The following is a 143,077-nucleotide window of genomic DNA, read 5'->3' as shown; positions in this document are numbered from 1 at the left end:
ACCTTTTATCCAGCGGTTTTTATGAGGAAATTCAAACTTAAGTTACCAACTTAGACTAACACGTGTGGACAGCGACTTTGAGGACGAAACTACCCCTCCTTTTCACTGCGAAGACGAGCGCTGACGCTCCTCTAGCTTAGCGTTGTACGAACGGCTTAGAAGAGATCAAAGTTACGTGGCCCCACAGCTATGTATTTATTATATCCACAACGTTCATCCATATTTCGAGATCATTTCAGAGCATTATCCAAAAAAAAAAAAAAAAATCATATCCAAAGATTAACTGGACCACACCACAAAGAGCAGCGGGGAAATTGATTTTCACCGTTAAAAATTTTGTAGGGCCCACCATAACATTTATTTTCCATCCAATCTATTCATAAGGTCACAAAGGCCTGGATGAAGAGGAAAAACAAATTTCATAATGATCCAAAACTTCTGTAACCCCTAAAAGGGTTTCAATGGTAGACATTCAACTCCCCACTGCCTTTTAGAGTGTGGTCTACTTGATAGCTAGATCTGTCATATTTTTCATCTCAATCCTTAATACGAGTTCTCCAAATAGATGGACGGTTTGGATATAACACATACCTCATAATGGGACCCACAAAAATCGGCGGGGATTACATCAGGGAAAAAAAGAAAGAGAAAAACCAGCGTGTGGGGCACTATTTGGTTGACCGAGTCCGAAGGTCCATGGCTACGGATTATAACCGTAGCATGATGTAACGCTATGCACTTTTTTCTTTTTTATTTTTTTACATGGAGAACTTTATTCTACTTGCATTTTTCTCTAATACATATACACACACACACACACACACACAAATTTCTCTTCTTTTTTTTTTTTCATTTCTTTCTTTATTCATTTAACAAGAATATCTTCTAAAGTAAAATTAGTTACTTGACGTACCACATATGATTTTAGGGTAGGAGAAGCTACTTTAGCCAACCAACCTAATTATTTTTCAAGATTCCATCAGGTCGATGGTCGAAAATAGTCAAACTAGAAATTAAGGGGGGCAAACATGAAATTGAGTGGGTAAATTGAAAATTGAGCGAAGCAAGGTAGGAATTGAGCGAGGGAACCTAGAAATTGAGCAAGGCAAGGTAGGAGTTCAGTGAGGGAATCTAGAAATTGAGCGAGGGAAGCTAGAAAATGAGCGAGGCAACCTAAAAATTGAGCGAGGGAACCTACGATTTGAGTTAGGAAACCTAGGAATTGAGCGAGGGAAGTTAGAAATTGAGCGAGGGAAGCTAAAATTTGAGCGAGGAAACCTAAAAATTCAACGAGACAACTTAGGATTTGAGCGATGGAAGGTACAAATTGTGCGAGGGAACCTAAAAATTGAGCGAGACAACCTAGGATTTGAGCGAGGCAACATAGGAATTGAGTGAGGGAACCTAGGAAATGAGCGATGCAATGTAGAAATTCAGCGAGGAATCTTAAGAATTGAGCTAGGGAAGCTATAAATTAAGCGAGGGAACCTAAAAATTCAGCAAGGCAACCTAGAATTTGAGCGAGGGAAGCTAAAAATTGAGCGAGGGAACCTAGAAATTGAGCGAGGCAAGGTAGAAATTCAGAGAGGAAACCTAGGATTTGAGCGAGGCAATCTAGGAATTGAGCAAGGGAGGTTAGAAATTGAGCGAGGGAAGTTAGAATTTGAGCAAGGGAACCTAGAAATTCAGCGAGGCAACTTAGGATTTGAGCGGGGGAAGCTACAAATTGTGCGAGAAAACCTAGAAATTGAGCGAGGCAACCTAGGATTTGAGCGAGACAACATATGAATTGAGCGAGGGAACCTAGGAAATGAGCGAGGTAACGTAGAAATTCAGCAAGGAATCCTAAGAATTGATCGAGGGAAGCTAGAAATTAAGCGAGAAAACCTAGAAATTCAGCGAGGCAACTTAGGATTTGAGCGAGAGAAGCTAGAAATTGAGCGAGGAAAGGTAGAAATTTAGCAAGAAAACTTAGGATTTGAGCGAGGCAACCTAGGAATTGAGCAAGGGAAGTTAGAAATTGAGCGAGGGAAGTTAGAATTTGAGCGTGGGAACCTAGAAATTCACCGAGACAACTTAAGATTTGAGCGAGGGAACCTATAAATTGAGCGAGGCAACCTAGGATTTGAGTGAGGCAAAGTAGGAATTGAGCGAGGGAACCTAGGAAATGAGCGAGGCAACGTAGAAATTCAGCGAGGAATCCTAGGAATTGAGCAAGGGAAGCTAGAAATTAAGCGAGACAACTTAAGATTTGAGTGAGGGAAGCTAGAAATTGAGTAAGGCAAGGTAGGTATTCAGCGAGGCAACCTAAGAATTAAGCGAGGCAACCTACGAATTAAGCGAGGGAAGCTAGAAATTGAGTGAGGGAACCTAGGAATTGAGCAAGGCAACCTAGGACTTGAGCGAGGCAATGTAGGAATTCAGCGAGGCAACATAGGATTTGAGCGAGGCAACCAAGAGAACCTAGGAATTGAGCGAGAAAAGCTACAAATTGAGCGAGGGAACCTATAAATTAAGTGAGACAACCTATCAATTGAACAAGGTAACCTAGGAATTGATCGAGGGAAGTTAGAAATTGAGCGAGGGAAAGCGAGGGAACCTAAGAATTGAGCGAGGCAATATAGAAATTGAGCGAGGGAACTTAGAAATTGAGCAAGGGAACCTAGAAATGCAGCAAGAAAACCTAGGATTTGAGCGAGGCAACCTAGGAATTGAGTGAGTGAAGTTAGAAATTAAGCGAGAGAAGTTATAATTTGAGCAAGAGAACCTAGAAATTCAGTGAGGCAACCTATAAATTGAGCAAGGCAACCTAGGAAATGAGCGAGGAAACGTGAAAATTCAGTGAGAAAACCTAGGAATTGAGCTAGGGAAGCTAGAAATTAAGCGAGGGAAGCTAGAAATTGAGAGAGGGAACTTAGAAATTCAGCGAGACAACCTATAAATTATACAACGCAACTTAGGAATTGAGCAAGGGAAGCTAAAAATTCTGCGAGGCAACCTAGAAATTGAGCGAGGCAACCTAGGAATTGAGCGAGGAAACCTAGAAATTGAGCTAGGGAAGTTAGAGGAAGCTAGAAATTAAGCGAGGAAAGCTAGAAATTGAGAGAGGGAACCTAGAAATTCAGCGAGGTAACCTATAAATTGAACAAGGCAACCTAGGAATTGAGCAAGCGAAGCTAGAAATTCAGCGAGGCAACCTAGAAATTGAGTGAGGCAACCTAGGAATTGAGTGAGGCAAGGTGGAAATTCAGCGAGGAAACCTAGGAATTGAGCTAGGGAAGCTAGAGGAAGCTCAATTCCTAGGTTTTCTCACTCAATTTTTAGGTTGCCTCACTGAATTTCTAGCTTCCCTCGCTCAATTCCTAGGCTGTCTCACTTAATTCATAGTTTCCCTCGCTGAATTTCTATCTTCCCTCGCTCAATTGGTAAGTTGCCTCGCTGAATTTTTACGTTGCCTCGCTCAATTGTAAGGTTGCCTTACTCAATTCTTAGGTTCCTTCGCTCAATTTATATATTTCCTCACTGAATTTCTAGCTTCCCTCGCACAATTTGTAGCTTCCCTCGCTCAAATCCTAGGTTGCCTCGCTCAAATCCTAGGTTCCCTTGTTGAATTTCTAACTTCCCTCGCTCAATTCCTAGGTTGCCTCGCTCAATTCCCAGGTTCCCTCACTCAATTGGTAGGTTGCCTCACTCAATTCCTAGGTTACCTCGCTCGATTTCTAGCTTCCCTTGCTCAATTCCTAGGTTACCTCACTCAATTCTTAGGTTGCCTCGCTGAATTCCTACCTTACCTCACTCAATTTCTAGGTTCCCTCACTCAAATCCTAGGTTGTCTCGCTGAATATCTAGGTTCCCTCACTTAATTTCTAGCTTCTCTCGCTCAATTCTTAGGATTCCTCGCTAAATTTCTACGTTGCCTCGCTTATTTCCTAGGTTGCCTCGCTCATTTCCTACGTTGCCTCGCTCAAATCCTAGGTTGCCTCGCTCAATTTATAGGTTCCCTCGCACAATTTGTAGCTTCCCTTACTTAAATCATAAGTTTCCTTGCTGAATTTTTAGGTTCCCTCGCTCAAATTCTAGCTTCCCTCGCTCAATTTCTAACTTCCCTCGCTCAAATTCTAGCTTCCCTCGCTCAATTTCTAACTTCCCTCGCTCATTTCCTAGGTTACCTCTCTCAAATCCTATGTTTCCTCGCTGAATTTCTACCTTGCCTCGCTTAATTTCTTGGTTCCCTCGCTCAATTGCTAACTTCTCTCACTCAAATCCTAGGTTGCCTCGCTGAATTTCGAGGTTCTCTTGCTTAACTTTTAGCTTCCCTCGCTCAATTCCTAGGATTCCTTACTGAATTTCTACGTTGCCTCACTTATTTCCTAGGTTCCCTCGCTTAATTCCTATGTTGCCTCGCTCAAATCCCAGGTTGCCTCGCTCAATTTCTAGGTTCCCTCGCACAATTTGTAGCTTTCCTCGCTCAAATCCTAGGTTCCCTTGCTCAAATTTTAGCTTCCCTCGCTCAATTCCTAGGTTGCCTAACTCAAATCGTAGGTTCCCTCGCTCAATTTCTAGGTTCCCTCGCTCAATTTCTACGTTGCCTCGCTCAATTAATAGATAAAAATTGTTGGTAAGTCACTCGGATGTGATCATATGCTTGTGGCATATCCAAGACTTGGAATTTCTTCATTTTGAGGTAAAATATATAATTTCATGGGTTTAGCATAAACATTACGTCAAACATTACATACATTCCTACGTTGCCTCGCTCAATTCATAGGTTCTCTCGCTCAATTTTTAGCTTGCCTCGCTGAATTTCTAGCTTCCCTCGCTCAATTCCTATGTTCTATCGCTCAATTTCTACCTTCCCTCGCTCAATTTCTAGCTTCTCTCGCTCAATTCGTAGGTTGCCTTGCTCAATTCTTAGGTTCCCTCGCTTAAATCCTATGTTCCCTCGCTCAATTCCTAGGTTGCCTCGCTTAATTCTTGAGTTCTCTCGCTTATTTCCTAGGTTGCCTCGCTCAATTCCTAGGTTCTCTCACTTAATTTTTAGCGTGCCTCATTCAATTCCTAGGTTACCTCACTCAATTCCTAGGTTGCCTCGCTCAATTTGTATGTTGCCTCACTCAAATCCTATGTTCCCTCGCTCAATTCCTAGGTTGCCTTGCTCAATTCCTAGGTTCCCTCGCTCAATTTCTAGCTTCCCTCGTTGAATTTCTAGGTTGCCTCGCCCAATTGCGAGGTTCCCTCGCTCAATTTATAGGTTGCCTCGCTCAATTTCTAGCTTCCCTTACTCAATTCCTAAGTTCCCTCACTCAATTTTTAGCGTGCCTCGCTCAATTCCTAGCTTCCCTTGCTCAATTCCTGGCTTCGCTCGCTCAATTTCTAGCTTCCCTTGCTCAATTCCTGGGTTGCCTCGTTCAATTTGTAGGTTGCCTCGCTTAAATCCTATGTTCTCTCGCTCAATTTCTAGTTTCCTTCACTCAATTCCTAGGTTGCCTCGCTCAATTCATAGGTTCCCTCGCTCAATTCCTAGGTTGCCTCGCTCAATTCCTAGGTTGTCTCGCTCAATTGCGAGGTTCCCTCGCTTAATTTTTATCTTGCCTCGTTCAATTCCTAGGTTGCTTCACTCAATTCTTAGGAGTGTGTGATCCTGATTTTCGATAAGATTTTAGATGCACCTTTGGCTGGGGTATGACCCTTTTGGACTATTCTAAGATTTAAGATAATAGTCAATATGCCACATGGCTTAGTCCAATTCATAATATGCTTAGAATATTATTATTTCAGTAATTTTTTAAGGTTATTACAAACTAATCGAATGGGTTAAGTTGTTGTGCCAATTTGAACCTAACCTTTTGTTGGAAGGCTGCTTCCACCGTGTTGGTTCTGGTTGTATTGACTTTTAGCTGGTTATATTGGAATCTGAGTTATCTTAATTTGTATAGTTGCTTATGCCCAACTACTGGCTGTTTTAACTTTAGGCAGAGACATGGTTTTTAACTACCACTAATTAAAAAACATACTTTAACTAGTACTAAAATACATACTTTGCATGTTGTTGCTTTCATTATTAGTAAATCTTATGTTTCCTTATCTTTCATTTATATAATCTGTATCCATGATCAGCTGAGTTTTCTTATTCTGTTTGTTTAGTTGAATGAGTATGCCTGACCTGCCATCAATTCCTTTCCTCGATGTCTCACATGGTTAGTTGGTTTCAATGAAGTGCCTTAGGGGTTGTTTAGATGTGTGGAACTCCCTACTTAAGTTCAATGGAATCTGAGTTTCTATAATGAGAGTGTCATGGATAGAGAAGTCTCTTCTTCCTCTTCTTCTTCTTATTCATATTCTTTTTCGATTCCCGGTATTGGCCATACCATGAGAATTTAGTGGTTTCTGACATTTTGTATACTTTTAAACAGGTTGATTGTTGAATCAGTTGATTTTTGGATCACGGCCAAACAAGGAATGGTCTACCTGAGGGATGGGATGGATTTTATGTATGTCAGATCATTTAATCATCATATGAGAATGTTGGATCATATTTCATTTTCTTCTCTAAGAAATTGATTGCTTCTTGTTCTTTGCCTCTCTAATTTATTTCTTTTACAGGAATGATTGTTCAATACGTGTTTAGATTCAGAGGTGATTCAGTAAATGATGCATGTGAAATTTGTCTCATTATATCTGATGCAGATTCAGAGGTGATTCAGTAAATGATGCATGTGAAATTTGTCTCATTATATCTGATGCCCAAATGCAAGAAGAATGCATCATGATGCATGATTTTGAAAGAAAAAAATACACAAAGTCATATTTCTTTCATCTTGCATTAGAAAAATGCTATTCAATTCACAACTTAATGTGGATGGAGCATGGCCCAAAAAACCACATCCCATTGGCCTAGTTGACCCCATTTCAATGTCTTGCTCTGATGTAAGAGTCGGCTGTCAGAACCGCTACGGTTATAATCGGTAGCCATAGAGGTCCGTTAAATTCTTAGCAATAGAAAGCAGGGGTATTTTCGTCCTCAAATTCGCTCTCCGCAAGTGCTAGTCTAAGTTGGTCACTTAAGTTTGTCTTCCATCATAAAAACTGCTGGATAAAAGGTTTTGCTACAGTGGTCATTTTCTCGTAAATGATTGATAAACTAGCTTTACAGCTCCAAAAGAGAGATACGATCTGGCAGTGAGATGGATGATACGCGGTACTTGATAAGAAATTTAAGTTAAACCGTTCAAATTATAAATCCCAGCTTAGGTTTACGTGTGCCATGAATCAAATAAACTATCATTGGAGGACATTAATGAGCTGTTAAAAATGCAAAATATCTGATGGTATTTGTTTTAACGAACAAGTGTCCATGAATCAATGGCTAGAATTAATCGATTAAAATTTCAGTCACTGCATGGCCCGTGCGAAATTTCTCAAGTGTTACGTATCAGGCGTGATCTAAAATAGCCGAGAAGCCTGAAATCATGGAAATGATCCGCCATGTACCGTACTCTGATCAGTTTTGTTTGCTATTGGGATGGCATCAATGATAGCTTGTCTCTTATTTTACCCACGCCACTTTTTATTCACCTGTAGATGAAATCATTTCTCAAAGTAAATGGTACATGTTCCAATCGCATCATTTTTGTCTTAGATATCAAGCATCCCATGTGCGAGATCTGGACCTTTTATCTGGTGGGCCTGGTCGTGGATATAATTTACATTGCTTTGGGAATCGTATAACTCAAGTGGGCCATGCTATAGGGATTCGTGGGAATGGGACGCCCGTCCATGGAACTTTTGAGGCCCACCTTGATAGTTATGCCCTCCAACCAGTTTACGACTAGGCAAGGTGGTTCCCACCAGGATGAAGGGAAAACGTCAAATATCGGCCTGATCGAAGACTTCGTTGAACTCGAGGTTTCAACGGTAGGCATCTATTTTCCTGTAGCATGGCCCACCTGAGTTTTGGACGAACCTTTATTTTTTGTCCATGCCTCCAAACATGTGGTGGCACAAATGATGGCCGGAGTGGATGTCGCATCCATATCATAGTTGGGCCGTCCTATCCCTGCCGTTCTATATATCCACAGTAAGGAAGCGGATTGGCTGATGTACGGTACACCAGCCACCTGTTTGTTGTGTTGACGTGATCAAGTTTTGTGGCACCACCATGAGGTATGTTTTATACCAAAACCGTCCGTCTATTTTGTGAGATTATTTTTAGGGTGGAACCCTGAAATAAGATGGATCCAAAGATCAAGTGGACGGCACTGCAGAAAGCAATGGGAAATTGAACATCTACCATTGAAACTTTCTAGGGTCACCGAAGTTTTGGATAAATCTGATTCAACCATGTCTGTGTGACCTTATGAACAGACGGGATGAAGAAAAAAAAAACCCACTGTTTTACAAATAGAAGCAATGGTTTTATGGGTATTTTCTCAAACACCTTCTAAGTAATATAAAAACAAAAAAAAAAAAAACAAAAAACTAAAAAAAAAAAAAACAAAGAGACAAAAAGTATTTGTTTAATGTATAAACCTTCTTTGCCACGGGTCACATTTCGTTGAGTCATTTTATAAAACAGTTGGTGAGCGACATCAATGGCAAAGTAACTGAGTCACCGAACTAGCTCGATTGATTCTGAGTTGAGTCGAGCTAAGGCCTGCTCGAACTTGGCTCAAATTCATTTTCGAGATCAAAAAATTAGCTCGACTCAACTCGAACTCAGCTTCGAACCGAGTTAAATTAAGCTTTTTCGAGTCGAGTCGAACAAGCTAATCGAGCTAGCTTGGTTCATATACACTCCTAAATAAGATACATATAACTATCAAGTTGACCACGCTACAAAAGCAGTGGGGGATTGAACATCTACCATTGAAACCCTTTTAAAGGTCACATAAGTTTTGGATCAATAAGAAATTTCTTTTTCCTCTTCATCCAGGGTCTTTGTGACCTTACAAACAGATTGGATGGAAAACAAACGTTATGTGGGCCTTACAAATTTTTTACCGGTGAAAATCAGTATCCCCACTACTATTTGTAGTGTGGTCCATCTGATTTTTGGATATGATTCATTTTTTGAATAATGCTTTAAAACAATTTGAAAAATGGACGAATAGTGTAGATATAATAAATACATTACTATAGAGCCATGTAACATTGATTTCATTTGAACCATTTGTGCAACTCAATCCATAGTTAAGTGGTAGACTGAGTGAAAGATACCTCGTTTCAACACTGAGGTCTTGGCATCCATTTACACCATTATATAGCTGCCTTGTGCTACACCTGCCAATCCACTTTCCTTTAAATGATCTCTTTTTTTTCCTTTTCTTTTTTAACACACGCACACACACCACCACACACTCAAGCCTTGGTGGGATTTCACCACCTATGGGTGCCCGAACCCTTGACTAGGTGTTGAAACTCCTAATAGCCTGCCAGTGGAGCAAGAGCAAGGACCCTCCCTTTAAATGATCACACCAAATGAATATACGTATAGATATAATAAATACATAAATACATCATGATGGGCTCACATGACTTTGATTTTCTTTCCCTCTTTTGTACGGGCGGACTGTCGGATTCTTCTGCATGCCCCCACTTACATGCACCACCACCGACTTCGCTGCTACGAATTACAGCAGCTAATCCGTTTCCCTACCATAAGTAGAATGGAAGCGGATTGGCTGGTGTACCACCACCGAGTTGCAAGAATGGCTCAAAGGAGAGAAGTTACATGCCCCACGGTGATGTATTTATTATATCTACACCTGCATCTGTTTTTTAAGATCAGTTTAGAGTATTATCCAAAAAAAAATTGAACCTCATCCAAATATCATCTTGAGTACACCATAAATAGCAGCAGGGATATTATTTTCACCGTTAAAAAAATCGTAGGGCCCACCATAACATATATTTTCCATCCAATCTGTTTATAAGGTCATAAAGACCTAAATGAAGATAAAAAACAAATTTCATATTGATCCAAAACTACTGAGTTTCAATGGTAGACGTTCAATCCCCCACTGCTTTTTGCAGTGTGGTCTACTTAATAGTGAAATCTTTCTTATTTTTAGTCTCAATCCTTAATACCAGCTCTCAAAATGAATGGACAGTTTGGATATAACACATACCTCATGATCAGACCCACAGGACTTGCTTACGTCAATAAAGCAGCTATCACGCCAGCGAATCCGCTTCCGGGGAATCGATGTCGGTCCGTACATGGTGAAGCTAATCCTCTTCCCCACCGTAATTGGAACGGATGACGGTCGGGGACGGAAACGGAAGTGGACCACACCACAGGAAAACAATAGTGATTGGATATCCACCATTAAACTCCTCCTAAGGCCCACTGTACTGTTTATTTGACATCCAATATGTTGATTAGATCATACAGACCTAGATGAAGGGGAAAAACAAATATCAGCTTGATCTAAAACTTTTATAGCCTCCAAAAAGTTTTTAATGGTCGATGTTCATTTAACACTGTTTATTTTAATGTGGTCCACTAAGGTTGGGCTATACCTTATTTTTGGTCTTATGATCGAAAATGATCTAGAAAAATAGATGGACGGAATGGATAAAACAAATAAATCATGGTGGGCCCACAGAGCACCGACCACAGCCATTGGCTGGTGGCGGGTGAGTAGCCAATCCGTTTCCGTCCGGGACGCGATTTCCTGCGAAGCCTTTTAAGTTCCTGAGCATGGATGCAAGGTGGGGCCCACGGTGATGTTTGTGAGAAATCTATCCTGTCCATCCATTTTTCGAGCTTATTTTAGGAAACTCAGACCAAAAATGAGATGGATCCAAAACTCAAGTGAGTCACTCGAGAGGGAAAATTGGGGAAACAAATTCCAACGGTTGAAACCTTCCTGGCTCCACATTGATGTTTATATGCCATCCAAACCATTTATAAGGTCAATCCCACTGAGTTGAAGTGAAAAAAATGAAAAAATAAAAAATAAAAAATCCTGACAGGCTTCGGGAGAAAATCCGCCTTGGACGCTCCCAACATGGTGCCCGCCACGTACTTTTTTTTTACACACGCACACACACCCCTGCACACTCACGCCGTAGTAGGATTTGATACTCGAAACTTTACCGGGTGACCGGGTGTTGAAACTCCCGAGCATACCACAATACCAAGAGTGAGGATCCGGTACAGCTCAACACATGAGGTCTTGGTATCAATCTCCAGTGGGGGTGGCTAACATGGGTGTGTACTAACAAGCTAACCCAAAAAAAAAAAGAAAAAAGAAAAGATATTACATGGTGTCTATTTTTTTTAAGATCATTTCAAGACATGAGCTACAAAATGAGATGTATCTAAACCTCCGGTGAAACACACCATACAAAGTGGTATGGTTCTAACACTTACCAAGGAAAACTACTAGGATCCAAATAAATTTCGGGTCAAGCCCATATTTGTGTTTCCCTTCTATGTGACCTTATAAGAGGTTTGATGGTGCATAAAAATCAGGGTGATCCTTAAAAGAAGGTTTCAACCATAGGTGTCATTATCCCCAAGTGGTCTACTTATGGTTTGAGTCTGACTCATTTCTGTGCTTATGCCCCCAATTACATAACCCTGCAAAACGAATAGCCAGTGTGGATCTAACACGTACATCATGATAGGGCTAACAAAACTTTGCCAAGTCAACACACCACCACACCATGGAGGTCGGTGGTGTGTGGCAGCCACACCGATACACCGTGTAATGGGAGCGGATTAGATGATACCGGGAAACACCTTAGTGGGTGTTGCCGTAACCGCGTGGGCCCACCTCGCTGTATTTGTTGTATATCCATGCCGTCCATCTGTTTTTCCATCTCATCTTAGAAAGAGATCCTAAACCTTTAGAAGATCCAATTCTCAGGTAGACCTACCATTAAAAACAGTGATAAATGACCATTAAAAAATTATTTGTGGGCCACAAAAGTTTTGGATCAAGCTGATCTTTGTATTTTCCCTTCATCCAAGTCTTTTTGAAATTATCAAGAGGTTTGGTGGCAAATAAACATTACAAAAACCTTACGACGAGCCCTTTGAAAATTTTAATAGTGAAGCACTCAATCACTACCGTATCCTGTGGTGTCGTTACCTGAGATTTGGATCTGCTTAATTTTTGGGACTATGTACTGCAAAATGGGCTGGAGAAACGGATGGACGGTGTGGATATAAGAAACATTATCAAGGTGGGACCCACATTAAGGGTAACACCCACTAAGCTGTTACCCAGGTAACACGTAATCAGCTCCCCCATGCAATCTGCTTCCCATTCGATGCATTCTCATGGCATTTTAGCTTCCTAGTGTTGAGTGGGCCATCAACTTTCACAGGTCCTTTTCCAACAGGCATCTACACCAATGATATGCCACCATATTAAGGTTAACACCTTGGTCGGTGTTAACCAGGTCACACCTATCCTCTCCCCCATAGTGTAATGGGCTCTCTCCACCCCTCCATGTCGGGTATAGAGGGCTGGCAATGGGCGGGTGGGCTAACCCTGTAGGTCCAGGGCCCCTAAACCTAGGAGTGAGCACTATAGCATTGGAGAAATTGGACTGCGTACTAAGTTACTGAGTACCCTTTTATGGTACTGAGCAAACTCTGTTGGGCCCACCGCAAATGTTTGTGATTTATCCGCACCATCCATCCCATTTTCCAGATCATTTCAGGGGTTGAACTCAATATTGAAGCATTTCCAAAGCTCAAGTGGACCACACCACAGGAAAAAGTGGGAGTAATGATTTCCACAGTTGAAATCTTCTCAGGGCTTACATCGATGTTTATTTGTCATTCAACCTGTTCATAAGATCATAACAACGACATGTATGAAGGGAAAACAAAATATCAGCTTTATACCAAACTTCTGTGCCCTCAACGGTAGACAGTCAATTCACACTTTTTCCTGTGGTGTGGTCCACTTGAGATTTTTATATGTTCATTTTTTTGGTTCAAGCTCTAAAATTATATGATAAAATGGATGGATGGAGTGGATAAAGTACAGAAATCACGGCGGGCCCCACATAGTTTACATAGTACACAGCCCAATAGGTCTCCAGCATTGGATGCTCTCTGGTGACATTTTTGTTTTCTCATGTCATGTCATGGTCTCCTTCCAACCCTCCAGGTGCAGAAGCTCCAGACATTGAAGGCTGGCAATGGGCCGGTGGGCCAGCCCTGTATCCCCAGGGCTTAGGTCCCTAAAAACTAATTAGCCCCAAGGCCTGCCGGGACCAATAATGAATGGTCCAATGCTGCCCGTTGGCCATGTTCAATAATTAAGTGGGCCACGTTTTAGTGGCACTCTCGTACCAGAGGTCATGTTTAAATAATAAAATCATTTTACATAATGGAATTTGTTGTGGATGGAGAGAATCGCTTAAAGTAGGTCCTAAGGGTAGGAGACTGCGACGAGGCCAGGGCCAGCCCAACCCGGCCCATTGCCACCCGTGGACGCATCCTTATTGAGGCTGAAAGTCCGGCGGGTTCAACCTGACCGACCTGACGTTGGGTTGGGCTCGGGCAGGATGTATCAGGTTCGGTCTGGGACTTGGGTTATACAAACACCACCTCGATAAAAGTTGGGTTGGGCTCGTGTTGAGGTCTCAGGTTGCCCGACCCAACCTGAACCGATCGATGTATAAGTTACTTATAAATTATAATTTAGTGGAGATCATTTGTGTTGAAGGCACAAGAAATTCCAATGCCGTCGGGTTTCATTGGTCCACGGCATTTTCGATGACTCAAGCTAACAAAATACGCCAGATTTCTCTCTCAAATAGATTGCGTGTTACACTATGATTTTAAGAGTAGTTGTCCTTTATTTGAACTTGTTTGTTTAGAAAAAAAATGAAGTTCTTTACGATAAATAACTACATATATAATTAATAGAATCAGAGGTATAAAAATAAAATGTGTATTGAAAAATATAATAGACTAATTGTAAGTGATATGTTGTATAAAGTACATCGTTGTTTGTCAAATTTCTTTTAGACAAAACAGCTTGAGTTATAGTATATCTAATGTGAATCAAGATGGAAAGTTCACCTTCAAGTACAAGTCATGAAGTTGGAAAGTGCAAGTTATGAAGTTGGAAAGTGCAAGTCGTGAAGTTGGAAAGTTCAAGCTGAAATGAGTTCAAGTTCTACTACAATTATAGTAGAAGTTCAATCTCCACCTTCAACTACACTTCAAATATGAGATCAACTTCGTTTTAATGAAGATTCAAGAAGAAGATTCATGCTTTGCACTTCGATGTCCAATCGTCTCAAGTATAATAGACCCTAGAAAGACCTTAGACTCAGGTGCTTTTAAAAGCCAATCTTATATGGGTTTTTATACTTTGGTTAAGCTTAAGTTCAATAATCTTAGCCTTGGTTCAATTAGTTTAAGCTGTGGCTCGACTAGTTTAATATATTCTTTGACCAGTTGAAGTTTGAAATGGTTTCTCGACCAGTCAAGCAGATTGCTCGACCAGTCAAAGAGGGACCTTCGACCAGTCGAGGGGTGCTTGACTCGAAGTCCAGCAACTAAAATTTAGGACCCTCAACCAGTCGAAGAACAGTTTTATCTGATCGCGCCCAAATTTTGAAAATTTGTTAGATCTTAAACGAGTCAAAAGAGATGTTAGACAAGTTGAAGCAACAACATTTCTAACTATAAATAGAGGCATTCTCTCAATCCGAAATTAATCATTCAAGCTAAGAAAAGCCTTCACCAAGAAAGAGAGAAGTCCCCACTATCTTCAAGATATTGTACGGTATTTTAATATTTTTTTCACATAGCTTTTTGTTTTGATTCCTAAATCTCTTTTCATGAATCTTACTTTTTAAAAAGAAAGTAATTACTCTTCTTTGAGATCTGAGGAATTCAAACAAGTAACCTTTGGTTTGAATTAATTTAAAATCAATCTAAAACCTAGAACCCTTGTTTGTATTACTGGACATTGAACATTCTACTTCAAGCGAAGCGGTTCTATAAGCTACATCAAATACGTCTTCAAGAAGAAGATAAGTATATTTTTATATTCTGTATTTTTGGTTTCTTTGAGATAATAAAAAAATCTCATGTGTTGGTTTTGACTAAGATAAGCAGAAAATCTCAGCGTGGAGTTTTTGTTTGTGATAGCTCTTCTAAAATCACTACTGTATAATGTTTTAAGGTGAACCTGTGAAAACCTTATTTTTAGTGAACACCGATATTACGTGGGTTGTGATTATAGAGAGTGGAGTAGGTGTGGCTGTTTGAGAACGGTTGATGTACACACCAAACCACTATAACTCTTGGTGATTTTGGTAGATGTTTAGTTTTTTGCATATGTGGTAAATAATTGTAATTTATTTATGTAAATGTGGTGAATGCTTGTAATAGATAGCTCTCTTGTCTCTTACTTGGTTTGAGATCTTGATCCTTACAAACGTTCGTGAAATCAGGTTGTCCTACCTAAAACTTTATTTTTGGTGTAAAGTTGTCCTACGAATTAAGTTTGAATTTCTGGTGGTTTCTTGACGAGTCGAAGAGGGACCTTCGACTGATTAGTCTTGGCCTTGGTTCGATTAGTTTAAGTTGTAGCTCGACCAGTCTAAGATATTCTTTGACCAATATAAGTTTGAAATGGAAAAAACAGATATTTCTGGTAGTTTCTCGACTAGTCGAGCAAACTGCGCGACCAGTTGAAGAGGGACCTTCGACCAGTCGAGGAGTGCTCGACTCAAAGTCCAGTAACAAAAATTTGGGACCCTCGACCAGTCGAACAGGGCCTTCGATTAGTCGAAGAACAGTTTTATCCGATTGTGCCCAAAATTTGAAATTTTGTTAGTTTTTAAACGAGTTAACGGAGACCTTAGAGGAGTTGAAGTAACAACATTTCTAACTATAAATAGAGGCCTTCTCTCAATTCAAAATTAATCATTCAAGCTAAGAAAAGCCTTAACTAAGAAAGAAGTCCCTACTATCTTTAAGCTATTGCACGGTATTTTAATAATTTTTTATATAGCCTTTTGTTTTGATTCCTTGATCTCTTTTCATGAATTTTACTTTTTAAAAAGAGAGTAATCACTCTTCTTCGAGATCTGAGAAATTCAAACAAGTAGCCTTCGGTTTGAATTAATTTAAAATCAATGTAAAACCTAGAATCTTTGTTTGTGCTACTGGACATTAAACATTCTACTTCAGGCAAAGTGGTTCTACGAGCTACATCAAATATGTCTTCAAGAAGAAGATAAGTATATTTCTATATTCTGTATTTTTTGTTTCTTTGAGACAGCCAGAAAATCTAATGTGTTGGTTTTGATTGAGATAGACAGAAAATCTCAGCGTGGGGGTTTTATTTTTGATAACCCTTCTAAGATCACAACTGTATAAGGTTTTAAGATGAACCTGTGGAAACCTTATTTTTAGTAAACACCAATATCACGGGGATTGTGATTATTAGGAGTGGAGTAGTTGTGGTTGTTTGAAAACAGTTGATGTACATATTGAACCATTATAACTCCTGGTATTTGTGTTGGATGTTTAGTTTTTTGCATGTGGTAAATGATTGTAATTTATTTATGCAAATGTGGTGAATGCTTTAGTAGATAGCTCTTTTGTCTCTTGTTTGGTTTGAGATCTTGATCCTTACAAACGTTCGTGAAATCAGGTTGTCCTACCTAAAACTTTATTTTTGGTGTAAGGTTGTCTTACGAATTAAGTTTGAATCAAATTTTCAATACTAGTGCTATTGAGATATGTGATTTATTCTAATTTATTTATTATTTCAAGTCTTTAAGTTTTTATTTCGCATAGTCTTATTCCTCCCCCCAGGACTTTTAAGCTCGCCCTTTACACTAATGTAATGATAAAAATATTAGCATGTATTAACTCGACCAATCTAACTGAGCCCGCTTGGGTTGATCTTGGGTTGAGAGTTCGTAACACGATGTTGAGTTGAGAATTACCTACCTTTACTAATGACCGCCAAATGCTTGTATGTTGACAGATTCTCCACAAAGGAATTTCTTTTCATGTAAAAGAGCTAAAAGATGCAAAGGCCGGCCTTGATGAAAATTTGGTAAAGACCTTGTACACATGGGTTCTCAAACATGGATTCTCTAGCCAAGTTCTTTACAACTTTGATAAGGTTATTTGGTACAGGGAGTGACTAGTTGTCATGGTGCTAATTGTCAAGGCATCTTCAATTCAAGCAAGGTTGCAAATTAAATTTATAACACAGTTCTATTTTGTTGATTTCATGTTTCTTTAGTTGCTTATTTCTATTTTATTGGTAAGTAGGTTGTCAGATTATTTGTGTAAGATGGCAATGCTGCTATAGTCAATTTTAGCTATTTATTATATATTTAGTTTAGTTTGCTACTCAAGCCAACTGAGCATCCAAACACACCAAAAATTATATTTAGTCTAATTTCTTATTCAAGCCCATCTTTTGAATTTTTTTTTAATGAGGTTTTTATTAAAGAATATTGTGAATTGTTTTTAGATGACTATCAAATTTAATAGATTTTAAAAATAAATAAATTCAGTAAGTGTTTATTTGCAGAAATTTAGTGACAGACCAAATCAACGACAGATTTGAGGTCTGTCAATCTCCTAAGATCAATGACGGACAGTATCCGTCGCCAAATTTTGCAATGTCGAATAATCCAAGCTCTTACATAGTCAAGCTACAGATGGATCCATCATTTATTTGTGGTGGACTTAAAACAGGGCAGATTAGCGACATATGTCATCCATCATTTAATTATTATGATGAACCAAAAGGTGACAGCTCGTGCGACGGTCCACATCCGTCCTTAATTACGTTCTGCAACGGCTTTGGACAAATCAACGAATAATCCAGTCACCTAAGATCAATGACGGACTGTATCCGTTCAAATTTTATCAAAGAATAATCCAATGAATTTTTAATTTTTGCGACGGATAGGATCCGTCGTTTATTGGCGACAGACTAAAACATTAGTAGATTACCAACGGATTCAATCCATCTTTATATTTATGTGATGCAGAAAAAGCCATAGACCAACTCTGTCATGAATTTCATTTTGCGGTGGATCTAGATAAATTAAAAATCAACGACAGATTTGAGGTCTGTTACTTCTCTTAATATTAGTGATGGGCCATATCCATCGCCAAATTTTATGATAACGAATTACACAGGTTTTATGTAGGTAAGCGATGAAATTTTTTTAATTTTTGCAACGGAATTAAAACATCAGAAATTAGCGACAGATCCATCCGTCATTTAATTTTTGTGAAGCCATAAAAGGTGACGGATCATCCGACGGCCTATGTCCGTCGTTAATTAGATTTTGTGACGGATCCCATCTATCGAAAATTCAAGATTTTGGTGTAGCGAGTCCTTTAAAAAAAAAAAATTTTTTTATAGAAGTGGCGCATTGGGCCACCCTATCAAATCTTTCATTTCTTCTTTTTCACTTAATGACCATTAGTAAGCGAAGAGGCTTTATTTGTTAGTTGCCCATTTCTTTTATGGTGCTTCATAAACTTTCAAGCCACCTTATGTACAGACAACTATACTTCCTACTTTAGTTCTTCTTACATGTATATATTAAAAGTTCATCAGGTGTTTCCTTATCTTCATGTAAGTTTTAATATTTTTTTAATGGGTAAATTGTGGAGTGAAGGAGGTTATGATGAATTGGACATTGAATTTGTCACTTATATTCCTATTTAATATCTTTAATTTAGCAATAAGATTTATCATATTTAAAGTGTGATCGTGAATACCACTTATATTTTATTATAGTAAGGCCATTAAGGTACTGCTAATGATTTCTTAATAGAATCGAAGAAATCTATAAGGTGCCCGTTAATGATTTCTACTTTTTTCGTACAAGTCTTTTCATGGAAGAAATCATCTACTAATATCTTGATGTTCTTTACAATGGTAATCTTTAAGAGCATCAAACACAAGTAATTTGACCACTCTAATTGATTATAGTGTTGTGTCTTTTATAGATGTGTTCAATGATGTAAGGAGTGGGTTAATTTTAAGAGTAAGACCTGTCCAGGAACTGAACTTGCTTAAACTAGTTAAAAACAATCTAGGGTCGGATCATATGACCCATATGCATAGAGTGAAGCAAGTGCATGAACTGAAATACAAAGCCCACATGATTTAATACATTTGAGAATTAGAACAATAAATTATTGGAGAACCACATAAGCATAAATATGAATCAAGCAAAATACTGCTAATCATATAACCGGCTCCAAACACAAATAATCCAAATTTTATATGGAAAAACTCTTTCGAAAAAAAAATGACACAAAGCGACGAGTAATACACTATGAAAATAAAAAATTATAAGAGAGGTTATCGATTCGAACAAGCCTTGAATATACTCTACAAGCCCAAGTTATGCCCTTAAAACCCTTAAGAATGAATTTAGAAAGCCTATAACTCTTCTCCCTTACTCCCAAATCCTTATTACACCCAATATATATAGCATAACATAATATCCTAATCAGAATAGGAAACAAATCAAGTACTTATGCAATTTCGCGCACGCGCTTGATGGCACCTTCGATGGGACTTCGATGGCATCGATGATTTGTCAATGGCATCAAACACCTTCAATGTCATCGAGTAAAACACCAAAATGTTTCAATAATAAAACATGAATTTTTTAAGATTTTTTCGATGGCATCGACATCTGCTCAAGGGTATCGAGCGGTTTGTCGATGGCATCGATAGAACCCTGTTATTTACAGATTTAAGGCATCAACAATAATCTCCACCATGTCTTCAATCTTCATTCTTCATAGATCCCTTTTCTTTTCTCTAATTTTGCCTTACATCATAGCTCCATCATCGCTTTTCATGCACTCTCCGTCTTCCATTTACACTTTTGTCAAGCCTAAAGGACTTGCATAAAACTTGAACTTTTCTGTGGGAACCACCTTCGTAAGAATGCTAGTGGGATTAATACTCGTGTGAATTTTCTCCAGAGTCATGCCTCTTTTCTCAAGTACCCGTTGGATAAAATGGTGACATATATTGATATGTTTAGTACGTGAGTGATATATAAAATTTTTAGCTGAAGTAATCACGCATTCACTGACATAATTAATTGGCACGACCTCTTGTTGAAGCCCCAACTGAGTTATCATCTCTCTCAACCAAACACTTCCTTGAATGCTTCTGTCACTGCTATGTACTCAGCTTCGGTTGTAGAAAGTGTTACCATAGACTGAAGCTTTAACATCCAACTGATCGCTCCACCTGCTATCACAAACAAGTAATCGAAAGTCGACATTCTATTATCCACACTACTCGCATAATCAAAATGCATGAAGCCTACTAACTCAGCCCCTAATTTCTCAAATAATAAGACGTAGTCCTGCATACATCGAATATATCAAAGTAGTCATTTCACTACCTCCCAATATTGCTTGTCGGACATGTATCAGGTAACAACACCCGTCGCATGTGAAATATCCAGTTTCGTATAGACTATGACATATATCAATATGCCAATTGTGCTCGAATAAGGCACACGAGACATGACCCACTTTTCTTCATCTGTTTTAGAACACTGTTTCGAAAAAAGCTTAAAATGAGCTGCGTGGGGAATATTGACTGACTTTGTCTTGTCCATCTCATACTTTATCAATATCTTCTCAAGGTATTCAATCTGAGATAACCAAGTATATTCCTCTTCATGTCTTTGTGTATGTTAATGCTAATAACTCTCTTTGCGGCCCACAGATGTTTTATCTTAAATTTACCTGATAACTGAGTCTTCAGTAAGTAGATCTCAGACATGCTATGACTGGTGATAAGCATGTCATCGACATGCGAAACCAGGATAATGAATTTCTCATCACTCAGTGTCTTGTAATAGACACAATGGTCATGTTCAATCCTGGTAAACCTCTGACTCACTATGAAAGAATCAAATTTCTTATACCACTACCTAGGCGACTGTTTCAGGTAATACAACGATCTCTTTAACCTCTAAACCTTATTCTTTGCCCATTGTATTTCATAACATTTTAGTTACTTCATGTTTATTTGTTCTTCCAATTCCCCATGCAGGAAGGCAGTCTTCATATCCATCTACTCTAGCTCGAGATCGTATTAGATAACCAATGTCAATATAAATATGATAGATACTTGATTCACCATAGACACGAAGATCTCATTGAAGTCGACACATTCTCTTTGAGCGTATCTGAAAAGGCCAAGCAAAATGTCCTAGAGGGGGGTGAATATGACTATGCCAAATAAAAACAATAAGCGGAATAAAAACAACAAGATAACTAAATAAATGCAATTAACCAAAGGGAATAACAACCTCAAAAATCAAGTATTAAGAGGTCGATACAAACTTAGTTCTAAGGACAACCTAAAACCAAAAATAATGGTTTATGGTAGGACAATCTTACTAGAACGTGGGTGAGTATTAAAAACTCAAACTGAAGAGGATATGAAAGAAATAGAAACTAATCTATTATAACATTCACCACATAATGCTGAAATGTAACGATTACAACATTCACATCTACAAATACATCCCACAATCTTAAACCATAAAAGATAAAGAAATAAACCACACATCCACCAAACACAGAATTATAGTGGTTCGCTTGTGTGTACACCAACTGTTAAACAACAGCCACACAACTACTCCACTCCTAATATCCACTCCCTCGGGATATTAGCGTTCACTAATCCAAAATAGGTTTTTCAAGGTTCACCTAAAACCTTCACAATTGTGTCTTTCAAGTGGGCTTACACAATTCAAAAACCTCTTGCTCTGAGTTTTCTGGATCACCTCAGACAAACCACAAACAAAGATTTTCTGAAACAATCTCACAAACCAAAAAGGAACTGAATTACAGAAAAAGTAAAATACTTATCTGTATGAAGATTCTGAAGTAGCCGGTAGAACTAACTTGATGACGACGTAAATGTTCAACGTTCAGTCTCATAAGTATATAGGGTTCTAAGTCTAGGTGATTTTTAATTAAATCAGCGAGGGCTTTGCTTTGATTTTGATCTTATGAAATGGTAAATCAAATATCCCTTTTCAATATAAGAAAAGAATGAAGAATCAAAATCAAAATACAAGAGCTACTTTAAAGAATCTTAAATATACACAAAATAGTCTAAAATATAATCAAAATAATCTTGGAGTAATTGCTTAAAAATGATAAAAATTGGATAAAAAAACTTTGAAATTCGAGCACTATTTATAGGTGAAAAATTGGTTCGCATGACTGGCCTTTGAATAGCTACGACTGACCTTATCCGAACAGATTTTTAAAAATTTTGGTGCGATAAGATTTTTCAGTTGCATGACTGGCCTTGTGGGTCCCACGACTGGTCGAGTGGCCTGCTCGACTGGTCGTGGACACCACACGATTGGTCATGTGAGTCCAGATTACTTGCTGAAAAACGAGTCGAATACTATTCACACGACTGATCGAGCAGTTTCCAGGACTAGTCGTAGACCAACAGAAAAATTTTAAAAATTCATAACAAATCTTGGACTAGTCGAGGAAATACTGGGACTGGTCAAGCCAGTGCTAGGGCCAGTTGAAAGAACAGAATTTTACACCTATAAAATGACCAAAATGATCGACCGAAAGAACGAAATGATCTAACCATGATCTAAAGTCAATCTAGTTCAATCATACCTTTCTTGTGAGATAGAACATATGAATCATTAAACTATCGATCACTTCAGTAACTTTAATTCTTGTGATCTTCGAAGTTTGAACTCGACATACAAACATAGTCTTCAATTAGGTCTTGAGTTCTTGAACTTTTCTGGTTCTAGATCTTAAACCGCAATGTTTTTGAAAACTAAGTCTTCACTTTCATCCAGTTTGAAGATCTTGGTAAGTTCATCGTAGATATCGGCAAGACAAATTCAATACGAATAGAACGAATGTCGAAGATTCAATGTGAACAAATACACAAGCTTAATATAAATCAAGATACAAACTTGAATTGGTTTGGCACACCAAAATTTGACAATACTTAGGGTTATCAACATAGCACTTTCAATATCCATTCGCTATCAACCTTGCGTTATACCTATCCCATTTTCTCTAAAAGATCCACTTGCACCCGATCACTTTATGACCGATGAGAAGCTTTACCAATTCCTATGTCTCATTCTTGTACAAGGAGTCTATCACATCATCCGTCGCTGTTTTCTACTTTTTGGCATTTGGCTTATTAAGATCCTTCTAAAGAGTAGATGAATCCTCCTAATTTGTAATGAGGGCAAGTGAGAATTTTGAATTATCCTTGTATCTCGCCGATAACTTGCAATCCCTTGGTGGATTCTTTCTCACAGGTGGCTGCTACACCTGCTCTTATACCTCTATTTGTGTCTCTGTATCAGCCTGTTTCTCATCTCTATCTAACTGGGCGTACAAAACCAACTTTTCTGATTCCTTGTGTTCATCCTTATGGAAAAAAGATCCTTCATCGAATTTAATGTCACAACAAATGACGATTTTCTGTGTGAGCCAGTCATACAGCTTATACCCATTCACACCACCAGCATAGCCAACAAAGATGTATTTCTTAATCATTTTGGTCCATGTTATCTCTCTTAATTGACGGTACATGAGAGTAAGCATCACAACTAAATATACGTAGTCCTGAGTAGCCTACTTGCTAAACACTTCACACTTCCCATGAAATTTTACATTAAATGGCTGTATATGGGGACTAATTCACTAAATAACAAGTCGTGTTAATGGCCTCAATACATAATTCATTGCCCAACCTAGCATTATTGATCACGCATCGGGCCCTCTCCAAGAGAGTCCGATTCATCCGCTCAATCACACCGTTCTACTTTGGTGTATGCTGCACTTTGTTGTGGCTAATGATCTCTTCATCTTTGCAATATCGATTGAACTCTTCAAAAGTGAATTCCCATCGTTATTTATCCTTAATACTTAACCTTTCACCCTAACTATTTTTCCACCATTGCTTAAAGTTGGTGAAAATATTAGATTTATTTTTCATAAAATAAAGCCATAATTTCCTCAAATAATTGTCAATGAATGTGACAAACCATGATGACCCTCCACCACAAACCATAGGTGTCGGCCCTCATACATTAGAATGCACATAATCAAGAAGACCCTATCAAACATGTTTATTAGACTTTAAAGTTAACCTTGACTGTTTACCATATATAAAATGCTTATATACACTAAGATTAATACTTTTAAAAACTAGTATTAAACAACAGTCAGAAAGTACCATTATGCCTCGTTCGCTCATGTGGCCCAAGCATGCATGCATGCCACATATATGCATATGTAGAATTTGCTACAGATGTTGCAGCTCCACCCGTTGAACTGCTCCCGATCAACCTGTAAAGATTTATGTTTTTTTGTGCCTTTATAACTACATGTGCCCACTTTAAAACTTTAAAGACATGATCAAACTCGGTGAATTTGCACCCAAACGCCTCAAGTGTTCCCAGATATATCAGACTTTTCCTCAAATCAAGAACATGTCTCACCTTAGTTAAGATATGCTCATTGCCATCAATCATATTGATGAACACCATTCCAACACCTACCACTTTACATGCATTATCATTGCCCATAAATACCTGGCTATCATTGCACTCATTATAACTGGTGAACCAACTTCGATGAGGGATCATGTGGTACGAAGCCCCCGTATCCAAAATTCATTCTTCGTCGAAGTACTTGGATTTTGATGCGGTCAGCATGTCACTACCGTTCATCTCCTCACTGGATTTTGCAGTTTGACTTTCTTAGAAGAACCATTTGAATTCTGTTTTCTCAGTTTAAGATTATGACGATCTTTCTTCATCTGCCCAGTCATCCCATTATCCACGGTCTCGCTCAGAATTTCTCCCCTCGTAACCAGTATATTTGTAGTACCCATGTCACCAATTTTCATTCTCATCGCCATCGACTGAAGGGCTGAAATAACAATCTCAACGCTATTGGTAGTTTTACCAGTGCACAACGAGTCTTTGAATGACTTATGCAAAGTTGAGAGAGAATTCAACATAATGCATGCTTGATCTTCATCTTTCATCATTTCCTCCACATCTGACAATTTACAAATCAACCTATAGAAGTTACTAATGTGGGCCTCAACATCAGCCCCATCTGTCATCTTCAGATTGAACAACTGAAGCTTCAATTATAAACAATTCTTAAGAGATTTTTTCACATATATATTATCTAGTTTCGCCCATGTACTCGCTGTAATTTTCTCTCTCATGACATTATAAAGGACTTCATCCATTAAGTACAATTGGATAGAGGTTTTCGCTTTCTTATCCATCTTGTTCTATTTATCATCTGTCATAGATTCTAGTCGCTTTTTAAGTATAACATTGTCTAATCCTTGCTGAAATAGGACACCATCCATCTCAACTTTTCATAATTTAAAATTGTTTTTACTGGAATATTTTTATATATCGAACTTCGACTTAGATACCAATGATACGTTGTTTTCAGATTTGATCTTCTTCCTGATGTTAGTTCTGATACTACTTGTTGGGGAACCGCGAAAGCACACAGATGAATTAAGCAAAGTACTACCAATCGCACAACTAAGTCCAAACATAAACAATACAAATTTTACATGAAAAACCCCTTTCGGAAAAAAAAAAAAAAACTATGGCACAAAGTGACAAGTAATGCACTGTGAAAGTAGGAATTAGAAGAGAAATTATCGATTCAAACAAGCCTTGAATCTAGTCCACAAGCCCAAGCTATGCCTTTGAAACCCTTAGGAACGAATTTAGAAAGCCTAGAATTCTTCTCCTTCACTCCTAAAATCCCGATTACGCCTAATATCACAATTGGAATAGGAAATAAATCCTGCACTTATGCAATTCTACACGCGTGCTCGATGCCACCTTTGATGGGATTTCAATGACATTGATAATCTGTCGATGGCATTAAACACCTTCAATGTCATCGAGTAAAACACTAAAACGTTCCAACAACAAAACATGGAATTTTCAAAAAATTTTGATGGCATCGAGCATCTATCAATGCCATTGACATCTACTCAATGGCATCGAGCGGTTTGTCATTGGCATCAACAGACCCTATTGTTTACATATTTAAGACATCAATAAACATAGACTAGGATTTTCATTAGTTCCTCTTAAGAGTGACCCAATGTTTCATTATAACTCCTCTTTTAGGTCAAAATTGTTGCCCATTAATTGTCTACTTAGTGATGAGCTTTGTCACCCCCATAAAGATGTCTTGTTATGAGAACCTTTGAGCTTGATGATTGTGAACTTTTAAGCTTTCAGGCTGATTTAGATTGAGGTGCATATTAAGCCACCTTATGCAGTTATCATTTCAAAATACATGAGTGTATTTTGGGCCAAACATTGCCTTTTATGGTAGGTGATTGAAAATGATATGTCATCATCACTGTCCTGCACACAATTATGGTGCCAAGACACGCTAATAAGATCCACATAAATTCTTACTTTTATATTGATTAGGCTATTTTAGTGAATACCATACCAATACTCAGACCTTAGATTTTTGGATCACCATTAACGTAATTAAAAATGATTAGTTTTTTATTTTGTGGGGTGTATGATCGTGCACCAAAACTCTCATTAGGGTTTACATTCATTCAATCTAATCACTTATCACTTAAACTACAATTATACGGCAGATGATTTTATCTCTTATACTGTGATTCATGATGTTACTATTTTTTTAAAAAAATTAACTTTATTTTGTTACTTGTATGAATTTAACATTTTTCAGTAGTTGGCTGGATATGATCTTATGAGCCGTTGTGTTCACCCCAACTTTGACAGTTTTATAGGTGTAAAGTTGGAGTATTACGAGCAAGCTAGACAATATTGCTATCTTTTTTTTCCCTATTTATTAAGATTATTTTGAATTTTGATTCTATTTCTAGTCATTAGGATAATTTAATTTTAAATATCAGTGTAATTGAAAACTATTAAAGGATGAATGATTGACTAGTTGACATTACATTTATGAGAATGAATTAGCGTTAATTTTCTTTTTGTTAGCTCTGAATGTTATTGTAATAGATAGAATTATGTGGTTTATATTTAAATTTTAATTAAATAGATTCACGAGTCTAGGATTCGGGTCTTGAATTACGCTATTCGAGTACCCGAATTCTGGCGCATGACAATATGACCAGATTGGTTGCAACACAGACCTAAATTGGAAGAGGATTGACACCATTAGATTAGATCAGGCCCATATTCAGGCATTGATTAGAATTAGGAGAATGAGAGATCAGGATCGGATCCGGTCCCACTAGTTCCATGATCAAAAGGGAGCGAGATTATTCAAGGGTGTAAAATAGCGCTGATCGAGTCATTTGGATGCAACAATGACTTGATCGATTTAAAATCCAGGTAAGAATGGATGGAGATGGTTATGATCAAGCTCAAATCTAAATGCAACAATGTCTTAAATGTCTCCAATAGGAGACCATCTACATAAAAGTGAAGATTTTCAAACCAACAATTTTAGATTTATGTAGATCTCCTTATTCGAAATGCAAGCCATAGATATGAATGATCCCAGACCATCAAGGAAACATATTGAGGATTTTGCTACCTTGACCACCTATAAAAGGAGTATGCAACAAAGAGCTCAAGGCCCACGCAAAACGCAATTTATCTTATTTTACATTTACTTTTACGTTTATCTTAATATATCACAGTCTTAGCAAATATTGCTATTGTCCAGTGCCATCGCTATACTACCTGGGATTATATTAAACATCCACAACCTTAAAAGTTGTTGGATTTTGATCAACTGAGTCTTTACTTAGGTGATTAATCTTTCCGGTGACATCTTGCTTACCATCCACCTAAATCGTTTGTTCATACATATAAATTATGTATTTATTTTTTTCATTGTCTCTAGTTATTTTATACTATGTTAATTATAATGAGTCATATTTACATATTAAAAAAAACAACATTGTTTTAGCTTGTTTATTATCTATTCATCTTCATTTTGTTTGAGAAATACATTTTTCGTAAGTAGTAGTGAAAGAAAAGTCTTTGACACAAGGAAAAAAGAATTCATCATGAATGACTTACCCATACCCTTCCGCATATCGCTTGATCACTGATTACAACCGGTGGTTGGAATAACAACTGTAGTTCTGAATCCAATCTTACTCAGTTATTTTAATGCGGGGTCACCAACATTCAATCAAACATTGAGTTGAGTACAACACTAGTATGCTCACACTTTATTGGCCCTTGATCACACGTGTTCTTGTATTTGATTGATTTGTAAATAGAAAGATCCTAGGCATGTAGTATTTTCACTTTTAATCATTTATTTATTAACCACGTACAAAAGGGCTAGGATTATTCCAATGTAGGTGATTTCAGTGCATGGACTATCACATTGGGGTCAATAATATATGTTTGGATCACATGGACCCACTTGCCCCACGTGTATAAAACTAATAACCAACTGTAGTTGTCGTGTGAATGCACCCTTTTGGCTTAGCACCGTACGACTCCTCTCTAGGGGTGAAGTGGGCTTCTCTGTCTCGGGCCCAATCCTACCCTGAAGCCCAGATCAGAAGCCTTTAAGTTTGAGTCATGTCCTGCACAGAACATGGTTTAAGACTAGGACGAGTCTGAGTCGACTCGTCGGTTCAACACCTGGAGTCACCCCTCGAGTCAAGCGAGTTCAGGGTTCAACCCAACAGAGTAGCCCCGGCAAACCCCAACTTGCATTACATCTACATCACTTGGGGGCTAAACACAGGGGGACTAGAGATGATGATGGGCATGTAGGTTGCTGGGCCTGGGCCTCTAAATCTGGCCCAACGATGGGCCAAGTTAAATCCAATGCTTTCAAATCCAAGCTCCCAATGACCCTATGGGCTAAAAACAGGGAGACCAGAGGTGGAAATGGGCCTGGGCCTAAAGATTGGCCCAAGGGCCTTGCCCGGTTAAATCTAGCCCTGTGTTTATGCCAGTATGGGCTCATGCCAATGATGAATAACCCATATCAGTCCAATCACCCAAGACATCAAGCGTACCACCATTGTACAAAAGGAACCGATCGTCCAAAGAGAATAATGAGTGGATCTCCTTGAATGCAATGAAGGCCAGGCTTCAATGATCTAAACCATTTATATGATAAGTTCATTTAGATCAAACTATTTGAAACCTTTGATTATTTAAGTCTTTTCCTTACAATTTAAAACCTTTGATCATTTAACTCTTTTACTTACTAGGATAGGTGCAGGAAACTAGGGCACAGCTAAGGTTAACCTGGCCCGGACCATTGTGACAACTACACTGGAGAATGATGCTTAGATAGCGGGCCGGCTGGTCTGGGCTTGGAAAGGGTTATTGGATAGGGGAAATGGGTACGTCTTTGACAGGCTTAGGCCCGACCATTTCGGCCCATTTACACCTTTACCTCTCCAACGACAGAAATCAAAATCCCTGGAGAGTCTCAGTATCATTTCCTCTGAGAAATTCGACCCGAAACGACACGCTCGTCCTTTCTTCCGACACACGACACCCGCAATGGAGCCGGACGTGAGCATCGAGAGCGGGTGCATGATCCGCATCGCGGTCCTGCCGATCGGCCCGATCCCGCAGCCCCAGCTGCGGGACTACGTATCTTTGCTGGTCCGCCACTGCAAGATCGAGCTCTCCGCCATCAGCTCCTTCTACACGGAGCATCAGAAGAGCCCCTTCTCTCATCAGCCATGGGACACCGGCAGCCTACAGTTCAAATTCATGGTCGGTGGTGGCCCACCGAGCCCGTGGGAGGACTTCCAGTCCGAACGCAAGATCCTCGCCGTCATCGGACTCTGCCACTGCCCTTCGTCTCCCGACCTCGATCTCGTTGCCGATCAGTTCTCCGCTGCGTGCAAGGGATATGCCTCCTCCCTCGTCCAGCGGTGCTTCGCCTTCTGCCCCAGCGATTCTCAGGTGCATTGGGTTTCTGATTCCTTATTTTTATTTTATTTTAATTCATCATTTGTGTGATCGATGGCTAGGATTGGCTGATGATTGTCGGCGAGGATTGATTGTTGAGTTCAACTGGGAACAGTTAGAATTGGATCACGGAATGTATTTTTATGATTTCCAGGATAGCTTATAGATGTATTTTATACAATGCTTGGCCTGACCAGTGGTTTCATTTGGGTGTGCATTCTGTTGTGGGATGGATATAATAATCTTATGATCTCCTCCATCGGACAATTCCGTGCATCCAGGTGGTGGACCTTTTTCCTGTTGCACATGGCCCGTTGGTTTATTTTCTTTCCCACCATCCATTTATGGGCGGATTATTGGATGGGCAGGATTTATTTGGGTGGCTGGCGGATGTTCTGCAGCAGCATCACTGATTCACATTAGGGTGCATCAGATGATTGGTCTGGATCACTAAAAGGAAGGCGCTTTCTGTACAGAATGCTGGTCCGGATGTGAGTGCCAATAGTCCGGGAGGAGCATGGTACACTTCCACCAGCTTATATCAATGATTTTAATTCGTCGGCGATGATGTGAGTCTCTCTGCGTTGGTCGTTTCTAGAGCCGTCTAAAAGAGGAAGAAAGGTTGATGTCTGGTGGGGAGCTAATGCAAACTAGAAAGGGAAAGCAAATAAATCAATAAGAAAAGAAAGAGATTGCGAGAAAAGACCCAACAATCCTCTATCCAAATGCTAGAGATCACAAATGTATGACCGTGAGTAAGCTCAACAGTCTACGGTAGAGTATAAGAAAATTTCATAAAGAGAATATTAATAAGCTTGTCTTATTCCATAGGCCATAGGACCTATTTATAATCAAACCTTACAATTTGAAATAAAAGTTATAGAATCTAAAAATCTGTGAAAATAAGAAAACACCTAAATAATAAAGCATTCTAATTAATAACATACCTAAAATAAGAAGATACTTAAATAAGAAAATATCTAAAATTATTCTCCTGCTTAATACAAAGATATGAATGAAAGAAAGAGAAAATTTTCTAATATAGGGATTTGAAAGAAAAGGAAAGTAGATATAAGCTAAAAAAGGAAAGTGGGCATTTTCTTGTGCACATGTGCGGAGCGTTGTGTGAGATGCAGGCTTTTTCTTCAAATCTTGTTCAATTAGCATGTGTGGCCATTTGGTTACATCAGGAGCCTACGTAATGACTTTTGTCAATCTACAGTTTAGAAACAGCCCCAAATTGTCGGGAGAAAGTCTAATATGCTGATGACATTGATTCCACAAACAAGACTTGTGCTAATGTCGATATTTTCATATGAAATGACTTAAAAATCTAGTGAGTAGGACGGTCAAGAATGAGCTCTTCCTTGATTAGATTTCATCAGAAGTTGAACTACAATGTAGACCCATTAGTGTATTGTAACCATATCGACACCCCTACGATGCTATACGGGGATGAATTGGTCTGTTACAAAAAAAATGGAGATTGGTACAGTCATAAAGGCTCTGTTTCAGAAATTTTTATTTTCAGTTTTTCTCCTCTTCCACTACTTTCATCATTTCAACCATGGAGGAAGCTTAGAAACTCGTTTTTCACTAGATCTAGGGCTATTTGGATGATCAAAACATGAGATTTGAGTGGTATGAGGAATTGAAGTGGAATGAACTACTTTGGAAAAAATTGGAAGGGGTAAATTGTCACCTTTTTTTTTTTGGTTTTTCTTCCTTCTTTTGTTGTATTTCAATCTAAATGGCCATAATTCACTAAAATCATGCTTGATTTGTATTCAATTAGGGCCTATTTAGTTGACTTTTAACAGGTCAAGCTGATAGAAATCATTCTTATCAAAGAATGGTTTGATACACCATTAAATTCACGTTAAAAACAAAAAATAGATAGACATTGGTGTTTTACAATTTCCTATTCCAATCATTTTTTGAGGTTTTTTTTTTTTTTTTTTTTTTTTTGGGGGGGGGGGGGGAACAAAAAAAGAAAAAAAGAAGAAAAAACAGCTGATACAAGGTTGATATGGTCTGATACAACCCTTTATCATATCGCTTTTGGGCCCAGCCAATATAATACCGATATTAGTAACCTTGATAGGTAGCCCTCAAATTGCAGCTAGCAATTGGAAGATCCTAGACCATTAGTATGAACGATAAGGAATCAAATTACAATTTGGTTACTGATTGCGTATAGTGCATCCAAACACACCCTAAAGAAGGTTCATAATGTGGGAGAAAAGCAAACACTTTCAACTCAACCTTGAACACAATAATCACTTGAAGAGCCACCCCCTTTGCCAATGGAGTTCCTCGAAGTGGGGCCAACACAGGAGGACCAAAGCAGTTCCACGAGAAAAAAGGGGTTAGGCCGTCAGGCCCTAGACGAGTTTCGTTCAGTTGCCAGAAAAACTTATGCTGATTCTCCCAAAGATGAGAAGAATATCTGATTCAATCAAGCGTGAATGGGTGGTCAACCAAACTTTATTCCAGAATGTTAAAGATCACCTTTTGGGACCTGGTTCTGGCATCGTGCAGAGAGAGGAAACTCTAAAAGCACAAAATCCAGGATCAATGCTTATTTATGGTGAGTACACTTAGGAGCAAGTGATGCACAGCTGCTAAGATACACTTAATCAATAAGGTAAAATTTTATCTTTCAAAAAAAAAAGAGGTAAAATTGTAACTAATACAACTTCCCACTATGACAAAGCCACACTCAGTGCTTGTAAAACAAGTCACAAGACATTCTAACAAAGCAAATAGGATAATGACCTCATACTAGCATGTGTTCTCCATGACTACTTGAAGCTCTAGATCAAACCTTGGTTGTTTTGTCATATACAATTTTTTTTTTTTTTTCTAGAAATAGAAGGAAGGACTAGTTATTTTATCTCATAGTCCATCGTATGTAACTTATAAACCAGATGTATGGAAAGAGTAAAATGTTGATGTACCTGCTGTAATCAGAATGGGGTATATTGGAAGTGAATCATCGTCATCATCATATAATCCTTATCCCAACTAATTGGGGTTGGCTACATGAATTCTGTTCTGCCATTTCACTCCATCTGGCTACAAAGGTACACAATTTTATCATGTGGCTTACCTATGTTAACCTTTGAAACAGTCAATAGCACAATGACATTTTTATATTGCCTTAGAAGTTTTTTTAGTTATCAAAACCCATAATATATTTTGCTTATATTCCCCCCTTTCCCAATCTCTGAATCATGATGTTGATTCTATTGACATGTACCTTGCTGCTCCATGAGTCATCCCCATGGTTTTCTTCTGTTAAGGAAATCAACAGTTCATGTGAACCACAGAGTATTGTTATAATTGTTTGAATGACATGTGGGTTTTGGTCTTTGCTTCTGTTACATGAGTCGGATTCTACTTAAAGGATTCGTGAACAAATAAAATAAGAGCTTTGCTAAGCCAACACATGTATGAGGCATACCATCTCCATGCCAACTCATGTGCCAGCATGGCAGATGGGTGCAATATCCAAGCTGTTCATCAGGTGGGTCTGACCATGTAGATGTTCTCGCCCAACAATCAAGGTGGTCCATTCAATGGGTGGGCCACAATGTTGAAAACAGGTATACTAGTTAGAGGATATTAGAATGGTTAGAAAATATTGGACAAGTTTCTCTTTTCCAGTGATGGATTTGTTCATAAACTGCGGGCCACCTGATTGGTGGACTGACCTGATTCTTGTGCCAATGCATCTGCATATGGGACGCCTCTAATGGGTGAATTGGATCTCGTAATTGTGTGCCATGGAGGTACAAGTTATGCCATGTACATGATCTGCCTTGTACATGCATCAAGGTGTAGCCGCGTAGCAAAGCTCTTGAAAATAAGCAATGATTAGGGTGTCTCATGTTCATACATTCTTGTTGTATGAGATATTTGCACCAAATAAATGGACTCTAAACTCGACAAATGTGTCATTGATGCATGTTTCAAATTGATGAATTTCACTGAAAGGGATTTCATTACTCTGTGAATTTGGATTTTGAGAAACTGTCACCTCTTTTGATCCTATAATCCTCTACATGAATCTTCTCCATTTTGCTTTTTCACCTCTCCATTCATCACACAGTAACTCATCACTTTTAGCTCTGGTTTCCTTGTCTTGTGAAACAGCAAGAGGATGGTGGTAAAAGAGGGGATCAAATAATATTGTTCCCTCCTGCAGACCAGCAAACTCAGGAGTTCCACTTGCTCACTATGATGCAAGATATTGCTGCGTCATTGTTGATGGAGTTTGAAAAGTGGGTTCTTCGTGCAGAATCTGCTGGGACTATTGTGAAGACACCTTTAGATTCTCAAGCCAGTCTCAGCTCGGAGGAGGTCTATTCTTTAGTTGTTTTAAGGATGTTTTTATCTGTATTTTTGAATGAAAAGAATGCCTACTAGCTACTAGGTCTTTGGAAACATTTGAAGTAAATAATTGGTGGTGAAACCATAGTCCTAAAACTTGCTGACTCAACTTGAAACTCAGCTGAGTCAACTTGACTTGGCGAGATTTTGAGCCGAGTCAGTGAGAAACTCGATTCTGTATATTACTTGACCGAGTTTTAGAGAGACTCGTCAAGTTGACCCATAACTCTGTTAACTCGACGTGACTTGGCTGAGTCACTCACCTTGTCAAGCAGCACATTTGTAAATAAAATATTACATGGAGGGGGCAGCGAGATTGAAAACCATACCTCTAGTAAGAGGAACAAGCCATTAAACCACTACAGCAAACATGATTTTGTTGTTGTCTCTTGCCATTTTATATTATCTACCCTATAGCAAATATGTATTAATAACCCTGTTATTTTAAATATTATTATCAAATATTGAGTTGTGTAAAGACTCGATCAAATCTTTGAGTTGACCCAACCTGGCTGCACATGAGTTGAGTTTTCAGGTTTTTGAACTATGAGTAAATAGCATTTCTCTTGTATAATGCAGGTGATCAAAGCCAAGAAACGGAGGCTTGGTCGTGCGCAGAAGACCATAGGGGATTATTGCCTGTTGGCAGGCTCGCCTGTTGATGCCAATGCACACTATTCTACCGCAATAGAGCTTGCCAGGTTGACAGGGGATGTATTCTGGCATGCTGGAGCGTTGGAAGGCAGTGTCTGTGCGTTACTGGTAGGCACGTTCTTTGAATTTGGAATGTGAAACAGGGAGAGGGTTTCCTATTGTGATTGTTACTCCATTATTCATTCTGAACTATACATGCATAAGATGTACTTGATGCTGTTCAAATTGCACATCAGGAAGTCTATAATGCTTTGTTAATAATGTGCTTTAAATAGCTTCGTTATGTAGTGTGTAGGTTACACTACGTAGTGTAGCTTACACTACAGTATAGCTAATGAAAATAGCTTAAGTCACATGTAGCCTATGTTACATTACATGCAGTGTTTTCAGTAGCGCTGTAGCGTACTCTACGTAGCGTAGCGTAGTGAAAACGCTACGTAGTGTTACTCCTTGCTAGCGTAAGCGACAAGGTATATAGCGTAAACCAGTGTTCGAATTATCTCCGATATTATTGAAATATCTCCGATATTATCTTTATCTCCAGCTCAACGATACCGATAACACTGGTAGCGTTACCGATAACAATGGTAGTATAAAAAATTTCAGGTATTAGCAATGTATCGCTAATGTAATCGCCAATATTTTCAACTATGTAAATTCTAGGTGTTGCTTCTATTGCCAATGCATCAATATCGCCAATGTATTGCCAATCTTGTCGTCTATGTAAATTCTAGGTAATGCCTGTATCATAAATGTATCGACGATATTTCAATAGTATTGCCAACGTATTGATATCATCAAAATTTTGTTTATTAGAAAAAAAAAATTATTTCAAATTTTTTCATGGGAACATGGTTGTATGTAGTGTTCGATTTGTCATTAATAATATTAATAATATCTCAATATTATCGATATCGCAACATGCGCGATATTGAGACCACAAACTTTTGTTTCCTTTCCAATTGTTGATGATTTCTTGGTGAAATATCATGTGTTGTTGATATTTTGCAATATCGATGGATGTTTGGATGGAAGGTTGAATGGTTAAATAGGCTAGATGGGATGGTTGGACTGATTTTTTACAACTGCACATGCTTTCAAGGCCCCGTTAAATGGAAACTTGTTATATGTGTATTCTTTTTACAATTTTTTATTTATTTCTAAATATGTACATTTTAACATCTCCTGAAGTTATGCTGAAAATTCCACCGTTTTTCTCATGTTTCCCTGCATTTCCGGTTATCAATGATATTATTGACGATTTCGATATTGTTTCGATATCCCTGGCCAACGAAACTTGTAGCGATACCGATAGTTCGAACACTGGAATAAACTACGGTGCATGTAGCGAACGCTACATGTAGCATAGCGTAGTGTGTAGCATAGATAGCATAAGCTACCTGAAATCTCATTTTTTAAGTGTTTTTTCTATGTTAGTTTAACATTTATTTTAAAACAGTGATGACTTATACCTATGACACATGGCACTACATTAAACCAATCCAGACCATCCAAATTGTGGTCTATATCATGAATTTATGATGTTTCAATAAATAAAAAAAGAAGTCACACTTAGAGATGTCTAAAGGCAGAGAGAGAGAGAGAGAGAGAGAGAGAGAGAGAGAGAGAGAGAGAGAGAGAGAGAGAGATTTTGCATGGAAATAAGTGGTTGATGATCCAGATTCGTAGTCAAGAACTCATATAAATTATGCATTTTGTAAAATTTATCATATTTTCTATTATTTTAATTAAAAAATATTGAGGATTGTGTAGCTTACGCTACATGCTATAGAGGGCCAAATGCCACGCTATACACTACGTGCTATTTAAAACACTGATTGCATGCCCTACACACCGCATAACCCATGGTACACACTATGTACTTACACTACAAGTATTTTTCACTAAAATATTAAAATTAATTCACGTTTTCAGTGATTTGTTACATTTTTCATTTTTTAATAAAAATTAGTTAATCATTCAAGTGATTTTAGTAAAATAATACAAGTAAAAATTAGTCTCCAGCTCATTAGATGAACTGGTAGAGACTGTAGTTTGTGCGAGTGATCCAGGTTTCAATCCCTGGTAGTGTTACTGTTCAAGAAAAAAAATATTAAGTGAGTTAGGTTGCTCTTCCTTTACCTTTATGCTTAATCTTTGCCTTTTTTTTTTTCCTATTATTTGAGGCTGTGTTTGGTCACACCAAATGTCCTTAAATTTCATCATTAATCAGACTAATTTGGTGCAAAATATCATAAAATTTCATGAAACTTTTGGTGCAATCAGGCACAATCTTAACTAAAAATTTAGAAAGAGCGTGTGGCACATGCCATGTAACTTAAGCTTCACACTTCAGAGGGGTGAATGCTACGTTAGATGCTATTCACTATTTAAAACACTAGTTAATATATTAACTTTTGGAGTTTGTATGATATGTTGTGTTAACCTCAACAGATAGATCGCGTGGGAAACAAAGATCCAGTTTTAGAGGAGGAGGTGAGGTACCGATATTATAACGTCATCCAGCTTTATAGAAGGTCATTTATACAGGACAATGTTCAAAGGTAGTTGACCATCATTGGTTTTTGTTCTTTATGCAGCTCTTTTATCATTATTATTATTATTATTATTTTTCCTGCAGATCAGTTCCTTTTTTTTTTTCCTTCATTTGAGCAAATTTAACCTTTGTAGTTAATTGGCCAAAGTAGTATTTTTGTTTGTTATATTTTGGTAACAAATAGAGATGTAGGTTCTTTTTTTTTTTTTTTTTCTTCCATGTATTGGGGTATTACAGTACAGAACTTCAGTCTGCATCCATGAATCAGCATTTTTCAATGCTAGACAAGATTGGTGCACTTCCAGCTAATTTGCTTTTTATTAATTTTTTTGTTATTCTTGGATTTAAATTGTTCATTCTAAGGTTCATGCATAATTTTCTGTGTCTGGATGGAACACGCGTGGTTATCTTATATGAAGCATATTTATTGACATGATGGCAAATTCTTTGATTTTGCTCATGGGCAGTCTCTTCTTCTTTGCATTTGAAATTCCTTCAAATTGATTTTTTGTTTCCTCTTTTGATTCTTTGTTTTTCAGAGTTTCAACGGTGAGCTTTGAGCTTGAGGCTACTTTGAAATTGGCTAGATTTCTTTGCCGGTAAGGTTCTGCAAATGCGTTTGCCATTGTGATTCACTCCGTTGTTAAAATTTTCCAAGCGTGTACTGTATGCATTGTTCCTTTTTATTTCTTTGTCCCTGAATGAATCAACATGTTCCTTAACTTGACCTTTCAGCTGTACTTGTTTTGTGCAACAATGGAATATGTTCAAAACTTGTATTGTCTGCATCTCTACTGTTGTTGGTTTTGACAGGTCAGGACTGGCTAAGGAGGTAGTAGAGTTGTTGATGGGTGCTGCCGATGGTGCAAAGTCTCTGATCGATGCCAGTGACCGCCTGATATTATATATTGAAATAGCTCGTTTATTCGGGACTCTTGGTTATCAACGGAAAGCTGCCTTTTTCTCAAGGCAGGTTGCTCAATTGTATTTGCAACAAGACAACTGCTTGGCAGCTATCAGCGCTATGCAAGTCTTGGCAATGACCACAAAGGCATACCATGTACAAAGCAGAGGAACCAACTCAAAGTCGAATTGCTTTCACAATGTGAGTTTCAACTTTCAATAGGATAAATAATAACAGTTTTATGTATCTGACTTTCTGTTGTTCATTCTCTTTTTAGTTTTGGTGATTGTTTTATTGTTTCTGCTTAACTTCTTTACTTTCTGCTATTGTGATGTATATCTTTGGTTGATATTTTGGTGCTGTGGGATAATGGTTCTGGTAAAAACAAAAACAATCTTAGTTCCAACCTTGCAAAGAGAATGATAGAAGTATGACCACACAAGTTACTTATACAATACAATGTATATGATTAGGTTTTCTATACATGGTAGTCCTACAGTGAGAAGCTCTAGAATATCCTTGATGATTCTATCTCATACTTGGGACCTAATTATAGGGTAGGTCCAACAACAACATATTATGAGATAACATATATAATATATTCCATGCAAGGTGAGCACCCAAGTTTTTTTAACTAGTTTCCAATAAATGGTTATCTTTTGGCCAAATGAATATCTATGCTAGGCAATAGCAATGTTGTCATTATTGTACACGATATTAATTATTGTATTGTACAGTGCATGATATGATTTTTTTTTGATGGGTGATGAATTTTATTAGACAGGCCGCAGAAAACGCAAGCAGTAAAGAATACAAAGAGAGCTAAGAAACAAAAAGGCAGCCTGCAGGCTGCACAACTAGAAAGGAGACCTGGAATTAACAAAAATCTTTCCAATCTGCAACCAACATTAAAACACCCTCCGCCACATACACCACTGAACGAGAGGTATCCTCGAATCGTCTTCTATTTCTTTCCGTCCAAATTGTCCACCATACAGCCGGCAGCAATAGGACCAAGCTAGGTCGGTCTTTGGTTCCCCCATTGCCCCCATGCCACGCCCAAAGAAAATCACGAATCGAACCTGAGAAGACCCATTGGATGCCAAAAGTCCCTAGAACATGATGCCAAATGAAAGCCGCGAAAGGCCAAAATATAAACAAATGATCAATAGACTCTGCATCATGTTTGCACATGCAACACATATTTGGGATGAGCAAAGATCTCTTTTGGAGATTATCTATCATGAGAACTCTCTTCCTCCCAACCAACCACGTAAATGCCACAACTTTGGGGGGTGCACCGTAAGACCAGAAATAGTATGCGTGCTTGTCGGAATAATCCCAAACGCCTTCACAAAGGGACTTGTAGAAGGACTTCACCGAGAAAATACCAGAGCTATGGCTTTTCCGAATCATAGAATTGGCCTCCCCAGCCGGGATAATTGACTACAACTGGAATAGAAGCAAGATAAGCTCATCCACCTTGATATCCGAAAGACCCCTCCTGCATAGTGGAGACCGAGAAAGAGAGGAACCTCGGGAGGAAAATAAGTCCGGCACTTTAACACCTTCAAATGGAGACAAACGGGCAAGGAGCGGAAAGTCGTTTGAAGGGGAGTGTTGCTGCTCCAGACGTCTTCCTAGAAGTTGATTTTGGAACCACCTCCCATTGAAAAGGAGATACCATTGCGACATAATGATCTAACGGCCCTGATTGATATCCATACATGCAAAGCTTTGTACAAGGAAGATAGCTTGGTTTCCCAACCACCCTCTTGCAGCCCATACTTGCTAGCAACTATACAATGCCAGAAATTCCCTTCTGTCCTGAACTGCCATACCCATTTGCCAAGGAGAGCTACATTCATATTGTCTAAGTTTCACACTCCCACCCACCTTGATGCACGGGTGTGCAAACCTCTTCCCACTTGAGCAAGTGAAATTTGGTACCTTCGTTGGAACCTTGCCAAAGAAAATTCCTTCTTAACTTGTCCAAAAGTACTAGCATCGAGTGGGGACATTGGAATAGGGACATAAGTATAACAACATGTTGGAGAGGACTGATTTGATAAGAGTGAGACGACCTCCAATAGAAAGATATCTACCCTTCCACCTAGATAGTTTCCTTTTGACTCTCTCAATAACCTTGTCCCTTACATGCTTGGGCAGCTTGCTAATACATAACAGGAGCCCCTAAATATGTGGAAGGAAAGGAGCCCACTTTGCATCCAAAGATCAAAGCTAAGAGAGCAACTTCTTCACCATCGAGATTGATACCCAACGAGATTGATACCCAACATCTCACTTTTGGCCATGCTGATCTTCAAACTGGATACAACTTCAAATCACATGACTATCTTTCTCAAGTCTTTGACCATTTGAGGATCTGCCTCACCAAAGATGATCGTATCATCCGCAAATTGAAGGTGAGATATCTAATCTCCCAAATTCACAAGCCGACATCTAGAAAAAAGATCACATTCTTGGCCTCTAATGAGCATACGACTGAATGCTTCCCCCATAACAAGGAAAAGATACAAAGAGAGCGGGTCCCCTTGCCTTAGCCCCCTAGAAGGTTTGAAATTACCTTTTGGGGATCTGTTAACAAGCACAAAAAAGGATGGGGATTTGCTACAACCCCGAATCCACATCCTCCATTTATCCTTATAGCCTAGTCTACCCAACATATAATCAAAAAATTCTCAGTCGACGTGATCATAAGCTCTCTCAAGTCTCAACGTCAAATTTCTTTTATTTTTGTTTTTGCTCTTTTGTTTTTAAAAGCTTTACGAGGCCCACCTCTTAAAATATTCCCTAATTTTGTCCGTTTACAAGTTTTGAGAGAAAAAGGAGAGAATTTGAGTTTTTACTTACTCAAAATCCTTGAGAAAAGAATTCAAGATAGTCTCATCTCTCCCACGTGTTTCAACATCAAAAAGGTATAGAAGGATGTATAATATTGAAGAAAACCTTTTTTTTTTTTCGAGAGGCAACAAAATTTTATTAGAAAAGAGAGAAGACAGAGATGAGACATCTAGCAAAAAAAAAAAAAAAAGAAAAAAAAAAGGAAGAAGTCCAAGGTAAAGAAGAAAAGGGATACTTAGCCTTTACACTTGAGGCCCAACCCATTACATCAAACTTTGCCCTTCTAAAGACCTTTGATGCTGGTCTTTCCTTCCCCACCCCCAATAAGGCCCAAATACTTGCCAGAACAGAAGAGATACCCACATAATAATCCGCCCTTTTTGCCCAACTCCACCCCCATGAGATGCTAGGAGGACGCTATCGATGGTTCCTGGCATCACCCGCCAAACTTCGAAGGTATCAAAGAACACTTTTCTTTTGTTATATTTGATGCTAGGAAGAGGCCATCGGTGGTTCTTGGCATCACCCGCCAAACTTCGAAGGTATCGAAGAAAACGTTTCTTTTGGTTATGTTTGAATTCCAAGGTAATTTTCTTGAAAAACCCTTATATTTTTTCATTTTAGGGGCCATTTGGATTTGTGGAAAGAGTGGGAAAAGAAATAGGGTTTCCCGGGAAACCTACTTTCCCACATTTGTGATAGTCGAAACCAAGGGAAGTGCGTTTCCAACAGTATCTCCAAATTATTTTCTCACCTTCCACCCTTGGAAAGCAAGTTTCCTTTCCCATCATTTCCCATTATTTCTCGTCACTTGCTTTACAACATTTATAGAGTAAGCTTTTCCTCCAACTACATGTGTGGGGTCCACTATCACGTGTTTATGAAATCCACTCGTTCCATCAAACCCCTCATCCTGGTTGAGCTCGTCTTATGAATGGATTGGATGATTTATGTAGAACACTTTGGGCCCCACACAATGTCGTAGATTTTAATGGTGGGCATCCCCATTCCAACTGTTGCTTGTGGTGTGACCCACCTATGTTTTGTATTGATATGATTTTTTAAGGATGGAGTGAGTGGAAAGGCCACACATTATGGATAGAGTGGATGTGGCCCGTCCATCACAGTGCGCTCCACACCTAATTGTAATATAACCATATTTTACAATAGTCTAGGGGAAATGGCCTCTTCATTTGGAAGAAGTATATATGCAGTGTGTGCTAGCCTCATGAATTGGATGCCCCATCATGGTATATTTACATGCACAATATGACTTAGCCCACCATGAAAGACGTATATACCATCCAACCATCATGTGGGTGACTGCGTGAATTGAGAGGTTTTTGGATAGTTGTCCATTTTTTTCTATGGTGGGGCCCACCAAAGAATAGTATAGGCCTGATTTGTGGGGTATCCCATCACCATGAAGGGGCTCATATTCTGCACAGGTTGGATGTCATATTCACAACACACTGGGCCCCACCCAAAGAAAATCATTCAATCACCTCCAAATTCACATGGTGGCCTGCACGATGGGGATCATGTAATGCACGGCTGGTTGCATATGTAGGCTTGAGGGGGCCACCCCCAAAACTTGTACAATAAGCTTATTTTACAAGGTCTTGTAGAGTAACCGACCTCTTTAACCTCCATAAAAAAGAGAAAGTCAAGTATCCTGTCATCAACACATACTGGAACAATGTTCCAATGCATCCATTTTGTGCATTGCCCTTGCAGACGTGGATCACGCCACTGTCTTTCAATCCAAACTCATTTTGCACACTAGGAAAAAATTCTCCGAAAAGTTTTATTTTGCCAAACATCTAATTTGAAAATAGGTCCTATTTTATTTTGAGAAAATGTTGGTAATTAAAAAAAATATTTTTTCTCATGCTTTCTCGGAAACAATGTTTCTTGTGAAATGGTGTTTCCTTTCCTATGCTCTCCACAATTCCAAACAACCTCTTAGTTGTCTTCTCTTTTAGGCATTCGTTTGCATATTTTGGAGGGTTTAAGTTAGCAAAGGTGAAAGATTCTAATGACCATACATGAGACTATCATTCTTGTTAGAGGAGAGAATTTGAGAGAGAAGAAGCTCATGCTGTTCAGATGTCTGATCCTATTTTATTTATATCAATAGGAGAATGGTACAATTATATATATGCCCTTACTAGGAGGAAAAAAACAAAAGAAAGACGGGAAATCAGGAAACATAAAAATAAGGATAAAACAAGAAAAAAGACTAAGACTAAGGACCAGGTGTATCTACCTATGGGCCTAGTCATAGCCCCAAGCGCACATACACTTGCACTCCCACTCAAGCTGATGCATAGATATCAATCATGCTTAGCTTGTCATGAATACATCATCCAACTTCTACCGTCAGAGCTTTTGTGAAGATATCTGCCAACTGCTCGAAAGACGAAACAAATGGAGTGGAAACAACACATGCAACAACCTTCTCATGAATAAAGTGCTACTAGCTTCAATATGTTTTGTGCGCTAATGAAAAACAGGATTAAAGATAATATGAGTAGCAGCTTGATTGTCATAATGCATTGGCATAAGAGTCTTAATAGGAAATCCTAATTTAGAAACAAAGCTTTTCAACCACGTAAGTTCACATATCATATTCGCTATAGCATGATACTCTCCGCCTTAGCATTGGATCGTGTTACAATTGTTTGCTTCTTAGTATTCCAGGTGACTAAATTGAAGCCAAAAAAAGTACAGTAGCCCGATGTAGAGTAATGATCATCCAGGGAACCTGCCCAATCGACATCAGAATGCCCCTCAATATTAAGGTTATGATGATGACCAAAGAGGATACCATGCCCTAGGGACAATTTGATGTAGAACAAGATGTGACAAACGTCTTCAAGATGACTAGAATGGAGAGCATGCATGAACTAACTAGACTCACTGCATGAGACAGATCTGGTCGAGTAATCGTCACATATATCAATCTTCCAACTAAGCGCTTACATATACGAGAATCATTAAGAAGTTCCTCATCATTTGCATGAGCTTCTTTTTTTTGAAAGATAACTTATATTAAAAGATAGAAAATTACAAAAGAAGGGAACTACTGAGGAGACAGCCCCTTAGGACAGAAGAAAAGAAAGATCAACATTGGTCCCTTGCCTATTGGACTCCCATTCGGCGATGAGACATTTAGCATAACAGGACACTAAGTGGGAGGGCTTCGCTACATTCTGAAGCATCTCTTGTTTCTTTCAATCCAAAGAGTCCACCAACTCGCCAAGATTCCAGTCCGCCAGATCCTGGATTTGAGTTTCCCTAATCTGACCCCATGCCAGGCTTTAAGAAGGGTGTCCACATCCTTAGGAAAACACCAGCTAATCTTGAAACAAGAAAGAAAGGCACACCAAACTGAATAGGCAAATGGACAGTGAATCAACAGATGGTTAACAGATTCTTCTGAGGATATACAGCATAAACAAACGTTGGGGAGGATCATTCCTTTTTTCCTAAGATTGTCCAGGGTTAGAATTCGATTGTTCCCAACCAGCCAACCAAACACTTGGAGCTTTGGAGGGACAACGTAATTCCAAAGGAAGTGGGGATGTTGAGAGGGGGCAGCAACATTGTTGGCCGATAGAACTATGTAAAAAGACTTTACCGTGAAAATAGATGACTTGTCAGGTTTCCAGATGATGCTGGCCTTACGGCCATGACTAAGAGACTTCTTGAATGTAATGTAACAATTCAACAAATTGATCAGCTTCCCAGTCCTGAAGGTTCCTCCTACAGGGGATATTCCAAACAGGCTTGTCTGCTACAAGGGTATAGTTATCGGCTATGAAATTGTTTTTCTTGCTCGCCACCCGAAAGATGGACGGAAATTTATCCTTCAACGGCATGTCTCCTATCCACATGTCTTGCCAGAACTGGATACAATCTCCCTTACCCACTTCAAAGCTGATCCATCGGGTGACCTCTTCTTTCATCCGACTGATACCTCTCCACATCGCGGATGCCCTATAAAGAGAGGAATCGATCGTCCACCAGCCTCCAATCGAACTCCCATATTTTCCCTTAATGATAATATTCCAAAGTCTGTCCTTTTCATAACCAAGTCTCCAGATCCATTTACTTAACAGGGCTTGATTCATCAAGTCGAGGTCTTTAATACCAGCTTCACCCTCTTCGAAGGGTTTACAGACTTTATTCCAATACAACAGACTGAACTTCTTCCTATCTTCATTGCCACTCCAAAGAAAATTGCGCCGGAGCATGTCCATAGATTTAAGAACCGCGACTGGGCAACGAAAGAGAGACATAAAATATGTGGGAAGATTAGACAAAGGGGCTTTAATTAGCGTTAGTCTCCCACCCATGGATAGGTAACGACGTTTCCATCCCGCTAAATGATTGTTGAATCTTTGTAAGACTTTTTCCCAATGCTGTTTTTTAGGCTACCCGACACATAAGGGAAGTCCCACGAAGACAGTTGGGAGGGATCCCACACCACACCCCATAAGATCAGCTAACACCTCCGTCTCTTGAAACTCCAGATTGACCCCAAATAGTTTGGATTTGGACAGATTCACCTTCAATCCTGCCACAACTTGAAAACATCTGATCACAGTACACAGGTTGGCAACTGATTCAGGAGTTGCTTCAGAGAAAATTAGAATATCATCTGCGAATTGGATGTGGGATATCGGAACTTGCACACCTTTCATACGGACTCCCCCGAAGATGTTTTCCGATTGAGCTTGCAAGCGCATAGCTGACAAGGCTTCACCGATGAAGATGAAGCGGAAGGGAGAAAGGGGGTCCCCTTGTCTAAGGTCGTGAGAGCTTTTAAAAAACCCTTTCGGAGTTCCGTTTAAAATGACAGAAAAATGGGCAGAGTCGATACATTCCTCGATCCATTGTCTCCAACGGTCACCAAAGCCCATCCGCTTCTTCAGATAGAGGAGGAATTCCCATTCGACGTGATCATACGCCTTCTCCATATCTAATTTACAAAGAATGAACTTCTCCTTCGATTGCAGATTGGAGTGGAGACATTCGTTGGCGATAAGGGTTGCATCGATTATTTGTCTTCCTGGAACGAACGCACATTGATTTGGACTTGTAATCGAATCCATTACTTTCTTCAGTTTGTTAGCGAGCACCTTCGCCAGAATTTTATACAAACTACTTATGAGACTAATCGGCCGATAGTCTTGCAATTCAGAAGCACCTGGCCGTTTCGGAATCAGTGCGATGAACGTAGCACCAATGTTATTTGCCATGAGCTTCTTATTAACTTTTAATGAAGAATCAATAGGTTTGACACCAAGATCCTCAGTCGAAGTGAACAATTCAAGAGCATATTTCCGTCGATACAGAATTATGCCCCCTCTTGGATCGAGAGACTTCAATTTTAAAAAAATATTTTAACGGTCCTAAGTCTTTGACATCAAATACCTTAGATATTATTTCAGCTCTAATATGCCATTAACATAATCACTTGTAAGGCTGTAACAAGAATGTCATCCATATACATGCTCACAATAATAGTCCCCTTTGCATGCCTCTTGACAAACATAGAATGATCAGAATGGATGAGTGAAACCAATATGAATCAATGCCCCACTAAACTTTTCAAACCAGGCGCGAGGTGCCTGCGTCTACCCATATATCGCATTCTTCAGATGACATACCTTGCTCTCCTCCCCCTTTCGAACAAATCCAAGAGATGAAGCATATAGATTTCCTAAGTCAAATCACCATTCAAAAAAAAACATTCTTAACATTCAATTGATGCAAGGGCCAATTTAAATTGATAGTAAGAGAAATAATTGCCTGTACAGAGTTCATCTTTACAATAGGAGCAAAAGTCTTAGAATAATCCTCATCGAAGGTTTGTGTAAAACCTTTAATTACAAGGTGGGCTTTATGACAAGTTCTTCTTCCATTGGGATTGTACTTGAAAACATACACCCAATGACAACCTACAAGATTCTTTCCGACTGGAAACTCAATTATCTCTCATGTATGATTCTTTCTAAGAGCGACCATCTCCTCCTCCATAGCTCAACATCGTAGAGTAGAAATAGGAGCGTTCTTAAGATTTTTAGGAATGGTAGAGGAAGAACAGTCAAAAGCTGAAACAAAGGACTAATGCTAAGGGGACAAGCAATGATAGGAAACAAACCTTTGAATAGGTTGTGAGGTACATTGTCTTTTTTTACTTTTCTGACAACAAAAAGTAATTCTAAAGCAGGTTTTAAATAAGGATCATCATAAATAGGCACCCGAGTAGGTACACTATTAGTACTTGTAGCTGAATGAGCATCAACCGTGGTGTCTTGAGAAGTAAGTGTTTACGAACATTAGTTCATTCACATACTTTCCAGTTTGACATAGTGGAATCAGTATCAACCTTATTTCTAGTATTGTTAGGTGCAGAAGACATAAACACCATCTAATCGGACTCAAGAATAGAAACATGAAGAACCATAGAATGTCTTCCCCTTTCTATTAGAAAAGTAAGGAACATTTTCCACAAATTTGGCATCCACAGCGACAATGTTTTTTGTAAGAGGATCAAGTCATTTATACCCCTTTTTGAAGACAAATATCTTAAGAAAATGCATTTGACAGATCTATTTGACAAATTGTTTCTAAGAGGATTAGTGTTATGAACATAACATACACACCCAAAAAGACATGCAGGGGAAAGAACTTTAGTGGGGAGACGATTGATCAGATAATAGGCTGTAAGAACAACATTTGACAAAAAAAAGGAATATACATTCTATCAAGAAGAGGTCGCATGGCTTTTAAAAGATGTCTTTTCTTCCTTTCAGCCATGCTATTTTATTGCGGGGTATATGTATACGTGGTTTAAGAGTTAATATCATGCTCCTGAAGATAAGATATCATAGCATGAGAAATGTATTCTTTTGCATTATTTGTATGAAGAGTACCAATACTCGCATTTAATTGATTTTTAACTCAACTATGAAACACTTTGAAAATAGAGCTAACCTCATCTTTAGATTTAATCAAATAAATCCATGTTTTACAAGATGCATCATTAATAAACGAAGCAAAGTATTTAAATCCATTAGAAATAATAGGAATTGGACCCCAAATATCTGAATGAACCAAAGAAAAAAATTCTACTGGAATGTTTCTCCACAGGCAGATAAATAAACTTATGGTGTTTGGCTAAAACACAAGCCTTAAACTTTAATTTTTTAACATCAATAGACTCGACCGATGTTGGTAATAAAGACTGATACTAGACTCGAAGGATGACCAAACCTACAATACTAGAGATAAATGTATTCTTTTTTGACACTAAGAAACTTGAAGCATTCAAAAGAAAAAATGTATAAACCATCATTCTCATGTCCATCACCAAGTCGCTTCTTCATCTTCAGATCATGGAAAACACAATGATCATGATAAAATATCACACTACAATTCAAGTCCTTAGTTACTTTATTAACTAATAACAAATTAGACGTAATCTTAGTCACCAACAAGACAAATGACAATGAAAAAGATGGGTCAATGTTGCTTTTTCTTCTTTATATTTAAAAATAGGAGGGATACTAAGGGGTCAAAAGATGAAAATGTTTAATGCATTTCCTGATTTTGTGTAGAAATTCTACAGCTGAAACTGATTATCACATGCTTTGGTTTCTTGCTGTTCTTTGATAAAGGAACTCGGATCAAGTCATTCTGATGGTGGGAAAATGCACCCTCAATCAATAGTCAAACTATTTGAGTCTCAATGGAGCACCCTGCAAATGGTCGTTCTGAGGGAGATACTGCTCTCTTCTATTCGTGCTCGGGATCCTCTTGCTGCATGGAGTGCAGCAGCTCGTCTACTTAGATCTTACTATCCCCTCATCACACCTGCTGGGCAAAGCGGTCTTGCGAGTGCTCTTGCAAACTCTGCTGAGAGACTCCCTTCTGGAACTCGCTGTGCCGATCCTGCTCTTCCTTTCATAAGGTATGTTTTATTCATTTCTTTTTGAAGTATAGGTTTGTTTTATTTTTATTTCTTACTATTTAAAAGAGTTATTATGACGTAAATGTCATGATTATAATTGTGTTAGCGCACGGTCTGAATGAAGGTTCCTTAGAAAATGATGGGACATCTGCTCACTAGGTGAAGCTCTTATCTTAACCACAGCCTAACTGCATTGGATTTTCCAATTCTACTATGTTTCTATATCCTAAAGTGGTGGGTGAAATTTATTATGCTCCACACTGTGCATTTATTTGACACTTACATGTTGGACACATCGAAATTAAAAGAAAAAAAAAGTGGAGTATACTTGTCACATAGATTCGAATGTAAAAAAGTGGAGTGTACTTTTTACATAGCTTTAAAATTATTTCAGCTCGAAAAATGGAGTGATGTTATTGTTTAATATCCTTTGATTCCTGACCTTCAAATCTAAAAAAGCAGAAAGTGTGATTGTAGTAGTACCTAGCTAAGGTGCCTTTTGGTAAACTGAAAATAAGGTCTGAAAATTAATTTGAGCGTTGAAAACTTAAGAAGTGTTGAATTTTAATGCTTTGTATTGAAAAATCTTTGGTAATTTGTCTGGAAAAAAGTCCTAATATCTGAAAATAAGTACTTTTTCACTAAAACTTGTTTGGTAAACACAAATCACAAATGTCTGAAAATTGTCAATTTGTCATATTTGCCCATATTGTCCAAATTTCATTCTTTTCTAGAGTACCATATGAAACCTGTTATTACCATACCACCAAATTTAGCACACCCATGCCCAATCCAATAAAAATTTAATACTTTCCCCACTAAATAAAGCCGATTAGATGAATAGTCTGGATCTTTCATGCTTACTTCGTGCACTGAAATGAATTGATTGTATAGCGAGGCAAGTAGGTGATAATATAGGTGTAGCCCTTATACCTGTGATCAAAGTGCATTGGTGAGATGGGCCACACCATGGACCGTGCACTATATTCTTCCTCACAGAATAATCATAAGCTTTTGATTGGTGCCATTAGGAGACAAGTACACCGAGTGATGAGAAGCATTGGTTAGTGCTTTGGGGGCATCATCATGTCGTTTGTGTTTTATCTAACCTGTCCATTTGCTAGATCATTTTCATGCATAAAGCTTGATCCAAAACTTCTATGGCCCACAACAAGCTTTTAACAATATGCATTCAATCCCACCGTTTCCTATGGTGAGGTCCACTTGAGCTTTGGATGTGCCTCGTTTTTTGGAATGATGCACTAAAATGAGCTGAAAAAATCGATGGGCTGTGGACTTAAAACACAAACAACAACATGGTGGGTCACACGGAGCTTTGACCAGTTCCGACCTAGGTATTGGAGGGGTCACGGAAGAATCCAAAATCCCTTTCAAATCGGAGTGCGGTTTGGGTGGATCCTCGGATCCACTGAGGTTGATGGATCCCTAATTGTGGGGCCCACTTTGATGTATGTGCCTTACATCCATGCTGTCCATCCATTTTTAAGCTCATTTTAGAGCACTATCCTAAAAATGAAGCAAATCCAAATCTTAGGTGGACCATACCACAAGAAACAATCATGATCGAATCTCCACCATTAAAAAATTCATGGGGCCCACCAGAATGTTTATTTTCCATCCAACTTGTTGATAAGGTCACAAAGACCTAGATGAAGAAGCCGCACAAATATCAGCTTGATCCAAAGCTTTTGTGGCTCATGAGAAGTTTTTAATGGTCGATTATCACTATTTCTTGTATTATTGTCCACCTGAGATTTGGATCTGCTTTATTTTTTTTGATCATGCCCTAAAATGAGTTTTCAAAACGGATGTACGACATGGATATAAAGAAAATACATCAACGTGCCCCCCATGATCAGGGATCCCATCCATGGTGGGCCACGCCCTTCAAATCAGATGCCCACTATGGAACACGACACCTAACTACCGTGTTGACATGGCAAAGTTCTGTGTGCCTCACCATGATGTATGTGTTCTATCAATACCGTCAATCCATTTGGTTAGATCATTTTAGGGCATGAGCCCAAAAGTGAGGTAGATCCAAAAGCTCAAGTGGACCACGCCATAAAAAACAGTGGAGATTGAACGGCTACAATTGAAAACTTCTTGGGGCCACATAAGTTTTTGATCAAGCTAATATTTGTGTTTTCCCTTCATATAGGTCTGTGACCTTATGAACAACTTGGATGGAAAATAAACATCATGGTGGCCCCTAGGAAGGTTTCAACGATGGGCGTCATTGCCCTCGCTGCTTTCTGTGGTGTGGTTCACTTGAGCTTTGGATTTGCCTCAATTTTGGGCTTATTGCCTAAAATGATCTTGCAAAATGGATGGACGATGTGGATATAACACATACATTATGACGAAGCTCATGGAACTTTGCCAAACGGGGTTGCAATCCGAGTCTTTCAAAGCTCACGAAAATCACTTACAAAAGGGTTAAGTTGTCATTTATAAAAAAAAATTTAAGGATATTTTGGTGAAAAAGTAAGCAAAGATTTTAAACAAAACTACTTACCGCATTCCGTGTTAAGTTTTAAGTCAGGAAAGGAAAGCTTTAAAAAAAATAAATCAAACTTTTCAGTGAAAATCCAAATTAAGACTTAATTTTTTAGATTTGCCAAATGGTCTGAATGAGAGAAAATCACTGAAAATTGCCTATTTCAGTGATAAGTGGTAAAAATAAGTTTTACCAAACAGGCCGTAAGTTAGAAGAATTCTAATGCTAGAAGGTAATTCCGCATTTCCAATTTCTTGGTGAGAGTTTTAGATGCTTTCTTCATATGAAGATCTTCTTTAAGATACCTCCATTATCATGTTGGTCTATATATATGGGATGGGATATCACTGTTTGTTACCCTGTTGCTTCTATGCATATCATCTTGGATTGTGAACTACATTTTTTGTGGTATGTCTAGTCATCTGGTCAAACAACAGTGACCTTAATTTTCTTGATATTATCATGATTCTGATTTTCTTTTCGTATTCATCTAATTGAGATCTACATTTATTATGTGTGTAGGTTTGATATTTTGTTTGCGCTAGTCTGGGCCCAATCTAATTATTCCTTGGTCAAAGTCGCAGATCCAATCTTCTTGACTTTTTAAGGAACTTATTTTGTGCACTTCTCCTCCTTTGTATCGTATTTCAACTTAAAGATTGTATCTTATGGGTCTAAATTTGTTATGCCATTTTCTTCGTGTCTTTCTTAAAACCCATGGTTTCTTGAGTACAAAGAAGTTTATATAACAGGATCACATACTGATGCGGGGCAGAATGATCTAACCTAATATGATGTCATGAAATTAAAAAAAAAAAAGCAGATTAACTAGAACAATGGAATGACAAAATAAAGCTAATTTATCATAAATTCAGAAATTTCAGATTCATGACATGTCCAAATTCAAGCCTATGACAGTCCCACAATGTGAATCTTATAAATTACTAATTAACGAGGACCTATGGGAGATAGATCCCCCATCCTAGCATAGGGTTAAATCTGAATTTGATGAAAATCATGCGTCTTGTGCGAGTTTTTACATATTTGGGCGGTTTAAAGGCTAGGGAATGTGGGAAATGAGTTTTGGGTATCTAGGTTTGGAGGAATTAAGGTTGGAACATTAAGGGCCTGTTTGGGTGGTGGGATTAGGTGGGATGGGATTCAAAAAACATAATTATTACCCATGGCAGGGATTGTCCCCTGTTGCCATGGTATAAGATTAATTCCATGCTTTGTTGGTAATACGGTGGTACATTGAATGGATATACCCACCATCATTTGAAATTACTAGAATAACACACGTGTTATATCTAAACCGTTCATTTGTTTTGTAACCTCATTTTATGGCATGGGCCTAAAAATGAGGCAGATCCAAAACTTATGTGGCCCCAAAGAAGTTTTCAACGGTACGTATTCAATCCCCGTTGCTTTCTATGGTGGGGTCCACTTGAGCTTTAGATTTACCTGATTTTTTGGCCCATGCTCTAAAATAATCTCGAAAAATGGGTGGACGGTGTGGATATTGGCCACACATCATGGTGGGACCTACACAACTTGCTAATATTGAGTGAAATTGGCACGGGACCCAATGCAATTCCGTCTAATCTAATTCCAAGCTTTTCCATTCTTCCCAAACATGGAGTGGAATTGGCATAGGACCAGATGAATCCCATCCCACCTAATCCCTTCTAATCCCACCGCCCAAACACGCCCTAAGGTTGATGTTTTAGGAGGTTTCAAGCAGTGTTCGAAATATCGGTATTGCACAATGTATCGCACCCTTGGGATACAGATACGTATCGGTTATCGCATGGGATATATCGTTTGTATCTCATAGTTTATCGCACTTTTTGGGAAACACGGGGAAACATTAGCAAAATGGTTGAATTTTTTTATGAAGCTTTGGGGATTATTTAAAAAGACCTTAATGCATACTTTTAAATCATAAAATATCAAAAAAGAAGTGCACATAATAAATTTCCTTTGTATAAGGTACTAAGTTATGCGTTATCTGATTAAACTAAGGTAAATATATTTAAATATGATGCATACCATTTATAAATGTATAAAGATATGTATGAAAATGAGTCACATCCAAACATCAATTGGAATTCATTTTAACATGTCATTTTAGGGCATGGGCTGAAAAATAAGGCAGATCTAAATCTGAGGTGGACCACAACACAAAAAATAGTGTTCATTGAATGATTACCATTGAACTATTTTGGGCCTATAATTTTTTTTGGATAAAGCTAATATTTATGTTTTCCCATCCAGGTTTGTCAAACCTCATGGATAGATTGGATGGAAAATAAACATTACGGTGGGCCCTAAAAAGCTTCAATGGTGGACATCATTGCCACCACATTTTCTTGTAGTATGGTACACTTGATCTTTCATCTGTCTCCTTTTTGGGCTCATGCCTTAAAATTACTTATGAAAATGGATGGAGGGTGTGGATTGGCTGGTGTACCATACGAGGTATGGGCATGTGTCGTGCCAAGATGGGATGCGGATTTCCTACTAAATCCTTTCGCAGGAGTGCGGCACACCGTGATGTTTGTGAGAAATCTACTCCATCCATCAGTTTTGTGAGATTATTTTAATACTTGAGGCAAAAATTGAGTAGGATCCAAGACTCAAGTGGGTCGCACTAAAGAAAAAGGTGGGTAGGGAAATTCCTACCGTTGAAACCTTCCTGGGTCGAGAGTGATGTTTACATTCCATCCATACCGTTCATTACATCATCACTACTGGGATGAATTGAATACCCAAATATTAGACTGATTCAAAACCTGTGGCCCCACGAATATTTCAACTGTGGACCTTCAATCCTCACGTTTTCGGCCTACTTGAGTCTTGGATTCGGCTCATTTTTGGTCCAATGTCTTAAAATGTGTTCAAAAAACGGATGGACGGAGTGGATTTCTCACAAACATCACGGTGGACCCTACCTAAGTTTTCAGCGCATGAACTTCATGCGAAGCCCACACGTCCACGAAATCAGATTGCGTACTAAGTCACTCGGCGCTTTTATCGTACTGAGTAAACTCAGTTGGACCCACTGTGAATGTATGTGGTTTATCTACACCGTCCATCCACTTTTACTGCTAATTTTAGGGGTTTATACCAAAATTGAAGTAAATCCAAAGCTCAAGTGGACCATTACACAGGAAACAGTGTGGAATAATGATTTCCACCGTTGAAACCTTCCTAGGGTCCAAAGTAATTTTTATTTGTCATCCAACCTGTTCATAAGATGACAAAGACATGGATGAAGAGAAAACACAAACATCAGCTTGATCCAAAACTTCTTTGGCCTCCAAAAAATTTTCAATGGTAGAGTTTCAATCAAAATGTTTCCTGTGGTGTGGTCCAGTTGAGATTTTAATTTGCTTCATTTTTGAGATCAAGCCATAAAATTATCTTTTAACATGGATTAGCGGAGTGGATAAAATAAAAAAATAACAGTGGACCCCACATAGTTTACTCAGTACGCTAGGGGTACTGAGTTACTCAGTAAGCAATCCGCTTCTGTAGTACACGTTGTACAAACAGTTCAAAGGAGATCAGAGTTACATGGCCCCACCAATAATGTATTTATTATATCCACACCGTTCATCCATTTGGAGAGATCATTTTAGATCACGAACCCAAAAATGAGTGACATCCAAACCTCAATTGGACCACACCACAAATAGCAGTGAGGACAATGATTCTCACCGTTATAACATTCGTAGGGTCCACCATAATGTTTGTTTTCCATCCAATCTGTTCATGAGGTCACAAAGACCTTGATGAATAGGAAAAACAAATATCATACGATCCAAAACTTTTGCGAGCCTAAAAGGGTTTCAATGGTGGACGTTCAATATCCCACTGCTTTTTTCCAGTGTAGTTCACTTGATCTTTGGATCTGTCTTATTTTTCGGATAAAGCCTTACGAGGAGCTCGCCAAATGGACGAACGGTTTGGATATAATATATACCTCATGATGGGACCCACATAACTTGGTGACGTCAACACGTCGATGACGTGTGATGCACCAGCCCGTCCGCCTCTTCTGCGTAAGGGCTCGGGGCCCTTTTTTTTTTCGAAGCAGAGAGGGTTCCGGCGTTCGGAACCCTAAAATCTCTCCCAAATGCCGATTATTTCAACGATTTCTGCGGATTTCGCGGCCAAATCTCTCCAAATCAGAGGCTTGGATCGAATGGCCCATCAAACGCAGCTTCTGATCAGGACAATCTTCTTTATAGATACCGAAATCTACTGTTGAAAGTTTTTCTTTTTTCTTTTTTTTTTTTTCATTTTTTCGGATAATGATACTCTCCCAGGTGCGATATCGATGATAATATCGGCCGATATCTGAAGTTTTGGATTTTCGGTATCTTCCGGGGGTTATCGGAGGAGTTTCGTCTCGCTAGGGCCCGATACCGATAATATCGGCCGATAGTATCGATATTTCGAACACTGGTTTCAGGTTGGGATTTCAGATTTTGGGTTAATGGTTTTAGGTAGGACTAAAGGTTTTTAGAAATGGGAATATGGGTTTCAGGTTGTGGGAATTAGGGATTTATGATTTGGACAAACATTTTTGGAATTTAGGAATTTTAGGGTTGGGATTTTGGGTAGATCAGGATTAGGGTTTTAGAGATTTAGGGTTTTGAGAATTAGGTTTGGATGGATTAGGGGTTGTAGAAAGAAGAAGAATGAAGGTTTAAAAGAAGAAGATAGAAGAAGAAAAAGAAAAGAAGAAGAAGAACAAGAGATGAAGAAGGAAGAAAAGATTAAGATGAGAAAAGATGATACCTTGTTGAGAAGAGAGAAAAATAGAAAAGATAACTAGGGAATTTTTCTTCGTGGTTTCGCACCACTAATACATACATACATACATATGTGCGTGTGTGTGTGTGTGTGTGTGTGTGTGTGTGTGTGTGTGTGTGTGAAATTAAAAAAATATAAGAAACTATGGGGAACTTTTCTAAGTTAATAGATAACTAATTTTACATATTTAAAATACATTTGAGAGAGATAAAATCAATTAAACAATGAATTAAACGTCAAGTCATCGACATTCAACAATATAGTTAACAAGAAGTAACAACAAAATCAATAAGCTATTTATTTATTATTGTATAAAATCAACAAGCTATCTTCCTTGAAACTTGAAAGTGCTTGAATCTTGATCTTCCAACTTCCTAGAGAGAGAGAGAGAGAGAGAGAGAGAGAGAGAGAGAGAGATTAACATCACTTGGAAGTAAGAAATACAAGAGAGAGAGAGAGAGAGAGAGAGAGAGAGAGAGAGAGAGAGAGAGAGAGAGAGAGAGCACTTTTAATTAGGAAATGTAAGAGAAGAAGAGAGTAAGAGAGTTTTAGAGCGAGAATATTGCAAATGGAGAAGATTTGAAAGTCTTTTTATAGGCAAAATGTTGTTTTTTTTTTTTGCAAAAACAATTCGATGTGCCATGGCCAATATGCGATCGCATATGCTGTATGTGATCGCATATTTTCGCATATGCCACATATGCGATTGCATATGTGCCATGATCGCATATGCGATTTGCATATGGATACGTGTATATGCGGTCACACATGCAGATATGTGGTCGCACATGACAACATTGGTCTTAGAAAAGACCTTTTACAAAAAGGCGCTCTAAGATAAGATTCTCAACATAAAGACGCTTAATGAATTAAAAGTTGTTTCTAAAATTAGGTTTGGATGGATTAGGGGTTGTAGAAAAAAGAAGAATGAAGGTTTAAAAGAAGAAGATAGAAAAAGAAGAAAAAGAAGAAGAAGAAGAGACGAAGAAGAAAGAAAATAAGAAGATGAGAAAAGATGATACTTTGTTGAGAAGAGAGAAAAGTAGAAAAGATAACTAGGGAATCACTCCCCGTGGTTTCTCACCATCAATCCAATTATAGGATGAAATTTTGCTCAATCTGAAAGCAAAAGGAGAGAAATCTCTTTCATTCGTAACATGCGTATTGGCTAGGGTGGGGACATCTAACCCTTTATAGTCTTAGAAAAGACCTTTTACAAAAAGGCATTCTAAGATAAGATTCTCAACATAAAGATGTATAATGAATTAAAGGTTGTTCCTAACTTGCTACTCTCAACACAAATATTAGTTATATAAAAAATAACGAAACATATAAGCAAACTAAATAACTAAACTATTTCGTGGCACATGGGTGTCCACGATCAAGATGTTCAATGATGATGATTCAACGGTTTGATTATTGTGTCCGCTTGATCCAATAGTCCGATGTCTTCATTAAGCTCCTATATGCAGCTCATGTGTATCTTTCCAGTGTGGGGTCTTCAAAGATGCACAAACATGCACATGTGGCCTTTAACGTGGTTAGGAATGTGAATTGGGTCAAGTGGGCCCCATGTAATATTCGTGTAGACATAAAGAGTATGGCTCAACCCTCTTCCTTTGGTATGGTGCTCGGATGTTCTCATCAATTCCCCTTGACTGAGAAGATTTCGCCTCTGGAGAAATAAAGTTTCACTGACACTCGAGGATATCTAGGTTTTGTTACTGAAGCTCTACCTCTGTGATTCATATATCGTCTGACTTTAGTTTGCCCTTCCACTTGTCGAGGTACTCCTGGTAACCTCCATATCATGTGGAAACCATTCACTCATCCCAGATATCCTCCATCTTTTCTCTATTGGTAGAGGTGTGTATGACAAAAGATGTAGATGCTGGGAAGAATAGTCGGGTATAGGCCAAGGGTCATAGGACAAGTCAGGAGGGATTTCATTAGGAGCAAGGTGATGATCTAAATAAGTGCTAGTAGGTGTAGATGTTGGACCCTTAAAAGATACAAGATCTTCCACATTGAATGTTAATTTAATACCCATGTTAGGTGGAATATCTATAACATATGCATCGTGTTCCAAATTACTCGGTATCTTATAGTGTTCTACATTATGGGCTTGTAGTTTCTTAACGGTCTCTTGCGGAAATTGTTCAGGCCTTATATGAACCATCACATAATAACCTACCTGAAACTTTCTGAACCTTTTACGAGTGTCGGCAAATATCTTGTACGTTTCATTGTTCATGCTAATTTGTTTTCTAATATTAACATGTGAATCATGGATTTAACGTGTAAATGCATCTGTGGACTTTGACAACCTATGGGAGACTAACGCGGGAATAAGATCTATAAACTTCCTGGGCTAATCTACTTGCCTTTTAAAATCCATTTCCTCCGCAGGAGTCATTTGTGAGGAATGTTTGGTAGAGTCAACTCGGGAACAAGATCTAGGGCATGTTGAATGTCTTGCACGGGTGTTAGCTCTTCTGTTATGTCCTTTGGGAACATCACTAGACTCATCGCTAGACTCTTCCAATACCGGACTCACCTCAGGTGGTAACTCTACACTATCCTCAGGTGTAACCTTAGGTGGCATCTCCATACTAACCTTAGGTGTGATCTTACTTGCCACGTAGGCATACACTGTCAAACCAGCTTGAGTCTCCCTTTCAAACTCTTTGACATTTATTATAGGGAGACTCAAGTTGGAATTTCCTTACATCTTTAGGATCGCATTTCTTGACGTCCTCCTTTTCCGGAGTGCTTTTGGGTGGGAGAGGATTCAACTTTATCCTCTTAGCCTCGTGCATAAATGAAGACGTATTCGAGCGACTGAATAGTGTTACGTTGTGATTATACAACCAGGGTCTGCCCAAAATAATGTCGCCTACATTCATGGGTGAAACATCACACCACGACGTGTTCGTATAGGAACCAAATTAGATGGGAATGGGACAAAGTTGAGAAACTGGAATCAAAGATACATCAACCTATGAGACTTGATAGGAACTACTATCAAACCTTAGTGATCCACTGTGCTAACAGGGACCACATTGGTGCAATTGCCACTATCAATGATCACCTTGCAGTTTTTTTGTCACCACACTTGGCATCGGTGTGGAAAATTGAAGTGTGCACTCAGTTTCAATGTTCCATCAAAACCCTCCATTCTGATAATGGGGGGGAATACATGTCCACTACTTTTGTGTCCTTGCAGGAGTATAGTAATATAGTATTTTGTCTCGAACGTCGTGTGCTTGCACACCTCAACAAAATGGTATCGCAAAATGAAAGAACCATTATCTTCTTAAAGTTACTTGCACCCTTCTCCTTGGTATGCACCTACCTAAACATTTTTGGGGTGATGCTCTTCTAACTTCTACCTTTCTTATTAATTGTATACCCTCATATATATTGTCTTGTAAATCTTCATTTATTATGCTGTATCCTTATGACAATCCCTTTCCTCTACCACCTAAAGTTTTTAGTTGCACATGCTTGGTTCAAAATTTTAGATGAAAGTAATGATAAACTTAGGCCCTAGGTAATTAAATGTGTCTTTTTAGGGTACACTTGGAGTCAGAAAGGGTATAAATGTTATGACCTCTCGACTCACAAGAAATATGTCTCTGTCGATGTAACCTTCTTTGAGATTTTTTTTTTAAATTTTTTTAATTTATTTATTTTTAGCTCCAGGTCGATCTGATAGGGACATCTCGTTCACATGCACGCCCCCTACTCACGTACGCAAGGAGGAGGGCCCCACCATCGATCTGGATCGATGACGACGTCCAAGGAGGGCCTCCTAGTTAGAGGGCTGCGTTTTGGTTCGTTGGAGCGGACCCGATAGTCATGTGAATCCCACCATGGGTTCTCATGATCGTGGCCCACTACAATTAATTTAGTACTTTGGGTTTTGCTTATTATTGTTATTAGGAGTATCATAGACGGTTTAGATTGCTTTGATTAATTATTATTTTTGATTACTTCGCTGCCAAGTAATAGGTTGCACACATAGCGCGAGTTTTGGGGTATAGGGTTTTATTATAAATAGGCACCCCTTGTAGTATTTTTTATTCAATGAAGATTAATAAAATTGTTGTGTTTTTTTACTCTAAATTTCTGAGTTGTGGAGATTCAATTGGGTGCGAAACCCTTCCTCGAAGGGCTGACTATCGTGGTGCGAAGCCACACCTATCCCGATTCGCTCCCACATTTTTTCATCCATATTCTCTTCTCTTACAATCATCTACACTTCAAATCCATCCTCTATTGCAGTCGTTTTTCTCTATAGCAGATTTCCAGAATCTAGCCCTTCAGGAGGGCTGAAACTTCGGCGGAGCACCACGCACAAATCGTGCATCGGATCGAACTGAGATTTGGGAGTTTTGGAGCCCATCCCTGGTCGACCAGGGCCAAGGTGGCCTTTTTTTGAATAGTGGGCCCCACTCACGTGCGGACGGAATCACACGCACGTGCGTCTGGGTTGCTGCTGCTGTCCACACGTGCGGTACTTCTCTGGTTTGTCTCTCTCCTCTCTTTTACTCCTCTTTCACCCAAAATCTCTAAACCTAAACCTAAATTACTCAAATCCTAATTTTATGCCCTTTCTTCAACCTTAGGGGTCCCTGAATTGAAATTTCTGAATCCCTTGGATTGGGGAATTATTTCTGTGCATGTGTGGATGAATTTACCCTCATTTGATTCTTGTTTGGTCTATAATTTTGATTGATCCGACCCTAGCATGTGTAGGCCTGGACTCGGATAAGATTCCCCTTGATTGAGTGTTTGAACTTTTGTGTGGGATATGGAATTTTGTGTAATTGTTTCTGAACTAGTGTGATCTAAAGCCTGAAAATCTTGTACATCATACTTGAATTTCACGTCCCGCATCAAATTGGTATCAGAGCGGGAGGTCTCGTGTTCGAGACTCCTCACCAGGGGTGATTAATGCAGGGGCATTTTCACACTAGGCTCAAGTGGGGTCGCCTCTGGGATGCAGGGGCACACTTGGGGTGGGTGACCCATGTGATTTGGGGCCCACGGGGGAGGTCTCGTGTTCGAGACTCCTCATCAGGGGTGATTAATGCGTATTTCACACCGGGCTCGAGTGGGGTAGCTCGTGGGATGTGGGGACACACTTGGGGTGGGCGGCCCATGTGATTTGGGGCCCACGAAGGGGGTTTGGCCGAGGTCCTAAACCCATGAGATGTGGGGCTTAGGCTATGAGATAAAGGGATTAATTCGCCATACTCTAACAGTTCGAGCTTTTAGAGCAAGTGGTTAATTGTCTTGCATCACGATCCCTCTGTGATTCTCTTGTGAGTCAGGGGGAGCATGACTCTTATCCTCTTCCTATTTCCTACTGATCACAGGGAAACTCCTCTCCCCTCCGTTTAGCATCCTGCTGGTGATTTAGATGACCTTAAGCTTTTGTGGGTGTATTATCGTTGAGATAAATCTTCACACACTCAGCCATCCAGCCTTCCACTCACTTTGGATGTTCGCTTAGGTGACTCACTTACATCGAGTGTGGTTTTCCCTATTGCCTTGCGCAAAGGGTCACGATTTTGTACTCAACACCCCATTAGTAATTTCATTTCATATGATAATCTTTCACCATCCCTTCAGTCGTTTGCAGCTTTCCTTTCATCACAGACTATTCCTCGGTCTCTCTCACATGCTCTTCAAAGTCTTGACTGGACGAAGGCGATGATAGAAGAAATGTATGCTCTTAAGAATAATCATACTTGGGAGCTTGTGCTACTTCTTTCAGGGCATAAACATGTTGGATGTCGATAGGGTTTACATGATCAAGTTCCTTCCGGATGGCTCCATTGATCGCTATAAAGCCCGTCTTACTGCTAGGTACATGCAGACTCGTGGTGTGGATTACTTTGAGACACTCTCCAGTGGCTAAATTTAATTCTATTCGTGTTGTAATCTCCTTGGCCGTTAATTTATCCTAGCCCTTATTTCAACTTGATGTTAATAAATCATTTTTCCATGGGACCTTGTAGAGGAAGTCTACATGCATCAACCTCCTGGCTTTGTTGCTTCCCACAACCCTGCGCTTGTATGTTGATTGAAGAAGGCTCTTTATGGACTCAAACAATCCTTGCGTGCATGGTTCGAAAAATTTAGTCAAGCTCTCATGGAGTTCGGCTTTGTTCATAGTCATGCCGATCATTCCCTCTTTATATGTCATTGATCGACGGACATCATGGTTCTCATTGTGTATGTGGATGATATTGCTCTGTTCGGTAGTGATTCAGTTGGACTATAGGAGGTCAAAGAATTTCTGAAGACAATTTGATATTAAGGATCTTAGTCATCTTTGCTACTTCTTGGGAATTGAAGTTGGTCGCTCCTCATCCGAGGTGGTCTTGTCACAACGAAAATATGCACCTAATCTTCTCATAGAGATTGACATATTAGGATGCAAACTTGCTGCTACCCCCATTGATGCTCTGCAGAAGCTTCGGCCAGATGATGGTGCTTTCCTTTCTGATCTCGGGATGTATCGACGACTTGTAGGCTGACTCATTTACTTGACTCTTACTCGCCCAGATCTCTCCTTCGCGGTGGGCATTGTTAGCTACTTTACGCAAGCTCCTCGTTCTTCACATCTCATGGCTGTATACCGCATACTTCGGTATCTAAAATCAGCTCCAGGTCTTGGCCTCCGCTTTTAGTCGCATGGTCATCTTCATTTTTCTGGCTATTCTAATGCCGATTGTGCAGGTAGTACTTATGATCGCTACTCTACATTCGGCTTTTGTACCTTCTTAGGTGGCAATCTTATCACGTGGAAGAGCAAAAAATAACCGGTTGTTGCTCGGTCCTCTGCTGAAGCAGAATATCGTGCTATGGCTCATACGACATGTGAGCTTGTGTGGCTTCACACCATTCTTAAAGAACTCGGCTATCCTCCTTCAACTTCTATTTCTCTTCATTGCGACAACCAAGCGGTCATCCATATTGCTAGTAACCCGATTTTCCATAAGCGCACTAATCATATTGAGGTCGATTGTCATTTTATTTGAGAGAAAGTTGCTTCTAAGGAAATCATCACCTCTTTTGTTTGGTCCGACGATCAGCTTGCTGATGTTCTTACAAAGTCTTTGAGTTGAGATGCTCTTCATCATGTTCGTGACAAGTTGGGTATGATCAACCTCTATGCTCCAACTTGAGGGGGAGTGTAGAGAGTGTTAGTGTATAGTGTGTGTGGTTAGTGGCTCCTTTAATGTAAGTGTATATGCACTCTTTCCTCTTCTCCTACATTGTACTATATGATCTATTCTAATAAAGCATTATGTGTTAGGGCATGTTGGCCTACACGCAACATTTCCCCAAACTCTCTTCCTTCCTCTTCTTCTCTCTCACTTTTCTCATCTTTTCTCCACACTATAATTACCAAATCACCTTCTACTTTACTGGCATTGATCCTTGACGAAGGGATTGCCATTGATCGAGGAGCCTCTAGCGGAACGAGAGGGGGAGATACTTTTCTCTCAAAATCTCTTTCATCTCAGCCCATAATGTGACTGGGGCATCTCTAGACCTCTCTATCTTCTGCTCGACATTTGTCTAGAACAATTTGGCTTGGCCCACCAACTTCATCTCGGTGAACTTCACTCAACGTCTATCAGACATGTCATATCACTCAAAATAGTGATTCATTTCCACTAGCCAATTGAGAAAGGCCTTGGGGTCCAAGTGACTATTATAGTTCGGGGCCCAACCCTCACACTTTTCATCAGAATCATGGTGGTCCTGATACTCTTCACGAGTTGGCTGGGTACACCCTCCACCATGGCTAATACCCCAGCCATGATTTCTGTCACGTCCTCCAACTTGACCTCCAACTTGAGATTGGCCATCTTTTGCATTGTCGGGGTTTGCCTGGAGGGAAGTCTCCAACTGAGTTATGCAATTTTTAGTCTCATTTCTAAGGGCCGTCAGTTGGTTACTGGTGGTCTTAACTTGGGCCTCAATAGCTGCGAGACGGACGTTGATGACATTGATGACCTCGACAAGCTGTTCCGAGTTCATTATGGGGTGTAGACCAAAACCATGCCTAGTACGACTGTACGAGTGGGCATAAACTTAGGAACCTAAAATTGAAAAACTCAGATGCAGTGTGATGGGAGTGGAAAGACTCCTAACTCTAGACTTCTAACTCTAAACTCTAAATGTGGTATGAAAATCCTATGCTAGATCTAGGCTTTGATACCAAAATTTGATGCAAGCGGAATGATCTAACCTAATATGATGTCATGAAATTAAAAAACAGATTAGCTAGAGCAATGGAACAACAAAATAAAGCTAATTTATCATAAATTTAAAAATTTCAGATTCATGACATGCCCAAATTCAAGCCTATTACAGTCCCACAATGCGAATTTCATAAATTACTGATTAACCAGGACCTGTGGGAGATAGAACCCCCATCTAACATAGGGTTAAATATGAATTCAATGGAAATCATGTGTCTTGTGCCAATTTTGACATGTTAGGGCGGTTTAAAGGCTAGGTAATGTGGCAAAATGGGTTTGGGGTATCCAGGCTTAAGAGGAATTAATGTTGGAACATTAAGGTTGAGGTTTTGGGAGGTTTTGGGTTGGGATTTTAGATTTTGGGTTAAGGGTTTTAGGACTTATGGTTTTTAAAATTAGGAATATAGGTTTAAGGTTGTGAGAATTAGGGATTTATGATTTAGAATTCTAACAATAATCATCATAATTGAGAAAATCATAAAGGAAACATGCAATGGAGCGGGCCATCACTACAACCATGGAGTATGGAATTCAATTACTACTTAGGTTGGATCCGGCGAAGGATGAGACCTCCCGATCTTGCATGGTCACACCCAATCGATCAATGAAGATCACTAGTCCGAAGAACCAAGAAGTTTCTGGATTAGGGATTTGAGAATTTGGGGATTTAGGGTTTAGATCGGTTCTCAAGATTTTGATCGAAGAGGAATTAGCCAAAACAAAAAAAATAGAAGAAAGAAAGTTATTACCTTGAGGAAGTTGGAGAGGCACAAGAAGAAATTAGAAGAAGAAGATCAAGGGGAGAGAAGAAGCACCATTAGAGAGAAGAGAGGAAGGAGGCAACCAAAGGGTTTGCTTTTCATTCATCAATAGTTGAAATTCGTGTTTAGGGCTTTACCCCACTTAAATAAGCACATAAAGACATAAAATTACTAAAATACCCCTAGGATAAGCAAATAAAGATATAAGATTACTAAAAGACCGCTAACTAAGTCAAAAAAACGTGCAAATAACATAAGTATGGGAAAGTTTGGGCGCTCGGTCCTCTTTCTCCAATCTTCCTTCACATGTGTCTTCCCTAAGTGGGGTCTTCTATATGTCCAATCACATGTGAAAGGTCTTCAGCTCCTCAATATTCGCCTATCCACAAGGACGGCACTTGTGGTTGGCGCTTTCTTCGTTGGTACACCTTGAATGCACCCGTGTCCGCATCAATTCCCCTCGGGTGAGAAAAACTCGACCCCGACGAGTTGAAACTTTTGTAACGCTCAAGTAGATCTGGATCAATACCCTGCAATGCGTCGCCCGACAGCCACGTAGATTCAGACGATGGTTTGTTCTTCCACTTGACAAGATACCTTTGGAAACCCCCATCTCTCGTGGATACTATCTCGTCATCCAAGATTTCCTCAATTGCTTCTTTATGGGTAATGGGTGGAGGAGGGGGTGGAAGGGGTTGGTTAGCAAACTCAGAAAGGCCATGAAAGGGATGATGTATCAACAATGGGAGTATGGGCATGGACTAGATCTTCCACATTAAAAGTTGGATTAATGCTCGTTTCAGGTGGAAGGTCAACCCGATACGCGTTGGACCCAACCTTTTGTAATATCTTGAATGATCCAGCACTACGCGCTTGTAATTTCTTTGCAGATCCTTAAGAGAATTGCTCTGGCCTTATTTGTACCATTACATAGTCTCCTTCTTGAAATTCTTGCACTCTACGATAAGAATCAGCTGAAACTTTATAATCATCATTGCTCTTATTTAACCGATGTCTAATATGTGTATGCAAATCATGAATATGGCGTGCAAATGCATCGGCTGACTCAGAAGACCTTTGGGTAATAGACATAGGTAAGAAATCTATGGGCATTCTAGGTTTATAACCACTTACAATTTCAAAAGGACTCAACCCTGTAGATCTATTAACTGACCCATTATAAGCAAATTCAGCAGTTGGTAAAATTAGGTCCCAAGTCTTAACATGTTCACCCACTAGACAACGTAGAAGATTTCCAAGGCTACGGTTTACCACTTCAGTTTGACCATCTGTTTGTAGGTGGTAAGCAGTAGAAAATTACAAACGAGTTCCCCTAACGTGTCACAGTGTCTTCCAAAAATAGCTAGTAAATCGAACATCACGATCAGACACTATGGTTTTAGGTAACCCATAGAGACGCACCACACCATCAAAAAAGAGACGAGCAACATGAGACGCGTCTAACGTCTTCGAACATGGGAGGAAATGCGCCGTTTTAGAAAAACGGTCAATAACGACAAAAACGGAATCGTGCTTTTTTATAGTCTTGGGAAGCCCGAGCACGAAGTTCATACTAATGTCCTGCCACGGAGCATGTGGCACTGGCAATGGCGTGTACAGCCCGGTATTTTGCTTTCTTTGCTTTGCTAGCTGACATGTTCGACACTGCCCTAAAACTTTGGCTACGTCTCGTTTGAGGCTTGGCCAATAGAAACGATCTTCCACGAGGGCAATGGTCTTATCACGGCCAAAATGGCCAGCTATCCCTCCTGAATGAAGCTCCCAGATTAGGAATTCACGAAGGGACATATGGGGAATACAAAGTCTGTCTCCCTTGAAAAGAAAGCCATCTTTAAGAACATATTCACCCATAATATGCTGGTCAGTAGAGAGTGACGCGTAAGTACCCCCAAAATTAGGACATATGGGGTATTCATCTTTCAGTTGCTCAAATCCGACTACCTCTACACTCAAAGAGTTGAGCAACGCCACTCTCCTACTAAGGGCATCCTCTGGTTTTTTTCAACCCGGCCTTGTGTTTCAAAACAAACGAATATTCTGAAGAAACGCTACCCACTTGGCATGCCTTGGGTTGAGTTTCTTCCGAGAATGCAAATATCTCAAAGCCTCATGGTCGGAAAACAAAACGAATTCTTGCGGTAGGAGGTAGTGTCGCCAATGTCTCGGGATTGCACTACCGCATAAAATTCTTTGTCGTAAGTGGAGTATTTTTGTTTTGCCTCATTCAGCTTCTCACTGAAATAGGCCATTGGGTGTCCTTCTTGACTCAACACTCCACCTATACCGACACCAGACGCATCGCACGCTACTACAAAGATTGTAGAAAAGTCAGGTAGACGCATGACAGAGCTTCCACCATCTTGCCCTTAATTTCTTTAAAAGCCTTGACGGCGGCTTTAGACCACACGAACTCTCCCTTTTTCATGCACTCGAATGGGAGCCATGATCGTGCTAAAACCCCTAATGAACCGACGATAAAAAGTTGCTAGGCCGTGAAAACTTCGCACCTCATGAATGTTCCTTGGTTCTGACCACTCAACTATGGCCCCGACTTTTTCAGGGTCTGCGCGCATCCCTTCAGATGACACTATAAATCCTAAGAACACAACTTGGTTAGACATGAATGCACATTTCTTAAGATTAGCGTACAACTTTTCCTTCCTAAGGACACTACCGACCTTCTTTAAATGTTCAAGGTGTGATTCCTTAGTGGTACTATAAATAAGAATATCGTCAAAGTACACCACTAGGAATTTTTCCATGAACGGCCTCAAAGCTTGGGTCATCACCCGCATGAAAGTATACTGGGTGCGTTAGTCAAGACGAAGGGCATGACCAACCACTCATACAACCCATCTTTCGTCTTAAACGCCGTCTTCCACTCATCTCCTGGGCGTATACGAATTTGGTGATATCCACTCTTGAGGTCTATCTTAGAGAATATAGTGGACCTGGCCATCATGTCAAGCATATCATCAAGTCTAGGTATAGGGAACCTATACTTGACAGTAATTTTATTTATGACACGGCTGTCCACACACATGCGCCACGTGCCATCTTTCTTTGGCGTCAACAATGCAAGCACGGCACACGGGCTCATACTCTCTTGGATGAAACCCTTTTGCAGAAGCTCATCAACTTGCTTCTTCAATTCTGCATGCGCTGCAGGGTTCATCCTGTAGTGAGGAAGGTTCGGTAGAGTAGACCCTGAGACTAGATCAATGGCATGCTGTATGCCTTCATAGGTGGCAACTCATTCGGTAAGTCTTCAGGAAATACATCACTGTATTCCTTCAGGACCGAGGTCACCTCACAGGGCAACTCTGATGGAACCTCAGGTGTAATTTCTCTAGCCATAAGGGCATATACCATAGAATCCTCCTTAGCCTCTTTTTCAAATTCTCTTGCGCTGATTATATGTAAAGACTTAGATTTGGATTTCTCCATTTCTCTAGGCTCACTTGCCTTCTCATCCTTCTTCTTCCCTAGTGTATTCTCAGGTGGCATGGGATTAAGTTTGATCTTTTTACCATTATACATAAAAGTACATGCATTCGAACGGCCAAAGATCGTGACATCATTATCGAATAGCCACGGTCTACCTAGGATAACATGTCCCACATCCATAGGTAAAACATCACACCACAGGGACTCTGTGTATGACCCAAACTCGGTGGGGACTAGACATTGCTGGGTGATAGGTAGGGATGTCTTGTCAACCCAAGAAACTTTATACGGGTCTAGATGAGGTGTGGATTTCAGTTTTAAGCGATCTAAGGTGCTAGTGGAAATCACATTCTGACAACTTCCACTGTCCACTATCACCTTACAATTCTTTTCACCACACTTGGCAATAGTGTAGAAGATAGTGCTTCGACGCCAGTCAGCACTACTTCTAGACTGAGCTAACACACGCCTGACTACTGCAAGCGTTGCTTCTCCATCCACTTCTTCATCAGTAAGTCCTCCTTCAGGGTGATACTCTTCAACTTCATAATCACCCTGGTCATCTCCACCCTCGTGGGACTCGCCTATAACTAAGGCTCTCCCACGGCTCTTTGTAGGACACTGATTAGACATGTGTCCAAGGTTGCCACACTCATAACACCTCATTTGGCTCATGTTACTAGGACCGGCACCAAGAACCCCTTTGCCCTTGTCCTCCCTAGGCCTAGGCGGAATGGTCGCCTATGCCCTAGGTTGACTACCAATATTAGGTCTAGTTCCTTGGGAACTAGATCTAGCACTGGAGTCTCGGGACTCAAAACAACGAACGACAGGAGCCTTCAGATATTGCTCTAACTCCTGCACGACTTGATATGCTTCATCTAAGTCCGTTAAGGGCCGAGTAATAAGCTCGCGCTGAAGATCCGCACAAAGGCTTGTCTTGAAACGCGAGAGCGTTACTAGAGGGTCTTCTCGGATATCACATCGCATCATATACTCTTCAAATTTAGCGATGTAGTCAGTGGCAGGCATTGACCCTTGGCGTAAGGATTGCCATTGGTCAAGGAGCTTCTGACGGTATGAGAGAGGAAGGTACTTCTCCTTAAACTTCTCTTTCATCTCATACTAATGTGTGATAGGGGCTCTACCAACTCTCTCTATCCTACGCTCGGTGTTGGTCCAGAAGAGCTTGGCTTGACCCACAAGCTTCATCTTAGCAAACCGCATTTGATGGTTTTTCGACATGCCATACCACTCAAAGTAGTGGTCCATGTCAGCAACCCAGTCTAGGAACGTCGTGGGATCCAAGCGCCCATCAAAACTCGGGGCCTCAACTCTCACATTCTTCATCGCACGCTCATCTGGATCATAGCGGTCTTGATGACCACATGTGGCTCGTGCCTCTCGCACCACACCACGACCGTTACCACGATCTCTATCCTCACTACCACCACGTGTGGCAGCACGTTCTCCAATGATTCCTTCCACTTGGGAGTGCACATTTTCTCCTACAGCGGAGTTTTCCTTTTGGGACGCCTCTAGTTGCTCCACCTTAGTCATGGTAGTGGTAATTTGATTCTCAAGGCGGGCAAACTCACGCCTTTGACCCGCTTCTAGGGCGGTTGTCTTTTGTATCAATTGAGCAAGTTACTCAGATAACTGCTCGTTATTCATGGTAGGTTGAAGTCCGAAACCTCTACTTCTTCTCGTGGGCATACAATGAAGACTTGAACCAAACTCTACATAACTAGACTACTAGGTGTTATGACTTTCAAGATGAATGCGATGAATGCAAAACTACTATGAACTGACACAACTAAGTTGAAACAGGAGACAACTCAAATCTGAAAATTTTTCAGATTAGGAACTTTCTAAAATTGGAAAGTTTCGAAAATTGAAAACTTTCTAAACTTGAAACTTTCCCAAGTTAAACCTAAAAATCAAAACCCTAATTTGATAACTCGATCTAGACAAAAACCATGCAAGCCTAGGCTTTGATACCAAATTTGACGCAGGACAGCCCTAATTATGATGCATGCTCATGGAGATAATTAAACAGTGGAAATAAAAGGAATAAATGATCTAAAATTCTAACAATAATCATCATAACTCTGAGAAAATCATAAAGGAAACATGCAATGGAGCGGGCCATCACTACAACCATGGAGTATGGAATTCAATTACTACTTAGGTTGGATCCGGCGAGGGATGAGACCTCCCAATCTTGCATGGTCACACCCAATCGATCAATGAAGATCACTAGTCCGAAGAACCAAGAAGTTTCTCGGATTAGGGATTTGAGAATTTGGGGATTTGGGGTTTAGATTGGTTCTCAAGATTTTGATCGAAGAGGAATTAGCCAAAACAAAAAAATAGAAGAAAGAAAGTTATTACCTTGAGGAAGTTGGAGAGGCACAAGAAGAAATTAGAAGAAGAAGATCAAGGGGAGAGAAGAAGCACCATTAGAGAGAAGAGAGGAAGGAGGCAACCAAAGGGTTAGATTTTCATTCATCAAAAGTTGAAATTCGTGTTTAGGTCTTTACACCACTAAAAAAAGCACATAAAGACATAAAATTACTAAAATACCCCTAGGATAAGCAAATAAAGATATAAGATTACTAAAAGACCGCTAACTAAGTCAAAAACGTGCAAATAACATAAGTATGGGAAAGTTTGGGCGCTCGGTCCTGTTCCTGCCACTTGCTTCCCATGTGTCTTCCTAAGTGGGGTCTTCTATATGTCCAATCACATGTGAAAGGTCTTCAACTCCTCAATATTCGCCTATCCACAAGGACGGCACTTGTGGTTGGCGCTTTCTTCGTTGGTACAGATTTTAGATTTTGGGTTAAGGGTTTTAGGACTTATGGTTTTTAAAATTAGGAATATAGGTTTAAGGTTGTGAGAATTAGGGATTTATGATTTAGACAAAGGATTTTGGAATTTGAAAATTTTAGGGTTAGAATTTTAGGGAGATTGGGATTAGGGTTTTAGAGATTTAGGGTTTTGAGAACCAGGTTTTTGAAAACTAGGTTTGGATGGATTAGGGTTTGTAGAAAGAAGAAGAATGATTGTTTAAAAGAAGAAGAAACAAGAAGAAGATGGGAAAGAAAAATAAAGAAGAGATGAAGAAGGAAGAGAAAAAGATGTGAAAAGATGATACCTTGTTGAGAAGAGAGAAAATTAGAAAAGATAACTAGCGAATTGCTCCTCATGATTTCACACCACCAATCCAATCACATGATGAAATTTTGCTCAATCTCAAAGCAAAAGGAGAGAAATCTCATTTATTCGTAATATGCATATTGGCTAGGGTGGGGATGTCCAACTCTTTATAGTCTTAGAAAAGACCTTTTACAAAAATGCGCTCTCAGATAAGATTCTCAACATAAATGTGTTTAATGAATTAAAAGTTGTTCCTAACTCCCTACTCTCAACACAAATATGAGTTATACAAAAAATAATGAAACATGTACCCAAACTAAACAGCTAAACTATTTCGTGGCCCATGGGGTTCATGGTTAAGATGTCCGATGATGATGATCCAACGGTCCGATCATTGTGTCCATTCGATCCAACGGTCTGATGTGTCCATCAAGCTCCTATATGCAGCCCACGTGCATCTTCACAGTGTGGGCTCTTCGAAGATGCACGAACATGCACGTGGGGTCTTCAACATGGCTAGCAGTGTGAATTGGGCCAAGTGGGCCCCATGTAATGGTCATCTAGCTATAAGGAGACTTAATCAGCCCTCTTCCTCTGGTATGGTGCTCTGATGTCCTCATCGCATACATTTTTTAAAAAATTAGTAAGGGAAATGATATTTACTGTCCCATTTTCAACACACACACACACCCCCTTTAACGTGGTAAATGCAGTAGGAAAGGATGATGGAAAGGGGGTGTATTCATCATAAATCCAAATGAGCTCCCTATCAGTTCAAGTTTTGTAATGAAAGTGATTTATCATGAGATGCTGATGTTGAATCTGGATGCATACACATTGGCTGTGCTTTCATTTGCTTTCAGGTTGCATTCTTTTCCTACACATCCTTCACAGATGGATATAGTAAAGCGCAATCCAGGGAAAGAAGAGTGGTGGACTGGAACAGCTCCTTCAGGTCCTTTTATTTACACACCTTTCAGCAAAGGAGACCCAGCTGATAGTAGCAAACAGGAGCTAATTTGGATTGTTGGGGAACCGGTACAAGTGCTGGTGGAACTGGCAAATCCTTGTGGCTTTGACTTAATTGTCGACAGCATTTATCTGTCCATTCATTCTGGAAATTTTGATGCTTTTCCAATAAGTGTGAGTCTCCCTCCTAATTCTGCGAAGGTGATCTCCTTATCAGGGATTCCAACTTCAGTGGGCCCGGTGAAAATTCCTGGATGCACTGTTCACTGTTTTGGTGTTATTACTGAACACCTTTTTAGGGATGTTGACAACTTACTTCTTGGAGCAGCACAAGGTCTTGTACTTTCTGATCCTTTCCGATGCTGTGGCTCAGCCAAGCATAGAAGCGTGTCCATTCCAAGCATTTCTGTTGTACCCCCTCTACCTCTTTTAGTCTCACATGTAGTAGGAGGTGATGGTGCAGCCGTATTATATGAAGGTGAAATTCGTGACTTGTGGATAAGTCTTGCAAATGCTGGATCTGTTCCGGTTGAGCAGGCACATATTTCTCTATCAGGCAAAAATCAAGATTCTGTTATTTCGGTTGCATATGAAACTTTAAAATCAGCCCTTCCATTAAAACCGGGTGCAGAAGTGACACTTCCAGTGACTTTGAAAGCCTGGCAGCTCAGCTTGGCAGATGCTGATCATGCTGTTAGCAAGAGTATTCCTGGAAGTATGGGCAGGGTATCCAAGGATGGAAGCAGCCCGATGTTGGTTATTCATTATGCAGGTAGATGTCCCACCATTCCCTTGTCTTTTGTATTCTGTTTTGATCATTTTGGTCTCATTTAGGGCTTCTTTATCACCTCTTATGCAACACAAGAATTTATTTGAATTGATATTGAGTATCTGAATTTAGTAAGAAATCTCTGAATTGTCATTTCTGAAGGCACAACTTCCATGAATTTTCCTTAATGGCCAGGATTCTTTTCTTCTATTGCAACCATGTCCCTGACATTCTGTGATCTTATATTATTTGAGATGTTGAATGCATATTGGTTTCCAAGAATTTGGAGTCTTGGACTCACTGACAATTTTTAACTTGTCTCACCATGTATGAAGTTACACCATGTACCAAACTGTGGCTGTCAATGGGATGGGCCTGGCTGAGAAAAATCAAAATTATGAATAGGCCATGCTCAACATGAACAGACAACCAGTCCAAATCTGGGCCCTTCAACATAGGCTCGGCCCTTTTTCAGCCAATATCAACCTGCTTGGAACTGATGGTTGCCCTATGAGTTACGACTTATGATATAATCCTTATGTTGAGTATGTAAGTAGAAATGTTTCCTGACATTTTAATCGTGTGGCCTCTCTGTTTTGCTTGCCAGGGCCATTGGTACATCCTGGAGGAACTCAAACAAATGATCCCCCTGTGCCCCCAGGCAGACGTCTTGTTATTCCTTTGCATGTATGCGTTTTACAAGGCCTGTCCCTTGTTAAGGCTCGTCTTCTCTCAATGGAAATCCCTGCACATGTTAGCGAAACCCTTCCGAAACCAGTTTATGTTGATGGAAGTTTCACCGAAGAAGTCCCTTCTAGTGGAAATGAGACTGATAGCTTGGTGAAGATTGATCCATACAGAGGGAGCTGGGGCTTACGTCTTCTTGAGCTCGAGTTGTCTAATCCAACAGATGTTGTGTTCGAGATTAGTGTGTCCGTGCAGCTGGAAAGTAAAAAGAATGAGAATGGCTTGAAACTGAGTGATCGTGATGCTGCCGACTTTGGCTATCGGAAAACTAGAATAGACAGGGACTATTCTGCAAGGGTACTGATACCCATGGAGCATTTTAAGTTGCCTATTCTTGATGGGTCCTTTTTTGCCAAGGATGCTCAGATTGATGAAGGTTTTGGTAGTAAAAATTTGAACTCAGCTGAAAAGAATACCAAGGCTGAGCTGAATGCTTCTATCAAGAACTTGATTTCTAGAATAAAGGTAAGATGGCAATCCGGGCGGAGCAGTTCCGGAGAATTGAACATTAAGGATGCAATTCAAGCAGCCTTGCAAACATCAATAATGGACATACTACTGCCAGACCCTTTAACCTTTGGCTTCAGGCTTGCTAAGAATGGAATCGAATCTGTAAATATTGCTTCCTCTGAAGAACCCAATATGCGGACTGGTTTGTCTGATGAATCATCTGCTGGGTGTAATTATGAGATCAATCCGAGGTCTAAAGGTTCTATATTATCTCATGAAATGACTCCATTGGAAGTTCTCGTTCGTAATAACACTAACGAGTTGATCAGGATGACCCTTAGTATTACTTGCAGAGATGTTGCTGGGGAGAATTGTGTTGAGGGTATCAAAGCAACTGTACTATGGGCTGGTATGATTCTAGTGCATTTGTGTTGTTTGCTATATTCTAGGTTTTCCTATTGTTTTTCAATTGGGCTGGCACATTTTTCATTGTTGAAATGGTTACTCCATTGTTTATGTTTTATTTGGTTCACCTAGATTGTCCTCATACACGACACAGCTCTTCTTTTGTAGAATACAAAATTTTCAAGCATCATTTCGTGTTGGATGTCTTGAATAAATAAAAACAAGCCATGACATGCAAGTGATGAAGAAAAGAAAGTCTATATTGATTTTTTTAATAAAATTTCATCTTCTTTTTTTTATTTTTTATTTTTTATTTTTTTTTATAAATTTTTAAAAGAAAGAAATGGAAAGAAAGAAAGAAAACTCCATTCAGCTGCATCTGGGTTTATGTTTTGAACTCCCATGATGCTTCCTCTTTAAATGAAGAGGCAATACAGTAACTTCATTCATCATTATCATTGTCATCACATTGTTGTCCCAGCTGTCAGTTCTTTATGTTTTTCTTGGTAACTGTTTGACAAACGGCTTGCCACATGACATCCTTCCTCATTTATCCAGGCTCGGGACCAGCTGGTATGTCGTGACCAGGTGTAGTTCTTAAACAGATATACTATACAAGATAGTGGAACACACATACATACATAGCATATATGCTACAAGTTTACAACTCAATGAAAGAAAGGAAAGAAAAAAGAAGAAGAAAAGATAAAATTTCTGCCCCCTTTCCTTAAGATCAAAAAAGTCACAAACAATAAAGGAAAAAAGGAAAAATATACTCTCTAATAAGTATTGTCATAGCAAATCTGTTCGTGTTGGTTTTTATCAGCCTAATTTTGTGTATGACTGATTCTCATCAAAATACTGTATTGTTATCCACTATAGGCATGTGTTTTGTTTGATACACCATGTATTTGCCACTAATTTGAACCCTGGGTTTGGAAACCATGATCTTTGTTTCTTTATTGGCCCATAATTCGAATCATTGGTTCAAACCATAACCATGATCTTTGTTTTTGTTTTTATTTTTATTTTTTGAGAGATAACGAAGAATTTAATGAGAAAAACAAAGCCAAAACAACAACAAAACAGCAGCAACAACAAAACAAGACAGCAAAACAAGAAAGAGGACGCCGAGAAGGCGACCCAATTTCATCCCAAGAAAAAGAAGATTACAGTCCTTAGCTTTGGAACACAAGAAGCCCATTCGAGAACAAGCAACCTTGCCCTTAGGGAAGTTCCCTCCACCGACTTTGATTTCTGAAACACCTTGTGCTTCTTTCCTGCCAAATGGCCCACCAAATGGCAAGCAAGGCAATTCTCAATTGCAGCTCCTTCACCTTCCCAATGCCATGCCATGCCAAGCAATCAAAAGGTCGTGATGCAGGACGGATGGTCTAACCTAGAATGATGCAATGAAATTAATCAATGGATTAATTAGAGAAATCAAAACACAAAATAAAGCTAATCTATCACAAGGTTAAAGAGTTCAAGCATTAAAGGATGCTCAAGTTCAAGATTACCCACAATCTTGCAGTATAGGTCTTAAAGGATATTGATTGATTAGGACCTATGGAAGGTAGAACTTCCATTTAGCACAGGGGTAAATCTTAATTCAAAGGAAATCACTTGATTTTATTAGGGTTTGGGTAAGTTAGGGTTAAGGTTTTAGGATTTGGGAATTGGGTTTTTTGGAATTAGGGTTTTTGAGAATTAAGGTTTAAAAGTTAAGGTTTGAGAATTTAGGGAATTAGGGTTTGAAGATGGGAAATAAAGAAGCAAGAAGAAGAGGGGAAATAAAGAAGCAAGAAGGGGAAGTAGGGCTGTCTGTACGGACGACCATATGGTGTGTCCCTATGGTGGTATAGGCCGGGTTGTCCATACAGTTGGGTGGAGTAATGGTTTGGGAGTGGTCCAGACAGCTAGGGTGATGGTTTGGGTTAGGTTCAGATTCAGACGGGTTGGGGTGATGATCTTTGGTTGGAAACAAAAAAAAAAGATGAGGAGAGAAGAAAACAAAAATAAGATTACGTGGAAAGAGAATAAAAGAAAGAAGATAATTAGAAGCACTTCATGGCTTCACACTACACTCCAATCACAGGAGGAAATTTGTTCCAAAACAAAGCAAGAAGAAAATTTCATTCAATAGCCAACAATGCCCTACGCTTCACACGTCCAAGCCTTATATACTCTGTTTGGGGTGTTTTTACAAAAAAACACCAAAAACACCCTTAATACTATAAACTGCCCAAAACACCCCAAAATCATAAAATAAACTAAAATAATCAAACTAACTAAACAAAACAACTAAAACTAGTGTCCAATATGAGTTAATGATCAAGACGACCCAGCCATTAAAATGGTCCAACAGTCAAGATGGCACATCGTGCGAAATCCAATAGTCTGATGTAAAATCCAATGATCCGATAGATGTATGCAATTGATCCAACGGTCCAATACTCTCAACTAGGAAACCCACATGCATCTTCCTAGTGTGGGGTCTTCAAAGATGCATGATTATGCATGTTGGGTCTTCAACGTGACTAGGAACTTGAATTGGGCCCACTGGGGTTCATGTAATGATCACATAACCATAAAGAAACTAGGAAAACTCTCCTATGATAAACTCTAAAAGGTGCTCGGATGTCATCATCAACTCCCCTCAGTTGAGAAGCGTTCGCCTCTAGCAAAATAAAACTGCGATAAAGCTCTAGGAGATCCGGGTCTAGTCTCTGAAACTCAATCTCTGTAATCCATGCACTGTCTGACTCTGGCCTGTTCTTCCACTTGACGAGATATTTCTGGAAACCTTCGTGTCTTGTAGAAATCACTTGTTCATCGAAGATACCTTCTATCTCTCCTCTTTTGGTAGGTATGAATCGTAAATGAGACAAAGGCTAGGTAGGCTAGTCTGAAAAGAGCCACGAGTCATGGGACAAGTCAGAAGCACCACCATCAGGGCCAATGTGAGGGTCGGGAGAAAGGCTATTGGGTGGAGTTGCTGGACCCTTAAAAGACGCATGCCACATTAAATGCAGAACTAATTCCCATGTTAAGTGGAAGATCTACAACATATGCATTCAAACCTAATCTTTTCAATATTTTATAAGGTCCCGCACCATGGGCTTGTAATTTCTTCACAACCCCTTATAGATACCGTTATGGCCTTATCTGATCCATCACATAATTTCCTACTTGAAATTCTTTAAACCCGCGATGAGAGTTAGCAAGTATTTTGTACTTTTCATTGCTCACATTAATTCGTTTCTTAATTTCAACATGCAAGTCATGAATACTTCGTGCAAACGCATCTGCGGACTCTGAAGGTCTCTGAGAGAATGACATGGGAATGCGATCTATAGGCTTTCCGAGCATGTAACCATGCACTACCTCAAAAAGACTCATGCCTATCAGCCCATTGACTGAACTATTATATGTAAACTTTATGACTGATAAAACTGAATCCTAGTCCTAATATGGTCACGCACAAGACATCGTAACAGTTTACCTAAGCTTCAATTGACCACTTCCGTTTGACCGTCAGTTTGAGGGTGATATGTCAATGAGAACTGAAGTCTCATACCCATCATGTGCCAAAGTTTCTTCCAAAAATAACTCATGAATCTCACATCTCTATTAGACAATGGTTTTGGCAAACTATACAAGCGAACCACCTCTCTAAAGAAAAGCTTGGCAATGTTGGTGGCGTCAGACGTTTGGAACATGGTATAAATATGCCATTTTCGAGAAACGGTCCACCACCACAAAGATGAAATCGTGTTTTCTGATTGTCTTGGGTAGCCTAGGCACGAAATCTATCCTAATATCTTGCCACAAAGCATGTGGCACTGGCAATGGCGTATATAATCCAGTGTTCCGCCTTTTCTGCTTTGCCAGTTGATAAGTCCTACATTGCCCGATGATTTTGGCTACGTCTCGCTTGAGGCTGGGCCAATAAAACCTATCATCGACAAGGGCAATAGTCTTGTTTCTACTGAAATAACTAATTACTCCTCCGACATAAAGCTCCCAAACTAGAAAATCCCAATGGGAGGTGTGGGGAATGCAGAGTTTGTCGCCTTTAAATAAAAACTCTTCGATCAGGACAAGCCCACTATCACTCCTCAACCGGTCATTCAAAAGTGACGTGTACACTTTTCCAAAATCTAGGCACGCAAAGTACTCTCCTTTCAATTGTTTGAACCCAGTGACTTCTACGCTCATGGATTGGAGTGACGTCATTCTATGGCTAAGGGCATCGGTAGGTTTATTCTCGACCCTGGCCTTGTGTTTCAAAACAAATGTATACTCCTAGAGAAACTCAACCCACTTGGCATGCGCTGGGTTTAATTTCTTTTGGAAGTTGAGGTATTGCAAGGCCTCATGGTCAGAAAACAAGACGAACTTTTGCGGTAGTAGATAATGTCGCCAATGTTGCAAAGATTGGATTACCACATAGAATTTCTTATCATAGGTAGAATATCGTTGCTTTGCCCCATTCAACTTCTCACCAAAATAGGCAGCATAGTGCCCTTCCTGACTAAGTACTCCACCTATATCCACACCAGACTCATCATATGCAACCTCGAAGACTTTAGAAAAGTCAAGAAGGCGCATGACAGGAGCCTCAATTATTTTTCTCTAAATCTCCTTGAACACCTTGGAGGCAACATTAGTCCATTTGAACTCCCCATTTTTTATGCAATCCGTGATCGGAGCCATACTGGAATTAAAGCCTCGAATGAATTACTTATAAAAAGTGGCTAAACTGTGGAAGCTACGCACCTCATGAATGTTTTGTGGTTTGAGTCAACTTACTGTAGCCTTGACTTTCTCAGTATTCGCAAACATGCGCTCAGATGAAACAATGAATCCTAAGAAAATTTTTCCAGACATAAAAGAAACACTTCTTCAGGTTGGCATATAACTTCTCTGGTGGAGGTGTTGTTCCTTGGAGGTATTATAAATAACGATTTCGTCAAAATATACCATCGAAAACTTACCCATAAAGGGCCTCAAAACCTGAGTTTTCACTCTCATGAATGTACTTGGAGTGTTGGTCAAGCCAAAAGACTTCATTTCTATCATCTTAATTTTATAACATGACATCATGAATTGTTTCGGTGATTGTGGTTGGATATAAATGTGTATACACCTCGAAGTATAATATAACTGGATCTACTGCTAGACACAGAGCTTGTTTGGTGGGAGAAGGGTTTACTTAAACATTCGGGTTCGACTATTAGTCTATGTTCTCCTCTCCAGTGCTACTTGTTGTGGCTGGCCTCTTCACCTGTTAGATATGAAGAAATGCATTTATGGACGGAGGTCTTCATGAAGAGGTATACATCTTCCCCTGGATTTTGTTCTCTGAGACTAAAAGGGAGGTTAAATTAGAGAAGGCCTTATGGTCTTAAGTAGTTTCCTTTGGTGTGGTCTAAACTTCAGTAATCTCTCATATTGGGTTTCATCTCAGCTTGTGTGATCATTTACCGTACCCGTTCGGGGTTTGGGCGAATGGCTAGCGTCGTGGGTTTTCTCCCCATAGATGCGAGTTCAATTCCCCTCCTCGTGCTTTACTCGATGCACATGGTTTGCAGGGGATTGCGTCCATCCGCAGGGAATAGTGTCGCCTTAAAAATGGGTGAGGACACCCTATCTCTTCACTTGTTAGGCATGAAGAAATGCATTTATGGACGGAGATCTTCATGAAGAGGCATACATCTCCCCCTAGATTCTGTCGTCTGAGACCAAAAGGGAGGTTAAATTAAAGAAGGCCTTATGGTCTTAAGTAGTTTCCTTTGGTGTGGTTTGAACTTTAGTAATTTCTCACATTGGGTTTCATCTCAGCTTGTGTGATCATTTACCGTACTCGTTCGGGGTTTGGGCGAATGGCTAGCGTCGTGGGTTTTCTCCCCACAGACGCAAGTTCAATTCCCCTCCTCGTACTTTACTCGATGCACATGGTTTGCGGGTGATTGCATCCATCCGCAGGGAATAGTGTCGCCTCAAAAAAGGGTGAGGACACCCTATCGTAATAAAAAGAAAAAAAAAATCATTTACCGCTCATTAAACAAGCCTTCTGCACAACGGTTGTTTCTTTTGCTTTTGCTATTTTAATAAATTGCTTTTACCCTTCAAAAAAAAGGGGAAAAAGAAAAAGAAAAAGAGAAAAAAGATGCTTCTCTACAATGTGTAAACAAAGCAAGCACGTTTGTATATTATGAAATTGCATGGAATAGGATACCACGATTGTGTGTGGAAGCTCAGCAGAGCTAAGGAATGATGGCGTTGTCCTAGGGGAGGGGGTAAATTGGGACCAAATAAAACTTATACCTTTTAAAACACAATTGTTTAACTTAAACTAAGTAAAACAATTTAACACTAATACTTTTAAGCCATTAGTAGGTCTAATCACATAAACTACAAAGGATGTGACAATTAAGCAACTAGTCTATAAACATGATAGTGTATTTGTGTGTGTGAGATGTGTTACCTATCAACTCCTAACATTAATTAAATCATGCATATATATATATATATACATATGTATATATATAAAATTAAACATTCACTACATAAGCATAATTAAACAAGTGCTTAAATACAATCCCAAACACAAGCATGTATAGTGGAACTGTTTCCCTACACTCCCGGTGGACCCACTCAACCCATTAGTGTACTAGATTTCACTATCGGAGGTTTTAAATCAGGTTCACCTCTAACCTTTATAATCATATACAAGGACCGGCTCATTCGGAGACTTACGTGGTTTTCTATAGGTTCACCACGAACATCGATCCTAAGCCAATGACCTATCTTTACTCTTGTCGGAGGCTCCCATGGATACTAACATGTACACACCCGTGTTCGGTGGATACAACCCTACACAAGATCCTAGGTGCTACACAAGAACCTATTCGAGTTTGCATCATAAACGCTTACCCTCAATCCTACACAAGGAAAGAGTGGATTCACTTAATGACATTTGTCGAATTGAGCCCCGTTGATGTGCCGTCTTGGATTACTTGATTGATGCTCTTTCGTGCTTCAATCAGTTCCCCTTTTGCTCCCCCGATCATGATGTTAATGCTTTGCCAAGGCTTCAGCCTTAAGATTAACCACCTTGCATGTAGTGCTCCTTTGAGGTGGCCAAGGTGATGGGAAGTTGGGTAGAATCTTCTACAACCAATGAGAAGTTGTAAGGCCTAGGGGATTCACCTAGATGGATACTCTAGAGGTTGATAGACACAGAGATTTACCAATAGAAATGGTGTCTAAAATCTAGAGAAGGCTTGAGATCATGATCTTCTTATAGAGGGGCTTGAAATGCTCATTAGAGTGAAAAAACACTAAGAAGAGAGCATGAATCTCATTGGGATAGAGCCTAGGATGTTTAGTAGAGCTTGGGATGAATTAAGGTCTCTAAAATGCCAAAATTCATCGTTTCCATAAAGATCCGATTACTAGATTTATAGGAAAAAGGTTTAGTCTTCAGTCTGACTGAAGTTGTCTTTGGCCGCCCCGAATCTTCTACAACAATTTTCATCCTAATTAGCCGAATTAGGATGAAATTCAAGGCTGAGCCTGCTGTCTTGTGTGGTTAATTTCGATGGGACTGAAGGTTGCTGAATTTGTGCAGTTATTTTAGTAACTTGAGACCTCTAAAGCCAATCTAAGGGTGGTTAATTTAGGCTCCTATAGCCTAAAGGATGATCAATAAATGTTTTACCTATTAGGTATAAGATCATCAAGAAGTTTAGCTTTTTTTTGGGTCAAGGGTTAGGGTCACCAAGACACCTCATCCATTCATCCTTTTGCTCCTTCATGCTCTAACTTCACTTGTGTCTTCGGTCTTTAGTTTCCAAGGGCTCAACTGATTACATGTCAAATGGACTCACATGATTGACAAATAAGGTGCAGTGCACTAACATATTAGACTTGCATAATTAATTTATTCTGTTCTACAATATTTTTCACATCTGGCTAACCCCAAAATATAACCTTGACTATGCTGTGATAATGATGATTCGTCTCATTCTGTTTTCTTTTTGAAATCTGGTTTATCTTCAATCAATGTGAGAGTTCTACAAAACTCGAATGTAAAGACCTATCTAATTACATGTGAGTCGACCATGTTTGATCAGTAGCAGATGAACACTGTACTCTCTAAGCTAGCTACTTCTGGTGTGGAGGTACTATGTACGATATGCTGGTCAAATATCTAGCACAAATACTAACTTGGGCCATGTTTTGATGCCCTAATGAAATAAACTGCAATACTTAATTTAGTGTCAGCGATACATCCAAATTGCAGTTGCCCTAAGATTCATATTGAGACTAGGCTCCAAATTGTAGCTATGTTACTTTCGAGTTGGACTGGAAACAAGCCAAATGCAATTCGATCCCTAGATATATTACGATGTGGTCATTTCGGGCCCGTTTGGATACACCAAATAAGTTGCTTTTTCTACTTACAACAGTGGATAAGTAACTTATTTGTGATCAGTAAGTTTGGTTTATGATCAATTATAAGTAGCTTTTTTATTTAAAGTTACTTAATCACTTCAGTTTAATAAGGTAGAAATCAAGATAAGCTACTTAAGGCATGAGTAGCTTGTCTTAAGTAACTTACGATCGAAATGCCTTTTTTTTCCTTTCTATCCAAATTTAGCCTTGTGATTTCATATGCAACTGATTAAGTACTTGCACGATTTGTCCCTTGAAAAAGCTAAAATAATAAAATTACCTCCACTTCTCCATGCTAATTGCCTTTGGAGAAGACGTGTCCTGGCATGGTCTGGTCTATCCCACACCCTCATTGCGTGTATGGATCACTTGTAAGTCTTTGTTTTTGCTAATTCACTAGCTGCAAATGTCCAATTCATTTCTTCAATTCCATGGACAGTTCAGGCACTTCTCTCATGAGCACATAGGTTTGTGAGATTTATGTGCTGCTCGCAGTTCAACCAAATCATGGATTGCTCATGTTTTTCTAGAAACCCATGATCTCAGTTTATTGTTGCTGGTTTCATAGATCTGCAATTCTTGATGGAATTGATTAATCTGGTTTATGTCTTTATCTTCTTCTTCTTCTTTTTGAAATTTTTTTTTAAAATTTTTTAAATTTTTTTTTATAATTATTATAAATTTTTTAGTATTGTTTCTGTTTGTCTTTGTAATGATATAATCGGTGCAGGTGTTTTGAACGGAATTCATTTGGAGGTTCCCCCGCTCCAGGAGATCACACATTCCTTCTCGCTGTATTTTCTTGTTCCAGGTGAGTACACGCTGCTCGGTGCTGCTGTCATTGATGATACCAACGATATCCTCAGGGCCCGTGCAAGAACAGACTCACCTGATGAGCCTATCTTCTGCCGGGGTCCACCTTTCCATGTTCGTGTCATTGGGACTCCGTGAACTGTTTTTCAGCCTCATTGATTTCCCCATTGGAGAAATCCAGCCAAGGAGACAAAAACCTTTGATGCTGGGTCAGGGGCCCTAAGGTGCCCTGAATTAGGGCCCCCAGAATCATTCATGTCAAACCCATTTGAGTTGCAGATCGGCGGATGAATTCTGACAAGATCATGAGCTTCTAGGTGTTTGTGGATGTAAATACTACTACAAGAGTGAGCTGATGTTCTTTTTTCATTTTTTTTTTCTCTAGCTGTTGCAGTTCATATTCTGTAAATTGAATATTGCATGTGGTGGCAAATAAGGTTGCAATTAGTCTGGGCTGTCTAGCTGACTACAGTTCCACAGGTTGAGTTTGGATGGAGTTTTCCGTCCCAGTGGACAATCTGGCTGGGCTATTTTTGAACGTGCACCATCATGTCCCAGTTTTTTTTTTTTTTTTTTGATGCTGTTGTGCTAGGCAATGGCGGGTGTCTGAGCTGAAGCAGGGTATCTTGCAGGCCGCCTTGAGCTTTGGACAGAGAGTCTGTAGCCGATGGTTAGACATGGATACTTCGGCCAGGCCCAGTTGCATCGCACTCTCCCTCCCTCCCTGCTAGCCACAGAACGTCTGTATAGTGGCCCTTGCTAAAAAGGACTGGCCATGTTGCAGAAAGCTGCACTCATGAGACATTCTCCCTCTGCCATGGAACGTTGCTCTTTCTCTATCTACTGCCATGGAATGTCTGTCTGGTGTTGCAGAAAGCTGCACTCATCAGACAGATTCTCCCCTCCCTCAAAATGCCAGAACGTCTGTCTGGTGGGCTTAGCTAAAAAGGACGTGCTATGTTGCAGAAAGCTGCACTCATCAGACAAATTCTCCTTCCCTTCCTCAAACTACCATGGAACGTCTCTCTGGTGGGCGTCGCTAAAAATGACTGGCCATGTTGCAGAAAGTTACACTCATAAGACAAAATCAATCTTTCGATAGTCCTGCAGAATGTCGTTGCACAAAGGGGGACAAGTCACGTATAACACCAGTCCTTTATTGGATGGGCCATCATGCATGTGTAGTTGCCTTAATTATCTGGACAGTCCAGCCACTGGTGAAAGGCACATTTGTAATTGTGCTATAATGGCCTCTCAAATCCACTCACGGTCCTCCCAGAAGGAGCTTGTCTCCCATATCCTCACAATTTCAATCCTTACTAGAGGTTAATGTCACATGCTAATCCAGAACGGCTAAATACGGGCCCACTGTAGATGACGGCATAGGATGAAAGTCACACCCATTGGATGATCTTAGCCATCTATTCTGGTCTTTCGAATTTGGACCATTTGATCTTTTCTTTGTAAATGTGCATTTGATGGCCGACTCCAGATGTTCATTCTATCGACAATGGGGTCCGCACTTTTTATGGACTAGAATGGTGTGCATGCACGTGCACACGCTGCTTAGGGCTGTCAACGGTAACTGTAATGGCCAATACCTGAGGGCCCGAACGGATCCGGATCCCTTTTTTGGGTCCACCGTTTCAGATTCGATTTGAGATCGGGTCTAGGTGGGATTGGGCTGGGTCATGGGGTCAGGTCATCCACGCTGTCCATCCATTCTGACAGCTTATTTTATGGCATGATCCCAACAATGAAGCAGATCCAAATCTCATGTGGATTCCACCAGAGGAAAAAGTGGCGATTGACCATTGAAAACTTCTTGTGGGCCACAAAAGTTTTGTATAAGTTGATATTTGTTTAGTTCCTTCATCTAGGTCCTTGTTACCTTATCAACAGGTTGGATGGTAAATAAACATTCCGGTGGCCCTTAAGAAGGTTTTAACGGTAGGTATTCAATCGCCACTGTTTCCTGTGTAGTCCACTTAGGATTTGGATCTGCTTCATTTTGGGACCATGCCCTAAAATGAGTTGTCAAAACAGATGGACGGCATTGCTGTAAGGCACATACATCACGGTGGGCCCCACAGGTATCCATGGAAGCCGCGCCCTGCTTAGACAGTCCAATGATTGGTCCAGATTGTACGTTTGGTGCAAACCGCATTTCACGGGCAACCGTGCAAGTATCTAACACTTTCCTGACAATCTCAGTCATATGATCAATACCCTCTAATATGGATGACCGAGATAGTTTATATAAGCATGGTTTTATCGATATTTCAATTATTTTATTTGTTGCGTCCGTCGTTGATTGATGATTTTAAATAACTTTTTTTTAGGCAATCCTAACCATCTACTGCCCCTGCCTCTACATGGCCGAAAGGCCGTGAAGGCCGTCTATGCAATTGAGAAAAAGAAAGCTACAAAAATAAGTACAAATTAATGAGATTTTTGCAAGTGATCTAATGCGACTAGTAGCCCTATTACTTATGGTACTCTTACATATCATTTCTGCATTATATATACGGAATTTTACAAAATACTATCTCATTGATATGATATTTATATCCTGATACATATTTTAAAAAGAGTTTGAATAAGTTATTCTATTAGCATATTATATGTAGGGAATTTTACAAAATACTACCTTATTATATATAGGGAATTTAAAAAAGGTTTTCAATAAGCTACATGATTAATTTAAATAATTATCACTAGAGTACCTTCTCAGAAGTTCGGTTGGCCGAGCAAGCAATGGGTAGGTGGCTTTGGTAGGCCCATCATTATGTTTATGTGAAATCCACCCTAGCCTAGCTACTGGGTGAGTCACCCCATGTTAGGCCCAGCCCCAAAATCTAGTGCCAACCATGCTTCAGGTGGGCCATACAGTTGGAAATCGCATACAAGGCAACACTTATTCTCCAAGGTGGTTTTTTAATTTTTTAATTTTTTAATTTTTTTTTTTTGCCTTGGTATGCCCACTTGAATCACATATAGGTCTAACTTTTGATCCATATGCCTAAATTTTTGTGTGGCATTTAATGGTTGCAGTGGATTTCATATAATCATTACCATGGACCCCTTAAAATTTAAGGGTGGATGTCTCTCTTCAAACTATTTTCTTCTTTGGTGTAGGTCATTTGAATCATAGGGCCAACTTTTCTTTTTTCTCTGCGGCTGACGTAGGATTATACATTTAATGGCAGGAGTGAACTTCACACAGAGAGAGAGAGAGAGAGAGAGAGAGAGAGAGAGAGAGAGGGGAATGCTTACCGATGCATCGGTTCGCACGTCGTTACGTGCGAACCTTGATGTGAGCCGTAAGATCTAATGTATATGGTTTAGATGACTTGCAAGTTTAAGAGTAAATTTTGATCGCGCCGCTCCTTGTGGAGAGACTCTCCCACTCCCACGCTTGCGGGTTTCCTATAGAAGCCTTTAGCAGGAAGTTACTACGCTAGGATGCTAGCGGGGCCCACCATGATGTTTGTGAGAAATCTACCTTGTCCATCCGTTTTGCGAAATCATTTTAGTACATTAGACCAAAACTAGAGTAGATCTAAAACTCTAGTGTGATGCATGAGAGGAAATAATGGAGATTGAGTGACTACCATTGTTTCTTCTAATGCATCACACTAGAGTTTTAGATCCACTCTAGTTTTGGTTTAATATACTAAAATGATCTCACAAAAAGGATGGACGGGGTGGATTTCTCACAAATATTAACATTCCAGCGTAGTGACTTCCTGCAAAAGGCTTCCGTGGGAAACCGTAGGCATGAGAGTGGGAGAGTCTCTCTGCGAGTTGCGTGCGGCGTGATCAAAATTTACTCTTAAACTCGTAGGTAATCTAAACCATACACCAAATCCTATGTCTGACATCAAGATTAGCATGTAATGACATGAGAATTGTGCATAGGTGAGCATGCATATATATATATATATATATATATATATATATATATATATATATATATATATATATATATATATATATATATATATATATATATATATATAAAATCATGGCAGGCCCCTTAAAAAATCAGTGGTTGCATGCTTCTCCATAAAAGGAATTTTACCTTACCCTTGATTCTTTTTTTTTTTTTTTTTTAAATTTTTTTTATGGGCCCACTGTGATTTGTAAGTGAGATCCACACCAAGTATTAGGCGGGCTATCGATCCTAGGTGTAGGCAAAAAAGAAAAAAGAAAAAGAACAAGTAACATATGATTTAGGTTGGCTATACCAAAGGAAACAGCTGGAAGAGAGATATCCACTCTTGATTTTTACAAAGCCTATCATAATGATTATATAAAATCCACTTTTACAAAGCCTATCATAATGATTATATAAAATCCACACCAAACATGAGATGTAACACCAAAAATTTGGGCGTGGGCAAGATCAGGTCCATCATGACTCTAGTGGGCCATACCAAAGGAAGCAATTTGAAAGGTGAGTGTTGCCTCATACAGTGTTTTCAATCTTGTGAACCATTTGAATAGTAGATGGATCCGATTTTTGGACTATGAGCATAACATAAGATGATGCATCCACTGTTTGGAGTGGACTTCACGTAAACATTATGGTGGGGCTCACCCAAGATGACAACCTCTCGCTTGCTGGGCCGAACCCCACTTCCGTTAAGAAATTTAACCAAAGATATTCCAACGATAATTACGTAAATTGATAGGGTAACTTATTGAAAACATTTTAGAAAAAGGTGCTTAGGATGTAATAGCGTATTAATGAGGCAGTAATTTGTTAAATTTACTTATATATAAAAATTATTTAATTACCGCGATAATGTTTGCTAAGCTACACCCACCAGACGGATGGTCTAGATCGACCATAGTGGGGGCCCACACGTCTGTCCCATCAAAATCTTGTATGCATCATCATCATTATGAAAAAAAAAAAAAAAAGCTATGAAAACATTTCGAAGTGTGTAGACTAGGGACCGTAGAATAATAACATCAAATTTCGTAATTGTCCACCCATGACATTTGAAGTTTCCTGATGTGGATAGTCCGTACAAATGGGCCCATGGTTCAGAGACCCATTGCGTTGACCTGATGAGTCTCGCTGTAGATGGGGTGATGCCCAAGAAATCTTTTCCAGATGGGAAGATCCTAGCCATCCAAACCTTGGCCTTTTTGCTGGACGGTTGGATTGCTCAATCAACCATCAATCTGTACGCCTCTGATAGAAGGCTGGCATGCATCTTACAACCTTTGAGATTTTAGTGACATCCTTCGTCCGCAAATGACATTGTTTACGTCCAGATGAGCTCCCAGGATACTTGACACGTGGCGAACATATGCCGTGTTGGGAGCTGTTTATCTGGTGGGCCACCGCGTCGATAAAGTTCTCAGAGATCTGGCAACTCTAATCATCGACTTGTCATTATTTTTGCCAGTTAAATTTGGGCCGTTGCTCCGTTTTAAAGCCAAGGATCCTTTTTTGTAGGCCACCAATGTGATGGCTACTCGTCTCCAATTTCCGGATATCTCCTGTCCACGTAATGGCCCACCAGTTCAACAATCTCGATCACCGCACATGTTTGTCCTCTAGTCATCTCCCCACACGTACAGTTGGGATAGTGACCTATTATTTCGGACCCTCCACCTACTTTCTCCTGGACGCGAATATCCTACAGTAGTTTGTTGGGAGACCGTCCAAGAAAAAGCTGTGGGGCCCACCGTGATGTGTGTGAAACATCCACTCCGTCCATCATTTCTGCCAGCTCATGTCAATCCAAAATTCAAGTGGGCCACACTAAACAGACGTCCCAGGAAGGTTTGACTGTCAGACGTCCCATTCCCACCTTTCCCAATTGGATCATCCTTATGGCGCCTCAGGACCTAAGACGAACCGGCTCAAATAACGTGCGAGGTGGATGTCAGTCACATACGTCACAGTGGGCCCCACAGCTGTCTGTTTGTACGTGCTCCCCTGAAATAAGTTGTTGGAAATTCGTGTCCATTTCTCCTACTACGGATGGGACACACGCATATCAGACGATCGTAGCCTTCGAAATCAACAACAGAAAACAAAAAAAGGTCCAAAAGTAAATAATTGGTTAACTTTCAAAATAAAGTGCCGAAACGTGATAGCTATGAATGTACGACAGCTGCGACTTTTGAAATATGGGCCATCGATTGTGGGGCCCGCTAGATGGACAGTTGATTCTTTGTGTCGCGACGTCGAGGTCAAGGGCTCGACCGCATCTTACCTACCGAAAAAAATAAAAGGTCTGAAATGACACCAGCCAAAGTAACAGCAACTAAAGCCCAAAAGTTAGAAAATATTAGAGGCTTCAGCGACACGAAATATGAGGGCATTCCTTATGTGCTTGGATTATCATTTTTTTAAAATTTTTTTTAATTAATTAATTAATTTAAAATTGTTTATGAGTGGGGCCCATCCTTTTGTGATCTAGACCGTTGGACTGCTTCCACTTTGGTGTGGTTGTTCTTGTCTCTTAAATCTCCTTAACAGGAAAGTCCTAACTATTTAATTTTTAGCATGAAAATAGAAGGTGGAGAAGTGAAACACTAACTAATGAACGGATCAGATTGGTGGATAAGATCTTCCAATCAGGAAGGCTTTTGTGGCATGGCCTAACAAGAAGGGAATCCAAGGGATAGCCACCTCATGGGTGAGGAGATGTGGTGATTTGTATGGTGGGGCCGTATGCTGGTAGAGATCGCAGAATGCTGTCGGAGATGGCCACACATACGGCCGTATGCTGTCAGGGATGGACGCACACGCCGGCCGAGCTGTATAGTGTCAGAGATAGCCTACGGATTTGGGAAACGGATTGGCTACTCCCCGATGGCACCAGCCAATGGCTGGTAGTTGGTGCTATATGGGCCCCACCATGATGTCTGTTTTTCATCCATGCCGTCCATCAATTTTTATAGATCATTTTAAATTATGAGACCAAAAATAAGGTATATCACAGTCTCAAATGGATCACATTACAGGAAACAGTGTTGAATGAGCGTCGACCATTAAAAACATTTTGGGGGCCATAGAAGTTTTGGATCAAGCTGATTTTTGTTTTTTCCCTTCATCTGGGCCTGTATGACTTAATCAACAGATTGGATGTCAAATAAACAGTACAGTGGGCCTTAGGAAGATTTTAATGGTGGATATCCAATCACTATTGTTTTCTTGTGGTGTGGTCCACATGATATTTATATCCCTCTAATTTCATCGAGACATAAAATGATCTATAAAAGTGGATGAACGGAATAGATGAAACACATACATCATGGCGGTGATGCCCGCAGAGCACCGACCACGAGCCAAGGGGCTGGTGTCTGGGGGAGTAGCCAATCCGTTTCCACGGATTTGGTAGAGATGGCAGAATTCTGTCGGAGATGGCCCACACATATGGCCGTATGCTGTCAAGGACGGACGCACACGCCGTCCGAGCTGTATACTGTCAGAGATAGCCTACGGATTTCGTGCCAAAGCCTTTAGCACCGGCGCAAGGAGGCTGGTGGCCAACCGAGATGTTTGTGAGAAATTCACCCCATTCAAGCCTTTATCACCGACAGCCGTTTGTGAGCTCATTTTCAAGACACCCAAAAAAAAAATAAAATGAGTTGATTCAAAATTCAAGTGGTCCACACTAAAGGAAACAGTGGAGATTCAGTAAGCACCGTTGAAATATTATTATATTAGGTTAATTTTTTGTGTTTTCATTTCATCCCCATGAGAATGACCTTATAAATTGTTTGGATGACACATAAACATCAAAATGAAGCTTAGGAAAGTTTCACCGGTAGAATTTTTTTACCTAATATTTACTCTCGTGTGGACCACTTGAGTTTTGGATCCAACTAATTTTTGGCAGTATGCCCTAAAATGAGCTTGAAAAACGGATGAACGGAACGGAGTTCTCACAAATATCATAGTTGCCCCGCGTCCCATCATTGCATCTCCCCGTCTCTTCACCGCCCAAATGAAAGGGATGCATATTATCTACGAGTTTGTGCCGTTGAAAGCTAGACGAAGCCCACTGTGATATTTATTAGAAACCAATGTTTGTTTAGTTCATGTTAGAATGATAGTCCAAAAGTGAAGTAGATACAAAGCCTATCGAGACCATGAGATTAAAAAAATGAAAAATCAGGGAAGATTGAACGCACGCTGTTGAAACATTGGTGGGCCACTAAAATCAGGCTAATATTTTTATGTTTTCAGTTAATCTAATGTGAAAGACCTTAAGAACCCCTTGGATGACATATAAACATCAACAGCAGACCCTAAGGGTGTGTTTGGATTCATGGTTTCGAGTGTATAGTATCGTATTAATGGGATTGATGGGACATGTCCCTCATTTGGAAATGAATGGCGGGTGACGCATTCAACACGCGCGAATACGCCCAAGAACCACTTTGCATCATCGATGGGATTGTACCGCGCAATCGGCCGAACGTTCAGTCAGACGTAAACAGGAAGGAAACATTTTCTTCTTTCACTGTGTTGCTGGTAATGCCCAGTATGATCGTCTTTTGACAAATCCACATCGTCCATCATCTTCCTCTTGAGATTTAAACCATGAATGGTGAGCTTTGATCATCCGATGATGTGGCCCACTGAGACAATCAAGCTGAAACAATACCCGAACGGTCTTCTTTTAATCATTGTAGCGATCATGAGGAAGTACGTGGCCATGAAAGGTCAACATGTTTTTCATGAATTTTTCTCCCTCTACCTGATGACCGGTTCAGATCCACCTTTCAGTGCATGATGGTGCCCACAACGAAAAAATGGAACCTCTGTTTCGCAACAGAGTCGACGCACGTCGACTCTGTGAAGTTTGGTGGCCCACTTATTGAAGCTTCTTGGAAATTTCACTCTGTCCATTGGATTTAAGACGAGAAACCATCCGGAAGGGAGTGCTTTTGGAGTGAAATCAGCGTGGCCCATGAGGGTGTTTACTTTGCCGTCCATTTCATGTTTAACGATTGAGATTCTGCAATAGTTTGCATAGAAATGAAAGGACACCTAGGCAAGGGTAATGCCCACCCTTTGAAGTGAAGGAACGGCTCAGATCATTCAATGGAACAGTGAGTGAGCCCTATTACATGCACGTATATACATCGTGTGGCCTTATCCGATCGTTTCCAAACATTGATCTGACATGAAATTGTATACATGCTAGAGTAATTAGTCCTATCCAAATATTGGTTAGTGGCATGTTTCCGCTGGATGTATTCTAAATATCGCCCAACGTATACGTGAACAGTACTGAATACAATACAATACAACCAAAACGTGAATCCAAACACGCCCTAAAAGTTTCAACGGTGGTAATTTTTTTTTTTTTTTTTTCCCTATTGTGTGTTGGATCTCCTTTATTTTTTGGTTATTGTCCTGACACAAGATGAAAATATAGATGGACAGGTTGGATTTATTAAAAAATCACGATGGACCCTACCTAGCTTCTGACCGCAGGAACTTCAAACATTGGGAAGTGGCAAGGCAACGCACGTCCGAATCTAAGGAGGAATATCCCAAGTCCCAACCGCGTGGCTTCGACGGATCCCTTATGTGGAGCCCAAATTGATGTACATTTCATAAATCCATGTCATCCATCTGTTTTAATGAGCTTCATCCATCTGTTTTAAAAGCTCATTTAGTCATGATGTAGGAAATATAGAGTCATGATGTACCAAATGTAATATATCACAAACTTCTCGTAGGCTACAAAATTTTTGCATCAAGCTGATATTTATTTTTATTTATTTACTTTTTTTTACACGCACACACACACCCCACACACTCACGCTAGTGGAATTTCACCATGTATGGATACTCGAACCCTTGAACAGGTGTTGAAACTCCCGAGAGTTTACCACCTGAGCAAGAGGAAGGACCCAAGCATCAAGCTGATATTTGTGTGATCCGTTCAACCATGTATTTATGACCTAATCAACAGTTGGATGGAAATTACAGATTCCAGTAGCCCTCAGGAAGTTTTTCACGGTGGGTATTCAATCTCCACTGTTTATGTTATGGGGTCCATCTAATATTTGGAGCTGCTTCATTTTTTGATCATGCAAATGATATTTCAAAACAGATGGACGGCGTGAATGTAAGGCAACTACATCAAGGTGGGCCCCACAAACAGGGATCCACGGACGTCAGCGGATCCGGGAAACCACATAAGCCGCGCCCGTATCCAGCCAACAGACAGACGACTATTCTCTAGTCCTTTGGATCTCCAGTTCCCGTGGATTAGGAAACGGATTGGCTACTCCCGCTCTGTGGACCCCACCACGATGTATGTGTTTCATCCATGTTGTCCATATATTTTTATAGATCATTTTATGTTATGAAAGAAAAAACGAAATATATCTCAATCTCAAGTGGACCACATTACAGGAAACAGTGTTGAATGAACGTTGACCATTAAAAACGTTTTAAGGACCATAAAAGTTTTGGATCAAGCTGATATTTATTTTTTCCATTAATATGGACCTTTATGACCTAATCAACAGATTGGATGTCAAACAAACAGTACAGTGGGCCTTAGGAAGATTTTAATGGTGGATATCCAATAATTATTGTTTCCCTGTGGTGTGGTCCACCTAAGATTTATATCCCTTTCAATTATGCTTTTAATCCCTAAAATGATATGTAAAAATGGATGAAGGGAATGGATGAAACACATAGATCATGGTGGGCCCACGGAGCACCGACCATCAGCCAGGGGGCTGGCGTCAGGGGTAGTAACCATTCCTTCTCCCGTGGTTTACTGAAGTGTTGGTTCCACCTGCAGCTAAACATACCGAACGCGGACTGCGTCCTGCCCCCGCCTGGACGAGTTACCGTCTAGGCAGAGCTGTGGAGGGGCCCACCCTGTTGTATCTGTTTATCCACGCCCTCCAGATACGAACGGCGTGGATAAACAGATACAACACGGTGGGCCCCTCCACGGGTCTGGACGCAATACGCGTTCATACATACCTACGTTGCATGGGGAGCCCAAGCAACAAACAGGTTGGCGGGTCCATCACGAAGTTTGTGTAAAATCCAGTCCGTCAATGACTTTGGCCAGCTCACGCTAGAACTTTCTTCCAAAAATCAGACTGATCCAAAAATTGAGTGGGCCGAAACACAGGGAACAGTGGGATGGGGAAATCGGATCAGTTACTGAATGTATGTGGTCCCACCGTGAATGTATGTGGTTTATCCACCCAGTCTATTCGTTTTCCAGCTCATTTTTGGGGTTGAGCTCAAAATTGAAGTATATACAGAGCTCAAGTGGACCACACCACATGAAACAGTGGGAATAATGATTTCCACCGTTGAAACCTGTTCTTGAGATCACACGGTCATGGATGAAGGGAAAACACAAATATCAGCTTAATCCAAAACTTCTATGAACCCAATAATTTTTCGAAGTGGTCCACTTGAGCTTTGGATATGCTTCAAATTTGGGCTCTAAGTCTTAAAATTATCTAGTAAATTGGATGGACGGGCTGGATAAAATACATAAATCACGGTGGGCCCCACAGAGTTTACTCGGCACGAAATCCACTTCTGGGTGGGGACACCGACCACCGAAATCTTCCGAGGTTCCACCCTCTTGTTTGCATGCCATCCTACCCGTTCATAAGGTCAGTTCCATCAGGATGATGGAGGGAAGAACCTAATACCGGCCTGATCCAAGACTTTGGTGGCTCCAACAAGGTTTCAATGGCAGGGGTCTCTATCTCCAGTTTTACCTGCAGTGTAGCCCACTCGATTTTGGATGGCCTTCTTTTAAGGCTCACGTCCACTGTGATGTTTGTGAGAATTCCATCCGGACCATCCGTTTTTCCTGATCACGTTACTAGATGGGCCCAAAAATGAGGCAGATGCAATACTCAAGTGGGCCGCACAACAGGAAACAGTGAGGATTGAACGCCCACATTTGAAACATCCATGGGTCCAGGTAAGTTCTGAATAAGGTTAGTATTTGTGTTTTCAGTTCATCCAAGTAGGAATGACCTTACGACCTCATGACGGAAGACATATAAACATCACGGCGGAACCAGGTAGGTTTTAATGGACCCATGTCATGACATGATCCGGAAAAACGGATGAATGGGGGCAGATTTCTCACAAAAATCATAGTGGCCGGCCGCTGCTTCCTGTCTCATGCAATCCGCGTCCCTTTTTGTTGAACGGGCTCCGTGCAATAGCAGTGGTACGAAATTCGAGTTCCCAAAAGATATACGAAACCAGTGGATCCTCCGCCGGCCGGACATGGAATAAAATGTGTTGGAAATATCAAAAATAAAATAAAATAAATTATTTTTGTTTCACTGGGCTGAATCACGTAAACGCTGTTCTTAAAGCATAATTCACTCCCTTATCAAATTGATGATGGGTCACGGGCAAATTACTTCCAAGATAAGATAAGCCTGTTTGGATCTTGCGTTTAGCAATCATGAAGGGTTCACTTAGAACAATTCAATGCAGCAACTCTTCTAACAGAATCAAAATAGTGAATGTGTTGTATTCTAAAATGGAGATGCAATCTGGAGAATCTGATGGATGATGAGAGATGTGTTTGAGTTGATGGGATTTAGACTAGAATGGTCCAGTTTATATAGACTCCAGGGAGTGGACTGTTGCTAGGTGGCCATCAATGGTTTAGAACGTTTGAAAAACATTTCTGACCGCTGATCATTAATTTGAAACGTTTTTGGTCATCGGATCGGAAGATCTGACTATTGGATCATCATATCTCATTCGTTTTCGCACCGTTGTTGCTTTCAAGGCTGCTAGACATTTTAAAAAATTACTGACCATTTCGGATTAATAATCCAACCGTTGTCAATCACCTATAAAGCCCTGCCTCATTTTAGACCCATCGCACTTAGGCTCATATTAGACCACCCGCAACATCTCGCGTAAGGTCGCAAGGGAGTGACTACTCTGTGACATGACGCACACGTGTGAAGTGTGAAGTGCAAAGTGTGCCAACTAGCGCCACTACAACCAAGTGTAAAGTGCCCCAACTAGCGTCACTACAGCCACATTGCCCATGCCCTCGCTCAAGCATGAGCGTGTTGGAACAGTGCAACTCAAGTGTCTTAATCTTCAAAGCTTTAAGTAAGAATACTACATACACATCCACATATAAACCACGATTTTTCTCTTTTCATTTCCGATTTGGGACAAAAGCACACACTGCACTTTTCAATTTGAAATTTCCAAAAGCGTTTTGGTGGTAAAATGAAAATCCGAAAATATTTCGAATATTTGATTTTTACAAAAAAAAAAAAAAAACACAAGTTTCAACATATGGTGCACTTGGGTATTCAGTTTCTATAAGCTAGTGTTATCTTTCAAAAATCCAGATCGTTGGTTTGCTGTAACACACCCTGCATGCCATGATAAAAACCTTTCCTTCATCATTCCCGTTGGAAAAATTATACTGAAAATAAAAAAAGTTGAAATTAACACTATAGGTCGAATCACATGTTAATATGCTTAATTTGCTCCTTGCTCAGTTGAAATTGAGATTATTGATGGGTTACAGGTGAATTGCTTTTAAAATAAAATAAACCTTTTCGTTAAGATCCATCGTACAACAATTACAAATGAATCTACATAGCAACTTGATTAAAGCAGTTGGTCTTTTTGCAGATTTGTTGAGTGGTCGAATTTGGTGACTCAAACAATATTCAAGCTACTCAACAATTTCTTAAAAAGAAAAATATTTGGAGACTTCAGATAAGATTCTGATTGAATTTGTTGGACTTCGATGATTCTGGACCTGTAGTCCAGTTTATATAATATCTCAAGTATGGACCATTGTTAGGTGATCATCAATGATTTAAAACATTTGTGAAACGTTTCTGACTATTGACACTAATTTTTGAACATTTTAGATCATTGGATCAATGATATGACTGTTTGTTTATGAAGGCCCGTTCATTTTCGAATCATTTTGGCTATTAAGACTATTAGTGGTTCTCAAAACGGTCGATGGTTTTGGATCCATTAATCCAACCGTTTCCAGTAGCTTATAAAACCCAAACCGTCTCATACTTCTCTTATTGCACTGCCTCTCATAAGGTTGCGAAGGAGCAACCACTTTGTGATATGATGCACACGTGTGAAGTATAAAGTGTGCTATTTACCTAGCACCACTATAACCACACTGCCCACGCCCTCCCCTCACGCCCTCGTCCATGCCCTTGCTCGTGCTCGAGCGCGAGCGCATGTGTGTTTAAGTACTATGCACGGGAACACGTAAACCAAGGATCTCATCCTCCATTTCTCTAAATAAGAATACTACCCGCTCAAACACTCATAAGCAATAACTCTTCTCTCACTCTATCCAATGTGCAACTGAAAAAAAAAAAACTCACTTTTCTTTGATTTTTTCAAAAATCGTTTTAGACGAAAAATAAAAATTTTAAATTATTTATTTGTTTTTTAAACAAAAAATTTCAACAATCCCCCACTTGCATTTTAAAATAAATATTAGCAAATTCTACTAGAGAAAAAAGATAGCTCTTATACATAGAGAAATATATTTTACGATTTGAAAAGATATCTTATGATTTAAATCTTTCCTTAATATATGTATTTTAAAATTTTGTCCAAATCTTTGGTAGTTGCAGCTTTGAACTAATTATTTTTAAATGATATAACCGAAGATACTACACACACAATGGCATATGTGTTATGTAAATTTCCTTATATTACTCGCTTGACACTTTTAATGGCCATGTGCTTATTCTGTTTTATGAATAATTTCGATAAAACTCCAACTCTCATGAGAAGCGGCACTACTTATCTTATAGACTAGATTTCATTAAGAGTTCCAAGACTCAGTCCTCTAGTTGTAACGACCAACACTTTTCATCTTGGATGAGGTTATTTATAATTTTAGTGCTGAAGCTTTCCAGATATTAGTGATTAATTTTTACTTATTGAACCCAAATTAACTTTAAATATTTTCTAATTTTAGGTTGGATTTCTATCATTGGTAGAACTTTAATTGGAGAGTTTCAATCCCATCTTTCTAAATGTTATTTGTATTATCTTTCTTGTCAGAAGTTTAGTAAAAGTATTGGATAAATTATTATTTGATTTCACAGGTAAAATCACAATAATTTTATCTTAAATCAACTGTCTTATATAATCATGTGTTAAATTTATATATTTATACCTTTTATTCTATGTACCGCTGTAACTCTTGTTAAAATGACTTTCCATGTTCAAACAGGGATGGCTTGGAAATCTACTCAATGTAAATGCCTAAATAAGTGTAACACGACACACGAGGATGCACACGTAAAGGCCTAAATAAGTGTAATGTGACGCACGAGGATGCACGTTCAAAAAGTGGTTTGCAGTGAAGAAACTCTCGGGCATCCCGAGCAAATGATACATAGAAATGAACAAAACTACATAACATATGCGTGTATCAGCCGTCCAGCCCCGTACAAGCTGTATACTTGTTCCTCAATCCAAACCGTCCAGATAGTACGCACAGGTTTAGATGTCTCATTACCATAAAAGGATACACTGCACGGATCTGAAATTCGAAAGGGTGGTAGTCAAGAGGACGGTTAAAATGGTAAGTCGTCAACAATCCAAATCCAACAAATTGATAGCGACGTGTCCAGCGGCTTTGCTTATGAGTATGGATTGCCACAATCTCCTAATGTGTAAGATAAATCCCATTTGGAAGCTCTGGATTCTCCCACTTTCTATTCTCCACACGCGAAATGTGTATGATGATCTACACCGTCCCTTCAACGAAGACCACCGTGAATAGGCCATAGAGAAAAACCAATGTGATCAGAAATATCCTAACCATTCAAAATCGTGTTCAAAAATCACCAAAATTAGTTAGGTTTTTTTTTTTTTTTTTTCACTATGCTTTTTACATGGTCGGGACATAGGATCGTCCATCATTGTGATTTTTGAGATATAGTCCTTCTATGGAGTCTTATAATGAATGAACGGTTCGGATCATCATAAAAGTATGACACGTGTGCGACTCATACAAAAAAAAGAAGAAGGTAGAATCCATGCAAACCGTACATACACGTTGAGAATACTCAAAAGTGAAATTTTCACGTGCATCAATCGAATATGAACATGCCCAGAGGGTCCATAGGAAGTGGGCCATGCAAAGATGAAGAATCTTACATAAAACAACTTCAAGGAGAACCGTAATTTTCTGCACCGTGAGAGAATTATTAGGCGACATCTCACCTACTTGAAAGCCACCTTTGCATGTCCTCTCTGGTCTGATGTTCACATGAACTTAATGAACTTAATGAGGAACGCGCTCTGTACACGCTACAGAAAAAAAAGAAGAGCCTTTCCTACTTCTGAACATACACTCATACGCACACGTGCCAATGTAGAACACGTTTACTTGATCAGATCTTTACATTAGGTGATCTACAATGTTTAAATTCTCTGGCCTAAAAACCACACCACTGGACCTTGCAGGTGGGCCATAGCTTGAAAAATAAATGGGCGGCTAGAAAACTTATTCTATATGCACGGTCGATATTGGCATATGTGCTGCGTGTGGATGGTGAAGGTTTTCCTGAGCAGTAGTTAGGTAAATGGAGCTATCTATTATTGTTGCATGCATGTATCTCGCATTCTGTGGGCCATTTGTACATTTTCGGCAGAAGTATCATAGGTTTGAAGGCTTATAAGCATACACACCTGCATACTCATCCCGTATACACGCTAGCACACGTGGCCGTATGGCACATGTGTGAAAGATTTGAGCATTCCATAACATGGTCAATACGTTCCTGATCATGTCCTAAAAATCAGGCTTGTTCACTCATAAGGTGGGCCATGGTGCACTGGGTGGACGGACGGCTAGAAAAAAATCATTTAAACCATTCATTACACTTGCTACCTGAGGACTGAACCGGCCCAATCTAAAAGCTCATTGCTGTGCAGTGCTTCGTATGCCTGTGGTGTAAAGAGATCTGACCATCTACGGGAAACGCATCGCAGCCTGCGGTTTTAAAAAATCCAACGGTCCATGTTCATTGTGCAAGCATCTGCGGTTCATTCGGCAAGTGTACCATTCTGATCTTGATATATGGCATATTTACAGTCCGCACAGCCTAATGGATGGGCCAGATTGACACTTGTGGCATTTGATTGTGGGAATGACGCCCATCTTGGCTATGATTGGAGGGGTGGATGGTGTAAAGCTAGACAAAGTTAACGTGTGCATTGGCCACGTACAATAATGGGTAATGTACAATAATGGTCTACTTGCTTGGACTGTATGTGATGAACCAGACAAGGACTGTTTCCTGATCCATTTGTCAGGTGAGTACTCTTAGGGTGTATGGCCCTAGACCACAATTCAAGCTGGTCCACTCATCAAGTGGGCCATTCATATACACGTATGGCACGTTCATCATGGAACCCAACTCGTAAATGGCTAAGCCCATCCATGTTTTTTTTTTCAAGTGTTCTACTGAGGTTTGACCATGCCTGACCCACTACCATCAACGAACTGCTATGTTGGAAATGGGCCCACTTTTGACCCATCCAGATCTAAATTGAAGGCTGAAAAAGAAAAGAAAAAAGAAAAGAAGAGGAAGATTCTCATGGTGGGGCCAACCTATTGGATGGGGTGGATGCTACATGCACATGATAAGTTGGCTGTAATTTGATGAGTGGATGGTAACTTATTGTCCAACAGTTAGATGTGAGCATTTCTCTATTATATATTACCTCTTTATATTACGCTAGAGAAATTTTGTGTGTACATTTAATTTGTGTTTTGCTGTGCATAAGTTTTTTAGGAATTTGGTACAGTACGAAATTTTTTTATTTGTATCCATGAAAGGAATATTGATTTTGACTCATTGAATTTTTTTCTTTTTAATAAATATTTTGATTTTCAGGTAAACATTTTGATGAGAGAAGGCATCACGAAAACGGAGCCATAGAGATGTAGTCATGCACCAATTTTTTGTCATGTAGTGCAACACTATATCCATCATCACCCTTGAATTGATCTGAATCTTTAAGTGTGTCGGCCTTTATTGGAATGATCTTGTCAATATCTTTTCCATTTCTAAGAGCTGTGATAGACTTAGGTGATATTTGATAAACTGATAAATAAGGTTAGAAAATTAATTTAGGTGTTGAAAGCTTAAAATATTGAATTTAAGTACTTATATGTATTGAAAAATTTGTTTGGTAATTTTTTTGATAAAAAGTCATGATATGCTAAAATAATTTATTTATTTATTTATTTTTTCAGAAAAACAAATCAAATATGTTTAAAAATTGACAATTTAACATATTTGCCCCTATTACTTCAATTTCTAGTTTTTGGAGAACATGGGACAAAACATATTATTAACTTGCCACCAGATTTGACACATATATGGCCCATTCACATACATCTCTCAAACATTACCCCCCCTGTGGTCACATAGACCTGTATGAAGGGAAAAAATAAATAGCTTGATCCAAAACTCAAATAGCTTGATTCAAAACTTCTAAGCCTCAAAGAAGTTTTCAAAGGTAAGATTCCAAATTCCAGCTTCTTCCTCTGGTGTGGTCCAATAAGCTTCAATCTGCCTCATTTTTTGGCTCATGCTCTAAATTCTTTTCAAAATGGATGTACTTTATGGGTAAAATGCATACATAATGGTGGGCCTCACAGATCCCATGACAATATCATTCATCTCTAGCTAACCAATATGCAGATTGGCCGTGATGCCACACATAGATATTCTGGTGCCCAGGGCTGTGTGGGGCCCACAGAGATGCACGTGACAAATCCACTTTGTCCATCTCTTTCATAAGTCCACAATAGGACATGAATCTATAATTCAGGCAGATCCAAAATTTGTGTGAGGATTGAATGCCTGGGGTGACAAAAGCTGTGTATAAGTACAATATTTGTGCCTTAAGAGTGGGGATTGAATGCTTAGGATGACAAGTTTTGTATCAATATGATATTTGTGCCTACAGTTATCTGCGTGGTAATAACGTTATGAATGATTTGAATAGCATATAAACATTATGGCTAGCTCTAGGAAGGTTTCAATGGTGGACATTTCCCTTCCCAACAGTTTCTTTTGGCATGGACAACTTGAGCTCTGGATCTGTCTCATTTTTGGGTTTATTTCTTAAAATGATCTTTTAAAATGGATGGAGGGCATGGATAAAACCCATACATCATGGTGGGGCCCGCAGAGCTTTGCTTGGATGGATTAACATCCGGGCGAGGGCAAGATGCAATCCGCTTCCCACGCGGCTATGGTGGATTCGGGTTTCACAGGAGCGGATTAGGTTAGACCCTGGATCCACGGAGGTGGGCGGGATACCTAACTGTAGGGCTCATTGTGATGCATATGCATGACTACATCCACGCTGTCTATCTGTATTGAAAGTTCATTTTAAGGCATAATCTAAAAAAAATGAAGCAATTCCAAATTCCAGATGGACCATAGTATCGGAAACAGTGGTGATGGACCATTAAAACTTCTTGTGGGCCCCAAAAGCTTTGGATCAAGATGATATTTGTGTAGTCTCTTCATCTAGGTGTTTTCGACCTTATCAACAGGTTATATGGAAAATAAACATTCCAATGGAATTAATGAAAATTTGAATGGTGGGGATTCAATTATGACGGTTTCCTGTGGTGTGGTCCACCTAAGATTTTAGTCAGCATCATTTTTGGGATCATTCCCTAAAATGAGCTTTTAAAATGGTTGGACAGTGCGCATTTAAGTCACACACATCAATGAGTGCCCCATAGTCAAGGGTCTCCCCTATGGATCCGAGTATCACCTAGAGCTGGGCATCGAGTCGAGTCGGACTGAGTTAGGTCTGACCCAACTTGATCAGGGTTTAAAATAGGCCTAACCCGAACTCGACTCGACTCGGTACCGAGTCCAGCATGCCTGAACTGATTCGAGTCTAGGTCTAGCCTAGACTAATCCGGACCGAGTCCGACTTGATCAAAAGTACCGAGTCGGTTCGAGTTGGCACCGATTCAGATCGAGAGATGAGGGAGGGAGGAAGTGGAGAAGAGAGAGAGAGAGAGAGAGAGAGAGAGAGAGAGAGAGAGAGAGAGAGAGAGAGAGAGAGAGAGAGAGAGGTGGCGATGGTGGTGGGTGGTTGCTGAGTTTGGAAGAGGAGGGAGGGAGGGAGTGGAGGGGAGAGAGGAGGAGGAGGAGGGAGGTGATGGTGGTGGGTGGTTGCCGGTCTGGGAAGAGGAGAAGGATGAAGGAGGGAGAGAGAGTTTAAGTTTGAATTTGGATCGGGGTCAGGTGTGGCGGGTAGGTTTAGAGATACTTAAAAATTAGGGTTATATATATATATATATATATATATATATATATATATATATATATATATATATATATATATATATATATATATATATAACCGAATTTGAGTCGAATCAGTTTTGGATCGAGTTTCGAGTTGAGCCGAGTCGAGTTACTGGGTAACTCGAACTTGATTCGGTGTGAGTTCGGATTGGGCGAATCCTACTTGGTTTGGATTGATTTACCCATTTGGTTTGGTTAGAGTCGGGTCTAAATGAGTCAGACGAGTCGAGTCAGGCGAGTCGAGTCATCCCGTGCCCAGCTCTAGTATCACTTAATCTGCTCCCAGGTTTCATGGATATGGACTACCTAGCCTACCAGTGGCGACTCGCTACTGGACGATGCTCTATGGCCCCACCATAATTTGTGTTTTATCCACACTGTCTATCCATTTTGTCAGATTATTTTAGGGCATGAAACTAAAAATGAGGCATATCCAAATCTTAGGCCGACCACACTATAGGAAATAATTGTGATTGAACACCCACCATTAAAATTTTCTTTGGGCCACAAATTTTGGATCAAGCTGGTATTTTGTCTTTTCCCTTCATCCATGTTTGTGTGACCTAATCAACAGATTGGATGACAAATAGACATTACAGTAGGCCACGTGAAATTTTAATGGTACGTGTTCAATCACCATTGTTTTTCTGTGGTGTGGTCCACATGAGATTTAGATCTGCCTCATTTTTGGCTTTATGCATTAAAATAATGATCCAAAATGGATGGCTAGTATAGATAAAATACATACATCATGGTGGGTCCAACAAAGCGCCATCCAATAGCCATGGGTAAATAAGCAATCCGTGTCTACCAAGATCCCTTTTGGTTGAAAATAATATGTTTTGTGCACCCTACTGTGATATATATGCTCCCTTGCGCATGTGCGCACCTTTGCATATGTATCATGGGTGTCTAATTCGAATGGTCCGTGTGATGCGGCATCCCATGAAACCCCAAGGGATCAATTTTCACCCTGATCTAAAACTCTGGTTGGCCATAGCAAAGAGAGATGCAAATCAAGGGAGGAAACTGTTTTCTTTTTTCATGGCCCACCAAGGTTTTGGATCAAATTAAAAGTTAGGCCCCGGGGGTTTCATGGGTATTGTATCACGTGGACCATTCAAATTTTAAACTCACATAACGTATGATGGATTCTCAAAAAGTTCGCACGAGTTCCATGTGAACTGGTGCGCAGCTGAGCATTCGTTTGTGTGTCTATATATATATATATATATATATATATATAGATAATCGTGTAGGTGACGTTAGGTCGCAGCAGTGTTGAGGTTGGAGCGTGCAGCTGTATTCTGGAGCTTTAATTTTCGATATATGTATATTTTCCTTTCAACACTGTATTCAATTGTTTATATTAGTGGATATGTGATGATGATGTTGTCTTTGTGATTTAGGTAAACTTGTGGTTATGCTTCTTACGAGATAAATATATGTTGAAAAATTCTCCTTATAGGATCCTGATGTAGAGCGGGTCGCGGATAGTTTCATGGCCAAGATGGATCAGAAAAGGCCCGATCGACGACAGAAGTGATCCGGACCATCGGACCTTAGATCGGGCGTATCTCGCAATTCGGAATGAGTTATCTGATGTAAAATATATGATTTTGGGGTAGAATGAGCTACTTTAGCCAACCAACCTCGCTACGCCAGGTTACGCAGCCCAGAATTGTGAAAAACCCCTTGATCGATGGTCGTTTCCCTGTTTTAATTCCGTTTTTACTATAAATAGTAAGTTTTAGTTTGATTATAACTCTTCATCTGTCGGGCTTTAGGAGTTGCGCCCAACGTGAAAAGAGCTTAGAATAATTAGGAGAGTGGTTTGGTGAAGCCAAATAGGACACTTACTATTTTTGGCCGAAAACCTTGCGCACTAGTAGACATCACGACCGTCTATAAATAGTAAGTTTACTATTTATAGTAAGTTGTGGATTCTAGGAGTTTGAGTTGTAGTTTGATTCTGATTTCTTTCCCATTGCTTGGTACCCTTATTTAAAGGGTTGTGAACTCATTTTTAATTATTCATCAATCAATTTCAAATTTATTATAATTTATTTCTATTTTCTGCTTTCTTTCCTCGTGGATTCGAGAAGTCTCTGTGAGGAGTCCAAAAAAGTTCCGTGGATTCGGAATAGTTATCCACTTGAGGAAGACGGTGCTTAACCTCACGTCCTCCCCTGCGTCAGTTTGGTATCAAAGCGAGGTTTCTCCTCGGATTGATGGCTTCTAACGACGGGTCGGGCAACAATCCCATAGGCGGTGCTCGAGGGAATTTACCTTTAATAGCGGCAGCTTTCGAAGAAGCGCAACGAGAAAATCAGCAAGCCATGCAAGGGCTGTATGCTTCCATCGACCGCATAGCGGATCTCTTGGCAGAAAACCTAAGGCAACTCCGTGTTCCTGGAGTCAATCTTCCACCCCCAATTAATCGCCCTGATCGCAGGATAGTACCGATAGTGCATCCAAGGGTCATTCCTGAGGAAGGGGGCTCCAGTGAGGAGAAAATCAACGACATAATCTTCCAACACCCCAGACATAGCGGCGATCGAGTAGATCGAACGGATCGAGAATTCAAGATGAGGGTTGATATTCCTAGCTTCAATGGCCAACTACACATTGAGGATTTTCTCGATTGGCTTTCTGAAGTTTAGCAATTTTTCGACTATATGGACATCCCTGAAGCAAAGAAAGTCAAGCATGTGGCCTACAAGTTGAAAGGAGGAGCTTCAGCTTGGTGGGAACAATTGCAACTCACGCGAACCAGGCAGACGAAAGCACTAATCCGCACCTGGCAGCGGATGAAGCAGCTACTACGTGCCCGATTCCTCCCTAGCGATTACGATCAGGTATTATTCCAACAATATCAAAATTGTCGATAGGGTAGTCGGTCGGTGAGAGAATACGCAGAAGAATTTTACCTCCTGGTGGCACATAATGATTTGGTTGAGACTGAATCGCAGCAAGTCGCCCGATTCAACGGTGAATTGCGTATAACTATCCAGGATCGGGTCTAGATGCAGTCCGTCTAGACGATGAATGATGCGATCAAGTTGGCTATTCGGGCATAAGCGCAACTTGAACGTTCTAACACACGGACCTATCCTACTGCAAGGATCCCTGTGGCAAGTCTGCCCCAGGGAACTGCACAGCCTAAGGGAAAGGAGCCCGTAGGAGCACGCACTCAACCTCCTATGTTTGAGAACGGAGATGAGGGAAGCTGGCAAGCTAGACCCCAAAGGGGCATATCAACTGCTGCTGGTCCAAGTAGAATCCCGAACCCTTATGCTCGGCTAAGGCCCGATAACTGCTATCGTTGTGGCCAACCGGGCCACCTATCAAATACTTATCCCCAGAGAAAAGTGGAAAACTTCGTCATCAATGATGGTAGTGCTGATAACTCTTATGAAGATTCAGATATTAAAGAACAGGAACATACCACCGAGGACGAGGCAGATGATTCAGGTTGGATTCAGTAAGATCACGACGAGTCGCTCGTCGTGAGGCGACTATTATATGCGCTAAGAAAAGAAGTGCATCCACAGCGGCATAACATCTTTCGCACTAGGTGTACGGTGAATTGAAAGGTTTATGACGTGATCATTGACAGTGGGAGCAGCGAGAACATCGTCTCCAAGGTCATGGTGGAAAAATTACAATTAAAAACGGAGCGTCATCCCTCTCCATATATAATCGGTTGGATCAAGAAGGTCAGCGAAACAAAGGTAACTGAATGGTGCACCATATCCTTTTCAATTGGAAAACATTATAAGGATGAAGTAGTATGCGATGTGGTTAACATGCAAGCATGTCACATACTACTCGGTCGGCCCTGGCAATCTGACCGTGACGTTACTCATAAAGGGTGAGATAATATATATATCTTCGTCAAGGACAACCGGAAGACTATATTGGCCCCTATGGATCCAGAGGGACCACCTGAAACTTCCAAAGTGGAGGCCATTTTCTCTTAACCATACGGGGCTTCGTGGAAGAATCAAAGGAAACAGGACAAACTTATGCATTAATTGTAACAGGGGAAGAAATCGAGCCTACCAACATCCCTGAAAGACTAAGGCCCCTGCTACATGAATTCAAAGAAATCTGGCCCGATGACCTTCTCGCCCCATGCGGGATATCCAACACCATATCGACTTTGTCCCTGGGTCCAGTTTACCTAATCGTCCCCATTATCGAATGAGTCCGAATGAGTGCGAGATTCTACAGGGACAAGTAGAGGAGTTGATCATAAGGGTCTTATTCGAGAGAGCATGAGTCCCTGTGCTGTACCAGCTCTATTAACTCCAAAGAAAGATGGGAGTTGGCGCATGTGTGTCGACAGTTGAGCCATCAACAAAATCACCATAAAATATAAGTTTCCTATACCACGGTTGGACGATATGCTGGACATGCTAGAGGGTGCAAAAATATTCTCTAAATTGGACCTAAGGAGCGGCTACCATCAGATTCGAATACGGTCGGGTGATGAGTGGAAAATGACCTTTAAGACCAAGGAAGGATTATACGAATGGATGGTCATGCCCTTTAGTCTTTCGAATGCGCCTAGCATATTTATGAGATTAATGAACCAAGTTCTGAAACCTTTCATTAGGTGGTTCGTTGTGGTTTACTTCGATGATATTTTGATATACAGTCAAGACGAAACCACCCATATGGAACACCTCAAGAAGGTCCTTCAAGTGCTCATTAAAAATAAACTGTACCTCAATTTAAAAAAGTGTAGCTTCATGACTAATAGCCTATTATTCCTGGGTTTTGTCGTCACATCCACAGGCATTCGGGTGGATGAGGAAAAGGTGAAAGCAATCAGAGAATGGCCGGTTCCTACAAATATTCATGAAGTGCGAAGTTTTCATAGATTGGCGACATTCTATCGTCGGTTCGTGAAAAATTTCAGTACCATTGTGTCACTAATCACAGATTGTATGAAGAAAGGGTAGTTTCAGTGGACTGACGAAGCCGACAGGAGCTTTGTCGAAATCAAGCGCAGATTATCCACGACCCCTGTTCTTGTACTTCCCAACTTCGACAAACTGTTTGAAGTCGAATGTGATGCATCATATGTCGGAATTGGGAGAGTTTTATCTCAAGAAGGTAGGCCAGTGGCCTTCTACAGCGAGAAACTTAGCGATGCACGTAAGAAGTGGTCTACATATGAGATCGAGTTATACGCAGTGGTCCAGGCACTGCGGCACTGATGACATTATTTGATTCAAAGGGAATTCATATTTTACATGGACCATCAAGCTCTCAAATTCATTAATAGTCAAGCTAACATTAACCGTGTGCATGCTAGGTGGATCTCCTTTTTGTAGGAATTCATGTTCGTACTAAAACATAAGTCAGGGCAACAGAATAAAGTAGCTGATACACTGAGTTGCCGTGCAACTTTGTTAGTCATTATGAGTAATGAGGTTGTCGGGTTCGAGCGCCTTAAAGACATATATGCCGATGACGACGACTTCAAAGACGCATGGGTTAGATGCCAAGAAGGTCACCCGGTGACTTACATATGCAAGACGGGTTCCTTTTCAAGGAAAATTGACTGTGCATCCCAAACAGTTCGCTAAGGGAACAAATAATCCAAGAGCTACATGGAGGTGGCCTCAGTGGACACCTTGGGCGAGACAAGACGCAAGCTCTTGTGGAAGAGCGGTATTACTGGACGCAATTAATACGTGATGTGAGAAAAGTCGTACAACGTTCTCATATTTGTCAGACCTCTAAGGGGCAATCTCATAATACGGGCTTTTACACTCCGTTACCCGTGCCTGACGGCCCTTGGGAGGATTTATTTATGGACTTCGTGCTTGGTCTCCCACGAACACAATGCGGCATAAATTCGGTGTTCGTGGTAGTAGATCGTTTTTTCAAGATGACGCACTTTATTCCATGTAAGAAGACTCTCGATGCAACACACGTGGCGAATCTATTCTTCAGAGAAATTGTGCGGCTGCACAGGGTTCCTAAGACTATTACTTCTGACCGTGACACGAAGTTCATAAGCCACTTTTGGCGGACTTTGTGGACTCGATTCGATACACGACTTCAGTTCAGCAGCGCCTACCACCCACAGACTGATGGTCAAACTGATGTTGTGAATCGCACGATGGGAAACCTCCTTCGATGTATTTCAGGAGAAAAACTGAAGCAGTGGGATTTGGCCTTGTCTCAAGCGGAGTTTACATTCAACAACATGGTGAACCACTTGACAGGAAAATTCCCATTCCAGGTTATTTATGGACGAGTACCTCGCCACACACTAGACTTGGTCCTTATGCCCAAGCTCCCAGGTATGAGCATTGCAGTGGAACATATGGTTGACAAGATCATGGGCATTCATGCGGAGGTGCAAACCAAGCTATATGCCTCGAACGAAAAGTACAAGGAGCAAGCGGACAAGCATCGGCGACAAAAAGTGTTCGAGGTCGGTAACCAAGTAATGGTCCATCTGCGCAAAGAACGATTTTCGACCGGAACGTACAACAAGTTGAAGAATAAAAAGATTGGACCAGTACCAATCATCCGAAAGATCAATGACAATGCTTATGTTGTTGATCTTCCAGATGACATGGCAATTTCACGGACTTTCAATGTCGCGGACCTGACTGAGTATCATGAATCAGCGCAGGATGAGAACTCGAGGACGAGTTTTTTTGAAGTGGAGGGGACTGATGTAGAGCGGGTCGCAGATAGTTTCATGGCCAAGATGGATCAGAAAAGGCCCGGTCAACGACAGAAGTGATCCGGACCATCGCACCTTAGATCAGGCGTATCTCGCAATCTGGAATGAGTTATCTGACGTAAAATATATGATTTTGGGGTAGAACAAGCTACTTTAGCCAACCAACCCAGCTACGGAAGGTTAAGCAGCCCAGAATTGCAAAAAATCCCTTGATCGATGGTCATTTTCCTATTTTAATTCCGTTTTTACTATAAATAGTAAGTTTTAGTTTGATTATAACTCTTCATCCGTCGGGCTTTAGGAGTTGCGCCCAACGTGAAAAGAGCTTAGAATAATTAGGAGAACGGTTTGGTGAAAAGAGCCAAATAGGACACTTACTATTTTTGGTCGAAAACCTTGTGCACTAGTAGACATCACGACCGTCTATAAATAGTAAGTTTACTATTTATAGTAAGTCGCTGATTCTAGGAGTTTGAGTTGTAGTTTGATTCTGATTTCTTTCCCATTGCTTGGTACCCTTATTTAAAGGGTTGTGAACTCATTTTTAATTATTCATCAATCAATTTCGAATTTATTAGAATTTATTTCTATTTTCTGCTTTCTTTCCTCGTGGATTCGAGAAGTCTCTGTGAGGAGTTCAGAGAAGTTCCGTGGATTCGGAATAGTTATCCTCTTGAGGAAGACGGTGCTCGACCTCACGTCCTCCCTTGCGTCAGATCCCAGGATCGGAATCTGCCGTATGGGCGCTGAGAGTCGAGAATGGGGTACAATGGAGGCTGTTGGCACTGGATTCGATGATCAGAAATTTTGTGAGCCCGTTTTCTGAGTTTGGGGCATGATAGAAGTTGGTATCGGGAAATGGTACTATAAGGTCGACCTCATGGGAACTTTCCATATGGTTGAGCTGTGTGGGCCCATCGTGATCTGTGTCGAACATCAACACCATGCATTTGATGGGTCGCCTTTAGGTTATGGGATATCCCAAAAATCAGCTGTATATGGAACTTAAGTGGACCATACCATTTAAAACCATGTGAAGACATGCTTAAAACATATAAAAGCACTTGGTGGGGCCTACCTGAGTTTTGGATGCAACTGAAACTTAGTCTGACCCCTCATCCAAGTAGGACACATAATGGATGGGCTGAATTTGTGAACCATATCTCAGTGGGCCCAATAAATGATTATGAATGTTTTAATGGGAGGGTAACCCCTCTCAACTGTTATATGTGATGTGGCCTACCCAAGTCATGAATTGACTTGATTTTTAAGCCCATTGCCGATCATGAAATGGTGCATCTAATTGATGGGGTTGATATTCAACACACATCACAGTGGGGTCCACACAACTCTGACCTCATGGGAAGTTCCCATGAGGTCGATCTCATAGTACAACTTCCCATATATATATATATATATATATATATATATATATATATATATAGCCAAATGCTTCCAGGCACTAGTTCACATGGAACTCGTGTGAACTTTTTGAGAACCAATCATACGTGATGTGAGTTTAAAATCTGAATGGTCCACGTGATGCAGCACCCCGTGAAACCTCCAGGGCCCAACTTTTACTTTGATGCAAAACTTTGGTGGGCCATGAAAAATGAAAACAGTTTCCTCCCTTGATTTGCATCTCTTTTCTATGGTCCACCAGAGTTTTAGATCAGTGTGAAAATTGGTCCCTTAGGGTTTCATGGGATGCCGCATCACATGAATCGTTTTGATTAGATGCCCATAACAAGTGTGTAAAGGTGCGCACGTGCGCATGTGAGCATGCCTATATATATATATATCCATTAATTTGGTGAGATTATTTTAGGGCATGAGCCCAAAAATGAGGCAAATCCAAAGTTTAAGCGAACCACACCACATAGAGTAAAGGAATTGGATGTCTACCTTTTTGAATATTTTGGGGATCATAAAAATTATAAATTTGCAAATCAATTTGATATTTATGTTTTCCCTTCATCCAAGTTTGTGTGACCTTATGAACAGTATGGATGAAAAATAAACATCATGATGGGTCCTACAAAGGTTTTTTTTTTTTTTTTTTAATAAAGAAAAATATCAAAATCTCACATTCAAATCAAAGGAAGATTAATAGGAAGAAAGTAAGAATTTGAGAAGGATTTGGCCTCAGAATACTTAGGGTTTTTCCTCTAGTGGGAGAAAATTGTACAATGTTTTAAATATCTTGAAGGGTAATCTTGTGAATTTTAAAAGTTGACATGGATATTTTAGTCAAAATTCAATAAAAAAATTATAGGAAATGACATACCACATTCCGCTATAAGTTTTAAGGCAAGTTGTGGTGCCTAAAAAAAACTTAAATTTTAAGTGATTTTCTCAATTAAGCACCAAATGTCTTTTGATTACCAAATTGTCTGAATTACCAAAATCATTGAAAATGACAGTTGTCAGTAATAAGTTATGAAATTAAATTTTACCAAACACACCCTTAGCTTGTTTCACATATAGTTTAAGAGTATTAGAATCACTTACCTCATATTTTCCTTTCGGTTTAGGTTGAGATTGAGTCGGAAAGGTTTATTTTTTCCTATACTGAGATGTGATTCAATCCTTAAAACCGATGTTTTGAGATCATTTATGACCTGCATGGTAGTTTGATTGAATTGCATTTGTCATTTCATGAATACTTGCGGTATGTCCTCAATGGTCATTTTTTTTTTTTTTTTTTTGTGGTTGCACTTGTAGTGTATTTTGTGGTGTGGGAGGAAGCCCTTAGGGAGGAGTGCTAGCATTGGCAGTTGGCCCATTTTTCAACTGAAGTTAGGATGATTCCGTCAACCAGGATTGTATATACTAGAATTAGGCACACAGAATGAGCGTTGATAAGCATTCATGGCATTAACTTAAGCTTACAATACATCTTGAAAATATGAAATTGTAGGATAATACTTTGTAAGGTGTGCATTGCTCTCACATATGCCACAAGCACTCATAATGGCAACATTCGTTGGTCGAACCATTTTCGCCTTTTGAAGTTCCATGACCTCAACTTTCCTTGTGATTAGACCCATAATATTTGCATTAACATCGTCCTCTTCCCTAAGGACGTATATTCCGCCTTCTCTTTGGGCATAGGCTTGGCGTTACTTGATTTGTTAGTTGTATCCCATGATTGTGCATTTCCAACCAACCTTTTAAAGTAAGCCCATGCCTCTTCGAGATCTGTAGTCATAAACTCACCATTATACATCATTTCCACAAATTGGCGCATATTTGAGTTCAATCCATCATAAAAAAGCTAATTACTCGCTAAATCTCGTAGCCATGGTATGGGCAGGCGAGTAAGAGTTCTTTGAATCTCTCCCAACATTGGAAAAGAGTTCCTTGAATTTCTTCCAATATTGGAACAACAGTTTAGCTTCTTTCTGGGAGAAATTCATAATGACACACCTTAATGAATTGGAATTATAGACTAAAAAGTTTTTAAGAAACTCTCAGGTCATCTCATGCCAAGTACCTATTGATCTCGGCCTCAAGAGTGGAGCCATGATTTGGCTCTCTCCTTCAGAGGAAAGGAAAAGAGTTTTAATCTGATAACGTCTTGGGAGAAGTTATAATGCAAGGTTGCTATGATATAATCGAATTTTTTGAGATGTAGATATGGACTTTCCAATTCAAGTCCATGGACTTTGGGAAGAAGTTGGATCACTCCCGGTTTAAAGTTTAAGTTACCTACATTAGCCAAAAAAATCATTTAAGACAGTGTAGTTGTTGTTGCTAGTTTTATCTCTTAAAGTTCTAACTATAGGAACATAATGTGCCTCATTCTCATCATACACTGTCCAGCCAGTGACATGTTATGTTCAACATTCTCATCAAAGTGTGGCTCATGCTTAGCAATGTTTGGAGCATTCACAACCATGTTTCGGGATGGTTTAGGAGTACTCAAACGATGGTTCCTTAAAAAATTATCGATGGATGGAAATCTCATCGACTAAACCTCCTTCTCTTAAAAATCGCTTTGTATGATCCCTTATTCACTTGGGTATGAACCGCACACATAGAAAACTAAGTTATAACCCTAAACCTAGAAAATGAAATCCTTCACCAAAAGTAAAATCCTACACCAATTAACTAATTAGAAAATAATTATAAGAAGAATGGAACGAGGTTACCTGATTAGCAGAATTAGGGTTAGAAAAATCCTACAAAACATAAACAAAAAACACAATTAATATTTCAAGAAAAAAATTATGCAAAAACCTAATTAGGAATTCTAAATTTGAAAACCCTATGTTAGAATTCAACTCCAGAAACAAAACTAAGCCATGATCCAAACTTAACTATTCTCACCACAAAATCCCTGACAACAGCACCAAAAACTTAATCGAACTTAGGGGTTAACAACCCCAAGTGCAAGATTGTGATGTAGTCTTAACTTGGTGAGACTGAGATCATACCATAAGGACTTGGTAAGAACACAACGAAAGCTAAACATGTTTTTTTGGATTTTTAATCCAGCGAGAATTAAAAAGGGTTTAAAACAATAAATAAAAATACTAAGGATTTATGCATCCCTAATTGATAGAATCTAACATTAATTCATCTTTTCGAGCTGATAGCTCAATTAGAATTGGATTCTAATTCATTTTAATAAGAAGATAATGTAGTAAATTCAATTAATAAACATCTAAACAATATTAGAATTGAGATAAGTCGATTGCTCATGAAGATTTAGGTAATTAATTGCAGAGAATAAAAATTAAACATCTATTGTACCTGGAGTTAATAATACATCAATCAATTTTACAGATTGATTCCTTCTCCAATCTAAGAATTCGATCATATATAATCACAATTCAACTTTAAAAACCAATAAATTTCATGAAAAATAAATTGAATATCAATAATTTATCAAGAGGTTCATCTCTTAGCTAAGAGACTAGCCTAGCATGGATAACATCTTAAAAAAAATGGAAATATAAAATCTAACAAGAACCGAAGGTTGAGACGGAAGAACGACGTTAGAGAAGCTTCGTTTTCACGTTCTTTCCTCCCAAAACCCTAGCTTAATGATTAGGAATGTCCAAAACACTCCAATTTATAGTTTGCGAGAGCTAATTTCTGCACTGACTTGACAATTTACATAACTTACATAGTCACCGCCTCCATCGATAGGAGCTGTGATAGGATTGAGACGTATTGAGGCCCTGTTGATGGCATCAAAGATGCACTTGATGGATCGAGTAGAGAACGTAAATTTGTCTAGCAATGAATTTTTAAAATCCTAAAGTTTCTTGATGGGATTAAAGAGTCTTTGATGGGATCGAAGGAACCGTCTAGCAGCTAATTGGGAAGTTTTGGGGTTATTTGATATGTTGTTTGATCACGATGAGTCTTATCGAAAGTTTGTTGATGGGATCGAGGGGTGCTAAATTCTTCAGTTTTTAACTCCACTTTGATTCTTCACTTTTCACTCTCCATATTTGATTTATTCCGGTCTTCAGTACTTGATATCATCATGTACATCCTCTAAATGTTCAATTCTCTACCTTGTATTCCTTTGAGCTTTAATTCCACCATTTTAAGCATAGGTTCTTCTTTGGTTCCGAAATTACCTCGTATGTAGAAAACACAACTTAGTATATCAATTTAACACATAAATGCATAGGAAACTAATGCAAATAAGAGGACAAATATACAATATTTGAGTCATAATAATAAACTGATATGTCATCTAGTGGGCCACATATGTGTGCTAATTTTGAATGTGAAACTTTGGTGAATTCATTTTTTTTACCATCCATCTCTTTCTTGTACCGATTACCTTATGAATAAAAGAGTAAATTTGGTCAAGGGAAATGAAACTATTCACCTACCTAATAAGTGGCCTGAATCTCCCTTGTGAAGTGTGTAGTGGAATATACACTAGGTAAATGGAGTGCGGATTAGGTGTGGCCTTGGCCTCACCCAAGATATTGCAACCCATACCTTGGGGCCCATCTTGATGTATGTATTTTATATCCACACTGTCAATCCATTTTGCCAGATCATTTTAAAGGAATGAGCCAAAAAATAAAGCAAATTCAATTCTCAGGTGAACCATACCATAGGAAACAATGGTTTTTGACCATTAAAAGTTTATCTAATGAACTTTTTTTAAAAAAAGGTTTATCTAATGAACTACCAGGGCCATGGTTGTACACAATGTCAGGCTTGCCAACACTCATTCGATCGAGACCTAGACAAGTCCATCACATGTAAGAATGTACACACATCCTACGGAAAAGTTGGCTTAGCATTTCTCGCGCATAGTGTGTAATTGAGTAGTGTGGCAATGGGTGACCTACTTTGGAGACTCCTTCCTTAGCATTGATCGTAGTCTAAGAAGGAAGCTATATTGGTACCAACTCGAGTTTCATTGGGAGTTCTGCCCAAGAATTTAAGGGATGACTCAGTCTCCGAGTTGTCTGGTATTCTTAAATGATTACATCATTTAAAATTCAAAGATAGTTGCATACTCGTCATATATCAGTAAGTTATTCGATATAAGCAGTTGTACATTTCTCTTACACATAGGGCCCTACCAAAAATGCGAGATTCACCATGATGTCCATCATAACATTTCTAAATCACGATTCTACTAAAATTTAATCTTAGTTAATTTATTTGAATAGAGATCATATGGTGGGGCCCGCCTAAGGGATCATGATCAATACTATTGGACCCATCATATGAGATAATCATAATGTATTTCGTTCTAAAAATATCAAAATTAACTGTATATCTTCATACCTTCGCAATTCCACAGTCATCCCAACTCTTGACCTCATGGTGGGCCATCATTTGATATTGTGTGAAATTCTTATTATCTAGTTTGATTTGGATAGATCTAATCCATAGGGTGGATTGTATTTCCTATATATATTCTTCCATGTGGGGCCCACTATGCTTGATCAAGGGTTTATCTATACCATTAATTTGGATTCATATCATGTGATCTACCCCGATCTATCAATGATCTAAAAGGTACCAAGTATATTTAGAATGAATTTCCCCATAGATAGTGATGGATCACATGTGGGGCCACCATGCCGACGTGGCAGCGTGGGAATCCATGCCGCTGCCCACGTGGCAGCGTGTCCCATATGGTGTGGTCCACTCTTTTCTATTGTTTGCTGATTAGTACGGCCCACTAGTGTAACTTTTGACTGGAACTCATTCAACGATTTCTAACCGTTAAATTTTAAACAAAAATAAAAAATAAAAATAAAAATAGAGCAATATCTAAGATGAGCACTTGGGTGAGAATGGATGGCTTAGATCTCGTGATGCAGAGGCAAGGCCCACTTAAACAAATCACTCACTTTAGGCAAGGCTCACTTAAACAAATCACTCACTTTCTCTCTGTGTTTCTGTACAGATACGGCCTAGGGGTGGGGCACGTCCCTCTTATAAAATTCTCTCTTTCAGTAATTTTAGGAAGAGGAAACGTTTAGGAATTTAGTGAGATTTTAGAATGAAGCTACTTTGTAGAGTACGTATAATTTATAGAATGTCATTTCATTGTGGGTTTTACTACATAAAGAAATCGTAAGATCTAAAACAGTCTAACTAACAGATTGGATGATGTACGGATAAGAAGACGCAGTTCTTAACCATCCATAGGATCTAAGGTGTAAAGCGTTCCTCTTTTCTCATGTGTGAAGGTACACTATCAAGTGTAGTGTGTCCGTGTGACGCAAGTTTACACCACACGTGTATGATCTAACCTGATCAGATGGTATCATTTAATGCCTATGATGCAACGTGTCAAGGAAAATTATTCTAAGTGATAAACAATGCATGATGGATGAGATATGTGACTTTTGTGATGATGGGCCATGGATGTGTGCATTATAAACCACCTTTTCACATGTACGAAAGGAGATCTAACCACATGAATTATTAGATCTAAGTATATTAAGAATTTTGGAGTCATTTATTTTCATGGTGGTCTACCACATCGTACTAAACTTTCTTAGCCCTAGATTAGGAGTTGTACTCAAAATTAAATCATGGAAAATATATTATCTCAAAGCTAATGCAAATGGGAACAAAGTAAATGGTGATCATTAGGCGGCCATGTGATCAAATGGTCAATTTCTGTGATCTTAGTAACATGTCTATTAAATTGGTATTTTTATTGGTTAATTTGACAATCTAAGAGTCGATCTTCAGTCTAGATGGTAAGGATTGATGATTCATGGTATAGTTTGGTAGTTTAACGAACAAATTGTCATAGATTTAGTTTTTAGTGGGTCAGATGGCCCACCTGATGATCAATTTTTATTAATTAAATTGAAAAAAATTGTACCCCTTAAAAATTTCAAGTATATTATAACCATATTTTGTTTGGACGTGGATAGGGAACTACCCCCGTGAGGAAATCGGATTGCGTACTGAGTTACTCAGTACGCTCTCATCATACTGAGTAAACTCAGTTGGGCCCACCTTCAATGTATGTGGTCTATCCACGCTGTCCATTCGTTTTTACAGATCAGTTTATGGGTTGAACCCAAAATTGATGCATATCAAAAGCTCAAGTGGACCATACAGCAGGAAAAAGTGGAAGTATTGATTTCCACCGTTGAAAACATTCTAAGGTCTCCAGTGATGTTTATTTGTCATCCAAACTGTTCATAAGATCAGAAAGACATGGATGAAGGGAAAACACAAATATCAGATTGATCTAAAAGTTCTTTGGCCCCCAAGAATTTTTCAACGGTAGATGTTAAATTCAAACTGTTTCCGGTAGTGTGGTCCACTTGAGGATTGTATATAGTACATTTTTGGCATAAAGCTCTAAAATTATCTAGTAAAAGAGATGGCCGGAGTGGATAGAATGTATGAATGCAAGTTGGGCCCACAGCGTTTACTCAGTACGCTTAACGTACTGAGTTACTCAGTACGCTTAGTTACTCAGTACGCAATCCGCTTCCCCTCGTGAGGACCTAAGTAAAGATGAACGATCCTGATAGGGGCTCTGTGGAGCTCACCTTGATATATGTGTTTTATCCACGCTGTCCATCCATTTTGACAGATCATTTTAGATCATGAACCCAAAACAGAGGTAGAGTCAAGACTGATCAAGTGGACCACACAACATGAAACTGTTGGTGCAGATAGAACTCCTACCATTGAAAACTTCTTAGGGGCCACAAAATGTTGGATCAACGTCCCAATATTTATGTTTTCCCTTCTTCCAGGTCTGTTGACCTTATGCACAGGTTGGACAGCAAATAAATATCACAGTGGGCCCTAAGAAGGTTCCAACGGTGGGCGTCATAGCCACCTCTATTTCCTGTGGGGTCGTCCACCCAAGCCTTCCATCTGCCTCCTTTTTGGGCTCATGCCCTAAAATGATCTATCAAAATGGATAGACAGTGCGAAGGAAACACATCCATCGTGGTGGTCCCCACAACCCCTATGATGTAGAGTGGGTTGCGGATAGTTTCATGGCCAAGACGGATCCAAAAAGGCCTGGGTCGACGACAAAAGTGATCTGGACCATCAGACTTTAGATTAGGCGTATCTCGTAATCCGGAATGAGTTATCCGGCGTAGAATATATGAGTTTGGGGTAGAACGAGCTACTTTAACCACCCAACCCCTCTATACCGGGTTGCGCAATCTAGATTTGTGAAATACCCCCGGATCGACTGTTGTTTTCCTATTTTAATTCTGTTTTTACTATAAATAGTAAGTTTTAGTTTGATTATAACTCTTCATTTATTGGGCTTTAGGAGTTGCGTGCAATGGGAAAAGAGCTTAGAATAATTAGGAGAACAGCTTGGTAAAGTTAAATAGGACGCTTACTATTTTTGGCCAAAAACCTTGCGCACTAGTAGACATCACTACTATTTATAAATAGTATGTTTACTATTTATAGTAAGTTGTAAATTCTAGGAGTTTTAGTTGTAGTTTGCTTTTGGTTTCTCTCCCATTGCTTGATATCCTTATTTAAAGGGTTGTGAACTCATTTATTTCATTCATCAATTAAAATTTGAATTTATTAGAATTTATTTATGCTTTCTTGCTCTCCTTCCTCGTGGATTCGAGAAGTCTTTGTGAGGAGTCTAGAGAAGCTTCGTGGATTCAGACTAGTTATCTTTGAGGAAGACAGTGATCGACTTCATCATGTTCATCCCTGTGTCACCCTACCATGACCGTCCATCTCTAGCTAGGCCGTGGTAGGGGTGCTACCTAATCTACACACATTCTGTCTCGACCTCGGCACATGCTGGTGCTCTAAGGGGCAACTATGATGTATGGGTTTTATCCAGTCTTTTCATTTTGTCCTATTATTTTAAGCTTTAACACTCAAAATTAGGCCAATCCAAGGCTCAAGTAAACCACACAATGGGGATAAAATGCCTTTTGTTGAAAACTTCGTGACGGCCACCGAAGTTTTGGATAAAGTTGATATTTGTGTTTTCCCCTTGGCTAGGTATATGTGACCTTATTAATAGGTTGGATGAAAATTAAACATCACTACAGGCCCTTGCATGGTTTCAATGGGCACTCGGTTTGGCCCGTGACTCTAATACCAACCAACTAGCTGGTGTCAAAGATATGTAGACCTCACCATAACATAGAGCTGGGCATCAGACCGAGTCAGATTGGATTGGGTCCAACTCAATTCGGTTCGAAATCTACATGGGCTAACCCGAACTCGATTTGATCCGGGGCCGAGTCTAGGACATCTGACTCGAACCGATTCGATGCACGGTTGACCTGTTCGAACCGAGTCCGACTTGGTCAGGGAAACCGAGTCGAATTGGGTTGGGTCTTATTTCCCAAGAAATCAAAGAATAAGGATCAATTTTCACTCTTGAAAGGGTTTGCGTGGACCCGCGTAACCATTGCCCGTGTACCGTAGTCGGCCTCATGCACTTAAATACTCCAGACTTCATTCATTCTGCACTTGCTTTAGATTGTGACGAACATCTTCATTTCTGCCAAATCCCTGCGCAATCGCTTTCAGTTGTGTGAACCCATGTAACAGATCTTCTGTCCATGCAAGACTTTTGGCCATTGCGCTGTTCTGCGCAACTGATTTTGATTATGTAAGTCCTCGCAACCGGGACTTAGGAAAATTTTCAACTTTTGAACTTTTTCTTCTTCAAGTACTTTCAAGTCCTTAACCCCTTTTCCGTCATGGCTCGTATTAAATGAACTTTTCGTGTTGTTGACCCCCCGACTGCATAACCCTCTCACTAGGATTTGGTAAACCCATCCTCTTTTCACTCTTTTCCTTCCTCTAATCAGCCATCGACAAAGCGCACAAAAACCACCGCCTGTCATCATACATATTTTAAGGAGCCTGTGCTCCCGATCTTCGACTTTACCGACCGCATTTCTTTGCTACCGTCTCCTATTCATCAGGCAATTTTGATGGGAGACCTAAAATGACCCCCGAAGCATGGTCGCAAATACGACTGGGACGAGTGGCTGAAATCAACTGCCCATATTCACACTGATAGCCAAAGACCTCCCATTTGAGAAGACACACCTCCTGTCTCTCGATCGAAGAAGACTCAATGCAACAAAGTCAACGAGTTCGAGGAGAAGATCAAGGAGCATAACAAGAAGAAGCTCCAGAACTCATGGGAAATGGTCCGAGTAATCGAAGGTATCATGAAGTTTCATAACCCACACTCAAAAGGTATGATCGTGATTTCTCTCAGCCTTCATTGCCATCAATCTATACTTGATTGCGAGCCAAGAGATCACATGGATGGGGAGAAGTTGATGTACACTTCTTCTTGGTCATCGAGAGAACCGTGCATCCTTGAGGGGATATTGCTAGTGCATAAGCCACGACAATATATCGGTAAACTCTACCAGATGATTTTCCTTACCCCTTCTTACAATCCTCACAACCTATTCCCTACATATTTTTATGAGACGGTCCAGCAACATTTTCGAGACCGTGAACCGCTTTGGGGACCCAAGGAATTTTGAACGAGAGGCCTCCTAACTTCACTCTGCTATTACTTGGACTAAGCAGAAGCCATCTTGAATAAACATGCGAATATGCTTGCTAAGATAGGCTTGTATAATGCTATAGAAGTTACGTCCCAGTACTTCTACAAAGAGCTGATCGTGATAAAAGGCTTCCTCGATTACTGGTCTCCTCCCACCAATTCTTTTCACTTGCCAGTGGGTGAGATGAGTATCACGCTCTGGGATCTCCATCGGGTAGCGGGCCTTCCATTGACAAGGAAGTTTTACGATGAATTTGTCCCGTCTAACAAGGAATTGGCGTTCGTTTCTTCACCTGACCGCAAGCCTTCCATCTCCGAAACCACCATCGAGCTCTTTAAGGAAATGTCGAAATTTCCAAACATTCACAAGATTTCTCCTCTACAATGGCTTGCACATTTTTCCAGAGCCCTCAGGTAATTTTAAGTCCAGAAATCAATTGTTTTCTATAATTATATATTTCCTCACATTCACCTTTTACTTTCTCTTACAGATTCCACGATTGTCATTCTTGAGAGTTAACGGAGCTTCGTGACAACATTAAGGAGAGAGCAGAGTACAACTTATACGGGGAGCTCATGGCCTTCTTAGCCTATTGGCTAAGCATTGTAGTTCTTCCAAGCTCAAAATGGGTAGATGTTATTCATCCCATGGTCTTTGTCATTGTAACGTCTTGAACAAATCCGTACAAAGACCCAAGTACCACCTCAAGCAGAAATCACTAAGGACCGAATCCTGTAGAAAAGTGGATGAATATTAATTAAGTACTAAACTAAATAATCAGTGGAATTAGCTTGAACCACTATCTATACGAACTGCAAGACCCAAAACCATTAAAATCCCTAACTCAACATTACCTAAAAACCTAGGAGCAATCTCAAAACCCAGTTGCTCTCGGGAGCACATTGAAACTCTGTATTGGACTTGGACCGTGCGTCGAAAGTTCAATGACCACGAAACTATAAGGTTATGACCGCATTATTGGGCTTGACTACCTTCGCGGGAATCGAACCCAAATAGTATCCAAAAACGCACAACTTGAGTCCCAAGCGAAGTGTGTGAGAAAAGTGAATATCTTTAGAAAATAAACCAAAACTTAAGTGAATTGGACCCTTCGCTTGTAGGTGAAATTAAAGACTTCAAACCGTCAGTTTCTGACCAAACTTTACCCGTGGATCAGAAAAATTTTCATACACATATCGATATATTTGTGGCCCTGATCGAGTGACGATGACTGTTGAACTGATACAGGTCTTCCACGGTCGATCCACTAATCCGACCAGGCCAAAATCATAACCTGGCCTAGATCTGTTGTCAAGAAAATTACTTTGCAATATAGACAAGTAATGGACCTCCAGATGAGCTCCGTTTACCCAAAACAGATGCCTTTTGGCTATAACCTAAGTATACCATGGCCCTGGGGCCATTGACATCACTTTTGAGCCTATATAAGCTCCTTAAACCACCTCACCCCTCTCTCATACGAATTTTCTCAAACCCTAGGTGAGAGAAGAGATAAAAGAAAAGAAAAGTGTGAGGAGAAGAGTGAGAGTTTGGGAGATTGAGGCGGTATGCCTCTCTTACGACCACACGCACTAGATCGCCTCTACATCTAACTACAGGGATCATTTCAACTCCGATTTGGGTAAGAAATCCTAACCTTAATTTCATTTTAGGAATTCAAATAGAGGAATCGATGAAATAACTAACCTATTTCGTGATTTAGGTAGCCGCTGTGCTATATACGGGAATGTAGTGTATGAGCTAAGTTCGTGACGAGCAAACTGACAAAAGGTGCGGACTATAAACGTTTAGGTTATGGTTTTCAAGGCTTTCAATGTCAGTAATGATTTATGACTGACTTGATTGTCGCCATATGCACTTAGATGCGATGCTTTCCATATATCACACATGTATGAACTATGTTGAATATATAATGTATTCCATGTGTTTGTTGAAATGTTTAAATGAAATTGCTAATATGATTTGTACTTGCCACAACTATTAATCTAGGTTATATGTTTGTTGTATGTAGAACAACTCTCTTATGAAAGGATTTGCCATAATATGTGCTTTAACTACTTTAGGTCATGTATGTAATAATGTGTAGGCTAAGTGTTTGATAAAATGTTTGAATAAGTAATTGTTTGATGAATTGCATTTACCAAGGGTATTGAGATAGGATTCTCAACTACTTAGCTATATGTATAACTTCCTTCATATAACTTTGATTTCAACCATGTGATTTACGTGGAAAATGCATATGTAGAATAACATGTTCTATGTGTTTGATAGAATGCTTAAATGAGATTCGCGTCTGAATTATTTGTTAAATGCTATTATGATTATCACATGTGACTATCTATTACCTTTGAGTGTGATTGGGACTACGACATAGTACAGGTAATCGGTAACAGTTTCCGATAGAGTGACCGAACTAGTTTCGCTACAATAGATACGTTCGATGAATCCGAGCCATACGGTGATTGTCCACAGTGGTCAGGTCACGAGGAGTACTCACATCTCCATGTCAATTAATTCAGCATGCGATCGTACCAATCGAACTTGTTAAATAACCTGATTGGCCTATTGTGTGTTTACCATCTATGAACGCTACTACTTGAATCTAAGGTACTGCTCACCGATGTAACAACCTGTTTCAACCATAGTAACATGATCTGCTAAGACTCATGAGCTATGCATGGTGGTGTATGGGACACCGTGGTCGAGCCGTCGGCCTACGTTGGGGTGACAAGCCTCCTCGTAGTGACCAGTGAGCAACCCAAACTCGTGAGCTGAGTATGGTGGTGTATGAGACACTATATTCGAGCTGTTGGTCTACGTTCAGGTGACGAGCCTCTCGTAGTGGTCTTAAGTATAAACTAGGCCTATGCTGAGGTGACGAGCCTCTCTATAGTGACCTCGAGTATAAACTCTGTGGATTGATAAACACTTTCATACTTTATATATTTATCTCAGTCTTCCGCTTGCTTAATTACATTAACTTTAGAGTATGATATGTTGTTTTAGTGTAATCCCACTCATGTTTAATACACTGATATGGACAACATTTAAATATCATTATTTATGTTGTATAAGTGATGCGTTGGAACTCGGGAGTTGAGCTTTGCTTGACCCCCGATTTTTAGGGCGCTACAGTCATTGTTGGTGGCTTGGTAGAAGGTTATAAACATTCACTTTCACCTCCAGTGTTATGCTCTATTTATAGAGCCCTTGGGGAGGTAGCTACTCATGTCAAGAACCCTACCATTGGAGTTTCCTCAGCGCACACCCCATGGCACTATATCACTAGCTGATGGGAGTCTATTTTCCTTGGACTTTTAAAGCCCCAGAGAAAGAATACATTCATCCTTCGCACCTCCCGCTCTAGTTTTTTCAGCAAAGGGCCATGACAAAAAGATTATACAACTGGGTATTTCTTTCAATTCTGTCTCTACTACTACATTGAAGATACTGACATGGTAGACGCTGCGTCACTCACTATAGGAGAAAGGGCATTTTTGCTCTCCATATGGTCTTGTAGCTTGCCATTGCGGGAAGGAACGTAGTTTTGGAGAGAACCGTACTATTCTAGTCGCCTTGCTTATCAGTTCGACTTCAATCAAGCTGTTCAAGAAGACTACAGATTGGTTACTAGAAGAATGCATTGCTATGGCACTGGTCCTTTTAATTAGGCCATGGTATGAAAACAGTTACTAGGTGGTCGTGTTAATTCCACTTTCATAATTCCAAGCTGCAATCGTATAGTTCGTGCTTCTTATAGCTGGATGCGATGGTGGGACCACCAATCATACTTGGTCAACAATCGTTTGCTAGTAGAAGAACCCATCTAGCTTCCTCTGCCCAGACTAAGAGGCAGGAAACTTGAAGACGGAATTGGCTATATACCGGACAAGAGCCGCGCACCTTTTCACGACCAAATTTGCAGAAAAATATCACTAGAAGATCCAATCCATTAAAAGAAGGCCATCAACACTTTGGAAGGCTGGATCGCTCATGGGATCATGTCAGAATTTGAACAAGTTCCCCGTAACTTCGTCGGACGGGTTGCAGACAATGTTGAAGGAACATCTTCTCCAATTCCGGTAGAAACTACTGCAGCTCAAGATGAACTGGCTCCTCCTTCATAGCCAACTCCTCCTAACTCATTATCTCCCCTGACTAGGTCTCGAGCGCACTTGTAAACGTCGCCATCTGTTCCTCAATAAGGGAGTAGCCATGCTTCCCCATCCCCTTCGATTCCAGTTAATAAAGGCTCTTAACCAGACAGTAGTCGAGCTCCTCATTCTAAAGGAAAGCAAATTATGATCGAAGAAGTCGACGAAGAAGACTTAGGGGATGAAAGTTCAGCCTTTTCATCAGAGGGTACTGCTTCTGTCGACTACGAAGATGATAAAAACGATGAAAATGGTGAAAATGATGATGATTTCAAAGAAGGAGAAGTTAACATAGATGGGGAGGAAGATGTCATGGTAGAAGGTACTGACAAGGAGCACCCCCACCGCATTTCGAGACTCTTCCTGGTATCAATATCCCTACAAAATCTCCTGCAGTAATAAAAGAGGAAGAAGATGAGCCTTTACATTATGGAGAGTGTATTCACCAAGTAAGGAATTTTTTTTTTTTAAAAATTATACACACACACACACATTTATATGTGCATTTTGAGATAGTTATCTCATTATATATTATTGTTATATCTTTATTTCAGGTGTTAATGCTAGGATGGGTGATACTCCTCCAACAGATCTTTCTTCGACTGCACTGGTGATTTCACCGAGGGCTCCTTTAGTTCCTTTGATGGCCCCAAAAGTGGTGGCTCGTGAAATTATTTTCCAAGTAGAGACCACTGATCTGCCAACTCCCACAACCAGAGATTCAAGCACGGAGGCCAGAGCGCCTTCTTTTGTTGATATGTTAGGAGCTGATCCTTCTTCAGTTCAGGAAGTTCCACCTTCTATTAGTCCTACTTCTGCAGCAGGTATATTTATCGATTACTTTATCAAAATTTCCACATCCTCTAGCCCTTTAATTACTACTCTAACTTCTTTTCTTCTTCATATTACAAGAACTTGTCCTTGTAGCGGTGCATCAAGCTCCAAATCTGAAGCCACTGCGTCTGAACTATTGTCCTTTACGAAGATTCCCACACACAAGATGCTTTTAATGAAGAATTTCATGTCGGCAATAGTTCACATTTTCAAGGATCCTGAACAATGGTTGGATTTAGATATCGCCATTGAAATCTTAGAAAGTACTGCAAGGATGGCGAAGATCAACATTTCCGCCCTACGTGGCTCTCTTTTTAGATTCCGTGATTCAATAATTTCTTTAGCATCAGCGGAAAATGTCACCATTGCACCTGGGATTTTGGAATATGGGAAGTAGCTAACTCTTTCCAAGGAAAAGGCTTCCCTCATCACTTCTGCTATTTCTGAATTTAATCAGGAATAATTAACCCTTCAAGAACAGTTGAAGGCTTGTGCTGATGACAGGGCGGTTATTTAGAACCGCATCGCTACCCTAAAAGAGGAAATTTCACAGCTGGAGTTGAAAGATCATATGAAGGAATCAACTATGAAGGAAATCGAAGAAAAGATACAGGTCAGTATCCAATTTGCTGATACTGAGAGATCTGAACTACTCAGAAGTGAAGAGATGATTGCATCCTTGGAAAACAAGCTGGCTGGAATTCCTGATCAGGCAAAGATCATCCTTGAAGAAAAGTCAAAATATGCCGCAGCCCAAATGCAGTTAAAGGAAGATTTGCAAAAGTACATAGGAATATTAGGAATTACAGAGGAGCTTTGAACATGTAATTTCATTTTTGTATGTTTTTTTTAGAACATGCAATTTCCTTTGACTTTCAGCATATATTAATGAAGACTTGATGATATTTTAAAGATATTTTGTTCTTCCATAAATTTTTGCATCATCGATCATTTCAAGCATATTCATCTATGCAATAATCTTGACATGATATTTAACAAAGAACTGAGATAAAAACATCAACATATTATGATTGTCAGTATGGGATTTCTTATATGATTTTTTTGCTAGGCGGTACTAGATTTCAGTTTAGTTAGATAATCACACACAGTTTAAGCTCTTTAGTAGTGGAGCAACGCAATTTTTTAGACTCTTGGGTAGTGGAGTCAGGTCTCACGTGATAGTCTCTGTAACTCTCATGAGTTCACTGAACTTCTCATAGCATGGTGAGCTCACAAACCACAATCCATCAGAGGGGCCCAGTGAAGCTACAGGGCCTGTGAACTCAATTGGATTTACACATGGGGTTGGCTGCCGTAACTCTCTAGAGTTCATGGGGCGCACAAGGCGACCTTTGGGTACCAAATCCAAGGCCGCCAGTCCATCAATGAATAGGTTTAGGCCCTTCCTCATGAGTTACAACTGAAATCAAGCCAAGAATCTAGGGGGTCTTATGCATGGTTGGCCTATCTATGGATAATGGCCAAAGAGCGCACATTACAGCTCATGTTTTCTTCGTCTGCAAGGTCGGACCCATTCACGGGAGGGCAATTTCATCCGTTCCCCGTGACGCTGTTGGAAAGTTATACAAACGGCATGGGTGTTACGCGTGATTGGCTGTTGAGGACTTTTTGGCCCTTTAAAGCTTTTAGTCACTGGCTTCATCCGCTGCTCGCATGGGTATGCATACGATGGCCTTTATGGGCTTTTTAAGGCCACTGGCTTCTCACCACTGCCTGAATGACGATGGAGATAGGCTTTATATGTAGTTGGTCATATAGGCTTGGCTAGGCCGCCTTAAATGATGATAACCTGCCATCGTTGTCGTAATAATAATAGGTGTCTTGATCAATATATCACCGTTGCCGATAATGTTGATGATATTCGCACTATGCTCATGACAGTATATATATATATACATACACACACACACACACACACACACACACACACACACCTGGTGATGATACCAATTTTGATGAGTTTCAGCGAAGCTTATTTAACAACGACAACAATGGTTACTTTCTTTTTAATAAACCGTTGATATGTAATCTTTAACGATATATTTAAAATTTTCCCTTTATTCAATCATCTGACAAAGAATATATGAACATGACTTTAGTTGTCTTTGTCTCCTTTTGATATAGAAGCATTATGGCAATAATCTTCTGAATCAAAATCAGAACTCTCTTCAGGGATGATACTTCTTGATGAAGCGCGCATGACTGGTATACTAATACCTTGTCCTTCTTGATCAACCATTATGTATGCTCCATTTGAATATACTTCTTTTATAATGTACAACCCACCCCATTTAGGCTCAATCTTGCCCCCTGTTCTGCAGGTGATCACCACTATTGGTCTTTTCAACATTAGCACCATATCCCCTTTCTTGAAAGAGCGATATTTCACTCATTTATCAAAGGCAACCGATATTCTTGCTTGATATGACTGTAATCACTGCTGGGCTTCCAGATGCTTCTCATCGAGTAAGTCTAGTTCTTTCAGCCTTATCTTTGCATTTTCATCATTTGTAATTGACTGATATACTGCTACCCTGAGCGACGCATCTTGTGTTTCGATTGGAACAACCGCCTCTACACCATAAACTAATGAATACGGTGTTGCACTTGTGGCTATTCGGTGAGTAGTCCTATACGCCCATAATGCCTCTTGCAATCTTTCGTCCCACTCGTGCTTATTTCCAGTCACCATCTTCTTAAGTATTTTCATAATCATTTTGTTAAATGCATCTGCTAATCCATTTGTCGGTGGATAGTAAGGTATTGAAAATGAATGGTGGATACCGAACTTTTCACACAGTTTTTACGTGCCTCTGTTCTTAAAGGGGATACCATTATCGGTAACAATCTTCTTCGGGATTCCATGGCGATATATTATCGCATATCAAATGAAATTGACCACATCTTTCTCTTTGACATGGCGCAATGTGATCGCTTTTGTTCACCTGAAGTAGTCTGTTGCTGCCAGAATATATTATTTTCCCTTGGATGAAGACAGATTTATGGGCTCGATGACATCGAGTCCCCATGCGACGAAAGGCCAAGAAGTGACCGTTTGATGGAGATCTTCAGGGGGAACATGCACAACATCTCCGAGAATCTGACATTCGTGTCACCTTTTTGTATAATCTATTGCATCTTTGAATATTGTAGGACAGTAATACCCCATTCATTATATTCGATGAAATAAATTTCATTCAGCCTGGTATGCCCCACATTCTCCAGAATGAGCTTCTCGTAGCACCTGACCTGCTTCTTGTTCGTTAAGATAATGTAATAGTATCCTGTTGTAAGATTTTCTGTAGAGCACTTCACTACAAATGATGAATCTTCTTGCTCTCTGTGTGATTTGCCGGATCTTTCGACAAGATATCATATTTGAGGTAATCTACAAATGGCTGTCTCCAATCATCTGTTGTCACTTCTAAACATAATATAGGAAGTGCTTCGACAACTTCGGGAGAGAGTAGGAATCTTCTTTCTTGTATAGTCACTTGGAGCGGACTTTGGTTTGAAGAGGACAGGGCTGCTGCCAGACTAGCCAGAGCGTCTACCTTTGCATTTTCAGATTGAGGTATATGCTTGATTTCAACACGACAGAATTACTCTAGTAATTGCTGGGCTTTTCGACAGTATGGCAAGAGTTCTTGCTTTCTTATTATAAACTCAGTCATTAGTTGATTTATAATCAACTTGGAATCTCCAAAAATCTGCAATGTCTTTATTTTCATCTCATGGGCGATTTCCATTCCAATGATGAGAGTTTGATATTCGGGTTCATTGTTCGTGCAAGAGTTGCCCAATGTAAAAGAATAGGGTAATAAATCACCTTGAGGTGTGATGAAACAACTCCTGCCCTCGCTCCTGACGCTCGAGAAGCACCATCGAAATACATCTGTCATTGGCCTTGTGGCTCGATCATCATTAGCTATTCATCAGAAAAATCATCGCAAATTGTCTCACTTTCTGTTATGGGATACGCCGCTAAGAAATCTGCCACTACTTGTCCCTTCACTGCTTTCGCTGATTCATAGGTGATTGTATATTCCGAAAGTAATAGCATCCATTTGGCCAATCTTCCTGATAACATCGGCCTGGTCATTAAAAACTTTATCGGATCTGCTCTTGAGATCAGAGTTATGTCATGAGAGAGACAATAATGTCTCAATTTCTGTACTGTAAATATTAGTGCCAGACACTCTTCTTGATCTGAGAGTAGTTACATTCTGTGCCCATCAAAGTTTGACTTAGATAACAAAGAGTAGTTTCTTTTCCATCTTCATTCACTTATGCTAACAAGGCTCCCAGCGAGTTTTCAGCCGCAGATATGTATAAGATAAGTGGTTCACCTTTTATAGGACCTGTCAATACTGGAGGCTGTTTGACCAATTTTTTTATTGAATCGAACACGTTTTGGTAGGCTTTATCCCATACAAACTCTGTTCCTTTCTTCATCAAATGGGAAAACAGCCGACATCTTCCTGCTAGATTTGAAATAAAACGGTGGATATATGCCAGTTTCCCTTGTAAGCTCTTCAATTCCTTCAATGTCTTCGGAGGCAGCATATCTTGAATGGCCTTGATTTTTCCTGGGTCAATTTCAATACCCCTGTGTCTGATGACGAAGCTAAGAAACTTTCCTGACAGCACTCCAAAAGCACATGTAGCCGGGTTCATCCTTAGCTGCTTCTTTCTGAGCCGACGGAAGACCGATGCTAAATGTTCGTGGTGTTCCTGATGATTCCCTGACCTAAACACCAGGTCATCAACATAACATTCAACATACTTGTGCATCATATCTTAAAAGATACTCTGTATCACCCTTTGATATGTTGCCCCAACATTCTTAAGACCGAACGGTATTACCTTGTAGCAGTAAATTCCCAGCTTAGTCCTAAATGCTGTCTCTTCTTCATCTTCAGGTGCCATCCTGATTTGATTATAACTAGCATAGCCATCCATGAAAGACATTACAACATATTGCATCGTACTGTCGATCAACAATTTCGTTATTGGAAGGGAAAAGTCATCCTTCGGGCAAGCCTCATTCAGATCCCTGAAATCTACGCACACCCTGATTTGTCCGCTTTTCTTTTTTACTGGGACAATATTCGATATCTACTTGGGATATTTGACCTCTCTGATAAATCCGACTTTGATCAGCTTGTTTACTTCTTCCTCTATCAGAGGGACCAAATCTGGATGAAATCGCCTTTGCCCTTACTTAATCGGTCTTTTGTCCTTAGAAATATTTAATCGATGTACTGCCACTGAAGGTTCTAAACCCGACATTTCCGCATATATCCAGGCGAAGACATCTTTATTTTATTTCAACAATTAAATATACTCTTCGGCTTCTTCTTCAGGAAGACCAACACTTATGAATGTATTTCTCGACTCTTCATTTGTGCCTAAATTTACCTCTTGCAAACTATCGATTGTCTGTTGCCCCCATCTTCTATCTGCTTTGGAGTTGTCTTAGGATGTTTGACTATTTCGGGATCTGCCTCTGATAGCTGATTGACTGTGACCATATTTACTGAAGACTCTGCCCCCAATCCATGAAATCTTTCTCTCTTCTTCTGGCCGACTCCAATAGGGACCTGAATTCCTTTCCCATGATTTAAACCAGTTAGTTCTTCATTATCAAAACCCATCCTTTTCATCGTTCTTTTACTTGTCGGACTGTATTTCTTGAGATCACAAGATGTTCGCTCTCCGTGATACACATTATTCTCAACCTCATTTCTGTCTTTTCTTCCGAAGAGGCATAAAATTCAATCGGCTCTGGATATCTGGCTCACACATGAAACTTTCTTGGAACAGCCAGGAATGACTTATTTCTTTCGGCATATGGCAATGGTACTGTATAGTTTGACTGTAGGATTTTCAACTGTTCAGGTGACAGTAACATTAATGGTGGTTGCCCTGGCTGCCTCAAATGTCTCGACACAAAATAGAACTTCTTTTTTGCTTCTGAAGTTTTAGATGATCCTGCCTTTTCGGATTCTTCTTTTATTGTTTTCACACGAGCATTTTTCAGGGTTTTGCTTTTATCATTCTTTTCCGATCACTATTTCGCCCCTGCTTATCATTATTTGTATTATGCACTTTAATGTATAGCAATTTTTTGAACAAGTATTATTACCCCAGCAGAGTCGCCATTTTGTTTTGAACAAGAAACAAATGCATTCGATTTGAGAGATTATTTTATTCAAATATAACAGAGAAAGAGTTCATTAAGAACAATCATCGTATTATTAATACTGAGTTCATTTACATCCTCGGGTATCCCTTGATTCTAAGATAAATTATCTAGAATACAGAAATTAACAAAGTTCAAATATCCAAGCCGAATGTCAAATTCAACAACACTTCAACTTGTGATTTGATCATCTCCTTAAAAGGAATATTATGCGGATTCGATCAGCTGATTTCTCTTCTTAAAGCTTGGACAGAAAAGGAACTGGAGCCTGCTCATTTCGGCAACATATCGGCCCCTCATCATTATAGACTGCATGGCAGTTTGATTGCGTGGACCTGCGCAACCAATATGGTTTGCATGGGTTGTGCGGGCTTCTCTTCAGTCATACCTTCAGTCTTCTCTGCTGCTCTGCACTTATTCTAAAATTTTTCAATCCTCAAATGAGGGGGGAGGGGGGTATTTATAGGCCTCTGCACATGCGAAACCTCGATCTTGGTGCCAAGGGACCCACCTTTCATTGATTCTGATCATTCATGGACAATAAGTCCAGAAATCAGTTGCGCGACCCCGCGCAACTGAGTTATTGGGTGCGTGACCCCGCGTAATTGATATGTCTTGCACAGACCCGCGCAAACCCTCAAAAATACTTGTTCTTCTTCATTTTCTATTTCCTTCCATTTTTCATTTTTAATATTCTTTTTTCTCTTTTTTATGCCTCAACAGGTCTGTGGGTCAAACTATGAGGTATGTGTTATCTCTAAACCATCCATCCATTTGGAGAGTTCGTGTTAAGGCTTAAGCCGAAAAATAAGACAGATCTAAAGATCAGTTGGACCGCACTACAAAAAATAGTGAGGGATTGAACGTTTACCATTGAAACCCTTTTAGAGATCACGAAAGTTTTAGATTAATATGAAATTTGTTTTTCCTCTTCATCCATGTATTTTTAACCTTGTAAACAGATTGGATGGAAAATAAATGTTATGGTGGGGCCTACGAATTTTTTACCGGTGAAAATCATTATCCTCGTTGCTATTTTCGGTGTGGTCCATTTGAGCTTTAGATATGATTCAATTTTTTTTCAAATGCTCTAAAATGATCAAGAAAAATGGATAAATGATATGGATATAATAAATACATCATTGTGGAGCCCATGTAATTTTGATCTTATTAGAGCCGTTTGTACAACTGGGAGTTCGAGGCGCGTCTCCGCTCGTCTTTGCACGACACGTATCTATACCAGCTGTAAGCTGCTGTGTTGACGTGCCGTGCACAAAATTGAAATCGGATTGCACCAGCTGTAAGCTGCTGTGTTGACGTGCCGTGCACGAAATTGAAATCGGATTGCACCAGCTGTAAGCTGCTGTGTCGGCGTGCCGTGCACGAAATTGAAATCGGATTGCACTAGCTATAAGCTGCTGTGTTGATGTGTCGTGCATGAAATTGAAATCGGATTGCGTACTGAGTTACTCAGTATGCTCTTATCGTACTGAGTAAACTCGGTTGGGCACACCGTGAATGTATGTGGTCTATCTCCGCTGTCCATCCGTTTTTACACCTTATTTAAGAGGTTGGGCCCAAAATTGAAGCATATAAAAGGCTTAAGTGTATCATGCCACAAGAAACAATGGGAATAATGATTTCCACCGTTGAAACCCTGCTAGGCCCCATAGTGATGTTTATTTGTCATCTAACCTGTTCATAAGATCATACCGACATGGATGAAGGGAAAATAAAAAAATAAGCTTGATCCAAAACTGCTGTGGCCCCCAAGAATTTTTCAATGGTAGACTTTTAATTCATATTGTTTCCCACAGTGTGGTTCATTTGATATTTGGATATGCTTCATTCTTGGGCTTAAGCCCTAAAATTATCTTATAAAATGGATGGAAGGAATGGATAAAATATATAAATCCCGGTGGACCCCACAGAGTTTACTCAGTGTTGCTTAGCGTAGTGAGTTACTCAGTACGCAATTCACTTCCCACGAAATTATATTGCGGGCTCTTATCGTACTGAGTAAACTTTGTTGGGGCCTATCGTGAATGCATGTGGTTTATTCACGCTGTCCATTCGTTTTTCCATATCATTTTAGTGGTTGAACCCAAAATTGATGCATATCCAAAGATCAAGTGGACCATACCATAGGAAAAAGTAGAAGTATTGATTTCCACCATTGAAAAATTTATAAGGCCCTAGTGATATTTATTTGTCATCCAATCTGTTCATAAGATAAATATATATGATAAATATCCATAGGAATCACTCCGGATCGGATCGGTCTAGATCGGATCCATTCGGTTCGGATTGGTCTGGATTGACCTCCGAACTCAATCCGATGAACGATCGGATTTGACTGGTCCAACTCGAACCGCACTAATCTATGCCTTCGGTTCAGTTCGGTTCAAATCGGGTCAGTTTGTGCCCAGCTATACCATAACATATATGTTTTATTCACGCTGTTCATCCATTCCCCCTTTAAGGGCATGAGCCGAGAAACGAAGTAATCCAATTCTCAAGTGGGTTACACCGTTGAAAGCAGTAGGGATAGGGTTGCCCACCATTAAAAGCATTTCAGGGTCCACCGTGAAGTTTATTTGTCAACCTATTCATAAGGTCCGTATGAAAGGAGAAAACAAATATCAGCTTGATTCAAAACTTCTTCCTCTCTGTAAGACAGAAGTTTCCTGCGGCAAGCCTCCAATCCCGTTATTTTCTGTGTAGTCCCCACTTGTCTGTTTTTGGATTCGCCTCATTTTTGGGTCCCAGCCAAACGGCGTCCTTTCAATGGTGGGAATCATTATCACTTCTGTTTCCCGTGGTGTGGTCCATTTGAGCCTTGGATCTGCCTATTTTTTTGGATTATATCTTAAAACGATATGCCAAGAATGGATGGACGGTCGGATAAAACCCACACACCATTGGGCCCTCATTGCCTAGCCTGTGCCGAGCTCGGGACAGTCAGCCATAATCCTGTTTATCAGGCTGTACTTACTGGACTGTATCCACACCGTCCATCCATTTGGAGAGATCGTTATAAGGCACGAGCAAAAGAATGAGTCGATCCAAAGCTTAAGTGGACCCACCACAGAAAACAGTAGGGATTGAACGCCTACCATTAAAAACTTCTAGAGGCCACAGAAGTTTTCGATCGATATGATATTTGTGTTTTCCCTTCGTTCATGTCTTTGTTAACATAGGAAGGCTTCAACGGTGTACCTTAGGCAGGTTGGATCTCAAATAAACATCATGGTGTACCTTAGGAAGGCTTCAACGGTATGCATCACTCTCCCCACTGTTTTCTGTGCTGGGTCCACTCGAGCATTGGATCTGCCTGATTCTTTGTCTCATGCCCCGATATCATCTCTCAAAATGGATGGACGGTGTGGATGAAACACATACATCGTGGTGGAGCCCACAAAACTTGGTGACGTCACTTCTATGCAGCGAATCTCGCTACGGAACTTGTCGGTACCTAATCTACGTCCGAACTTCAACCTCTCCGCGCGGACAAATGGTTCACGACAGAGGGTAAGATGTACACGGGATACGGACTCCTGATGCTTGTCAGTTGCCAGTAGCGCTGCTGTATGATGTATGTCATGTTTTATGCACGTAGTCCATCCATATTTTCAGATCATTTTAGGGCACGAGCCCAAAAGTAAGACGGATCCAAATTTCACACGGACCACTCCACAGGAAACAGTGGTGATGCAATGCCCACCATTAAAAACATCTCAGGGCTCACAAGTTTTGGATGAAGCTGATATTTGTGTTTTCCCTTCATCTAGGCCTTTATGAATTAATTAACAGGTTGGGTGGCAAATAAACATTACAGGCATCAGGAAGTTTTTAACGGTGGGTGTAGAACTAAGGCCCCATTTGTTAAATTTGAAGTCTAAAGACCGAATCTGAAATCTAAAGCCTGAATCAAAAATATGAAATAAAAAAACTTGTTTGATAATTATGGCCGAAGTCTAAAAATTAAGTAATGAATTTGAAACAAACTGTTTGTTAACGAACATTTTAAATGTCTGAAATATGTTAATTTGACACATTTGCCCCTATCTCTCGTTTGCAAATGTTTTACATTATAAAGAAATTATTTTTTATTAAATGAAAATAAAATCATTATATTTAATTCAAATAAACTAAAATACTTAATAAAAAACTAGAATATCACCATAAGGCCCTCAATTCCTCTTAGCGGGAAGATTGTCACCATGTGTTGTATAGGATTGAACACCAGTAGCAACAAAACCTTCAAAAAAGGCCCACCTTATATTTATATGCTATCCAAACCGTTTATAAGGTCATTTCCAATTGGATGAAGTGAAAACATATCCAAAACTTCCGTGGCCTCTTTAAGTTTATTTTCCATCCAATATGTTCATAAGATCACAAGTGCCTGTATAAAGAGGCCGGGAGAAAAAATAAAATCATTTTGATCCAAAACTTCTGTGACCCCAAAAAGGGTTTCAATGGTAGATGTTCAATCCCTTATTGCTTTTTGCTACTTTTTTCTCGTCTCAAGCTTTATACGAGCTCGCCAAATCAATGGATGGTTTGGATATAACACATACCTCATGATAGACCCACGTACCTTGTGGACATCAAGGCCGCAGCTATATAGGTGGTATGAGGTATACCAACCAATCCGCATACTACTTGGATGCAGATTAGCCACTAACAGATTGAATAGCGAGATTCACTACCGAAGTGACATCATCAAGTTCCATGGGCCCACTATGATGTATGTGCTTTATCTACACCGTCCATCAATTTGGAGATTTAATTTTAGAGCATGAGTTAAAGAATGAGGCAGATCCAAATATGTAGTTGACCCCACCCCAAAAAACAATGGTGAGATTGATGCCTTCTGTTGAAACCTTCCTAAGGTTCACCGTGATTTTTATTTGAAATCCAACCTGTTAACAAGTTAACACAGACATGAAAGAAGGGGAAAAACAAATATCAGTTTGATCAAAAACTTTTGTGGCCTACTTAAGTTTTTAATGGTGGGGGTCACTCTCCCCACTGTTTTCTGTGGTGAAGTCCATTGGAGCTTTAGATTTGACTCATTCTTTGGATCTTTACCTAAAATTATATTTCTAAATGGATGGACAGCATGGATACAAAACATACATCATGATGGGCCCACATAACTTGGTGACGTAACTTCAGTAGCAAGTCTCGCTACTCAACTTGTTAGTATCCAATCCGCGTTCGCGAAAACAGATTGGCTACTCCCCGGCCACTAGCCAATGGCTGATGGTCGGTGCTATGTGGGCCCCACCATGATGTATGTGTTTCATTCATGCCGTCCATCTATGTTTCTAGATCATTTTATGGTATGAGACCAAAAATGAGATATATCCCAATCTCAAGTGGACCACATTACAGGAAAATAGTGTTGAATGAACGTCGACCATTAAAAACTTTTTTGGGGCCATAAAAGTTTTGAATGAAGCTGATCTTTGTTTTTTCCATTCATCTAGGTGTATATGACCTAATTAACAGATTGGATGTCAAATAAACAGTACATTGGCCCTTAGGAGAATTTTAATGGTGGATTTCCAATCACTATTATTTTCCTGTGGTATGGTCCACCTAAGATTTATATTCCTCTCATTTTTGGTATCAAGCCCTAAAATGATCTTTAAAAATGGATGAATGGAATGGATGAAACACATACATCATGGTGGGGCATAAAAAAGTTTCACATGTTAAAAGTTGATTTTGTATTGCACAAACAATTTAAAGAGAAAAAATTGCCGTAGTAACTTGAAAAGGGATAATTTTGGAACCAAATTTTTTTTTTTTTTTTTTTAATGAAAAATTTACTGAGCGCATTCCGCATTCACCATTAAGCTAGACTCCTATCACGGAAAGAATTCAGCGCAAAACCACTCAGCGCTTTCCTTCTTTCGCATTAACGACGCATTAACAAACACCAGTAAATACGGAACATTTTCCCAATTCCGTGTTAAGTGCAAAAATTCAGCGTTATCAAACAGGCCTTAAGACAGTTTTCTTTGGTATCGTCCACTTTATTTTATTTTACTTTATTTACAACATACAAGCTATGATTTCTAATAATCCTTAAGTTAGTGTGTAGAGTTCAATGACATGCAACTTGACAAGCAGAAGATGAAAATGAACACAACCAAAAGTTTCAAGGAAGATATCCTTGAGTTGATGATTGGTGGGTAATGTGAAAAGCAGCTTGATTGTCACAATGAAAGTGCATGGGCTGAGGATGTTGAATGGTGGAGCTTCGAGTTTCTGGGCTCATGCCCTAAAATTATTTTGAAAAATTAAAAGTTTGGCTAAAATCCATGTATCATGGTGGGGTCCACAAAGCACAGTCCAATAGTCATGCACCCTGCCCACCGGCAGTGTTTGTTGACCTCAACACCAGCCAATCAGTTAGTTTAAACGCTCTGTAGCCCCACCATAATGTATGTGTCTTATCTAGTCAGTCCATCCATTTTACCATCGCTCGACTGAAGCCAGTGAGGATTGAATTCTTACTGTTGAAAGCTTCTCAAGGGCCATGGAAGTTTAAACCAAGCTGGTATTTGTGCTTTCCCTTAGGGTTATGTTATTTTATGTACAAGTTGGATGACAAATAAAACATTGTAGTGACCCCAATAAGTTTTCAACTATGAGCATTCAATCTCCACTGTTTTGTGTAGTGTGGCCTCATTTGAGCTTTAGATCTGCCTTATTTTTTAACTCATCCTTAAAATGAGCTCCCAAAATGGATAGAGGATTTAGATAAAAACACATACAACGTTATAGATTCATAGAGCTCTGACACCAGCTAGGTGGCTGGTGCTGGGGTCACCAGACAAACCACATCTTTTCACTACTGAGGCCGAATAGCAAAATACAATAATTGTCGATAATCATTAGTGTGGTCCACTTGATGAAAGCTTGGACACATTTGATGATGATTGTCCGTAGCTTGGATTCACTACAAGTGTCCCACATTTGATGCCAACGGTCCATATCATCCGAAACATCACATGTGAACGTCCTGATGATGTCAACGTCGCTGACAAATAAACCATGTCGTCGTCTGGGAAGCAACTCAGAACTAAATAATGGCGATGGATGCAACACGTGATCTGGGGAGCAACTCAGAGATAAACAAAGGTGATGGAGGCAATATTTTCACTCCACTGGTGACTCGACAATAGTAATTTTTATTTTTATTTTTTACATAGAGTAAAATTATAATTTCATAAAATCAATCAACTGTCAAATAATGAGAGTATTTTTATCAACCCCAAAGCCTAATTAATTTAGAAAATTCATTCCATGTCTTAACTTTTAATCTCAATCATGCGTTCAAATAAAATCTAAAAAATGATAAAAATACCCCTTCACTACAATCATACACATTCTCAATATTGGCCATAATTTGCTGGTACCATGTCGGAATTGCATGGTCTTATAATGGTTGGAAGGCTGACTTAATAGCTTTCAAATGAGACTAATTTCACGTCATTTTGACATAATTTTTTATTATAAAAATGGGCTGCAATAGAAGTAATAAAAATTGTAAGTGGGATTTTAAATAGGTAACTAAAAAGAGGACAAAATCTTTGTAAGAAACAAAATTGATTTATAAGTCACTAAACTAGAGGACCCATCATGTGGAACCTATGATGTTGACAAATTCTTCATAGGACCACAGTATCCAGGATTTTCAAAAAATAACAATCCACACATAATT

The 143,077-nt window shown here is 39.8% G+C and overlaps 1 protein-coding gene across 2 annotated transcripts; it reads left to right on the top strand.

Moving 5' to 3' along the window:
- Positions 1 to 29,479: 29,479 nt before the first annotated feature.
- Positions 29,480 to 85,440, top strand: LOC131233375 (trafficking protein particle complex II-specific subunit 120 homolog). 2 transcript variants are annotated; one of them, XM_058230064.1, is made up of 11 exons: positions 29,856 to 29,985; positions 30,360 to 30,511; positions 34,150 to 34,356; positions 34,966 to 35,148; positions 37,495 to 37,604; positions 38,137 to 38,196; positions 38,411 to 38,702; positions 49,058 to 49,350; positions 73,238 to 74,115; positions 74,720 to 75,718; positions 84,911 to 85,440. In XM_058230064.1, the coding sequence occupies exons 2-11, from the start codon at positions 30,509 to 30,511 to the stop codon at positions 85,129 to 85,131; spliced, it is 3,246 nt and encodes a 1,081-aa protein (XP_058086047.1). In that variant the 5' UTR covers positions 29,856 to 29,985; positions 30,360 to 30,508; the 3' UTR covers positions 85,132 to 85,440. The 2 variants fall into 2 exon arrangements, with proteins under 2 accessions (XP_058086046.1, XP_058086047.1); XM_058230063.1 differs by lacking the exon at positions 30,360 to 30,511 and having other exon boundaries at positions 29,480 to 29,985.
- Positions 85,441 to 143,077: the final 57,637 nt, after the last annotated feature.

The sequence above is a fragment of the Magnolia sinica genome, chromosome 18 (genome assembly GCF_029962835.1).
Source record: "Magnolia sinica isolate HGM2019 chromosome 18, MsV1, whole genome shotgun sequence".
NCBI classification, from domain to species: Eukaryota; Viridiplantae; Streptophyta; class Magnoliopsida; order Magnoliales; family Magnoliaceae; genus Magnolia; species Magnolia sinica.
This window is presented reverse-complemented; position numbering and strand designations above follow the sequence as displayed.

Coding starts and splice junctions, on each gene's coding strand:
- LOC131233375 (XM_058230063.1), top strand. CDS start 29,575: ATGGAGCCGGACGTGAGCATCGAGAGCGGGTGCATGATCCGCATCGCG. Junction 34,357..34,965: donor CCAGTCTCAGCTCGGAGGAG/GTCTATTCTTTA, acceptor TGTATAATGCAG/GTGATCAAAGCCAAGAAACG. Junction 74,116..74,719: donor GTTGGTTATTCATTATGCAG/GTAGATGTCCCA, acceptor TTTGCTTGCCAG/GGCCATTGGTACATCCTGGA.